The sequence below is a fragment of the Dipodomys merriami genome, unplaced genomic scaffold (assembly GCF_024711535.1).
Source record: "Dipodomys merriami isolate MVZ:Mamm:240054 unplaced genomic scaffold, mDipMer1.0.p SCAF_55, whole genome shotgun sequence".
Taxonomy (NCBI): domain Eukaryota; kingdom Metazoa; phylum Chordata; class Mammalia; order Rodentia; family Heteromyidae; genus Dipodomys; species Dipodomys merriami.
In genome coordinates, this window is record NW_027206124.1 from 5413292 (window position 1) to 5519657 (window position 106366).

Below are 106366 nucleotides of genomic sequence, written 5' to 3' on the forward strand. Positions count from 1 at the left end.
AAGCCCTAGGACTGGTACATAAAATAATAATAATAATAATAATAAATAGTGGTCTCTGGGCATGTGGCCTCAAATCCAGCTTTTCCAAGGTAGAGCAAGCCGCTACCCTCCAGAGGAAGGCATTGCTTTCTCACGGAGCTGCCACCGTGTGACGTGGCTTATATTGAGTGGAAGTAGAGCTCCATATGTACTCCCATACTCCTTTGGGGACCAGTTTTAGCCTTACCCAGAGCACCTTGCAGGTCATGAGGCCTAGTCATGCCCTTCCTGCTGGGAATGGCAGTCCTAAGGCCCCAGTGATTTTGGGGGCCTGAAATCTTAAGTCACATCAGATTAAGGCAGAGAATTATCTGATCTACTCTCTGCCATGGAAATTCCTGAGGGGAATTGAAAAAGTGCCATTGAGTGTGGATAGCATTTACTTGATGGAGGGGAAGCATGGATAATGTTAATTCATCTATCCTTGTCATTTCTCTCAGGTGGTTAAAGAAATTAGCTGGATGAAAAAATTGAGAAAATGGACAAGAAAGGCAGACACCAGGTACGGTGGGACACACCTGTGATCCCAGTTACTTAGGAAACAAAGATCAGGAGGATCGAGGTTTGAGGCCCACCCAAAGTAAAAAGTGACACCCCTATCTCAACCAGTAAACTTGGTGTAGTGGCACACTCTGGTCATGTGATATGGGAGGACAGGGAGGAGGACCCACAGACTGAGCCTATCCCTGGGCAAAAACAGGTGATCCTGACCAAGAAATAACTAAAGTAAAAAGGAGTAAAGCTCAAACTGTAGAGCACCTGTCTACCAAGTTCAAATCCCAATATTAGGGGCTGGGAATATGGCTTAGTGGTAGAGTGCTTGCCTAGCGTGCAGGTGGAGGCTGAGATCTGAGGATCATGGTTCAAAGCCAGCCTGGGCAGGAACATCTGTGAGACTCTTATCTGGAAGTGGCACAGTGGCTCAAGTGGTAGAGCACTAGCCTTGAGCTAAAGAGCTGAGGGGCTGCATTCAGGCCCAGAGTTGAAGCCCCATGACTGACAACAAAACAAAACAAAACACCTTTTTTTTTTTGTTTTTTTGGTTTGGTTATTGGTATTTTTTTTCTCTCTCAGTAATAGGGTTTGAACTCTGGGCCTGGGCACTGTCCCTGAGCATCTTTGTGCTTAAGGTCAGCACTCTACCACTTGAGCCACAGCTCCACTTCCAGTTTTCTGGTGGTTCATTGGAGATAAGGGTCTCACGGACTTTCCTGCCTGGGCTGCTTCAAACTGTGGTCCTCAGATCTCAGCCTTCTGAGAAGCTAGGATTACAGGCATGAGCCACTGGTGTCTAGTTTCCATTATTCTTCAAATAGGGCCTTGCTTTGTGACCAGGCTGGCCTGGAATCCAGTCCTCCTTTTTATTCTTCCAATGTAGCTGGGGTAACAGGGACACAGGACTGCAACCAGCATTTCTATTGGTTGAGACTGGGGTGGGGAGGGGTCTCACAAACTTTTTCCTGGACTAGCCTTGAACTGTGAGCTTCCCAATCTCAGCCCCCTAAATAGCTATGGTCTCCCCTCCCTTTATCAATGTGAAGTGACCGTCTCTTCTAATTTGATTTGTGGTCTGCTTTGGCAGATATGAGTAGTTAATCCTGCTTGTTTTCAAGCCCATTTGCTTGGAATATCTGTGGAGTGTGTGTGTGTGTGTGTGTGTGTGTGTGTGTGTGTGTGTGTGTGTGTGTGTGACTTGAACTCAGGGCCTGGGCACTATCTCTGAGCTTTTTTTTTTTTTTTCTCAAGGCTAGCACTCTAACACTTGAGCCACAGCTCCACTTGCAACTTTTTGCTGGTTAATTAGAGATAAGAGTCTTACAAACTTTCCTGCCTGGGCTAGCTTTGAACTGTGATCCTCAGATCAACCTTCTGAATAGCCAGGATTACAGGTAAGAGCCACCAAAACTTGGCTTCCATAGTTTCATTTTAAGCCTCTTTGTGCCATTGTGTTTTTTCTTTTTTTTGTCAGTAGTGGGGCTTGAACTCTGGGCTTGGGTGCTGTTCCTCAGCTCTTCAGCTCAAGGCTAGTGCTCTACCACTTGAGCCACAGCTCCACTTCCAGCTTTTTCTGCTTATGTGGTGTTGAGGAATTGAACCCAGGGCCTCATGCATGCAAGAGCAAGCATTCTACCACTGAGTCACCTTCCCAGCCCCCATTGTGTTTCTTGTAGATAACAAACTGTTGGGTCTTTTTTTTTTGTTTTAAATCCAGGCTGCCAGTCTATGTCCTCTGATTGTAGAACTGACACTACTCTCATTCAGAATTATTAAATGGTATGCTATTTTGTTGTTTTAATGTTAGATGCTTTCCTGATCTTTATTTACTTACCTACTTGTCTAGTGAGATTTATTATTTTCTGTATTTTCCTGATTGTGTTTATCTTTCCTCTTCTCTGTGTAGGATTTTAGTCTCTTCTACAGGACTGGCTTAGTAGTCCTGCATTTTGTGCAGGACTTTATCTCTTCTTCAGTTACAAAAGATAGCTTTACTATCTGCAGTAATCTAGGTTGGCAGTTACTTTCTTTTAGGGTTTGAAAAACATTATTCCACTCCCTTCTTGCTTTTAAACATGAGAGGATTCAGGTATAGCTCAAGTTGTAGAGTGCCTGCCTTGCAAGCATAAAGCTCTGAGTTCAAGCCCAAATAACACCAAAAGGAAAGAAGTTCCTGTTGAAGTACTTGTTCTGACCGGTTGACCTTTATGTGGCTTTGCACTTCTCTCTGGAAGCTGTCGATATTCTTTGTCTGCATACTTTAATGTTTTATCTATAATATGCCTTGCAGAGATTCTATCTTGTTCTTGCCTGTTGGGTATCCAACAGACCTGGACGACTATCTGGTAAATTTTTGCCAGTTTTTTTTTTTTTTTTTGTCGTGGGGCTTGAACTCTGGGCTTGGGCGCTGTCCCTCAGCTCTTCAGCTCAAGGCGAGCGCTCTACCGCTTGAGCCACAGTACCACTTCTGGTTTTCTAGTGGTTTATTGGAGATAAGAGTCTCACGAACTTTCCTGCCCGGGCTGGCTTTGAACTGCGATCCTCAGATCTCAGCCTCCTGAGTAGCTAGGATTACAGGCGTGAGCCACCGGCGCCTGGCTTTTGCCAGTAATTTTATTGAATATATTTTCTTATTTTTTTCTTTTTTTTGGGGGGGGGGTCCAGTCGTGGGGCCTGAACTCTGGGCCTGGGCGCTGTCCCTCAGCTCTTCAGCTCAAGGCTAGCGCTCTACCACTTGAGTCACAGCGCCACTTCTGGCTTTTTATATTTTTTCTGCTTATGTGGTGCTGAGGACTTGAACCCAGGTCCTCATGCATGCAAGGCAAGCGCTCTACCACTGAGCCACCTTCCTAGCCCCTATTGCATATGTTTTCTATGTCTTTACTTTGCCATCTCTTTTCTCCTCTATGCTTATAATCTATAGGTTTGGTTTTTCAGTGGTGTTTAGAGGTCTTGCGTGTTCCACTAGAACCATTTTAATTTTTTGTCTTCATCAGCAGGATGTTCCAACACATCTACTTTGCCCTCAGCTTTCACCTAAGGATTTTCATTTGACTTGAGATTTTTCCAGTTACAGAATGTCAACTTATTTTTTCAAGATTTCTGCATCTTGGGCTGGGAAGGTGGCTCAGTGGTAGAGCGCTTGCTCTTGCATGCATGAGGCCCTGGGTTCGATTCCTCAGCACCACGAAAGCAGAAAAAGCTGGAAGTGGCACTGTGGCTCAAGTGGTAGAGTGCTAGCCTTGAGCTGAAGAGCTAAGGGACAGTGCCTCGGCCCAGAGTTCAGACCCCACAGCCAAAAAAAAAAAAAAAAAAAGATTTCTGCATCTTCATTGGATTCCTTTCAGACCTTACATAGTCTTTCTTATTTAATTCAGCAGTTAATTTGTAATCTTTTGGAATTTAAGTGTTTTATGTGTAGTTCATGGGGCTTGTCCTACGGTTCTTTTCCACATTTATGCTGTGTTGTGTAGGAAAGTGTGTCTACCAGGAAAGACTTTACAAGGATGTTCCAGGAATCTGGACAGTCTGGGGTTATTTGAACCATTGGATTTTGCCTGTAACTTCTGGATACTGCTTTCTCTGTATCTAACCCCTTGCTTAGACATCATTGGAGAGACCCATTTTACTGTCTTGCTGGCTAGTGTCCCTTATGCTTTGTGTTCTTGTTCATACTGTCCCCTTCAGCTAGGCTGACCAGTCTCTGGACCTCTGGGACTCAGCTCTTGTGCCCTAGAAGTGTCAAGCAGCATTTGGAGGTCACATGCTGGTAATCTGGGCAGCTCTGACTTGATTTGGGGGCCGAGACCACCTGGGGATTAGACATGCAAACTAAGGATCCATCTCTAACCCAGGAATTTAGCAACTGTGGAATGAAGCCCAGTCAGCTGAGCTGTAACAAAGCCATCCCAGTGGTGACTGAAAAACCACTGTTTAGACAGCAGTGGCACCCGAGGGCAAATCCCTGCTCTGAGTTAAGAGAAGTCACTCAACTGCTCAGGCTTGTCTCCTCCTCTATAACACCCTGTGCATGTGCCCTGAGGTTTATATGACTGTTTTCAGGAAAAAGTGCTCAGCACTGGGCCAGGCATGAAAGTGATGAATATTCACTCCAAGACTGGTTGGAAACAGTGATCTGAGAAATTGCTGGTCCACAGAAGGTACCTGGGCGATTCAGTCTGCTCAACCAGTGAACACAACATACCATGGACAAAGCAATTTATCTACAACCAAAATAATTTATTCATTTATTTACAGCTAAAGTTTATTTTGTAGTTCTAGAGGCTGGGAATTTCCAGATAGAGGAGCCAGCAGCCTGGTGTCGTCCGTTGAGAGCTGTTTGTCATAGATGGTGCGTTCTAGCTGTGTTCTCCCACAGAAGGAAGGCCAAACAAGAACTCTTACCTCCCATCCTCGACTCAGGGCCCTTCTACCTATTCCCACAAGAAGGTCATGGGCTCAAAGGTTATAGCCCAAGGAAAACCAAGGTTGAGAAGGGCATGAGAGAGGGGTATGCAGGTGTCTGGGGAATGGATGAGGAGGCACAGACCTACCCTGTCTTGGAGAAGGGTTAAGACAGGTAGGCCTAGGGTTGGCTATTCCCCTGGAGAACCCTGGACCTGTGAGAAGAGGCAGGAGGAGGAAAGATAGTTTATGAAGTACCTACATCACAGGATGCCCCGCAGTCTTTCTAATTCATCATTCATAGAGCTGAGGCCTTCCCTGACCTCCTGCCTATGGAAATGCATCAGGTTGTACTTGGTCCCTCTCAGCCAATGGATTGGGTTGGAAGCCTCTGTTTGTCCTAATGCCCAGTCCTCCAGAATCTAGTATGGACACTGCCAGAGACATCCCTGTCCTCATGTTTTCTGATTCTCTCCCAAGAGCAAACATTTGAACTAGGGCTACAGAGTCTAACACATAGTGGGTACTCAGTACTTGGTGGCTAAGTGACCACCAGGTGGATACATGTCCAGGAGAGGTAACTTTATGGCTATACCCGGCTTACTTCCCTCTACCCAACTACTTGTTCTGTGTCCACAGGCAAGTCTCATCCTCCTTTCACCCTGCCTCAGTTTCCCCAAAAACTTAGGAGGGGTGGTCAGGTGTCCACAGTCTCCATCTCTGTCCTGATGGGTTGTGAGTCCCTGATACACAGCCTAGCCCCACAGGCTGCCCGAGGGAGGCCAGGAGGTGGCTGACCTTCCCGACTGCCCAAGGGCATGGCTGAAGGCGGCAGCTGGGGGTCCCGGCAGTTGCTCAGGAACCTGCTCCTCATCTCTTTCTGCAGCCTAGGGATCACGGAGGTTGAGGCTCATGGTAAGGATTTGTCCTGCTGAGCCAAGTGATGTTACTGGGACAACTGCCTGCCTCATCCGTCGTCGGGGAGGTGTGTGTGTGTGTGCAGGGAGGGCGGGCTTTTGGACAGCCTCACCAGGACAGTGGCCCACTTCATCCCTCTCCCCCCTCTTTAGACAAGTGGGGGCTGCCAAGCCAGGCCTCCCTCCTCCTTGGCTCCTGTCACTGTGTCACTGGGAGGAGGGCCCTGGGTGCACCGGGACCCGGCTGCCCCACGGGGACACTTGGAGGTGAGCTCTCTGCAGACCAGCCAGGCACAGCGTGCGCACAGAAGATGCTCCAGAAATGCGCTCCCAGGACAACTGCTGGGCAGAGTGGCTGCTGGTGTTAGGAGAGGAAAGGGAGGGCCCCAGGGAGATGAAGCACAGCCAGATACCCATTGTGGGAGAGCCCAGTTCACACTATGGCAGGTGTTGCAGAGAAGCACCCCGAGGGGGGTCCTTATCTGATCTGGCAGGGGCACGGGGCCACGGGCATGACATCTTGCCACCTCCAAAGCTGGTAAACGCCTAGGAAGACACGCACCAGCAGGTGCAAGCGCGGGGGCAGATGCAAAGGGACTTTCAGCACAAGATCAAGTGTTTATTGATTTTAGGTACTATACATTTCAAAGAACTCCTACACTGAACAGACTTGATAGCTTTTGGTCGGCGTGTAGCGTAGGATTGAGGCAGACACAGATGCTTCCACTTCCCAAGTGAGACGGGATGCCGGCCGCCAACACAGAGGCGGCACGCCACCATCTCAGCTCACAGAGCCAAGGCTCTCCTGTGCCCGGCCCAGAGGACTTTGGGGCAGTTCTGCTCCCTCGTGACCTAGGGTGCGGGGAGAGCCCAGTATGTGGGCCAGGCCTGGGTTCTGTGTGTTCTCAAGGAACTGTGGGCTGTGAAGCTGTGACTCCTTCAAAGACACAGGTGTTTCCCAGGGCTCTGCCCTACAGCTGGTGCCTACAACAGCCACAAGGAGTACCCTCCCCGCTGGGAGCCTCCACTTGGCTGAGGCCAAGTCCCAGCTGGGAGGAGGCCCTCTTAGCCAGCCAGGCCCATGCCCGAATGTTGCCATCTTTAAGCAGTTTATAAATGCCATCCACTGCAGAAGTCACTAAATCTCATCTCAGCAGCAGCGAACTCTTTAGATTCTCTGAATATCAAATGATATATACAGATATACACGGAGACATACCAATCTAATATAAAGCATCTTAATCTACAGATGCATCTGCTTGAAAAGTTAGTCTTATTTCTAAACCTTCCAAATCACTGATAAACATTGTTAATTTGCAAAAGAATAAAAAGCTTTAAGCATTCATAGTGTGAAAATAATTTTTAGATGTGGCGGCCCTGGGGAGCACTATGTAAGGTCGCCTCTGCAGCCCACATTCATCCGGGAAACCTCACAGAGGCATGCCCGCCTTCCAGTCAGGTTCCTCCCATCACCTGACAGCCAGTCGCCTGGGAGTGGAGCTAGTGCACCCTGGAGCACAGCCAGTCAGCCTGGGCCCTGGTTTATATCTGCGTGAGTGGAAGAGCAGGCATATAGAAAGCATAACTGTACATTGCCATTAAATTAAAAACCTCAACATCTTTACTCAGAAAATGGCATGAGGTTTGTTCACTTAAGTTGCATATGGAGCTCTTCAGAGAAAAGAAACAGTGGAAAAAGAATCAGTGTAACCACCATTGACTCAGAGGCGAGGCAGGTGAAGACACAGCTCCATGATCCACAGAGCTAGCAGGGCCGTGAGGCCCAGCTCTTGCGGCGGGCTGCGTCCTCCTGTCCCTAGACCTCTCTAGATGCACTGGGAAGGGGCGGAGTCCCAAGGGAGATGATCAGCTCGTCTGCCTTCAGGGGACACCAGGAAGCCAAGAACGACAGGCCACCATCCTGCAGGTGGTGCGGACATCCACAGGGCTGCTGGAGGCACCGAGGGGTTGCTGCCTGGGCCGAGGCTAACGGAGCTCCTGGATCGGCCACTTCCATCTCTCCGCCAGCCCGCCCGGGGCTCGTCACTGGATAGCCTCCACATAGTTGGCAGGGTACAGGCCAACCTGCCCGCTGTCCAAGCGTCCCTTGCACCAGCCCTGCTCATCCTCATCTTCTATCTTGGTCAGCTCGTCCCCTGCAAGGCAACGAGGAATGGCCTTTGGTGACGCTGAGCACAGGGCCAGAGCCACCCACCCACCTGAGCCCCTCGGGGAACATGCTCTGGGCTCATCCAGGCTCTCTGTCCAAGGAAGAGGGGCAAGGACGTGGCTCCTTTGCTACCAAACTGCATTTAAAGCTGCTTTGTTCCAGATCTAAAGATGATGGCTCTCACGCATGGCAGGCCCATGGAAGCAAGCCGCTCTCCACGCAACACAGACACTGCGGGGTTGGATTCCGCAGGCCTAGCCTTGTGCTTTTCCAAAGGTCCCTCCCCATCAGGTCCTGTGTCCCAGGCCTGGGCCCCAGCCACCCAGCTCTGCCTTGTTGCCATGGTCTCTGTGCCATTTTAAATCCCCTCCCCATCAGATCCCTGCTAAGTACTGATGGGTCCATGAATTATAGAAAATTAAAAGCAGGAGGCCCAAACTACTACTTTGCTGCCCCTCAGACAGGAATGCCCCCCACTGCTTTTAGTGCCAATCCTGGGCCTTGAACTCAGGCCCTAGGTGCGGCTCTGAGTTTTTGTGCTCAAGGCTGGTGCTCTACCATTTGAGTCACAGCTCCATTTCTAGCTTTTTGGTGGCTGATTGGAGATAAGAGTCTCACAAGACTTTCCTGCCCAAGCTGGCTTTGAACCATGGTCCTCAGATCCCAGCCTCTTGGCTAGCTAGGATTACAGGAGTAAGCCACGGGCTCCCAGCAAATTGCCTCCTCCTTATCATCTAGTGACAGAAGGTGAAACTGCTCTATAAGAAGTGAACAACTAGAGGCTCAGGGCAGACACTTGCCAGATAAGTGGCTTGCTCACTTGTCCGTTCCAGTACTAAGAGTTTGGCCAGCCAGCTGCACCAGCGGCTGGGGCACAGCGCTTTCCCCATCCCCTGTTCTCTACTTAAACATGTCGTTCATGTCTGTGCCCTGAAGATGGTGAAGACAGATGAAGCACTGCCTGTGCCATGTAATGCATTTCCTTTCTCTGTCCTTCACCCCGTCTCTATGTGGCCTGTAAGGGTGACTGGCCAAGGCAGGCACTGATGGCTCACGCCTGTAATCCTAGCTACTCAGGAGGCTGAGATCAGAGGCTCGTGGTTCAAAGCCAGCCTGGGCAGGAAAGTCTGTGAGACACTTATCTCCAATAAACCACCGAAAACCAGAAATGGTGCTGTGGCTCAAGTGGTAGAGCACTATCCTTGAACTGAAGAGCTAAGGGACAGCGCCCAGGCCCAGAGTTCAAGCCCCATGACTGACAAAAAAAAAAAAAGGTGACAGGCCAGACTGCGGTAGATGAGGCAGGTGAGGCAGGTGAGGCGCCCGTGCGCTGCTGGCCGGGGCTCGGTGCAGACATGGCTACGAGAAGCAGCTGCCCCAGAGCTCACAGGAGCAAACAAGAGGAAGGTTCACAGCCCCAGGTGTGGTTTCTGTTAGCTTTGTATTTCTAGCTAGCACTTCGGTAGATCATACAGAACGAGGTACAAGCAGGGCGCCGGTGGCTCACGCCTGTAATCCTAGCTACTCAGGAGGCTGAGATCTGAGGATCGTGGTTCAAAGCCAGCCTGGGCAAAAACTTCCCTGAGATTTCTTTTTTTTTTTTTTTTTTTGTCAGTCATGGGCCTGGGTGCTGTCCCTCAGCTCTTCAGCTCAAGGCTAGTGCTCTACCACTTGAGCCACAGTGCCACTTTGGCTTTTTCTGCTTATGTGGTGCTGAGGAATTGAACCCAGGGCCTCATGCATGCAAGGCAAGCACTCGATCACTGAGCCACCTTCCCAGCCCCATTTTTGAGACTCTTATCTACAATTAACTACCAGAAAAACTAGAAGTGGCACTGTTGCTCAAGTGGTAACACATTCACTTTGAGCTGAAGAGCGCAGGGATAGTGCCCAGGCCCAGAGTTCAAGTCCCACAACCGCCCCCCCCCCAAAAAAAAAGAATGAGATGCAAATATCTTAAAGCAATTACACCATACTTTCTTAATATTTCCCAAGGAGGGGCAAGGCACAGGAAGGAGCTGCTGTCCACCCGGGCCAGTGGGCCCTCCTGAGGCTTTACGCCTCAGCCAGGCGTAAAGCAGTGTTTTCTAAGCCCAGGGCCTGCAGCTCCTTGTGCTAAACTGTACAGAACATTTTTTTGTTTTTTGTTTTTTTTTTGTCAGTTGTGGGGCTTGAACTCTGGGCCTGAGCGCTGTCCCTGAGCTTCAGCTCAAGCACTCTACCTCTTGAGCCACAGCACCACTTCCATTTTCTGGTGATTAATTGGAGATAAATGTCATGGATTTCCTCCCCAGGCTGGCTTTGAACTGCGATCTTCAGATCTCAGCCTCCTGAGTAGCTAGGATGACAGGCATGAGCCACCAGCACCCATCTGCGCACAACGTTTTAAAGAGAGACAGATAGAAAATCTGCACACATACTGAGGATCCAGACCACTCTGCACACCAGGGCTCCAGCCACAGGACGCGGGTGGAGGTGAGGCGTGCAGGACTGGTGAGTGTCTGGCAGGGGCTGCCGTGTGAGACAAGATCACGTGTGTGGAGTGGCGGCTTTCCCGGGGCTCCTGATTAGTGGGGCTGCGGAAAGGCACACAGGCTGCTCTCATGTGTGTTCCTACCCCGCGGTGTGCCTCGCCGCCCGCATGGGCATGGATGGCCAGTGCCCTGCTGAACCCAGCGTGCAGGGCGCAGGGTACCTCATGGCTGCATTTTGGCACTGAGCTCCTGCTACTGGTGAAGCTGGTAAGCGGTGCAGGGAGCGTCTACGTGAGGAACCAGAAGGGGCTCTACCAGCCCTGAGAGAAAGCCAGAAGCCCCAGGACGAGAGCCCACGTTCTTGGGGAGCTGGCCGGGGAGCTACCTACCAGCCTTGAAACTCAGCTCGTCATGCTCCTGGCCCTCGTAGTCATACAGAGCCCGGACCCGCACTTCGGTGCCCGAGGTGGCGTCCTCGTCAAACGGATTCGAGTCCCCATTGGCATCCGTGGAGGAGAAGGGGTTGTTTGACTCATCATCAGACCAGTCGGTGGGGTAGCTCTGGGTCTTCTCATAACTGCTTACACTGCAACGAAGACACGGACACGGGACCTCAGCAAGGGGCTGCAGAGAGGCCACAAGGCCACTACCCAGAGCCCCCGCCCCAGGAGGGGCCGGGGCAGGAGTCCTAAGGCCCCTGAGGAAGCGTAGCTCCCTGGCACAACAGCAGGGTGGAGCCAGGGCCCTGCAGGTGTTTGTGCCAGTCACACGCGTCCTCAGCTCCCAATGAAGGCCAGGAGAACTGGGGACACCTGCAGAGGCAAACTTGTACCCACACTCGCAGGCCACCTGTACAGGCTGCCTGTTGTCTGTCTTCCCATGGTGCGCTGGTGCCTGGGCCTTGAAGGGTTAACGCAAGACAGAGAAAAAGCAACCAAAGCGTGTTAGCTGTGCCCTCCCACAGAGGTGGAGGAGCGAGCGAGGAACTGTCCACAGCGGGCAGCGGACGCCCGCCTCCGGCAGGCCACATGCATTGCTGGCGTGCCGAGGAGGGAGACCCGCAGACAGACCCCTGGGTAGAGAGAGAGGAACAGAGCGAGCAAGGCGAAGCCAGAGGGAAGCGTGTGTTCACCAACTTTTTGGGCTTAATGTCCTCCTTCTCACTGACGGTGCTGCCCGTGTCGTCCTCGTCCTCGAAGGGGTTGTAGCTGGACTGTGACTGCGCGAGCTGGGCAGGGTTGCTCGGGACACTAAGGGTGCTACGGGGGGAGAGAGAGAGCGTTCAGGGACCCCGGCTGCGGGGTCACAGCAGCCTAGGATGTGACGGGAGGAGCTGTGCAAACAGGAAGGCTAGGTCAGCAAAACAGGCGGCAACCGTGTCCACCACGCTCACGCGTGCGGAGCGGGTAGGAGCCCACGTTCCTTCTTTCACTCTGGAGGGTCAGCACGGCCCACAGCTGGCACACAAGAGCTTCTCCGCAGCCCTTCCCAGCCCTCCTTCACACGCGGGTTGGAGCAGACGAGGCAGAGAGGGTGGTGCGGGCGTCCTGCGGAGGTGCGAGGCTGCCCAGCTCCCCAGACCCTTGCTGTAGGTCCCCTCTCCTTCCAGAGCAGCAACCTCCAAAATCAGGCCTGAGCTTGCTGCACAACCATTTCCAGAGAGGAAAAGGGGCACTTAATATTCCAGAGTTTATCATCCTTGCAACTTCACCAGCTGCCTATGTGCCAGGCGGGTGGAGATGGGAGGGGCTGGAGCCAGGGGGACGGCATGGAGGAACTGCTGAGCACAATAGGGAGGCCAACACAAGACAGATTGGAAAGTAACTCTGTGGCTGGCGCATCTGGTCCCTCAGCCAGGGCAACCCCACTGCCATGTCCAGAGGCCTGGACAGCAGGTGCACTAAGCCTGAAGAGATGCTTCTGGGCAGCTTGGCAGCCCACACCGCTCCCCCCCAGGGTCTCCTGTGAGGCTGTGTCCCTTTCCCCAAGCAGCTAGCCTGATCCAAATTCTGGTGCTCACGGCTGAGCATCCTGCCCAGACCATGTGCATAGAGCTAAGCGATGCCCAGCGGCCTGTGCTTGAGTGTGGTGCCCAGGCCACTGGCAGGCCAGGAACCTGCCCAGCCATCGGGAAGCCCCAGGCACAAGGTGACGGTGACCCCTGCGCAGCAGAGGTGCAGCAGAGGCACCTGGCAGGTCCTGTAGGAAGGCTTCCTAGAGCACACACTTACCAGAAGGTTCTGATGACCACAGCTCATGTTTAGACAAAGTCAGAAAGTGGGGAGCGGGGGCGGGGGTGACTTGAAAAGGAACAGTCCTCTTGCCAGTCCTCTCTTGGTCCCTGACTAGCCTGCACACAGCAGGGAGCAAGGCTCCAACCCGGACAGTGCTAACCCACCAAGAGGGCACCATCTCTGGCACACCGCCACCTGCCGTGCCCACGCAGGGCAGCCCTACTGGGGTGGTGAACAGTCAGCGCCAACACCAGTGCATCCTGGGAAGCGTAGAGAGCCTTGCCATTTATTCTCTAAAGGCTGGGTCAGAGACAAGCTCATGGCAAGGCTCTGTCTTAGACCTTTCAGGAACTCTTATCAGGTATAAACATCATCTTGAGTGATGGTCCTTGGGGCACAGCCCAGAACACCAAGGCCCAGGGAGCTTCTGAAAAGATGTCCTGGTGTGTGGGGGTGGGGTGGGGGGTGGTGGACGGGACATGGGTTGTCCTTGTCCCACAGCCAACTAACTCCCAGGAATCAGGCTGCTGCCATCCCAGGACCATGCAAATCCCCCTTCCCCGCCCCACTGGGTGGCCGTCTTTTGGATACGGCTATGCTGGTGCTCACCTGCCGCTCTTGTTCTGCATAGACTGGTCACCAGTCTGGTTGATGCCTGTCAGGGTGACACCATCAGAGGCTTTCTTTTTCTCTCTCCGGCTGAGGGTTCGATTCAGGTCTGCAGACCATTCCTGGGCAACAGGGGCCAAGGGAGAAGCGAGGAGGATAAGTGGAAGCCGTGGTGGTCTAACACTCCCCCCACCTACCCCCCCAGCCAGCAGAACCTGCCTGGTGCAGGGAGTGACATTTAGCCTATGCCCTCTGCCCTCCTCTGCTTCCCAGCAGACCTCAGGCTGCCCAGAGGGCCTGACCCTCTGCCTTGCTTTTAAGAGGCCAGGAGATGGGCTGGGCCCTCAAGGTGACATTCCCGCTTCCTCAGGTAGCGCACTTCTGGCCTGGAAGCTCCCAGCCCTCTCAGCTCTAGCGCACCCTGCTCGCATGGGCTCCAGGGCCCTTCCAGAGAGACAGGAACCCGTCCTCCGGGAGCCTGGCTAGGGCACATGGCTCTGTCTGGAAGTGTAGAGAGCCTGGCCATTTATTCTCCAAATTCTGGGTCTCAGGGTCACTGACCACAGCTGCCTGCAGGGATACGAACAAGCCGTGACACAAGGTACTGCACCCTTGATTGCAAATAAATCTGGGGATACGTGGCCAAGTCAAAGAAGCAGAAAGCAGGCTCGGGCCCCTCAAGTCCTGAAGGGGCCCTGTTCTGATGCATATACCACCCTGGACCTTTCCCCTTTTCATCAGACACACAAGCTGGTGGCTAGCAATGCAAAGGGGGCTCATCTTCCCAAGGCTTCCTATTCCCAGAAAACAACAGGTTTTGTCAACTGTGCTGAAACACACAGGGTGAAAGGGAGCTAGGCCTTGATTTTTCAGAAAAGTCCATGTGCATATACATAGTTAATGGATTCTCCTGCTTTCCCACTAATCAAATAATTACAATTAAAATCCAGCTTGAGGGCGGTGCTTGCTTAGTATGCTCAAGGTCTTGGGTTTGATCTCCAGAGCTGGGGGTAGGGTGGGAGGAGGAGACACACCTGTGTGGCTGAGGCCATAGCTCTGCTCCAACTTAGTTACAGAAAAGCAAGCTGAGAAGCCATCTTAGAGACAGCAAACCTAAGCTTTCAATTTATCACACAAGGAAACTGAGGCCTAGAAAGAAAAGGCCTGGCTTATAACAGAATGGGTGGCAGACCTGGGCCCCTGACTCCTACCTCAAGTTGTCTTGTCTTTTTTAGATTTTTTTGGGGTGGTGGGAGGGGCAATACTAGGCTTTGAAGTCATGGTGTTGTGCTTGCGATGAACCATGCCCTCAGCCCTTTTTTGCGCTGGTCATCTTGATAGGTCTTGCCTTTTGTCCAGATGAGTGCCTGGACCAAGATCCTTCTATTTTATGCTTTCTGGCGTAGCTGGGATGACAGAGGTTTACCACTACTACATCTAACTATTGGTCTCATAAAGCTGTGAGCTGGTGGCTCATGCCTGTAATCCTGGTTACTCAGGAGGCTAAAGTCTTAGGATTGTGGTTTGAAGCCATCTTGGGTATGAAAGTCTAAGAGACTCTTACCTCCACTATACCAAAAAAAAAAAAAAAAAAAAAAAAAAAAAAAAGCCAGAAGTAGAGCTGTAGCTCAAGTAGTAGAGTGCTAGCCTTGAGCAAAAGAAGCTCAGGGACAGTGCCCAGGCCCTGAGTTCAAGCCCCAGGACTGGCACCGAAAGAAGCAGGGGTTGGGAAGGGGTGGCAGTGGCTGGACAAGAGCTGAAATCTTCCTGGACTCCACTTCCAAACAGGATTATAGACATGAGCCACTGCCCCTGGCTTCCTCTTCCTTAGTGGTGACCCTTCTAATAGAAATAAGCAGACTGAGAGAACCATTCCCCACCTATGTCCCCCTAGTGACTTCTGAACATAAATCAACCCTGGCAGGGTAGGTTCCAAGGACCAATGCAGCAGCCCTGGAGGGCAGGCCGGGTGTTTGCAGCCCTGACACAGCTGTGTCAGCTGCTCTGCTGGAGAGGTGGGAGCACTGTACAACATGGCCACGTGGCCTGCTCACGCGTGGGAGGGGCGTGGCGATCTGCGAGTTAAATCATGAAACAGAAACTTACTTCATCCTTGTTGCATGGAAAATAAAAACAAATAATTTCATTAGAGAAAGTTAGGCATGGGCCTGTAACAACCATGAATGTGTGCCCCAGGAACACAAGGGACCCAGAAGGTACTCCTCCCTCGTATTTTCCTGATGGGCAGTAACTGGCACCTCTGAAGGACACGGGGCAATTTCACACGGTGTCCCAGGCCACTGTGGCAGAGAGCACCGCTGAGAGTGGCAGCCACAGCAGCACCAGGAGAGGAGGGGCTGGCTCTCCCCTGGGGCCACTAGCTTGGGAAGGTGCGGGTTCCTCGCATCTCCCAGGACCCCTGATAGGGGCTCGGCCGGCTCTGCAGCCTCCGCGTGTGCATGCGGGGAAGTGTAGAGGGACTTGTGTGAAAGTGCACAACCCAGAAGGTGGGAAGGAGCTGAGGAGCTGTGGTGAGCCTCGGCCAGTGCCAGTGCCCACCACAGACCAGTTCGCTGACCCCGGTGAAGGCCCGGGCTGCCATTCCATCTCACACAGGGGAAGGAGGAGTCACACCGGCCATGTGGTTGCTCACTTCCCACAGGTGCTCACAGCTGAGGCAGGACTCAGATGCAATGGAGGCTGGCCACTACTGCGTCCAGATATGCAGCTTCCCGCTGGCACTGACCCCAGCCCCTTGGGAGTAGGGGATTATCACCACATGCTCAGTCCACTAGGGAATGGGAGAAATCTCTCCTTCAGGGAACAGGAGTGGCAAGACTTCCAGCCACTCCCTTCTATGCTACTGGGAGGGACAGTGACCCAATCCTGGGCTGGACACACCCCAAGATCCCCACACCTCTGAGTTCTGTAAGGTAGACCTCTTACTGACTGAGGTTGGGGAAGCGCCTGCAGAAGTGGGAGCAGAACTGTCCACTGTCGCCACCCCCTCTACTGATCTACCCTGGGGTCTGGGGCACTGAGGGGCTGCTCCCTTCCCAGCCACCCTACAGAGTAGGGCAAGTTCCTGGGACATCAGGGAGGGAGTGCCAGTGGTCACTAAATGACAGACAGTGTTCCTAACTAGAAAGATAACACTCAAGCCTTCTCTGCAGATTCAGAAGGCACTTGGTAACGCCTGGCCTGCAGATGCTACCAGCTCAATTTGTACTGTCACTATGCACTCACTGCTTGGTAAGCAGGGGAAATGCCAACATGCACGTGAAATGAGCAAGTGTCGTCTAGAGCAGCTTGGTGGGTCCACGGGGTCACGGGCACATGGCCTCTTCTTACCTCAAACTGAGGCCAGTTCATGGCCATGCCTGGTCCGTGATTGGCTCGGAACCACCTCAGGTCCTCCACAGCATCGGCCGCTTTGATGCTCTGCTCCAGGTCACGGTAAATGGTTTTGTAGCTGAAGCAGACACAGAAGGCAGCGGCCAGTCACCACATGGCCCAGCCCAGTGCCAGGCACACACCCACACAAGAGCCCAATTCCAGAAACACCTTCTCCTGCTCAGGGGAAGATCTCCTGGCTGTGACAGGGCAGAGGGGGACATTCACCCGCCACAATTTGGCATCTGGAAAAAGGGCTCTGATTTTTTTTTTTTTCCTGACAGTCATGGAGCTTGAACTCAGGGCCTGGGCGCTGTCCCTGAGCTTTTTCACTCAAGGTCAGCATTCTACTACTTTGAGCCATAGCACCGTTTCCAGAGCTTTAAACCTTAAAAGAAAGATGGCAGCACTGAGCTGTGCCCCACATTAGATAATAGGAACTAGCCATGTGAGCTGGCAGGTCGGTCCTACTGAGTCAGATGGAGGGGAGGAGGAGGCCACTGGAGAGTTCCAGAAAGCCCTCTCTCATCTCCAGTTGTCCTGAGGAAAGTTGGAGGTTTAGGACCCAATGTGCAAAGGCATCCTGTGAAGACCGTGAGAGCTGCAGACTTAGTGGCAGAACCCCGGGCCTCCACAGAGCCTTTACTTGGAGCATCCACCCAGCTTCTCCTCCCAGCCCCTGGATTCCTGTGGGACCTGATACTTGCACTCAGGATCTGTATGGCTGGGAGGTCATTTGCCTTCTCTGGGCCACCATTTCCTCCTGCTCAAGGGGCATAACACCTGTTAAGGGCTGAATTGTGTCCTTCAAAAAAGATACGCTGCTGTCCTCACTGTAGAACCTCTGAATGTGACCTTATTTGAAATTGGGGTCTTTTTTTTTTCTGGTGGGAAAGGGGACAGAGCTCTCATATATGCTAGGCAAATACTCTACCACTGAATTACATTCCAGCACTGACAACAGGGTCTTTTTTTTTGGGGGGGGGGGGTCCGGGCATGGGGCCTGAACTCTGGGCCTAGGCGATGTCCCTCAGCTCTTCAGCTCAAGGCTAGTGCTCTACCACTTGAGCCACAGCGCCACTTCTGGCTTTTTTCTTTTTGCTTATGTGGTGCTGAGGAATCAAACCCAGGGTCCCATGCATGCAAGGCAAGAGCTCTACCACTGAGCCACCTTCCCAGCCCTGACAACAGGGTCTTTAGACAGGTGATCAAGTTAAATGAGAATACTAGGTAATCCAATGCCCTCATCAAAAGAAGCAGTCTGGACTACATACACACGCAGAGGGAAGACGGAGTGAAGCAGGAGAGAGATGGCCAGGGGCTTTGACTAAGCTGGCCATAGTGGAGGAAGTGGACGGGGGACAGCAGGTGTCAGCAGCCGTCAGAGGGAGGAGGATCTGCTCTGGAACTTTCAGAGAGAATACAGCCCATCCCTCTCCGTAGTTTTGGACAGCCAGCCCACAGAATGGTGAGATATCAGATTTCTGTTTTGAGCTCTACAGATTGTGGTACTGTTTATGGCATCCCCAGGAAGGAGCTGTGTTCCTGATCCCTTGATAGTGGGTAGGGTGGTAAGATGAAGGGAAACCCTGGGAGACAAACTATGCTCACTTCAGCCTGTGCTCCTGGAGGCCGGTTACTTGTACTGCAGGAGTCATTGCACATTCCGAAGAATGGGACACCGGTTCTGCCCTGCTCCCTGTTCACTGTGCGGCTACCAACAGCTCATTTAACCTCACCCAACCTCAGAACTGATGGGGGACTACCATACTATGCAGCCATACAATAATTGAATGGTGGCAAAGTAATAATGACTGCTTTTATTTCTTTAATAAAGAGAAGACAAAGGGACTGTAATTTCCTATGAGCAACAAGCCTTGATCTGCACTGCTCTCAATGGTTCTGTGAGCTAGATGAAAAAGGAGATGTCTGCCTACACCCTGAGTGGAGCTGCACCTCTGGCCTGATGCAGGCACACTGGGCCCATGGAGGAAGAGACCACACAAGAAATGCCATGGCTCCCATGTCACAAGTCAGAACTGTGCTTCAGAGGATCCCGAGCACCTAGAGCCACTTAGAAGGGCAGCAAGGATGAGAAGGTCCTTGTAAAAGCCTCACCAGAAGGCAGCCCTGGGGCAGGGCACACCAAAAGGTAGATTTCCCATACAGTAGATGCAGGTGGTTCTGGATATGGGGCCAGAATGCACAGCCCTCCCTGCCCTCCAGACCCACATGCAGAGCTGGGAGCAGAGCCCCAGCAGGGACACCGCACCGCGGGCTGTGAGGCCAGGCACAGCACAAGGTCCCCTGGCCCCAGTTCTCTGTGAGAGGCCCTCTGGCTAGCTCCACCACACCATGGCTGCTGTTTAACAACTAGATGTGTTTGTTACCTCAAAGGACACTCACCCAGCCACATTGGACAGGTCCAGGTGTTTCTGAACCTCAAGCAGAACCTCCCGGAAGAAACGTAGGCGCTTTTCTTCGAACTGCTGGCACTGCTCGAACACCTGCTCCATGTTCTCCATGTATTGGGGGGTGCTCTGGTCAAGTTCCTTCAGGGCCTTCTCGTATTTCTCTTTGGTCTAAACGAAAAGCCATGCATGAGACCAGTTCATTTCCATGTTACACTGTTCACTCTGCATACTGGAGTTTCTCAGGCCTCCCTGGGTTATAAACTCAAAGAGCAGGAGCCCTGGAGACGGACAGATTTCAAGTTGAAGTCGCAGTCTCCACTGCTCTGAGGCGAAGCACACTCCTGACACTGCTCTGCTGTGCTGTGCTGTGCTGTGCTGCAGTGGAGGGAGAGAGGGGGGCGGGCAGTCGCCGTGGAGCAGTGTGTGTGGCTGTGAGCATGTCAGCTACCCATATCCCTCTACCTGTGGGAAAGCGCCAACCCAGAGACCTGGCCCCGGCCCCCAGCAGCACAATGAGTCGTCTTGGAAACAAGGTCAGGCTTAAGTGCCAGGTAAAGAGGGGACCACATGTCTTGGTCTCCTCATTTTCTCGGGTCTTCAGTGAACAGAAAGTGGGGGTGCCTCCGGTTTCACCACGTTCTGAGATTTAGAGGACAGGCACAGAGGCTCATGGATAGACGTTCCGAGTCCTTGTGGTTTATTCCCTTGGCCTGCAGCCCACTCTGCCCCTGGCACTGCCATTCCTTTCGTAGGCTCCTCTTAAAGTGTCTAGGGACAGACAGAACATGAGTGAGATTCCTAAGAAGTGCTCATGTGTGCGCCTGGCAGGGAGGTGTTTGGAGTAGGTGGCCAGGTCCACATGGGCCTGTACCTCATAGCCACTGAGCCATGCAGCAATAGTGGCATGTCCTCTGAACAGTCCCATGTTAAAAGCTTGATTGCCAGTGATGGGCTTTGGAGAAGCATCTGGATCACAAGGGTTCCAACTACCTCAGCGCATCAATCCATTGTGCTGGTTCTCTGGATAGTGGGTCCGCAGGGGGAGGGAATCTCCCTGCCACACAGACTATGCAGGAGAGGGGCAGGAGGGAGGGGCACGGGCAGGACAGGAGAGGAGGATACAGACAGGGATGGGAGAGAGGAGCATAGGAGACAGGGTCACAGGTGGGATCTCTGCTCTCCTGTTTCTGGGCAGTATGTAATAAAACCTCTTTGACCTTGGCCTCATTCACAAAGCAGAGTTGCTACCACGTAAATCACAGGGGTGTGGGGAAGCTCATCAGAGGCTGAAAAGGTTGGTGGCAGCTATGAATTTGCTCCTTGACCTGTACATGGAGGACAGGCCACTTGCTGCCAGACCACAGAGGCAGGAAGCAAGGCCTCCTCCATCTATCACTCTAGCAATGGGGGGCAGAAGACAACCCTAGGAAATTATTTTATTTTGGATGGTACTGGGGATTGAATTCAGAGCGTCAGGTTCACTAGGCAGGCACTCTACCACCTGAGCCACGCCTCCTCCAGCCCCTTGTTATTTTTGAGGTCCGCTCTTGCTCTATGCTCCCGCTGGTCTGGGCTGCAATCCTCCTACCTGTGATTCCACATAGCTGGAATTACAAGCACATGCACCCCGCCATACGCTGAGACTTTTATGCGCTGGCTGGCCTTGAAACTCAATCTCTGTCTGCAGCCCTCTCTCCACACTGATAAACTGATGTGAGCCTCCCCTTCCCACATGTGTCCTCTGCTTCTGGAACTCCAGTTCTTCCTCAGCAGCATTCTAAGTTCCACCTGGCTATGAGAGCCAATAGCAATATGGTACTTATACATCGACCCTGCTCAGTTCCACCACACTGCGTCCTACACAAATGACTCCTCTCTGCACGAGTCAGACTCTGGAAGCCACCTGCACCCCTCCGTCCTCCTAAGCATGATGGTTGTCCAATTCTGCTAGCTAGCGCTGGCCTCTGCCCCCCATCTGTGGCAGGCACTAAAGGGCTTATTTGTGTGACCCCAAGGGCAGAGATTTTGTTCATGTTCATTCCATCCAGCCAAAAAGGCACAAAAGGCTGATATGAAATACAACTGACCTGCTGATATATAAAAAGCAAAAAACCACCAACGGGGTATACAGCTTACCTTCAGAACATCTTGCTTGCATTTTTCTATTTTGTCTTGTAATTTCTTGAGCTGTTCTGGGTTCAGGGATGGGTCAGCTTTGCTGTTGGCTTCTCGAGAGATGGCCAGCTTCTCTTCTTTGCATGCCGTGTGGTGGGCTTTCTTTGCTGCTTCAACCTACAGAGAGAATGAGTTCTGAACACCGTGCTACAGAAAGTTCTGGGTCTTCACCAGCCATTACACAGACTGGGCGAGTGTGTGCTGTCGAGAAGAAGGGGAAGGCAGAACACACCGTGTGTACTCTCTTACTGCAGCCAGGCATGCTGAGCGACCTCGCTCTGTTAGGATTCACTGAGGACCTGCTCAGTGCCACACACAACTCTAGGCACCGGAACACAGCAGAGGACCAAAGAACCTGGGCTTTCGTGAGCTCATGTTCAAGTTAGATGAGTCGAATGTAGGAATTAAGTGCTGGAGGAAATTGGGCATTAAGTACTAGTGAGAGTAAAACAGAGAAGAGAGACAGCAAGAGCCAGGGATGGGCAGGCAGGGGTGGGCTGCACAAAGCCAGCTGAGATGTGTGGAGCAAAACCCAGGAGGAGCTTGCCAGGATAGTCAAGGTGGAGCAAGTTCCAAAGGAGAAAGCTCACAGGAGTGGCACAGGCCACGCCAGCTCCCCAGCAAAGTGACAGGCCACACTTCCCATGGATTTTTAAAAATTTCTTTAAAAAAACAAATGCTATATTGGTCATGCTGGTCTCAAATTTATGGGCACAAACAATCCTTCCACGTACTGGGACTACAAGCATATACCACCGTGTCTAGCTACATGATTTTAATGGCTGTTTTATATGCACACATTTTAATGGCTATTTTACACACACAAATGCATACTGGTTTAATAGATGCTTTCTATTTTAAACCAAAGTCATAAACTACATTCTAGAATCAATGTCAGTATCAATGTCCCTGTGAGAGGACACAATGCTGCATTATGAATGGGCTAGGGGGCAAGAAGGAACAGAGAAGAGATGTGGCTGGATCAAGCGGTAGAGGACAGGAGAGCCCGAATAGAAAGCCACACAGGCTCTGAGAAAAGCCACATGGAGGGGGGCGGGTTGGGGGAGGATGTCCAATGAGGAATTAAGGCCAGGCCTCAAGCAGGACAGAACCCATATACTAAGGGCCCGGTTGACCAGATGACAACCTTTAGCTAGGTCATAGCCTCAGAGACTTTGACCATTGAACCAAGAATATCAGACCCCCCCCCCTTTTTTTTTTTTTTTCAAATTTGGGAGGAAAAAAAATCCATGCAGGACAAAGAGCAAAATTATATTACTCCTTTTTACTAGTGCAAAGGCTCTTTAAGTCTCTAGTGCAGAATTCCCCAGGCTGGAGGAAGTATGGTGGTGGGTGGGTGGTTCTGAGTAAATGGCAGCCACCTTGGCTGCAGGTGTGAGGGTGGCTTTTCCTCTAGCAGCGTGACGGCCACAGGGATCCTGCTGGAGGGGCTACAGGGGAGGGGCCAGGCCAAGCAGCAGCCTGTGAGAAGCAAGGCACCTCTTTCAGCTTCTTGGCCCAGGGCTTCTGGGCCTTCCGGAAGCCATCCTCTGCTTCCTTGGTCTCCTTGAAGCCTCCCATCATCTGTTTGTGAAAGGCTTCCTTCTGCCAGTTCTTGATCTTCTCGAAGTCCTCGTTCATCAGCGAGGCCTTCACCTCTAGGTGCAGCTCGCTCACTCTCTCCGCCTCAGACATGACAGCCATCCAGGCCTTCTCCACAGTCCCATACTGGGGCCCTGGAAGGGGAGAAGCAGAGGCTTAATCAGCCCTGGCGGGAGGCAAGGGTTTCCTGTAACCCTGCAGCTGTGCACATGGGAGCTGCCCACGTGCTGCTAGCAGTACCTTTTCTAAAGCTATTGAGCTCTGTAAAAACTGTCTGCAGTTTAGAAGTCTTAAACTGTTTAAAGATACCTGGAGGAGGGGGGACCTTCTGAAAAGAGCTCACCCCTCTCCTTCCCCTACATCTGTAGTGTAGTCACTTTGATTCACCACCGTGGATGGCCTTTGCCCAGAGTAGAAGGACAGAGGCTTGTCTCCAGGGCAGCTCTGTCCCAGGCCTCTGTGTGCCCAGATGGAAAGCTCTGGACAGTGCGGTCATGGCTGTGTCACTTCACTCCATGCTAGTGGCTCTCAGTCCAAAAGGCTAGCCAGGAAGGGCAAGCTGCTTTGGAGGATCCCCTTGTGGTATTTAGTTGTTTGATTGCTAATTAACTGCTCTGCCACTTGAGCCACAGATTCTGTCTACCCCTGCCATGGTAGTGGGGATAGGACTCTTGATCTTGTTAGCAGGAGCTCCACCATTTGACCCATACCCACAACCCTGCATTTTGTATTAGGGACTTTAACTTTATTCTGGTTGGCGTTCAACTCACAATTCCCCTGCCACCTGAGGAGCGTGGATAATAAGGTGTGGACCACTCCCCCCCCCTCGCCCCAACTTAGGAAGGAAACTTAATTGAGGCTGTCACTGAGGATTAGGGGTTCAGGTGGGGAAGGGCAAGGGCTATAACAAGGCTGCAGGGGTGGAGAGAAAGCCAGGTACTGGTGGCTCATGTCTGTAATCCTAGCAACTTAGGAGGCTGAGATATGAGGATCACAGTTTGAAATCAGCCTGTGCTTTTGAAAAGTCCATGAGACTCTTATCTCCAATTAACTTCTCAGAAAAAGCTAGAAGTGGCGCTGTGGCTCAAGTGATACAGCACAAAGAGGCTCAGGGACCCAGGCCCTGAGTTCAAACCCCAGGACCGGCAAGGGGGGGGGGGGAAGAGGAGGACACTAAGGTGAAAATGGCAGGGAGGAATGGGACACAAATGCAGGGCTTGGGGTGGCGGAGATGGAGCCTTCTTGAGGCTCTGATGCCTTGTAACTACAAAATGACACAGCTCCCTGGCCTGCTTTGGAGGCCAGACAGCCAAGGTGAGAGTGGCCAGGTGATAGAAGCACCAAAGAAGGGACTCAGAGGAGAGCCTGGGCCTGACCCTGAACTGGCCATGACCCACGCCAGCATCCTGGGGAAAGGACAGGCCGCTTTTCTAGGCATGGCTGACCCCTCACCTGGACACCTGACTCCTCTAAGTCAGCTGCCATGCTGGCAGAGCCTGCCCCACACAGCCTGAGAAGCTCCAGAAGCTGTTTCTGTGCCTGGAAACCTTACACTCGATCAGGCTCCCCTCTAGCTGGGCACTGGGCTCCGGCCCACAGCACTGTGTCACCACCTCAGTGTCTCGAGTCTGTGGTGAGGAGGGAAGGAGCAGGCCTCCACCACAGAAACCGGAAGCTCCTCCCTTGAAGTCGAGCATCAGGGAGCAGGCCAATGGCCATCCTCCAGTCTGATTTGACAAGCTGCATGGCCAGGCTTAAGGGTAAACTGCTCTGGGTGTTTCAAGACAAGGTGATGAGTAGCAAGGCCTCTTGGTTGGTGGGACCTCTTCAAGTTTCTTCCTGCTCTGAGTTTAGCTGGCAGGCCCAAGTGTGTCCTATGGTCAACAAGGGCTGCAAAAGGAGACTTAGGGGCTGACTGCAAAGAACATTCCAGGTTGTATGCAAGTGGCTCCCACCTGTAATTCTAGGTACTCAACGGGCTGAGATCTGAGGATTGAGGTTTGAAGCCAGCTCAGGCAGGAAAGTCCTGAGACTATGATCTCTAACTAACCACCAAAAAGCCAGAAGTGGTGGAGGTGTGGCTCAAGCGTTAGAGCACCAGTCTTGAGCAGAAAAAGCTAAGGGGTAGCACCAGTCTTGAGCAGAAAAAGCTAAGGGGTAGTGCCTAGGCCCTGAGTTCAAACCATAGTACTGGCACAAAAACAAAATGAAACAACAAACAGCATCCCAGTATCCCCAAGGAGTAAGGAGAGAAGCTTGTACAGCTTGTACCCACTGGGTAACAGGCACCCTACTGCCCTCGTAAAAGTCATACCCCTAATCCTAGCTACTCAGGAGGCTGAGATCTGAGGATCACAATTTGAAGCCAGCTGGGGAGGAAAATCCATGAGACTTCATCTCCAATTAACCATCAGAAAACTGGAAGTAGAACTATGGTTCAAAGTGGTAGACCACTAGTCTTGAGCAAAAGAGCTCAGGGACAGTGCCCAGGCAACAAAAGTCACATCCCTGAGAACTGTAAGATACCCTCTCTTGACCCAATTTATTGGAAGAAAAGTGGCCCAGACAGGGACTTGGCAGATGAGTAGCTGGTGTCCCTGCCTGTGGCCTCGGTACCTTTCTCCACGAGCTGCTTCCAGCGCCGGGCCCACTCCGTGAGCTGCTGTGCATAGGCCTTCTCAATGCGCGCGCGCTCGTGCACGCAGTTCATGAGGTCACTACATAGGCGATGGCCATCGTCAATCCGCTTCACAGTCCGCTTGTAGTTCCCGACCTGGGAGACAGAGCCAAGCTGTGAGGCGGGCGGTCAGGGTGGCTGTCTACCCCGCAGACCCTCCCACAAGTGTGCAGCCTGCTTCTAGCTGTTGTACAAACAGCCTTCACGCCAATCAGCCCCCCCCCATGCTTATTCCAGAGGCTGTCCCGTCTCCCCGGTCTGAAAGGCACACTGTGCTACCCAACAAGCTTCTCTTTGTTCATGAATAGGGATGTACATTCAGCTGGCCTGAGCTTCTCAACAGACTCCTGGCCAGGTACTAGGCAGAAACAACTGGCTGGTCAGGATGAGAGGCAGACAAGCAGAGGGCTGAGGATGCTGAAAGCACCTCCTGTACAGACCTTGTGGGCAGGCGTGGCTTCCCGGGGGAGGGGACATCTAAGGAAAACCTGCTGAATTACCACTACCTCTCAACTACAGTAACAAATGACTTCACACTTAGGGAGTACCCACTAGATGCCAGGCACCATGCTTGATGCCTTATGCCCACAAGTATTGCCAGCCCCTACCCCGCAGGAATACCTGCCCCCCTTTTACAGATGAAGAAAATGGGGCTTGGAGCAGTGACACCTCCGCCAAAACCTCACAGTGGCTAGGCGAGCGCTGCTCACTACACAGCTCCAGGCAAGACAGTCTGGATGGCAAAGCTCAAAGCTTTAGCTGCTTTTTCAAGAGCAAGTTTGAGTTTTGACTTATTTTCATATATGAAAAAGGAAGTTAGGTAAATTAGAAAGCATAAAGAAAATGTTAGTAACTAAGTTGGGGCAAAAATCAAAACATTCACCAGGTGCTGGTGGCTCATGCTTGTAGCCCTAGCTACTCAGGAGGCTGAGATCTGAGCACTGCAGTTCAAAGCTAGCCTGGGCAGAAAAGGCCATGAGACTCTTATCTCCAATTAGCCACCAAAAGAGCCTGGAGTGGAGCTGTGACCCAAGTGGTGGAGTGCTAACCTTGAGCAAAAATAGATCAAGGATAGCACCCAGGCCTGAGTTCAAGCACCCAGAATTGGCACCAAAAAAAAGTCATGGACTGAGCCATGGACTCAGATGAGTTGTCAAATGACACTGAAAAGAGGATTTGTTACATTCTTATTCTTTTTCTACCTCAGTTTAAAAAAAATCTAGGCCATCTTCTTGTCCATTTAACCTTCTCTAACAGTCTCCACTTAGCTCATCATCTAGTAGTTTCGCTTTTCTTTATAGTCTGAGACAGGAACCTGAACGTGGTATGTGGCATTTTTGCTTACTGGCTAGTGTTCTATCAACTGAGCCACACCTCCAACCCCTAGTACTTTTTCTTTGCTTAGGTCTTTCTCCCTAGAGAAAGGATGGCGTTTGCCTGTTTCTGTAGAAAGGAGAACAGTGCTCTCTTGGTGGCATTGTCAGTTGTTGCTCCTGTTCTGAGCTGAGGAGGACAAGGAAAGGGTCTGCAGGTGGAGGGGAGAAGAGATCTGGCAAAAACAAAAAACAAAAAACAAAAAACCCAAAGCAAACACTGAGCCCCCAAGAGTCCTGCACATAAATGGCCAGAGGACAGAGAGAAAGGGGCTCTATCCTGAGGCCAGAGCTCTAGAGAGGCCGGAGATGACTTGCTGCATGAGACTCCAAATCCTGTTGAACCAGAGGCCCCCAGAAGGCAGGTGCCCTGGGCAGCCTTCTGCAGAGCCCTGGCATAATTTCTGTCTGCTTGCTGAATGTAGGCACAACTCTTAGACTGCACAATCCATCATTCTCTCCACAGATGCCCTCCAGCCCAGGCATAGGCTGGCAGGAACTTCTCAGCCGGCAGTTTAATCATCAAAACATCAGGCTGAACCTGAGTTGGGACTTTACATTTTAGCAGCCCTGCCGGAAGGCAAAGACAAGTGTTCTTACAACCCATTATACAGGTGACCACACATACATGGTCCTTTTGAACTTTACAGTAGGAGGCAACATACCCCAAACACAACTGAGTATGGCTGAGCTGGGCAAGAGGAGCAGAGATCATCGCAGCCCTAATGTGGCCTCAGTGCTAGAAAGCTAGGAAGCTGCCATATGCCTCCTGTTTTCATCTCCCTTCAGACTGGTGACCACCATCCAAACAGGGATCCTGGCACTTCTGAAACATGGCCACTTCTCTGATTTTGAAAACTCTTGGAGAAAGATTTCAGAAGGGAATTTGCTAACCAATCATGTGTTGGTGCCATCCATCAGCACACACAGTGGCTGCAGTTTTTTTTTTTTTTTTTTTTTTTTTTGCCAGTCCTGGCACTTGGAACTCAGGGCCTGGGCACTGTCCCTGAGCTTCTTTTTGCCCAAAGCTAGCACTCTACCACTTGAGTCACAGCACTGCTTCTGATTTTTCTGTTGATGTGATTCTAAGGAGTCCATCCCAGGGCTTCATGCAACTGAGGCAAGCACTCTACTGCTAAGCCACATTTCCAGCCCCTGCAGTTCACTGTTGACTTGGAGGAGCAGCCACAAATGAGGGGAGGCCCTCAGCAAGCATCCACCTCAGGCTTCCACAAAGGCTGTCAGTGGTCCCGGAGGTGACAGAGCCGCCTGTGCCAACCCTGTGACAGCTGGGGACAGGCCGTGGGTCCGCCAGGCACAGAGCCGAGAGAAGGGGTACACCAAGATGCCCCCATAATGCTGGCTGTGCTGTCCTCGTTAAATAGCACAGCTGGCTGGAAGCTATGCCTGGCCATTGCTTTATGGAATTAAGTCTAGTGGTAGAATGCTTGCCTAGTTTGAGTTCAAACCTCAGTACTACAAAAAACAAAAAACAAAAAAAAACAAGCCCAAACTAGCTAGCAATAAAGGAACGGCCTATCCATCCTCTGCAAAGTGCACACTGCACTCACAAGCAGGAGCCACCCCAGTCTCTGTGCCCTAGAGGGTGCAGACCTGGGTCTGTGTTCACAGCTCTCTCCCCATGGCCTCCACGGGCCCCGATATAATAAAACATGAGCAGGCCTGTAACTCTAATTACTGCCAAGGTGGAGTTCAGAAGAGTCAAAAATTGAGCCCAGCCCAGGCAAAAGGAAACTTTGCAAGACCCCAACTCAACCAGTGAAAAGCTGGGGATAGTAGTGTATACGCATTATCCCAGATACACTGAAAGCACAAATCAATGGGTCACCATCCAGGGCACCAAAGCAGAAATGAGATACCTTATTTGAAAATAATAATAATGGACAAAAAAGGTTAAGGCTGTAGTGGCAGAGCTCTTGCTTGCCCAAAGTCCAGACTCCAGTACCATCAACACAGGATTTAAACTTAGAATCTGCCAGCAAGTTGTAGACAACCTGAGAAAGACAGGACTCCGAGAAGGTGGGTCTGGAGGACGTGAACTCGGGTAGCTATACCTACAGACTGGCCGATCCAAACCTGGGCCTGGGTGGGCATATGGCCCTTACAGTATGTAAAACAGACCAGCGGGCCTTCTGTCATGAAGCACACATGTGCCCTAGGACAACTCTGAAATCCCTCCTGCTTCCTCTCCCGTTCTACCTTCCTCAAGGCATGGCTAGGCCAATCTTTCCCACGAAGGCTCCCCAGGCATGCCTCCTGGCCAGACCCCCATGGGCAAACACTTGCATCGCCTGCACTGAAGCAGCTGGAACCAGCCCCCCTCCCTGTCTCCAGCTCCTGCTGGCTGCTGCAGCTGGGGGACACGCAGGCCCTGGCAAACACTGCGCCCATGGTCAGTTTCTCCCAGGGCCTGGCCTCCTGTCTTCAGCTGGACTGCGAGCCTCCTGGTGACAGGCACCCCATTTTGTCATCATCCACACGTCATAATGGAGCATGGCTGCACTCTGCTGGGCAGGGAGCTGACAGCGCCACCTGTGTCACCCCACAGAATCGGTGTGGTCCCAGTCATCAGTGAGCCCATTTTGGTGATGAGGAAACAGGTGTGAAGGGGTGCGGTCATCTGTGCCTGTGCAGCCAGCAGCGCCTCCACGGCGTGGCCGCCCTGGACTGAGACCTGAGAAGATGTAACAGAACAGTGTGTGCCAATGAGACTCATCCCAGAACCCCACATCTCTTCACCACTAGGGCCTCTTAAATGACCTGATTTGACCATCAGAATGACCGTGCCCAGTAACATGGAACTGGAAAGGTTTGCGCATGAAACCTGTCCCCTCTAAACTGGCAAGGAAGATTGAGGGCAGGCCAGCTGTGCCAAGTTGGCCAGTAGAAGGCACAGCCCCTGGCAACGTCCCTCGAGCTAGTCTATGCAGGCAGAGGCAAGTGTCTGACCCCAAACTGACAAAGGCCGCCAAAGAGGCTTCAGCACCTTCTCAGTGGGTTTGGATGACAAGATGAAGCATGAGCCTGTTGAAATGCCTGAAATACTGTCCGCAGATGGTGAAGAGATGAGCTCAGGTTTTTGGCAGTGCTGGGACTGAACCCACAAGAATGCCCCTAGGCCCAAATGAGTCCTTCCTTGGGCTCCCTTGACTTTCTCTACCAAGGCCTTCTTCCCTCTACCACATCTCACAAGGGGAGCACTCTGCGGCCCTGCCCCGAAGTACACGACCTTGTATGAATCTCTTCTGTGAACTTCAGTTCCTTGGGCTGTAAGGTGAGGGCCACACACACTGGGGGACCACGGACTTGCAGGCCAGCTGGCTTCCTCCCCACCACCCATGCTCTCAGCTGTCATTCGACAAGACCAGGCCTCTCCCTAGTCATTTCTTCATCTCCATTCAGAGAGAACTGGATGGCCTCTAAAAGCGCTTCACAGTTCAAGGTCTCCAACTGAGCTGGATCTCCACTGACACCAGCCAAGGATTCCAAACAGAGGCGTTCCTAACTCTCAAGTTTTGTTTTTTTGTTTTTGTTTTTTGGTCTGGTCGTGGGGCCTGAACTCTGGGCCTGGGCGCTGTCCCTCAGCTCTTCAGCTCGAGGCTAGTGCTCTACCACTTGAGCCACAGCGCCACCTCCGGCTTTTTTCCTTTTGCTTATGTGGTGCTGAGGAGTCGAACCCAGGGCCTCATGCATGCAAGGCAAACGCTCTACCTCTGAGCCACCTTCCCAGGCCCCCCTAACTCTCAAGTTTGGAGCATCTGGCCTCTTGCCACTCAGATACTAAACACTGCTGGGAGTCAAGGGCTATGTGAGGCATTAGCAATGTCATGGTGAACACACTGTTCCTAGGCTGTGAGACTTAGGGCAAGCTACCCACCAACAGCGATACTGGCCCAGTGAGAGGGAAGCAGCTCAGCCGAGGCTGGAGGAAGGTCATGGCCTGCCTTGCCTGGGCTAGGCCAGTGCCCCCACTCTGTGACTCTCCATAGCAGCTCAACCCATCCTGCTCCCTCGAGGGGCCAAAATGTATTAAAGGAGTGGGGCTGAGCTGTGCTTTTATTTTCCCTCATTCTCCAGGCTGGCCGCAGACAGGGTACTTACTCCACGATGTGTTCCCAGGGCCTGGATGGTGCTGACTAGGATTCCCATTCCACATGGAGTTGTGGAGAGCTCAGAACCATGGACAATGAAGCAAATCAGGGCTGATGCCCAGGTTCTTAGTGCAGCGATCACAGCGGTCCTCCCTGAGCACACTGAGACACCGCCAGATGCTAACGCCTTGGCCTCTCAAGGCATCGGAGGTGAGCAACATTACCAGACGAGCAACAAGAGCACAAAGCAGCAGGAGGGCCTCCCAGATCCTCCTTCAGCAACCTCCAGGGCCTGTGTGATTTCTCCCCAAGACCAGCTCATCCCAGGAGGCTGTGGGGCGGAGGCTGCACTTGGCAAGATAGTCTCTCGTCTTTTCCTCTAAATACTACAGCTATAAGCTCCTGGAGGGCAGAGCCCTGTCCCCCTGCACGGGGCAACCCTCTTCAGTTAGTGCCTAATAACGGGGAAGAAGAAATTTAAGCACAAGAGACTTTTCTGGTGGAGACCGCAAGGCTTTCTGGGAAAGGATGAGACTTCTGTGAGCAGGAGGAGCGGAGCTGACAGCAGGCACCTCAGTTACTCAGAGCCACTTGGGGCGGGCTCCTGATCCTTAGCCAACCAACACCTGTCAAGGTGGAGGACAAGGGCACTGCTGATGTGACCCAAGATGAAGAGCCACTTCCGGGCCAGAGTCACAGAAGAGCACAGCCTGTCTCAGCATTTACTCTTCAGGCAAAAGGAATATACTTGTCTACTGATAGGTCTACAGTTAAGAACTTAATGGGAAGCTGGAAAGCTCAGGTTAATGACTGCGCTCATTACAGCCACTTCATTTAATAGATGATGGAACAGTAGTTTGCTGGCCTAAACCTACAGTTTTTAAACAAGGAGCTGATCACTTCTGTAATAACACTACATTTAGCTGCTAAATTTTTCCAGCTACCAACTCAGTAATTAAATACCATTGCCAAAGCCACTGCAGGAACAGCTGTAGATGTGTGTGAGTCCCTCCCGCTCCCATGTCAGAGGGACGAAGCACTGGGCCAGGCCCACCCTGACCTGTCCACCACTCACCTGAATTCATTCCTTTATGCCACGCCGACCCCAGTAGAGTCTGCTTAGCATGGGAAACCATCTATCAGACCATGATAGGGGCTTCGAGACCTATCTCTGACTTTTGGGACTTCACCGAAGTCTACCTCAGAGAATGGGGTTTTACAGAAACCTATCTCCAAGTTTTGGGACTTCACCGAAGTCTACCTCGGAGAATAGGGCTTCTAAGAGGCCTACTCCTGGGAAAAGGCTGGAAAAACCCCTGGGAAAAGATGTGTTTCTGTCTTTCTTCTCCTCATAAGAGTGCCTATCAATCTTTTACTGTTTCTGCTGTTCATTGTACTTACTCATTGTCAACGTTCCCTTATTCAAAGCTCTTTCTTAAGAGTGTTGACGACTCCAATATCTGATGAGTGTCTTAAAAATATGACTAACTAACCAGAGTTAAGTGCTACCCTGAAACCCCTCTTATGGAGGCTAGTAGACAAGTTATAAGTAAATATAAAAGTATTGGAGGTTTCACAAAGTCACTCCAGCAGAAGGAATTGTAAGAAATTTACAAGAAGCTGTAGGCACGGCTAGAACAGAAGGAATGTATGGCAGTTGCTGAGATAACTACTTAGGAGAAAGAACTTCCTGGTACTCTCATTTACTAAGAGACTTGCTAGATCTAGGCCTCCGTAACCTTAGAATTAAGGCCTCTATAGAAATAAGGTAATGGTGAGATGGTGACAAACGTCGAAACCCATTATATTTCTTAGAGATAAGCCGGAAACAAGTGCCTTTCAGGTGACCAGCTGGTGACCACCTAAGAATGAAGCCCTGCAGCAAGATTGTGTAAACTTTTGCCCTTTCAGGCGACCAGCTGGTGACCATCCAAGAACGAAGCCTTGCAGCAAGATTGTGTAACCTTTTGCCCCTTTTTTCTTATGAAGACTTCTGTTATAAAAGTTTGTTATCCTCTGCATTAAATCGCACTCAGCATCCACTCCTAATGTGTGTGAGTTGTCTGTTTGCCATCTCCCCATCCTATTCCAGGTTCCTCCCCTAGGTATCCTCCGTCGTCCCGACAGAACCCGGTCCGCGGCACCTTTAGACCTCACAGTGCCCTACAGATGTGTACATCATTACTGCCCATTTAGAATAGGAATTAAAGAAAAATCAGGAACTTACCCAAAGCCACACACAAGTAGTGGGTGACATGGCTAGGACCCTGATGACAACACAATCTCCTGCACCCGCCCCCTTTGCCCCTTGGTTTACCTGCTGCACCCACAGTGGGACAGCAGGGAGGTTCTGAATTCCAGCTTTGCTCCTTTTAAGTTTTTGCTGATGCAGCTTCTTATAGCTCTGCCCCGTACTCCCACCACACCCCATACTCACACGCCCACCATGGGGCTGGCCACCTGGCTAACGTCGCTGCCCCTCTCATCCCTGAAATCTTTCCTGTCACTGAGATGTGTGCTCTGGCCTGCTCCCCCTCCCCAAGAAAGCTGCTGCCAGCCAGGAAGGACAGAGCCCCTGCTGGCTCTCTGGTTCCATTGGCTCCTGCAGGTACAGACGCAGCCCTGCCAGCCAACGGCCTGGCCTCCACAGTCCTGTATCCTCCCAGGGCCTAGCAGCACACAGTAGCTGCTCAACAATATGTATTCTCACCCCACTGGGTGGTTCTGGGGTAGGTCTCCCACCCCTGAATGAGCCTCCTACTTAGCTTCCCCAATGCTGGGGCTGCAGGCATGAACCAGTGCATCCAGATGAGCAGCCGCGTCTCACAAACAGAATGTGGTGTTTAGCATGAAGTAAAGCATAACCCCTTCAGTGGAAATACGGGGACGAAAGATGTTAGTGAAGTTGGAGTCCTCTGCCCATCTGAAAAGTTAGGTATTTTGATCACCGTTTCCATTAAACTCAGTAGGAGTTGGCATGTGTTTTCAGATAGCATTACCCAGCTAGGTTTCTCTATGAAGCTAGTCTCCAGCAATCGCCAGGACATGGGGCTTGGCCTCATCATATCTAGCCAGTAATCTTCCCTTAACAGATGAATACACTGAGGCTCAGATCAGTTGAGTAGCTTGCTCAGGGTCACACAGCTGGTGACAGCATGGCTGGGCTCACTCTTGTCTACAACTCCACAAATGCAAGAAAGCTCCAGGGCTTATGCCACAGAGACTGAGAGATCAAAAGTTGTAGGGCGCCAGTGGCTCCTGCCTGTAATCCTAACTACTCACAAGGCTGAGATCTGCCAGCCCAGGCAGGAAAGTCTGGAAGACTCTTATCTCCAATTAACCAGCAAAAAACAGGAGTGGAATTATGGCTCAAGTAGTAGAGCACTAGTCTTGAGTGAAAAATCTCAGGGACAGCACCCAGGCCCTAAGTTTAAGCCTCAGGGACTGGCAAAAAAACAAAAAACAAAAAACCTGACTTTCTGGGCTGGACCTGAAGCTCAGTGTTAGATCACTAGTTTAGCATGTTTCACAGACCCTAGGTTCAATCCCTGGAACTGCAATCAGTAAATGTTTGGGCTGGGCTTTTTTTTTTTTTTTTTTTTTTACTTTTGTCTTTTTCTTTTTTGGTACTGGGGATTGAACCCAGGACATTGCACTTGCTAGGCAAGTGCTTTGCCACTGAGCTACATCCCAGCCAATAATCAATAAACGTAAAACTTTAAACTGACTTTCTTTTAGCCAGTGGTCAGGGAAAGGAAGTGGGAAGAATGATCTCCAAACCAAAACCAACCCTACAACAGTCCATCAGGAATGGAGCTGCAGGACACAGATGGTCAGGCAGGTGCTCCACCAAGTTCAAGAGCAGTTCGTGCAGCTTCACGTACCACCACCATCTGTGTAACACAAAACTCAAAGTAAAGCGGCCTCCTCAGGTGGAGCCTGGGAATGCCTGTATCATGCCGGTAGCACATTGTGGCTGGACATGAGAAAAAGCACTGGAGCCAGATGCTGGTGGTTCACGCCTGTAATCCCTGCTGCTCATGAGGCTGAAGAATGAGAATTTCAGTTCAAAGCTAGCCTAGGCAGACAAATCTAAGACTCAGATTTCTAATTAACCAGCAAAAAGCTGAAAGTGGAGTTATGGCTCAAGTGGTAGAATGCCAGTTATGAGCGAAAAAGCTGAACAAGATTGCAGAGCCAAGTTCAAGTCCCAGTATTTGCACAAAACATTCCTCAGCTCTTTTCATATCAGACTTCCCAGCAAGGTGAGCTTTGCCCTGACAGAGAGCTGGCTAAACCCAGCCAGTCTCTGCTCCATCTGGATTTGACAGCAAATGCCTGCCTTGAATGCGCCTCTCATTCCAATCTCCATCAGACACAAAGGCGGTGGCACCACCGACCAGACTCTGCGTTTGGAGCATGAAGCATTACCTCCCAGAAGCTGTCGCTGGACACTTCCACGCCCACGGAATCATCGTACGTGACAGACATTTCTGCACAGGGCAAGGGGATGGCCGTGAATGCTCGGGTTCAGGGGTCCACTTCAGATGCTCAAAACCAGAGGCACACCTAGGAAAGAAAAAAACACATGGCTGTGGCTTGTACACTCCCGAGGCAAGAAGCAAGTCACCTGCAGCGGCCGAGATCCCACGTCCACGCTGCCTTCTGTGCACAGCAGTGGAAGGGCTTCCTTCTGGGAGAAGGACGTCTTCACACTCTGGAAGCTGCACATGTGTTCCACACACACAAGGGAAGCTCAGAGACACCTTAGAAAGCAGGTTAGCAACCTCACTAAATACCCTTCCTCAGTCCCGAGGGACCTTAGGGAAAAGGACAGGGCCAGAGACGGTCAGCTGAATATGCCAAGCAGTGGCCCACCAGGCCCGGCCCAGCCCACTCTCCCTGTGGGGCAAGACCAGGACTGGGAGGAGGCATAACCCCACCTTCCACGTCTAACCCCACTCCTGAAAGTTCCTGGTACAGTCCCAGGAACTTTGGGTCCTCTCATCTTTTATGTTTTTGTTTTTGGGGGACTATGTAACCCAGGTTGGCCATAAACTCCAGATCCTCCTGCCGCGGACATCCGAGTTTGAGGTAACAGGCTCACATCTCCACAAGCAGCAGCAGCACCCACGGTCTTTGACATCACAGTCACTGATGCTCTGAGTGTCAGCCACGCACCATCTGTGTGCAGCACAAAGAAAAACAAACCTACCACTTCTGAGAAACAGGTTCAGTGAAGGCCCCCACTACCATAGTAAGCAGACACCGGCTCCATCCTCCTCTACCTCACCCTGTATTCCCCAGACTTCCACAGCTTAGCAATGGGAAGACAGGGGATGGAACAGCCAGACTCCGGAGCACCTTACTAGGTATAAGACTTTGAGACTCGCCTGAGCCAAAAGTCCTGATGTTCTCTGTGGTTATAATGGAATCTACACCACAGAACTATTGTGAGTCTAATCCACAGAAAGGCTCAGAACAATGGTTGTTCCTTGGAAAATGCAAAACACGCAGTAAGCAAAAATGCAATCATTACTGCCATTATCATTATGCTATGATTACTATTACTGTTATTTTTGTTGTTGTTGTTGGTCCTGGAGCTTGAACTCAGGGCCTGGGCACTGTCCTTGAGCCTCTCTGTGCTCAAGGCTAGCACTCTACCACTTGAGCCATAGCACTACTTCTGGCTTTTTCTGTGTATGTGGTGCTGAGGAATTGAACCCAGGGCTTCATGCATGCAAGGCAAGCACTCTACCACTAAGCCACATTCCCAGCCGCCCCTTACTGTCACTTTTATCTCTATTTTGCAGCTGAGAAAATGGATGCCTGGGTAATGAGCAGTGGAGGCTGGCATTGGGGCACCAGCTTGGCCTGTTTACTAAGGCAATGTTCTTTCTAGTACACCAAGACCTTTTCCAAAAATGATTTCAAATGTAGATACATCAGCATCCTGGCAGCTAAACGCTCACTGTTGGCTACAGGGTTTAACCTTGTGAACTACAGGACTTCAGCAGGCAGTACCAGTGTGGGGGTCATCATCTACGAAACAGGAACAGACCTGGTACTCAAAGCCCCAAATCACTCAGGCCAAAGGGACAAGAGTGCATAGTTAGGGCCACACCCTAACAGCCTTTCACCGCTAAGAGAACCCTAGAAGAGGACACACATGCCTGGAGCTGAGCACAGGCAGTATGCTGTCACCAGTCAAATCACTAGATGCCACAAAGGCCGCCTGGCATGGGTCACCAGCCATGGCCCTGTGGCTACCTCCCTGTGTCTACGACTGGAAAGTCTCCTGCCCGGAGCAGCTGCCTTTGCTTCAGGCTCCACAAGAATACCTCCCTGGCTGGGTGCCGGAGGCTCACGCCTGTAATCCTAGCTACTCAGGAGGCTGAGATCTGAGAATAGCGGTTCAAAGCCAGCCCGGGCAGGAAAGACCGTGAGACCCCTATCTCCAATAAATCACTAGAAAACCGGAAGTGGCGCTGTAGCTCAAGTGGTAGAGCGCTCGCCTTGAGCTGAAGAGCTGAGGGACAGCGCCCAAGCCCAGAGTTCAAGCCCCATGACCGACAAAAAAAAGAATACCTCCCTGGCCTTTTGGTTCAGGCTACTCTCCAAGCCACCACGGGGCTCCGGGGCCAGTCCCCTGGAGCGGCTGTGGGAGGATGGGCCCTGGCCTGGGCTGAGGAGCAGCTCGATGCTCAGCCAGAGGCCTTTATGCTCCATAGCCATGGTTCAGACATCAGTTGAAGATGGGTTTGCCTATGATTTATTAAACAGCCCAACAAGTGCCAGTTGCCAAGCAGGTTCAGCACAGGGGCCAGTGGAGAGGAAACAAAACCAAGACACACTGGGGCTGCCCAGCAAGGGTCCACAAGATGGCAGAGCTGGGACGAGGACCCAAATTCTCTCCCTTTCCTTCTGTCCAGCTCCAAAGCAAAGCTCCCTTCACCAACTTCCTCCCCACCTGCTCTCCAGAGTCCGTGCCTGAGGTCCCCCTGTGCCTCTCAAGCATTCCCAGGCACTCCTCTGACTTCAACTATCACTGATGTACAGGAACACCTCAGCAGCAATCCCAAGAATTAGCTGCTCCATCGATCAGAATGAGGGCTACATGACTCGTGATGAGTAAGCGTCACTTGGTGCACGCATGTACACGCACACACAAATTGATACCGCCAAAGTGGTAGCCACTGCTCGCTCTTGTTCTCAGCCAGCTACCCAAAGGTAGTGAGAAATATTGAGACAAAAGCTTATCCCTGCTGGGACTCTGCCACTAAACCACCCGAACCCATTGATGCAGGGGCTGGTCACCACCTGCTACCCACGGACAGTATTTCTGCATATGCATGCTGCATTCCAGAACAATGTGAGGTGGAAACTTTCATCATGTGCCTTGTTAGAGCAGGGAACCTGAGGCACAGCAAGGGCAAGGAGGTTGTCCAAGTGGAGGAGATGAGGTGAATGAAGGCTCGTGACAGCCTTCATAACCATAACCACCTGTGCCGAGCTCCACTTGTCTAGGACGTAAGTAAATACTGAAGTCCTCCCTGGCTGGGCTGGGCCCAGGTGAGCTACTGCCGCTGCTGTGCCATGACAGTCTGCTGGCCTTGGCCTTTTGGATGGGCTGGGCAGTCACTCACTGTGCCTGTCTCACAATGATGTCTGGTGTGAACCATTCGTGCTACACTCTGCCTTCCTTCTCCTCTCAGTCAAGGATCATCTGTTGCACAGATATTAATTTTAATATGATCTCGATAACTAATATTCACTATTAGAGTTGATATTTCTACATCCTACTTTCAAAATCTTTCCTTTAGTTTAGGTCACATGCACCATTATTCCCTTAAAAAATTTTTTTTTTCGGGGGAGGGGGGAGGCTGGGAAGGGATGTGAAGGGTAAACAAAGGAGGAGGCTGCAATGCTTCGTAAGAAATGTATGCATTATCCTGCCCATGTAATTGTAACCCCTCTGTACAGTATGTTCACAAATAAAATAAAATTTAACATTTTTTTTTTTTTGTCGGTCGTGGGACTTGAACTCTGGGCCTGGGTGCTGTCCCTCAGCTCTTCGGCTCAAGGCAAGTGCTCTACCACGGAGCTACAGCACCACTTCCAGTTTTCTAGTGGTTTATTGGAAATAGGAGTCTCACGGTCTTTCCTGCCCAGGCTGGCTTTGAACTGTAATCCTCAGATCTCAGCCTCCTGAGTAGCTAGGATTACAGGCGTGAGCCACCAGCGCCCAGCTTTGCTTTAAATTTCTTTAAACAAGCTGGGCCCCGGTGGCTCAGGAGCTACAGGCCCTGAGTACAAGCCCCAGGACAAGTTACAAAAAAAAAAAAAAGGCTCCTACACTATGCTCCTACTACACTCCACTAGGAGTTCTGATGTTTAATTGTTCCTCCTCCTTTAGCCTAGGATGGCTTTGAACTTGTGAGCTCCCTGTTAAGATTCCAGAGTGCTAGGACTACACACCTGGCACCACTTCTGGCTAATTCTTTACAGGTGAAGACTCTTCATATTCTACTTCTTTGAGTGTTGGTTTGGGAAAGTTGTATTTTTCTAGGAATTCGTTTCTTCCTAATGCATTGCGTAAACATTCACATTATCTTCCTCTGGTCTCCCGTAAGCCTGGGCGATGTGTGCTTCTGTCCACGTTACATCTCTTCATCAACATCACTAAATTTTATTCTTTTTCAGAGAATTGGCTTCTAGCATCTCATCATTCCTGCTATCTAATGGCTATATTTTCTATCTTCTTTCTTTCTTTCTTTCTTTTTTTGGTCGGTCGTGAGCCTGAACTCTGGGCCTGGGCGCTGTCCCTCAGCTCTTCAGCTTAAGGCTAGCGCTCTACCACTTGAGCCACAGCATCACTTCCAGCTGTGTTGCTGAGGAATCGAACCCAGGGCCTCATGCATGCAAGGCAAGCGCTTTACCACTGAGCCACCTTCCCAGCCCCTATCTTCTGCTACTATTTCCTTCCTTCTACCTTTCTTTTCTTTTCAACATCTTATACTTTCTCTAACATCTGAAAATGTCCCTCTGTGGGGCAGGATACCATAGGCCAATTGTCTCTTGATGGTATCTGAGGTGGGCTGGTTCTTAGCATGTGCGAGCTATGTTCAACCTCAGTACAAAAAACAGGAGGAGAGGGCTGGGAAGGTGGCTCAGTGGTAGAGCGCTTGCCTTGCATACCTGAGGCCCTGGGTTCGATTCCTCAGCACCACATAAGCAAAAAGAAAAAAGCCAGAAGTGGCGCTGTGGCTCAAGTGGTAGAGTGCTAGCCTTGAGCTGAAGAGCTGAGGGACAGCACCCAGACCCAGAGTTCAGGCCCCATGACCGGACCCAAAAAAAAAGAAGAAGAAGAAAAAAAAAAAAACAGGAGGAGAAGGGACGCTGAACTCACTGAAATGGCACTGAGCTCCAAACACCAACTTTGAAATGCACCTTTGGTGGAAGAGAGAGTGATGCGTTATCTGGATATCAGGAAAAGCCAAGGCAGGAAAAGATATTTCCCATATATTTCCTCTCCTCCTCCCAAATGTCTAGGGAATAGATGAAGGGAACAGTGCAGACACAAGGCAGCAGCAGAGCGCAGACTGCAGGTCACGCTGGACACACGGTTGGCTGGGAGAAAGCACAGTGGCAGAGAAGTTCTGCCCACTAGGGGCACTGAGCTAGGGATGAGAGGTGCAGTGTTGGGGGTCAGCCGTCAGAGTCACTCCAGAGACTACACTTGGAACCATCCAGTACACATGCCCTTCAGGAGCGCTCAGCTGCAGCCATGCTTGGTTCCTGGTCATCGCATACAGCTGGAGGCTGCCGGTGCATACAGAAGGGTCCAGCTCCACTGCCTGAACCATCACCCATGCTCTTCTTCTGTCAGAATCATACACTGATAACCAAGGCCTTTCAATCAGACCTGGACAACAGGAAATCCCACAGGCCAGCTCCCACCATAGGCTTTAACATTCCAGTTACGAGACTGGGAAGGTGGCTCAGTGGTAGAGTGCTTGCCTTGCATGCATGAGGCCCTGGGTTCAATTCCTCAGCACCACATAAGCAAAAAGAAAAAAAACATTAGTGGCGCTGTGGCTCAAGTGGTAGAGCGCTAGCCTTGAGCTGAAGAGCTGAGGGACAGCGCCCAGGCCTGGAGTTCAGGCCCCACGACCGGACCCCCTCCCCCCAAAAAAAATTCCAGTTACACAAGGCTGGAACAGCATGGACATATTTGTCCCCACCCCCTAAAAATGTATATTCAGCAAATCTGCAATTAAGAGCAAGAAAACCCTAAGTGTAAAATGTATAGATGACTGTCCCCTTTACTCTCCATTCTCTTGAGAACACATTCTCCAGGTTGGCACCCAGGGAGCTCTCCAAAGATGCTTGCTGCAAACACACTGTGTTCTGAGAGGCAGAGGACAGGGAGAGCTAGCAGATCCAGGTCTCTGATTCTGGGGACTTCCGCCACAGACAAATGTCAATGCTAAACTCAAAGCAATTCCTGAACCCGCAAAGCCATGGAGGTTTAACTTGACCCTGGTGGAATACTGGCACAACGTCCTCCTTCCCCTTCACGCCTGATAACAGCTATCAAGTAAACAGAAGACACATTACATAAGTACCTGTAGCTCCCACTCCATCCCTCTACTCCATTCCCAAAAGAAAAACCGGAAGCAGCTATTCTCTGGGCCAAAAAGGTATACATAACACAAGGACACAGCCGCACAGTCTCCTCTGCCTCTCTAACCACAAGCTGCCGCCTCACTAGGTGCCCGGGGGCAAGGTCTGCGCTAATGCGGGCACTGCACCATTGGCAAAGTAGATACATTTGTTTTAATAACTCAAGTATCTGGCACAACCTATTTTGTTTCCAATGATTTCATCTGGAAAAGTGAACATTCCTCAAAGGAAGAGATAAGAGATCAGCAAATAAAGTGACTTATCGCTCTGGAACACTGTGTAGTGCACTTAATGCGACAATGGGAAACAGTATGTACACTGGGTTGCAAAGGCTGCCCCTCAAGGGGAGGGGCGCGAGGGGCGTGAGGGGCGCGAGGGGCACCAGGGGCACCAGGGCCCCGGCCCAGCCAGTCCCAGCCCCTCCTAGGCAGTTAGGGTGGAGCCTGTTTCCAGTCTTTCTTCAGACATTGAAGAACAGTAAGTATCTTTTTGGCTTGTGGTTGCCCTGGAAACCATGTCACTTGAAAATCAGCACCTAAAAACCAAGTTGGGTTGGCCAAGGATTACAAACCACCCTGGGGTATAAACTGTCCACAGCAAACGACAGACAAGCTGGGGAGAGGCAGTGGGAGGGGTGCTCAGGAAGTCCACTAGGGCCCGGAACCATTTCCCTGGAAACAAATGAGTTTTAGATTCTAAAGTGCCCAGTTAAGAACAGGGGAGAAAACACCTGTTATTTTATTTTACTCAACATAGTAGAATAGCCTTCCTCTTTCTTCAGAAAAACTGTTATCCAGGAGATGGTTACGGGACAAACATTATTATTATTATTTTTTTTTTTTTGTAGCATACTGAGGTTTGAATTCAGGGCCTCGACACTTTCCCTTCACTTTCTTGAAAGCTCAAGTCAGGCGCCCTACCACCTGAGCTACACCTTCGCTTCTAGCTTTTTTAGGGATGGTAGGGGCATTAACTGGAAATAAGTCTCATGGACTTTTCTGCCTGAGCTGACTTCAAAGGGCAATCATCAGAAATCAGCCTCTTGAGTAGGTGTGACTACAGGTGTGAGCCACTGGCACCCTGGACAAAGAACTTCTTCTGTCACTCAGTGACAGTCCCACACTCTCTCAGTCAGATGTGTCTGTTGTAAAGCCTGACACCAAGCTGGGCCCGGGCAGTTTGAAGTTCAAATGTGTGTTCAGCTCCCACGGAGCTGTCAAAGCCAGTGCGGGCTGTGTGCCACGGACCTCCGTTCTCATTACTCAGCCCTTTCTTCTCCTGCCATCTACGGCCTGACTTCACTCGAATCACAACCAACAAATCATCCTGAGGTCTGCTCTTCTCAGTTGCATAATAAGCATTTCTCCCAGTGTTTACACCAATCCTGTGATTGGCAGTGGCTGCAGAGCATTGCATTGTAGTCCCCTGCTAAAACAGTGCCAGGTCCTCCGTCAGACAGCAGAGGCTTAGATCCCCACTCAGTCCCAGGCCTTGGGAAGGTCACAGCTGCCCAGATTTCCAGGTTTGTCCTTCACTGGGGCTCTGTGGTTCAAGCATGTGGTTCAAGATAGCTGGCATCTCTCTTAGAGACGGTCAAAGGGGCAAGTGCTCAATCTGACATCCCAGATCTGCATTTAAAGGGCAGGTTACACACCCAAAAAAGGACCTGAATATACCTGGAGAAGCAAGCACAGGACAGAAGGCTACCCAGGGTAAACTGAAAAGGAAGGGTTCCTCTCTCTTTGAGAATCTGTAAAGGAAGTCACTACCTATCCACAGAATGGAAGTTGAGGTGCTGGGTGCTTTGCAAGGTGAGTCCGAGAATATTTTAGGAAAAGATGAGTGTAGAACAAGGAAACATGTCCAACCTAGGTCAACTGGGAAGAAAGGTCACAAGACAGCGGTGCAGAAAACTAACTGCAGTTCCAAACAGGCTGCTCTGATGGCCTCCCAAGGCCGGCGCCCTGGTGACCCGGAGCTATCAACTGAACACCGGTATGGCCAGGCCTTCCTCTGGGCAGGTTCCACCTCAAAGACCTCCTTCCTTCCTCTGTCTAACATTTACCAAGAACTTACCATGCTAAGAGTGGCAGGGATTCAAGAATGTCCTCAGAGCTGGAGCAAGAGGCCGCTCTTGCCCTTGCCAGAAAGCAGAAATAGTTACTAAGTCAATAGTTACTAAGCACCTATCAGGAGCTATTTATTTAGCTGCCCCATGTGGCAGCTACGATTATCATTCTCACTTGTGATGAAGAAACAGAGCATAAGAGCGCTGACTTCCATTGCCTAGGTCACACAGCCAAGTAAGTGATAAAGCTGGGATTCAAACCCAGGCCTTGCTGCCTCCTGGGAGAGATACAGGCAGAGACAAGTGATTGGCCTGCCTAGATAGGGGCAAGGTGGGGTGCTAATGGGGGCAGGATGCTAGCTGGACTCCCACACACTGGGCCAACCCCAGAGTTCCCCATGGATGCCACCAGGCCTGCATGCATTCATTCACCCATTCTGCATTCATGGAACACCTACCAAGTGTCCGATTTGGGAAGCCATACCTGCCATGTTCACAGTCGTACTAGGCAGGGCATAGCCCCTGGAATGTGTGGGCTATGAGATGCAAGAGAAAGAAGAAAAAAATGCTGGTCCTGCCACCTAGCAGCCAGATGATAACCAGGAGCTGTGGCCTTGGCCTCTCTGAACCTATTTGCTTCTCTAGAAAACAGAACTAACCCTGCCTCCTTCCCTGAGGATGGCTGAGGATGCTCTTCACCCAGGGAGCAGGACACAGGCTCCCTAAGCGCATCCTGAGGAGCCTGAGCACAGGGAGGGCGTCCCACACAGCACAAGCCTTATGTCACGGGGAGGAGCGGCAGGAAGAGCATGGCGGCCGGTGGAGGGGACTCCCCCGACTCAGGGGCTTACCAGCTGCCTACCCTGAAACAGGGGCAGTGAAGAGGGAAGGAGGAACTATCTTCCCACACAGAAATCCCCGTGTGCGGTAAACTTGATGACTTTCTCATGCTTTGTGGTCTTCCGGCTGCAGGCTTGGCTGAGAAACTTTACAGAGTTCTACATGACCAGGGCCGTGCAGGCAGCATATTGTTATTCTTGTTAACAAGCAGGGTCTACGCACTTACACAACGTTAACGAAGATGTCCCAAAAAACTTCGCACAATCGCAATTCCCAACAGATAGAAGTGGTATTGACAACCACATTTTCAAAACTAGGTGAAAGCACTCATTTAATGTTTCCTCAAAGAATCTTGATGTTAGATAAAATAGAAAATGGTACCCTCACTTCCAATTTCTCTTCTTCTTGGGGCAACCTTTGAAATATTCAAGTCATATCGTCACTTCCCTTCCTTCCTACTCTCCCTTCCCTTCCTTCCTACTCTCCCTTCCTCTCTCCTTCTTTCCCTCCCTCCCTCCCATCCCTCCTCCTTTAATCCCCATCCTCCCCTCTCCTTCCCTTCTTCCTTGCATCTGGGTTAAATCCTAATTACTTCCCTTTGATGCAAGGGCACCCCTGGCCCGGTGGCCCCCCACCTGTTCCCTCCATTTTCCCTTATCTGCTGTGCCAGCTTTGTTCTCCAGCACAATGATCCACTTGCTGTTTCTGGAATGTATTAGGCTCTCTGCCTTGGGGCCTCTGCATGTGCCGTTCCCCTTCATTTCTGACTTTCTTCCCCCTGAGGAAAGTGCATGGCCTCACACCAGCTTGGCCATTCCTCAAAATAGTCCTGCATGTCTTCCACATCACCTCCCACCACTACTGGCTCTGCCTGCTACACACTTCTTAATTCTTTTTATACTTCCAAGTACATAGCACTACCTGAGTATCTGTGTTCAGTCTGCTTTCCTGCCTAGAAAGGGAATAACATGGGTGCTACACAACAGGTCCTGCCTAATTTGTTTAAACTCATACAGATACATGATAAGATCTTTTCAGCTAAAGTAGTGGCAGAGAGAAATGTGAGCTTTAGAAAAGAATACCAATTACAATAATAAACTGTCCTTACTTTCATTCACAAAGGCTATATACTGACATCTCTTTAATTACTCAGGAAAGAAAGACTAGTAATTCAGAGTATTAACCACAAATGTCTCTTAGGCTGAGAGCAAAACTTACTTTCTCATCCTCTTTAAAGAACCAATCAAGAGATTGGAGGTGTGGCTCTGTTGGTAGAATGCTAGCCAATTAGCAAAAACATCAGGTCCCAGTCTTGATCCTCAAAAAAAGAAGGAGGAGGAGATGGAGGAGGAAGAGGAGGAGGAGGAGGAGGAGGAGGAGGAGGAGGAGGAGGAGGAGGAGGAGGAGGAGGAGGAAGAGGAGGAGGAGGAGGAGGAGGAGGAGGAGGAGGAGGAAGAGGAGGAGGAGGAGGAGGAGGAGGAGGAGGAGGTAGAGGAGGTGGAGGAGGAGGAGGAGGAGGAGGAGGAGGAGGAGGAGGAGGAGGAGGAGGAGGAGGAGGTAGCAATCAAGCCAGGTGCTGATAGCTCACACCTGTAATACAAGATACATTGGTGGATCAGGGTTTGAAGCTAGCCTGGGCAGGAAAGTCTGTGATACTCTTATCTCCAATTAATCACACATACAAAAAAAGCTAGCTGGGAAGGTGGCTCAGTGGTAGAGCGCTTGCCTTGCATGCATGAGGACCTGGGTTCGATTCCTCAGCACCATATAAGCAGAAAAAGCTGAAAGTGGCACTGTGGCTCAACTGGTAGAGGCACTTGCCCTGAGCTGAAAAGTTGAGGGACAGCGCCCAGGCCTAGAGTTCAGGCCCCATGACTGGCAAAAAAAAAAAGCTATAAATGGAACTGTAACTCAAGTGGTAGAGCACTAGTTTTAAGCAAAAAAGCTCAGGGATAGTGCCTAGGCTCTGAGTTCAAGACACACACACACACATGCATGCATGCACGCACAAACCAAATTTTTAATGGCAAAACCCAGTTTCTGTATGATGGCCTACTTGTATAGCCATTAAATCAGAAGACTTCCCACCTGGAATCTCCAGGCCACCTCTAAGTGCCCCAAACCACTATAACGACACTTTCATAGTACATTTATTCTTCAAAAAAGGGTTCTTGTCTGCATCAGAGGAACTGAGCACGTTGGAGGCAGGCTGACCCTAAGCACAGTTCAAGTTTGTAAGTATCAAGAATTGCTCTATCACCCAGGCAGCATGTTTATAATGAAATTTAAAACATGCTGGCAAAGACAATTCTCTCTACTAAGCCTCAATTTACCTGTTCTGAACCTAGTTTGAAGCTACTTTCATATGCTTGAGACAATCCTACATATCCCTAAACAGCAGAGGAGATCAAGACCCCACAAACTATGCACAAACTCTCTCTCTAGCTCCATGTGTTTCTAGGATGTTCTTTAAACCCTAGGCAATCTCTTTAGGAAATACACATTTCTCAGAACACTGAAATTCGGTAAACAATCTACCTCTCTGGGAGAGAGGGCAGATATTACTGGGACCAGAATGGTTTGTCTTTAGATTGCAGATTCTCAAAACAAAGGCCCAAAGTGGAAGCCTCAGTCAATTCCAAAAATAAATGGCTGATAAGACCAAGAAAATAAAATGACATGCATGCTTAGGATCCCAAGGATATCAAACATCTACTAGATGTCCGGACAAACTGCTCAATGCCGACACTTCACCTGTGCACCTATACGATCAGCCAGGGATGCTGGGTCGAAGAGGTTCAATGCAGAGGGGAATGGGTCTGCCCACTCAGGCCCCAATGGAAAACCCACTGCACATGCGTTTTCTTTCCAACGTTTGCAGGCAGCTGGAACAGCGGACTCCTCCCACTTTGGAGAAAACTGCTATCACAGCTGGAGAAACATTCTGGGACAGAATGAATAAGAGATTTTACACGTAAGGAATTATATGGGTGATTTTGAAGTGTGTGAAAGTATGAACAAGCAGATTTGAGGAAATATTATGGAGCCATGGTAACAGAAACCACGGAAGGGAAGAAATTCCCCTCTGGTTGCACAGGACTGTTTAAAAATAAACCGGATACGAAAATACCAGCAAAGGCCACAATGGCTCACTGTTCTCTTCCATAGTCAGAGGACAGCCAGTTCTTTAACACACTTGTCTTCCAGGCTTTTTCCCGCTGGAGAAACGTGAGACGGAGGGTAAAAAGAAGCTTTGAATTTTTTTTCCCTAATTATACCAGATGAATAGACCTTATATGTTTTAGAGTTGGAAGTACAGAAATGTACATTCATGCAAAGAGCACTGAGGCTTTAAAGAACACCAGACTGCCACTTCTCAGCCTTCTGGCTAAGATCAAGTGTATAACACCAAACTAAATTCAAAAAGTGTAAGCAAGGCCCCAGTGTGCACAAAACTTGGTGCTCAGATAGCAGTGAATGTGCTAAAGAAGGACAGCATGCTTTATCTCGGGAACAGAAAGCCGTACAGGCATCCTCTGCACTCTCCCTTCTTCAGCTTGTACACAGTGCACATTCCAACATGGGCCTCAGCTCCACTGCATGTCCTCAACTACATGTACACCGTTTAGTGTGCCAGTTAGGCATAAACCCTTAGGCAGCCCTACCTGCCTGCTAGCCTCGGCCTTCCTGAAATTGGTGTGCAGAACACTGCTGAGATCCCTTCCTAGTCAACTCCTACATGTCCGGCTAGGCCTGGTGTGAATGCCTCCTCCTTACATCCCAGTTACCCCCCATCCCGTTATAGTTCCTCCATGGGTATATCATTTGGCCAATCATTATTTTCCTAATTAGGTTGGCAGTCTCTCAGAGAACCCAAGTCACCTGGTTACTCTGTAAGTGCCTGTCATGGTCCTCTGTACCAGTGGCTCTGGGCAGCTGGTGGAAGAGGAATGAAGCTAGAACGGATTCCTCAGGAAAGCTCAGCTCAAGAACCTCTGGCCACAATGCTCCCTCCGGGATCCTGCCTCTTGCCTGTCCCTCTTCGCCCTGCTGTCACTTGTCCTGGTTCTTCTCTCCCTATATACGGACTGGAGATGGACACCTCTGTACTCACGCTATTGCCTGCAGTCAGAGCACCAGGAAAGCATGTTTGCCAATGAGCTTTGCTGCAGCTTGGTGAATGGTTTTGATTAAGTAGCTGTACTTTGGTAACACCTGAAAACTGACCCTGCAAGAAGGACTCATGCTTCTAATCTTCTGGAGCTCAAGTTACTTCCTAAGTCCCATAATTGCTGAGATTTCATTTGGCATTCAACAAAATGCCACAAAAGCGCCCCAAACATGCCCCAGCTCTGAGGAGACAAAGTATCCGTCTTGGTAAGGAGATGTCATTGGGGGTGGGAGGCATGGCTCAGGTGGTAAAGTGCCAATGAGTGAAAGTGTCAGATGCTGAGTTAAAGTCCCACCTCAGGCTAGGCACTGGTGGCTCATGCCTGTAATCCTAGTTATTCAGGAGGCTGAGATCTGAGAATCGTGGTTCAAAGCCAACCCAGGCAGGACTCTTATTTCCAATGAACCACCAGAAAACCGGATGTGGTGCTGTGGCTCAAGTGGTAGAGCACTAGCCTTGAGCTGAAGAGCTGAGGGACAGCGCCCAGGCCCAGAGTTCAAGCCCCATGACTGACCCCCCCCAAAAAAAAGGACCCCACCTCAGACCAAAAAAGCACTTCTGTCACTGGCAAAAGTGCTGTGACTGACCAGACCCAGAAATGACACAGGAGCCAGACAGGAAACAATGTCAAAGCATGCAAACCCTCACAAAAGGGCTGAGAAAGGATCACTGCCTTCTAACAGAGTTTCACAGCATCCCTGAGACCACTGGCTACAAATAATGGCAGCCATGGAGTCTTATTAGCCACATGACCTGATGAAATTCCATCACTTCAGTCTTCTAGCACAGAAGTTCAGTTCCACCCTATAAGCAGACATGCTGTGAGAATGTAGAGCAATACCATCAGGTGATGGCTCCCTTCCCAGATTCTGACACACAGGTAATGAGATGGAGCTCAAGGACCTTGAACTTGATATAGATCTCCTTGGGCTCTGGGTCTCTTCTTCACTAGGCAGTTGACCTTTCAGTCCTACAGACTATAACATTCTTTTTTGTTTTGTTTTGTTTTTGTTTGTTTTTGGATCCAGTCATTGCCTTAAACTCTACCACTTGAGCCACAGTGCCACTTCCGGCTTTTTTTTCTTTTTGCTTATGTGGTGCTGGGGAATCGAACCCAGGGCCTCATGCATGCAAGGCAAGCACTCTACCACTGAGCCACCATCCCAGCCCCAGTCTATAGCATTCTAAGGAGACTAGGGGTATAGGAAAAGGAGGGGCTGCTTTGAGGTTCTAAGTGGAAGTATGTACTGGAAATTTTTGTGTCAAAACAAAAAAATAAGGAAAGGTTTTTAAATTCTTCCATTAAAATAGCATGTACCCATTAGGATGTCTGGCTATCTACCCAGTGTGCTGTTGATTTTCTATTTTTTCTCTGGCATTGCAGCCATGGAATAGTCTGCGTGTTGAGGAATCCCATGGGATACAGAACAAAGAAAAATTCCATCTTAGGCCGGGCGCTGGTGGCTCACGCCTGTAATCCTAGCTACTCAGGAGGCTGAGATCTGAGGATCTCGGTTCAAAGCCAGCCCGGGCAGGAGAGACCGTGAGACTACTATCTCCAATAAACCACCAGAAAACCGGAAGTGGCGCTGTAGCTCAAGTGGTAGAGCACTTGCCTTGAGCTGAAGAGCTGAGGGACAGCGCTCAGGCCCAGAGTTCAAGCCCCATGACCAACCAAAAAAAAAAAAAAATCTATCTTGTGGAGTTTATGCTCTACTACAGGTGACTGACAGGAAAAGCAGATCACAGGCTAGGTGGTAGGTTGAGAAAGAAAGGAAGAGGACAGTGGAGGGACTAATGGACAGCAAGTGGAAAGAAAGCTGCACTTCTGAACAGAATGACAAGCAAGTCGCGAGGAAGAGGCGACAGCATCTGAGACAATGTGGCAAGGTGAGAGCCAGGTGTGCCTCTAGTACAAAATCAGCGATACCAAGGCAAGGGAGGCCTTCCCGACAGGTCTGCCCTGCTGTCCTCAGCAGGGCAAAGAGGACTGACCAGCAAGCACAGGAGAGATGGCGATGTGTGACTGTAGAACAAAATAATCTTATTCTTGCAACTGCTATCTCCCACCAAGGTCCATCCCTGACCTCTCGCCTAGATTCTTCTCGATGATTTCCCCAGCCTGTGCTCCACAGCTTCTGTGTGCTGGGTGTATACACGGCTCCTGTCCACAGAGTGAGGTCACACATCAGAATACAACACTCCCAACAACCGGAGTCCCTGTCACAGGTCCCCACTGCTCCCGGCCCAGCTCTCCCCTCGAAAGCTGTCCCCAGTAGATGAGAAGCAGAGAAAATCCAGCCACTTTAGAGACCAGCCACACTGATATGAAGCCCTGGGGGCCCAGCCACCAGCGTGGTTCAAATAGTCCTGGACTTCTGCTTCAAGAAGACTCCATTCTTCCCCATCCAGACCTTCAAAACAGAAGTCTCACCTGTCACCACCCAGCTCACTTGCCCAACTCACCCACGCACAGAGTATACAAGCTCATTTTGCTGACAATCCCAAGAACCAATGCCATCCGAATGGAGGAGAATTTAGCATTGTTTTTTAGACAAACAAGTAGCTTAGGCAACCTGAAGAAGGTCTTATTTCCTTGTCCCAAGAAGATGTAGAGATTAAGATTAAAGAACATGGCTAGGAGCCAGTGGCTCACGCCTGTAATCCTAGCTTCTCAGAAGGCTGAGATCTGAACATCGCAGTTCGAAGCCAGTTCTGGCAGGAAAGTCTGAGACTCTTATCTCCATTTAACCAGCAAAAAAGACAGAAGCGGAGCTATTGCTCAAGTGGTAGAGTGCTAGCCTTGAGCAAAAAAGCTCAGGGACAGTGCCCAAGCCCTGAGTTCAAGCCCTATGACCAACCATAACAACAAATACTAGACATGGGTTGTAGTAATACTTAAAATAACAGTTTTGCTCCTGTTGATTTTATGTCCTAACATCACAAAGAAAATAAACTGATGGCCAGATGTATTCTAGAATAATGATTGCCTTAGCTGGACACTAGTGGCCCATGCCTATAAGCCTAACCACTCAGGAGGCTGAAATCTGAGGACACAGCTCAAAACCAGCCGAGGCAGACAAATCCAAGAGGCTCTTATTTCCAGTGAACCAATAAAAAGCCAGAAGTGGAAGTATGACTCAAGTGGCAGAGTGCCAGCTAGAGCAGAAAAGCCAAGTGAAAGCTGAGGCTCTGAGTTCAAGCCTTGGTATGAGTGCGCGCACACACACACACAAGCTCAGGGACAGCACCCAGGCCCTGAGTTCAAGCCCCAGGACTGGCGCGCGCGCGCACGCACGAACGCACGCACGCACGCACACACACACACACACACACACACACACACACACACACGCACACACACACTGCCTCAAGTCACAAAGAAGTAGCCCAAAGCCAGAGAGCTACAGCTGTCAGCCCACCGCAGGATGTCACCTGTGAAGGGCAGGAGCGCAGGGTATGTAACCAGCCACATCTCCAAAATGCATTTTTCTTGTGTACTGGAAGCACGTGAGCTAACAGGTCTGTCTCAGACCAGTTTTACAGCAGTGCTTTTAGGACTTGTGGCTCCCAAGCACCATGGGCCTATAAAGATTCAAGCTGAAGACTTCCTCAACCTAAACAATGAGTTAATGTTCCACAGGCTTAAAATTAGAGTTACTTTAAAAAGGACAAAATGACACATTTATGGAGTTGATATTAAGGTGAGAATGCAAACAGCAGTGTGAGAAAACATACAGGGAAAGTGGAAAGATGAAAGAAAAACGATTCAGAGTGGTCCATTTAGAACAGGCCTAGCTGAACAAAACCCAGAGCCTGGGTGCCCACCACAGCCCCGGGGCAGGGACCCTGGAAAGGAAGGGGTATAAGCTCCAGGCAGTACTTTCATGAGAAATACAGAGCTTTTACTTTCCAGCTTGTGTGGGACTAGAACCTACAGAGTGCAAAAGGGACCAGGGAACCTGGATTTCAGGGCTTCCTCTGGTCTTTCAAGCAGCCTAAGAGAGGTGAACAGAATCACATCCTTGCCAGCCTCAAGTCCTCGGCCTCTTACAAAGGGAACGATAAGATTTGCTCTGCTCTGCCCAGCTCAGGGCCAAGGTGAATGGAAAGGCACTGTCCTTGCCACTCGCCATCCGTCATGGGGATGCTAATTAATGTATCCTGGGCACTGACTCTGTTCCAGGTACCAGAGATTGCAGTGCCCCCGGTGCAGGATGCCAGGCCTCTGACCAACTGCAGCGGGTGCGCCTTGGCACGGGAAGTCCGCTAGCTCCGTTCAGCTGGAGCCTCTCCCTGGCCCACTCACCAGCGCAGCCTGTGGCAGGGGAAGGAACTCTGGGAGAGCTTGTGGCATGAGGACAGCGCTTACCATGGGCTTCACACCTTCTACCCAGCACTACTATTACCCAGTCAGCCATAAGAGAATAAAACACAAGCTAAATGGAAAGCAGATGTGCGCTTAGAGAGGCCAACCCCTTCACTACTCAGTAATTAGGACAATCATTTTACTCCAAAAATAGAATCTTCTCTTCTGTACAATCAAAGGAAAGCAAGGCACTACACACTGCGCTGTTAGGCTGTCACGCTGTCAGCCGTGTCAACCTCCTTCGAGTCTCAGAGACGCACAGCAGGAGGGGCTTCGCTGAAGAGCCTGTGGTGAGCCAGACATGTCCCCTCGGGTCCACCCATCTTCTTATCAAAGTGGGAAGCAGGAGGGCAGCAGGCCAGCCTCAAGGGCAGAAGGCCAGGTAGGAAGTGGGAATAGGGCAGGAAGGGGACACAGAGCCCTGAGAAGCATGGCTGGGAGAAGCTGCCGCACTGCCTGGCTCCCCTGTTCCCGGTTCCTGTTGCTTCCCTCTCAGCTGCGCAGCCCTCCCTTCCTCCACCCACGGTTAACCCTGGAAGTTACCCCTTAGGGGTCTCAGGAAGAATGGAGGTCTGTGTATAGACATGAAGAAGTCTGAGCTCAGAGCCTTGCGCTCTACCCACAATGAGATTCTCGGTATATTCCAAACGTGAGTCCTTCATGAGATGAATGGCTTGGAAATGTTTTCTTCTACCCTTCATAGTATCTGGGGAAGCAGAACAGCTTTTCATTTTTATGACGTCCAATTAACCTATGCTTTTCTTTTTGTGTTTTGATGTCATAAACTAAGAAACCATTGCTTACTCCAAGGCGACAAAGATTTGTGTCCATATTTCCTTCTAAAACTTCTAGAGATTTAGCTCTTACATTTAGGTCTCTCAACCATTTGGCGTTGAGTTCTGTGGGTGCTGTGAGCAGACATGCACAGTCATTCCTTTGCAGGTAGAGAGCAGTGTCCAGCACTCACTGATGTAAGCACTGAACTGGCTCACCACCCGTGTCAAAATTGTACTTGTGTGCCCTTGGCTCGACCCACACCAGTGCTCTGCAGCCTTCAACAGTGCAGATTTATGAAGACCTGAGACTGCCAACTTTGTTTTGGCTTCTCAAAACTGCTTTGGCTATTCCGGGTCTTCTGCTTTCCCTGGGAACTTAGAATTGCTTTGCTGATTTCTTTTCCTGGTTTTTTGTTTGTTTTTTTGTTTGCTTGTTTTTTGGTCAGATTTGGAGCTTGTATTAAGTACTTACGTTCCCACTCAGATTGCTTGCTTGGCGGGCACGCTACCAACTTGAGCCATACTCTAGGCTCAGCTTGTGGCTTGTTATTTTGGAAAAGAAATCTAATTGACTTTTTTTTTAACATACCCCAGCTGGCTTTGAACTGCAGTCCTCTGGATCTCAGCCTCCTGACTAGCTAGGATGACAGGCATGAACCACCAGTGCCTGGCATCATCCTAACCTTGATCTTCACTCTCAGCCCTGCGAGTTGTTTTTTTTTTTGTTTTTGTTTTTTGTTTTTGTTGGTCGTAGGGGCTTGAACTCTGGGCCTGGGCACTGTCCCTCAGCTCTTCAGCTCAAGGTGAGCACTCTACCACTTGAGCTACAGCGCCACTACCGGTTTTCTGGTGGTTTATTGGAGATAGGAGTCTCACGGTCTCTCCTGCCTGGGCTGGCTTTGAACCGCGCGATCCTCAGATCTCAGCCTCCTGAGTAGCTAGGATTACAGGCGTGAGCCACCAGCACCCGGCTTTGCAAGTTTTAATTAAGGAAGTTCCTTTCCAGTTCTACTACTGTTTTTTTTTGTTGTTGTTTTTTAATCAAGAATAGCATTGCACTGACAAATCGCATTGTCCTACAGAACAAACAGAACTGTCAAGGACCAAGCACCTTGGTTTAAAGTGACTTGACATTACATATTTCTATGAATTTCAAGTGTCCCACACACCAAATAAAATCCACTTTAAGCAACTCAAAGAAAACAGTTTATTTTCTGGTTCTGTAAAAAGGATAACTTTTTGGTATAAAGGAAATAAAAGATGCCGGACAAATATATGCAGATATACCAAACATGTAATTCTCTAAACCTTTGCACAACACAATGTAATCTAGAAAGAAAAAACACACACGATTTTTAAAATCTACTACCTAAAATAATGAAGGACTGAGAATCCCATTCCATGCTGTAAAGAAGCTATGACAGTAGAGCATGGAGGAGGAAGCCAGCTGTGGTGGGGCAGACATGTCACCAAGCCCCATCACTGAGCCAAGCTGAGTAAAGCTGTGCTGGCGCACCCGGGGGGGGGGGGGGGGACAGCCCTGACAAGGCCTACCTCTCCTCTGAGGAGGCCTCCCATGGCAGCTGGGGCAGAGCAGGGGCTTCTGTCGCAGCTGGCCTGAGCCACTGTGGATACTGCACCCCAGCTGCTGTACGAGCAGACTGAGTAGGACATATAGAGTGAGGAAGACAGGTTATTTGTTACTTGTTATTTGCGATCTGAAGTTTGCTTGTTGTTGAAGTCTAATACACCGTGGTTTATCCTGGTGGCTGGGGAGCATGGCTTTATGTCCTGCTTCCTTACACAAATCTGACAAACAAATATGATGGTGTCAGTTGGGCGTGGAGCTACAGGAAAATAGGAATGTGCTCTAATGTTGCTAAAAGGCTTCATGGAAAAATCTGGAAATAGGGAACAAGGCAGATAACTGTCACTGAACTCTGACTCTGTAGTCCCACTCTGGGGAATATGCACCATGCAAATAAACTCCAAGCAAAAAATAGACTGAACAAAATGTCCATCGCAGCAGTATTTATAACAGCAAAATCCGGAGACAGGTCAAATGCTCAAAAGCTAAGAAAACAATGACAGAACTGACAGAAAAGACAACACAGACATCATCAAGGACCAATGGGCTGTTTCAGATCTGAAATGGTGTAGAAGCAAACCAGCACATGGATATCCACTACCCTAGACTTAAGGGTGAGCTGTGTGTCTTCTTTCTTGCATTCCCAACGTCTAGCATGAGGTAGATGCTCAAATATTTGCAAAATGACTCAATGTCTGAACCAATAAATCACCAAGTCGACTAGCCAAACTGGAAGGTGGCAAGGGCTACAAGAGACGCGAGGGTGGGGGGAAGGGTTTCTCCAAATGGGTTACAGCTTTACCCAGAAAAGAGCTTAAAGCAGCTCAGTAAGAGGAGTCCCTGAAGGTTCAGAGAGAGGTCGGCAGGTGTTGGGGGGAGAGGGCAAGTCAGGGCGGGGCCTGAGGAGATCCTTTAATGACTTGTTTTGTAGGGTCAAAGTGCCTTGTGGGATGGTGGACACACACATACAATAAACAATTCTGCATTGAGACCTGGAGGGCCTCCACAAACACTCAGTGTTTGCACCAGGAAACTCCAGCTGGTAGTCAGAGAACCGCCCTCTGTGACTGCGAAAGGAGGTTTTCTTCCTTTGAACTAATATTCGTCTACTTGGAGGGAATTTTCCAGAGGTTTGAGAAGCTGTAGTGCTCAGTTTTTCTTCATCAGACAGACCCTTCTCGCATCTCCATACTGATGTCTTGAGCCACACTACACCTTCCCTCTCTGTGGTGAGGAACCAGTCCGTCACACTCACACTCACTCGTGCGCGCACACGTGCACGAACACACACACACACACACACGCACAGCAGCCTCAGGGTCCCCAGAAAAAGCACTGTCAACTCCCCAATATCCAATTTCCTTCTCACCTGCCTTGTAAAAATCCACTCCTCGGGCTGGGAAGGTGGCCCAGCGGTAGAGCACTTGCCTTGCATGCCTGAGGCCCTAGGTTCGATTCCTCAGCACCACATAAGCAAAAAGCAAAAAAGCCAGAAGTGGCGCTGTGGCTCAAGTGGTAGAGCGCTAGCCTTGAGCTGAAGAGCTGAGGGACAGTGCCCAGGCCCAGAGTTCAGGTCCCATGACCGGACCCAAAAAAAAAAAGAAATCCACTCCTACTGAGCCCACTGCCCAGTTCTACGGGGCTGCTGGCCCCGGCAGCCTGCCACTCCACTAGGGCCCTGCAGACCTTTTCTGTTCACCTCTGACCTCCCTCTCCAGCTCCTTTCTTCTCACCCTCAGCAGAGCCAGGCAGCAGTCAGAAGCCCCTGGGGTCGTCCAACCTCCTGCTGCCCACTTCCGGGATGCTGCTGGCCCTCTTCTCTCAACACACCCTGTCTACTCACCTCCTTAGTTCCTGCACCTATAAACCTCCTTGAACACTATGGTTCCATCTCTGGCCCAAAGTCACATCTCCCATTGCCCTCTGGATGCCCTTCTCCCCCCACCCCCACCCCCACCCCAGCCATCACTTCCCTGCAGACCATCCCACCTTCCCCATGTCTGCTTCTGATCGTCAGTTTCCTATGTCAGGAAACAGTCCCACCACTGCTCCCCACCTCCCTCCCCTGCAATATCACCACATTCAGCCAGTTCCCAAAGCTGGCTGCGGCAGCTCTTCCTACCTCCTGCGTCCCCTCAGGGAGAGCTGCCCTGGTCAAGGCCACTTCCATCCTTGGCCCCCGTCATGGACAGTCTCCTAGCTGGCCCTTGGCCACCAGTCTGGTCCTCATTTCCTTTCATTCTCCATGATGCTTCCCACTGTGGTCAGTGTATCTTGTGGGAAGATTAGGTTATGCCTCTACTCCAAATTCTTCTAGGCTTCTTCCCAAGGCCAGCAGCATCTCTGACCCCTGCGCCCTGGCCCCAGCCTCACCACGGCAGTACTCAGCACCGAGCAAGGACCACTCCCCTCTGGGCTCTGTGCCTTCTGAATGCAACGCAGGCACCAATAAGATTACAGGAGAAGGAGGAATAATGATGGTGGTGGTGAAGACCATGAATCTTCCCCAGGTTCCCCTCCTAGATGGGGAAAGAGACTGTGTACCCTGATGACACTTCTCCACGATGGGGAGTGGGCTAGATGATAAGGGTTTCTTTGTCATGATCACCAAAATCTCAATAAACTATCTCTTAGCCCCAATTCAACACATTTGACAGATGTGGCTTCTTCCCCCACTACAATGCACACGTTCTACACTGCCTATGCCGGCAGTCACGTTCAACAAAGACTCACTTTAGGGCCTGAACAAGTGTTCATTGACTTACCCGCATGTCCACGCAGTAGGGGCCCCAGTTATGCCAGCCACAATATGCAAAGCTGCCTGCCAAGCACTGAAGCAATGGCATTTCAACCCAGTCCTAGAACCCTTCACCATGCATGTGTGTACAAACATGTACAAACACACACACACACACACACACACACACACAGAGTCTGCTCCTCTCATACCTACAGCTGGGGTTAGGACTGAAGAGCACACAAGTTTGCATCAGACCAGCTCTGCCACCTGTGCCACCTTGCTTCATGGGGTGTTTACATCCTAACCACACACTGCACACACGTCAGAGGACCACAGGTACAAGAGGGACTGCACAGGTTTAGGGGCTGGGCTTCTCTTTATTCTTTGCACTTCATGTGCCAGTCTTTAAGGGGACCTGCCAGAACCAGATATTAGGCCACATCAAGTACTGGCTAAGCTCCTTCCCGTCGCGCCCTTGCCTGGTTAGGTCTCTCTTTCTCAAGCTTCCTCACCTTTTTCCATTTAAGAGACACATTTGAACCCCCAACAGAAAAACCACATGGATCCAGACGAGTCAGAAAGGTTCTTCGGATAAAAGTAGACGGAGAATTACATAAATGGGTCAGGAGATTGTCTTTTGTTCAGGCCATAAAATGGGGACATTCACCCAGGGCAGGCATGAAGGGAAAGTAGGGGAATAGAAGCTCTGACATGGGGAGCGGGCGGCAGAAGCGGGTTCCCAGGACTAGACAAAGGCATTATTAACAACACACATGAGTCACAGAGTGGCCCAGGTCAACCCTCCAGCCTCTTTCAGGACTTCCTGTCACACAAAGAGCCTCTGTGGTCCTCTGTCCAGCAAGGAGGAGCGGATGCTTTTCCTATGCAGACAGGCAGTGGTCTAGCAGCTTCTTCCCTCCCCCAAAGTCTGAGGGAGCTGCAGCTCTGCCTGAGGGGCAAAGGGCAGGTCTAAAAAATCAAAAGCAGCAGGAGAGCAATATTCCATACAGCCTAGGATGCACCAATCTAGAAGGATTCTGCAATCTGCAACTTGGATTCTTAATAACATCTTTGATGGTTGCATCGCATTAGGCAAATACTAAGACTGACACTGATCTGTAAAATGGAATCAATCTACCTCAAAGGCTCTGTGGAGGGGCTGGAAAGGTGTGGAAAGGTGGCTCAGTGGTAGAGTGCTTGCCTTGCCTGCATGAGGCCCTGGGTTCGATTCCTCAGCACCACATAAGCAAAAAAGAAAAAAGCTGGAAGTGGCGCTGTGGCTCAAGTGGTAGAGTGCTAGCCTTGAGCTGAAGAGCTGAGGGATAGCGCCCAGGCCCAGAGTTCAGGCCCCACGACCGGACCCCCCCCACACCCAAAAAAAGGCTCTGTGGACTACATGGCTTCCATGCAGAGCCCGGCAGAGCCTGGAGGATGGGGTGTCCTGTGAGCAGCCCTGAGGCACTCCTTCACATGAGGCTGACTGGCACAATGACCACATGCTAGGAAACAGTTGTGCAAAAATGCCATGTGTGCCCAAGTTGACAGAGCTGGGGAACCATTAGCTGGAGAAGCTCGGAAAGGCGTTGTAGGGTGTTGTGACAAATTTTAAGGATTGGGACAGAGACTTTATCAACAGCAAGATGCAGGGTCAGATGCCAGCCTGTGTCACTCAAGCCATGACTAGTGTGGCGTCTGCATCATTCATCCACCACCAATAAAAACAGCGCATCCACTCAGGTTCCACTACTGCTGCCCGCCAGGAGAACGCTAGAGTCTGCTAAGATACAGTGTTTATCACTGCCCATCACAAGCTCTGCCTGGAAATGAACTGCTAGAATTCTTCCTCAGCTATACTATGAATGTGCACCTTTGAAGTTAAAAAAAGCTAGGCAAAGCACAAGAGAATTTAAGAAACAACAACAACAACTTTGTAGACTTCTCTGCATTCAACCATGATGCCCCTCTCTCAAGAAACCATTCCATTTGGACCAGCTCCAGGTAGACCTGCTGGAGCCAAAGCATTGTACTCTGGGGAACAGGGTCAGCGTGGACCTAGTGACACACACTGAAAACTAATGTGACAGTGATGTTAAGTTAAAAAAAAAAAACTTTCACATACCATGAAGCATCCAGTAATTTGGAAAAATGAACAGAGAATCCACTTGTCGGGGCTGGGAAGGTGGCTCAGTGGTAGAGTGCTTGCCTCACATGCATGAGGCCCTGGGTTCGATTCCACAGCACCACATAAGCAGAAAAAAGCTGGAAGTGGCGCTGTGGCTCAAGTGGTAGAGCGCTAGCCTTGAGCTGAAGAGCTGAGGGACAGCGCCCAGGCCCAGATTCAGGACCCAATCCCAAGCAAAAAAAAAAAAAAAAAAAAAAAAGAATCCACTTGTCAATCAGTAAGTCTGGAGCAAATGAGCTAAATCAAGGCATAAAATAGCAAATTTTTTTCTTTAAAGAGCAGGGACTGTACTTGCAATAGCTGTCGTCACAGGCGCAATCTATGAAAGAGGGAAGAATCCAGCAGACCAGCTCCATGGGGTATTATGAGGAATCTAATGGCTCATTAAGGAAGATGCCTGCACACCAATGCCAATTTCCCACATTCCTGACTCCCTTGTCCTCTCCAGCCATGCCTCCCATCGGGACAAAGGGTGTCCCTTCAACAAGCAGGACATGTCCACGGTGAACCAATGGTCTCTGAAGAGCTGCAGCTAGAGAGCTTGCAGACAGCTTGATCTTGATCACAGCATTGTGACTGCCAGGGGACAGAAAGTGAAGGTCCAAAGCCAGGATTGTCTGGACTGGCTTAGGCCCTTTACTGTCATTTTGGTAACTGACCTAACACTACGGTACAGAACTAAGTGTCTGCACTGCCACTCAGCCCAGCCGACCTGCAGCCTCCACAGCCCTAAAGCTAACAAGGCTGGGGCATCTGGAGAAGATTCTGTAGTTCTGCTGGAGCCCGTCTATGTGATGTTACCCCAGGTCACTGGAAAATGGACAGGTGACCTCCTTTATTCATTCCAATTTGGACAAAAGAAACTGTTTCCTTACTTTAAGTCTCAGTTGTTGTTTTTTTTGGGGGGGGGTCAGTTGTGGGGCCTGAACTCTGGGCCTAGGCACTGTCCCTCAGCTCTTCAGCTCAAGGCTAGCGCTCTACCACTTGAGCCACAGCGCCACTTCTGGCTTTTTTCTTTTTGCTTATGTGGTGCTGAGGAATCAAATCCAGGGCCTCAGGCATGCAAGGCAAGCTCTCTACCACTGAACCCCTTCTCAGCCCAGAACAATCACATTTCTATGATAATGAAATGCCTAATTATCACACTTGCCCCACCAAGTACCATCTGAGAAGCACTGAAGAAGGTATGATAGTTGGCTGCAATTACAATACCCCTCTCCCTCCTCTTCCTTTCTCTTTCTCTTTCTCTCTTTCTCCTTCTCTTTCTCCCTCCCCCCTCTCTCTGACACAGATCCTTAATAAAACATTTGCTAGTTCAGCTGGATCGAGAAATGGCCTCTATCCCCAATGTGTGAGTATTTTCATTTAAAAAAATGATTCTAAAAACCAAAATAGTAAGCAAAAAAGTTACCATATATAATATGCACACATATATACACATACATATAAGAGATATATACCCCAATTGTTTACACATTCTAAAAACACGTACCATCTAAGAGACAGAAAGCTTGAGTCCCATGCAGAGGAGAGCCGTAGATAAGAGGGGGCACACAGATGAGGCTGGCCGAATGAGGGGTGATGCTGGGGCAGCCTAGGAACTGCAGGATGAGGTAGGCCTGGACCGAGGCAGGCTGAAAACTGCACCCAAAGCTTAGCACCACTGCTGGCAGACCAACGGCCAACCAACAGCAAAGATGCTTTATTTAGCGTTCAACACCGTAAGTAGCATTCTTACGTCTAAAAGGCTGACATGTTGAGCTTATTTTAAAATATGTGTTTGTGAGTGGAAAACAAATTGCTCTATATCAAAATGTGAATTCTTTCTTTCAGTGACATAATGAAAGCATCCTGTATGCCAGGCACACGTGAGGCATTTGGGTCCAGGGTGCTCCAGAGTGACCGAATCCCTGCCAGCAATACAGTGGGTGTCAGGTGACTTGAAGCTAAGCCAGTAAGTGGCACACAGTGTTAAGGGCTAGACAGAACTGTGCGTGAAGCCAGATGGGGACTGACAGTAACTGGGTCTACGTGAACAGGTGCTCAGGGAAAGCTGGCCTGAGGAGGCAACATCTTAGCAAATCTGGAATGAAGGGATGGTCGAATTTGTGAGTTGGGTTTTTTTGTTTGTTTTTCCCTGTACTGAGGATTTAACCCAGGACCTCTGGCAAGTGCTGTACCACTTGGGCCACACCCCCAGCTCTGTTGTGGGTGGTTTTTTTTTTTTTTTTTTTTTTTTTTGTGCTGGTCCTGAGGCTTGAACTGAGGGCCTAGGAACTGTCCCTAAGCTTACTTTGCTCGAGGATAGGACTCTACCACTTGAGTCACAGCTCCATTCCAGATTTTTTTTTAATAGTTTATTAGAGATTACAGTCTCATAGACTTTCCTCCCTGGGCTGGCTCTGAACTGCAATCCTCAGATCTCAGCCTCTGGAGAAGCTAGGATTATAGGCATGAGCCAGGATTGCAGGCATGAGCCATAGGCGCCCAAGCTGGTTTTGTTTTTGAGAGAGGATCTTTCTACCTTCGCCAGTCTTGAACTCACTATCATCTAGCTTGACACTCCTGAGTAACTTTGGATTTTTTTTTGTTCATTTGCACAACTGTATTTTTTATGTCTCTGCTGTAAGAACATATTGGCCAGTGGCATTTGAGAACTCCAAAGAGGTAGCACACAGGCACCTTCTCGATGCCCAAGCTTTCCAGTAATGGATTCCATACGTGCCTTACTAGCCAGTCACTGACAACCAGTCGCTGAAGCATCATCTCCCTTCTTCCTGGCCACACGCACCATCTCTCCAAGTGGAATCAGCACCTTGCTCATCTATACAGCTGAGGCATGTTCCCGCTTCCTCTCCCTCTCACACCTGCATCCCATCCACTGATCCTTAAAACTCAGCCTCCCTGTGTCAGTCTCTTACCACATGAAATGCTCACTCATGCGCTCTCTTCCTAAGCAAGCCTCCCTGCCCTTCCCATGCCTCTGCCACTCCAGCCACAACCCTGCTGCTTCCTTAAAGGCACTCAGTCCCTCCTGCCAAATTATATCTTGCTATACCATCTCTGCACACAAGAACACAAGATCCTCAAGAACCAGGATTTTCAGGGGGATCAGGAGGGGAAAACCAGGAGAAAATGAGAGAGGAGATGACATTGTTCAAAAAGATATGTACTCAGTACCTAAGATAGGTAACTGTAACCCCTCTATATATCACCTTTATAATAGTAATAATAAAATAGAAAAGTAAAAGAACCAGGATTTTGTCTTGCTCACTACTAAATCCCCAGCATGATGCAACAGGCACACAACACTCGTGTTGGGAATGAAAGAGCCCAGTCTTCACATGCATGGCACACACGGCGCTGTAATGTGCTTGAAGTCTGGGCCTGGTGCTGTCCCCCAGCTTGTCAGCTTTTCAGGTGAGTACTCTACCACTTGAGCCACAGTACCACTTTCCAGTTTTCTGGTGGGTTTACTGGAGATAAGAGTGTCATGGACTTGGAAGTGGCGCTGTGGCTCAAGAGGTAAAGTGCTTGCCTTGAGCTGAAGAGCTGAAGGATAGCGCCCAGAGTTCAAGCCCCACGACCCACAAAAAACAAAACAAAGAGTCTCATGGACTTTTCCTGCCCGGGTTGGCTTTGAACCATGATCCTCAGATCCTAGCCTCCTGAGTAACTAGAATTACAGGCAGGAGCCACCAGTGCCTGACCTTTTTTTTTTTTAAAAATACTAATCCTGGGGCTTGAACTCAGGGCCTGAATGCTGTCCCTGAGCTTTAGCACTCAAGTCTAGCACTCTACCACTTGAGCCACAGCTCCACTTCCAATTTTGGGGGCTTTGTGGTTGTTGTTTTTTTGTGGGGGGGTTAAGAGGAAGGGGTTGGTGGTTAATTGGGGAGTCTCACAGACTTTCTTGCCCAGTCTGGCTTTGAACAGCAATCCTCAGATCTCAGCCTCCTGATAGCTAAGATTATAGGTGTGAGCCACAGGTGTACAGCTGAATTCAATTTTAACAGAAAAGGGGTTTCTTGGTGCTAAGGGTCAAACTCAGGGCTTCATTCATACTAAGATCACCAAGATTACATACCTGCCTAACAAAGTACTTTCAAAGATCTATCTAGAAAACTGTGGTTAAATTTTATGAATTAAATAGTTTCCTTCTTAATTTACATTATATTATGTTGAAGACTCTCAGATTGCAAAGTCTGTTCAGTCACCTCAAGTCTTAAGACTTGCTAGTACTCCCTGGCAGAGACTGAGAAATAGGAGCCAAAACTACTTCTTGTCATCTTTTTTTTTTTCTTTTTGCCAGTCCTGGGCTTGAGCTCAGGGCCTGGGCACTGTCCCTCAGCTTCTTTGTGCTCAAGGCTAGCACTTTACCACTTGAGCCACAGCACCACTTTCAGTTTTTTCTGTTGATGTGGTACTGAGGAACTGAACCCAGGGCTTCGTGCATGCTAGGCAAGCACTCTAACACTAAGCTACATTCCCAGCCTCTTCCTTTCATATTCTTAAGAATCCTCTTTCAGCTAGGCCCTGGTGGCTCATGCCTGTAATCCTAGCTACTCAGGAGGCTGCAATCTGAGGCTCTTGGTTCAAAATCAACAGGGACAGGAAAGACTGTGAGACTCTTATCTGCAATTAAGCACCAGAAAACTGGAAGTGTGTTGTGGCTCAAGTGGTAGAGTGCTAGCCTTAAGCACAAAGAAGGTCAGGGACAGTGCCCAGGCCCTGAGTTCAAGCCCCAGGACTGACAAATAAAAAGAAAGAAAAGTAAACAGCATCTCTCAGAGGCAGGAATGCTTTATTATACATTATATGTTACTTATTATACATCTATGCCACTATTCTCAGAGAAACTGAAAACAAAACAAATTAAAATGAACTCATCAGAAGTAAAAGCTACTTAGCCGAGTACTATTAACCTTGAGGTAATAATGCAGAGAAGCAGATTCTATCGTGGAAAGAGCAATGACCTAGAAAAAAGAGACCTATGTTCTGGACTCACTCAGCTAACAAGTCATGTGACCTTGGACAAGTCACTTCACTTCCATCTCAATTCCTTTGTTAAAATGAAAGGGCCTGGATATATCCATTCCAAGAGTGACTGCAACTCTAAATTTCATGTTCCAATCTTTTAAACTATGCCAACTCGCTCAAGAGCAAAAGTCAAAGGGCTTGCCACGGTGTAATAAAAAAGGAAAAACAAAGAAAGGGAGGTTTACTTTCACTTACTGGCATAAATCTTATACCTGCAAGACAAGCTCTGGATTGAATTTATGAATCCTCTGTTGTTTTCATAGAAGTAGCATTTAAAGTCCATCTAGGATTCAGTAAGATGTTTTTGGTCAGGAAGAATGGGGTTTGAGAAAGAGCCATTCAGAGCTACCAGAACAAAGACAAAACTAGTGTGTCTGAGGTGGTCTCAAGATTTGCACTGTACTTCGCAGGTTTCCAGAAATGTTCCCTGTGTGGCCTTAAGTGTTAGACATACACAAATCACAGTAGGTACTGCCTTCACAAGAAAGCCTGCTGCTGTGTGACACAAACTGCAAGGCCAAGGCATTTTTGGCAAACAAGGAGACACTGCCTGGTTAATGTTCATGGCAATAGGTAATCTAGTAACCATCATTCACTTAGTAATGGTAGTAAGTATTAAGCATCAGACTTTTTCCCCCTACCCTCATCCCCTTTGGACTTATTTTTTCAGTCTTCTAATTAGAATTACAGTACTGCAAAACTAAAGGAAGGAAGGAATCATAATTTTTCAATTCTAGAATATGAATTTAAGAAATAATTTCAAATGTATATAGGACTGTTCAGTAATTAAAACAAATTTTTACATTTCAATGTAAACAAGCTTTCTGGTGACAGCCATCTGATAAGAGGACAAGGGCTCACGGTCTGGGAAGAGAAGTAAAAATGAGCTGACTCAGGAGGAGGATAGACAAGGAGGGAGGGGGTCTGGTGAGGAGGCCAGGAGCCCGTGGGCTATTTGGGAGGCGGGGGGAGGCATCAAGAAACAGCAATTATAGTCAACTGGAAAGGCTCATTGGTTCATTTTTTTCTCCAAATTCCATTTATGTCTATAGATCAGATCTGGCTTTTAAGAAAGGAAATGACAGCATGTAATAAACACAATGTCTTGGGGGTGGGGTGGGGGTTAGAAAACAGCCTCTATTAACAGTTAGCTCAAGTAACTCATTAGCTATCCAGTGAGAAGAAAATTCAGCTAGAGGTCCTCAGGCTGGTCTAAGACTTAGCAAAGTTCCAAAGTTATTTTATGCACGTATGTTCTAAAACCAGAGTTAAGAGTTATAAAATCACAAACTTTCATTTGTTTAGGGAAAAATCTATTCACCAAGAAAAATATCAACACTCTGCTGCTATTTTCCCAACGCTGCTGGACAAAACATCTCACACCAGTTATATCAAACTGGCGACACTTCCATCAAGGGGCTCTAAAGCTAGCTGAACTTGCTGACAAGGTGACACTGCTGTCAAATCAATCACTCAGGAAAAGCAAAAACAAAAACCTATGAAATTCTACTTTCAAGAAGGGCTACCATAAAGAGCACACTCACGATTGTGTCAAACGCTGCTTTAGCTGCCTAACTCTGTGGTTCTGCGGATCTGCTTCTGTACCTGCCTCTTTCCAGCCCTGCTGTAAGTCTGACCTCCGTGTCCCGGCCGAATTCTCCCAGCACATTTCATCATTTCCTGTTGGCTGCTGCGATAAGGTCATCCCCTTACACTGCTGCATTCACTGGACAGGCACCAGGTTCGGATAGCTCAGCCGGCTCGGCCGGCTCCTGCCCACAGGAGGCCATCACAGAGGAGCTCTTTTTTTCAGGAGCTAGCCCCAGAAACCACAGTTTTCCACAGAAAATCAGGGAGAAGAAGTCTGACAACAAAATTCAGAGTATATAGCAGATGGCAGTGTCAGATGCCCTCCTTCCACTCAAGAGAGAAAAAAAGACACGCTTGGTATCTTCCCAGCCAGGAGCTGTGGCCCCCGATGTGACTGGGAATTGCTCACAGGGGGCTAATCTGACATTGTCCGTGCATACCGAACTCAACTTCTTTCTGTGCTGCATAAACCAAGGCAAGGTAACTTCAAAGTAATTTATTAGTACAAGAAGAATGGGATACCTGATTGCCTGACATAGGAAAGAGTGCTGCAGACACCAGAGCCTCTGGAGATCGTTTGTGTCTGCCTGTCTTTCTCAGCAGCACAACTGTCTCCAAAGAAGTAAGGCATGCGGCTATACAAATATGATTACTTAAGAGGAACCACTGAGCTGAAGTGAACTGATAGTAAAAGGAAAACAACAAGAATAAGTTTAGGTGAGGAGGAAGAAATCCTCTTTCCTAATTCTAGCACAAGAATTCATGGTGTTGGGGCTGGGAAGGTGGCTCAGTGGTAGAGTGCTTGCCTTGCATGCATGAGGCCCTGGGTTCGATTCCTCAGCACCACATTAGCAAAAAGAAAAAAAGCCGGAAGTGGCGCTGTGGCTCAAGTGGTAGAGCACTAGCCTTGAGCTGAAGAGCTGAGGGACAGTGCCCAGGTCCAGAGTTCAGGCCCACAACCGGACCCCCCCCCCAAAAAAAAAGAATACATGGTGTTATGTAACTGTAACCCCTCTACACATCACATTATTTTTTTTTTAATTCACAGTGCATGAGTCCTACAGTGCTTCTAAGTATGTTCTGATTGTTCAATTGATTGTGCATGTGCTATGCACATGGAAATTCACTGATATGAACACTTACGATCTGTGCACTTTAAGATATGTATATTACTTGTCATCGTAAAGGTTTTTAAAAATCATACTCAACATAAATAATTACAAATGTCATGAGAAAGAACAGTTTTTTTGGTTTGTTTTTTTTTGGGTCCGGTCATGGGGCCTGAACTCTGGGCTTGGGCGCTGTCCCTCAGCTCTTCAGCTCAAGGCTAGCGCTCTACCACTTGAGCCACAGCGCCACTTCCGGCTTTTTTCTTTTTGCTTATGTGGTGCTGAGGAATTGAACCCAGGGCCTCAGGCATGCAAGGCAAGTGCTCTACCACTGAGCCACCTTCCCAGCCCAGAAAGAGCAGTTATTAAGACTAATCTGCAAGCCGGGCACCAGTGGCTCACGCCTGTAATCCAAGCTACTCTGGGCCTCACACTCTCACTTGGCTTTTTTGCTCATAGTTGACTATCATTTGAGCCACAACTCCACTTCTGCCTTTTTGCTGGTTATTCTGGAGTTAAGAGTCTCACAGATTTATTTGCTTCAAACTGCAATCCTCAGATTATAGGCATGAACCACTTGTGGCTGCCTGAAAATGCTTCTGATCCAGAACCCTGCGTAGAGCTCCTGGTTACAGGAGGATGACGAAGACAGCAAAGCACATTCTTTCTCCCTCTCCTTCCCACTCTTTATTTTTCTTGGTGGTGCTGGAGTTCTAACCCATGCAAGAACTCTACTACTAGGTGACATAGCTCCTGTGTTTTTTTTAATCCAATGAACACTGGCTTCCAGATAAACATTTATCTAGTACTTACTTTATTTCTGGTTAATCATGAAAACAGTCCTGTAGAGACAGGTACTGTCAGCTCCAGTTTCCCAGCAAGGCAATGGAGGTAGAGTAACTTGCCCAGTGTCTCAGTTCATGAAGAAAGAGGCAGGACTTGAACCCTGCCTACCTTCAGAGCTCTAGCCATACCCCCCCCCCGCCCCCACACACACCTTCTCTTGGCTTCCCTGAAGGATCCAAACTGGGTCTTAGACTTGTTGCTTAATAAAAATAAAAATGCATGGGTTGAAAGTGTGGCTCAGATGGTAGAGTGCCAGCAATGAGCAAAAGCAAGCATCAGATAGCAAGTTCAAGTCCAATCTCTGACCCAAAAAAAAAAAAAAAAAAAGGCCGCAGGCAGTCACAGGACTCTGAAATAATGAGAGCGAACATCTCACAGGGAGGGGGACACCTCTCTCCCTGGTTCACAGTGCCAGCCACACTGTACCAATGGACTGCAGGCAAGAGAAGTGGCTTCTGGCACAGGCCGAGATTTGCTCAGGTGAAGGGATGTGGCTCAGGGGTGGAGCACCGACCCCGAGCACATGAGACCCCGGTGCCCATTACCAACATCACAGAAAAACAGTGGCCGCGGCAGCTCTGGGCAGGGAGTGCTTCCCTGACTCCGGGCAGCACAGGGACAGAACACCATTCTAGAAACCTACCTGCTTCCCTCTGGCACGCAATACCTCAGGGACAGACACAGATCTGGTTCCTGTCGCCGAAGACTCGAAACTCCTGGGCACTCATTCAACAAACCTCAGTGCCAGGCACAGTGCTTAGGGACTTAGCACCTCACAGCTGAAAGAGCCAACGGCCCTGCTTTAGACTGGCACACAGGGCATGGGCTGGGCAGAAGTGTAAATAAAGAAAAATGGTGTATCCATGCATGGAGAAACAAAGCAAAGAGGGCAGCAATGGTATGCGTGAGGGCAGGGTCAGGTTGGGGACGGAGCTGGCCCTCTAAGAGCTTGCCACCTACTCACTCAAACCATGTGGAGTAAGTTATTAAAAAAAAAAAAGCTACAGACTACTGGCGCTGTCTTCCTCGCCCTCCTCCAGCGGCTGAAGGGCACACAAGACACCACACAGGAATTCTTCCAAATTCTTCTGGTGGCAACTGGAGCCAACAGAACCATTAACTGCGACTGACTCTGAGATGTAGGACCAGGATCCGATGTCTTTTGTTATGACAAGTGCATTCAGAAAATAGATGAGTCTCACCAAGATGTTTTTAAAGGCTCCGTAAGATCAGAGCTACTAGCTGGGTTTTACAGGAAGGACAACCACAGAAAGGTTCAGCAACCCGCTCAAGGTCATCCAGCTCATAAAGGCAAAGTATGATTCGCTCACGTCCACCGGCACTTTCAAAGCCTATCCTCTTCCTGCCTTGCTCATGCCTTCCACTGAAGGCTTGTGAGGAAATCTTAGAAGTTTGCCATAGCTTGTGCTATATGGAAAAAGAACAAAATACCACGTGACTCCCACAGTTTCTCTACTACTCTATCCTTGCTCCTAACTCCAACCCAACTTCATCTAAAAGACAATTTTATTGAGATATACTTCATGTACCACAAAACACCCCCATTAAAAGTACAATTCGATGGTATTTAGTACAACCACAAATGTATACAACTATCACCACCATCCATTTTAGTACATTTTCATCAACTCAGATGAGGAGGTGTGTGTGCATGCATGTGTGCGTGTACATGTGCACGTGTGTGTATGCTGGTACTAGGGTTTAAATTCAGAGCCTGAGGTTGGCAGTCTACCACTTTAGCTACATACAGCTTCAGCTCTGGCATTTTGCTGTTAACTGAAGAGTCTCACACAGACTTTTCTGCCCAGACTGGCTTTGATCCTCACATGCTCACGATCTCAGACCTCAGGCTGCTGAGTAGCTTGGATTAACAGGCCTGAGCCACAGGTACCTGGCAAAATCTTTTCCACTTTTTTTGTGTATATGTGCTGGTCTTAGGGCTTGAACTCAGAGCTTGGGCACTATCCCTCAGCTTCTTTGGCTCAAGGCTAGAGATCTACCATTTGATCCAGAGCTCCACTTCTGACTTTTTCTGTGATTAATTGGCGATAGAGTCTCACAGACTTTCCTGTCCCAGTTGGTGTCAAACTGCAACCCTCAGACCTCAGCCTCCTCAGCAACTAGGATTACAAGCGTGGGCCAAAGACACTGGGCTAACCCTTTACTCTTTAACAAACACCTCCATCCTCCTAGCCCCAAGAAGTTGGTCTGTTACAAAGGGATTCACAAAGTGGTTGTGGTCACAGAGCACTGAGCTGTTAATAAAATGCTGGGGGGTGGGGGGGGAAGGGGCGCTGGGAAGGTGGCTCAGTGGTAGAGTGCTTGCCTTGCATGCATGAGGCCCTGGGTTCGATTCCTCAGCATCACATAAGCAGAAAAAGCCGGAAGTGGCACTATGGCTCAAGTGGTTAGAGTGCTCGCCTTGAGCTGAAGAGCTGAGGGACAGCGCCCAGGCCCAGAGTTCAAGCCCCATGACCAACAAAAAATAAATAAAAATAAAATGCTGGGGTGTGCAGGCCCATGCTGGGTCCTCTCCCCCAGGGCTGAATCTCAAGATGAGGTGGGGCAGAGGTAGGGAAGGCAGGGCACACAGCAGCGGTTGCTGCAGGAAAAGAAAGGGAACCAGTATAAAGTTGTTCTGAGAAGGCAAGTTATCCAAACATTTGCAAGAATGGAGTCTTTGAGGAAAGAAGGTCCTCTCTAATCCAGGTTCTTTATGTGCTCTCCTCAAATGCTGCAGTACCTTCTTCATCTCAGATCTCCATTCAGAAATCAAAGCCCAACTGTGTATGGCAGACACAGTGCCATCAATGAAGCTCAATAAAAACGAATCATCTATGAATAGATACAGCATAATTTTTTTAATTTACTAAGTCAAAGGAGCCAGATACAAAAAAAAAGCACACACTAAGGCTACATATATGAAATGCAAAACCTGCCAAACTACTCTATAGAGAGATGGATGTGAGGTTGGAGGCGTGGCTCAGTTGGTAGAGCGCTTGCCAATGAACTAAAGTAGGAGGTAAGGAGGCCAATGAACTAAAGTAGGAGGTACTGAGTTTGAGTCCCTGGTGACACAGGTAATCAACTGCAAATGGCACAAGGATTTGGGGGCCATGGAAATGCTGCATCTTGGTTGAAACAAGCTGTACAGGTCTGTCTATGTGGCAGTATCCCTAAGTGGATGCGCTCAATTGTACGTAAATTAATAGCTCAAACAGAGAAGAGGAAAGGGGGAGAGGGGAAAAGAAGACACAGGTTCATCCTCTGAGCAGAGTGCTGGTGGCTCACACCTGTAGTCTTAGCTACTCAGGATACTGAGATCTGAGGATCGTGGTTAAAGCCAGCCCAGGCAGAAAGTCCTCATGAGACTCATCTCCAATGAACCATTCAAAATCCAGAAGTGACACTATGACTCAAAGTGGTAGAGCACTAGCCTTGAGCCAAAGAGCTGAGGGACAGAGCCCAGACCCTGAGTTCAAGCTCCATGGCCAGGAACATATCCTCCAACCCTAGACAGTGGTGCCATTGTCCTACCAGCTTTGGTGGTGGTGGTGGTTGTGGTGGTTGTGTGGTGGGGCTTGAACTCTGGGCCTGGGTGCTGTCCCTCAGCTCTTCAGCTCAAGGCAAGTGCTCTACCACTTGAGCCACAACACCACTTCCAGTTTTCTGAGTGGTTTTATTGGAGTAAGAGTCTCATGGACTTTCCTGTCCAGGCTGGCTTTGAACTGTGATCCTCAGATTCTCAGATCTCAGCCTCCTGAGGAACTAGGATTACAGGCATGAGCCAACAGCACCCAGCCCCTACCAGCTTTATAGATGAAGAGACTATGGCTCAAGTGACTAAATTATTTGACTAAAGACAAAGAGAATGAATGGTTAGCAGGATAGAGACAGATGGAGTCTCAGGCCTGTGCCAGAACTTCTCATTGTCTGACACAATTCCTCATGATAAGCAATCCTTGCACTTCTGGGATGAACTCTATTTGATCAAGAATTAATGTTTTAATACATTACTATATTATTTAAGTTTAGAAATGTAAAAGTATACAAACGTATATGTGCATATATGTACAAACACACACACACACACACACACACACACACACACATATGCAAAACATACAAACTGGTCTTTTTCTTTGGAACATGGACAGAGCATGAAGCTCGGGCAGAAAGTGCTGCAGGAGAGAATCACAAAGTGAACCACAGAGAGATCTATACCACCAGAGGGGATTCAAAACAGTTCCCTTGTCCAGAAGACAGTGGGAGCTCAGTGGCACAGGGCTGCCAGTGGGCCCTGGGTTTGATTCCTCAGGACCATGTAAGCAGAAAAAGCCAGAAGTAGCACTGTGCCTTAAGTGGTAGAGCGCTAGCCTTGAGCTGAAGAGCTGAGGGACAGTGCCCAGAGTTCAGGCCCCATGACCGGCAAAAAGAGAGAGGGGAGAGGGAGAGAGAGAGAGAGAAAGAGGGAGAGAGGGAAGGAGGGAGAGAAGAGACTATGAAAGATTGATACATAATAATAAAGTACATCATTTTCCCCTTTTTTATTTTAAGGGAATTCTTTCTCTTTTTATTCTGTCTCTGTCTCTCCCTCCCTTCCTCCCCCTCCCCCTTTTCTCTTTCTATGTGTGTGTTTTCTTATTGTTTGGGTTTGGCTTTTAAGACAAGATCTCACTATGTAGCCCAGGCTAGCCTCCAACATGTAATATCCCCACCTCTGCTCCAAGTGCTAGTATTACAATCATGTACAACCATGCCCAGAGAGAGCACATCAATTTTATCAGTTAAAAATAAAATGCTGAGCTGGGCACCAGTGGCTCACACTTGGAATCCTAGCTACTCAGGAGGCTGGGTTCTAAGGATTGTGATTTAAACTCAGCATGGGCAGGAATGTCTGGGAAACTTTTATCTCCAATTAACTACAAAAAGCTGGAGGTAGAGCTGTGGCTCCACTGTGGTAGAACACTAGCCTGAGAACAAAGGCTCAGGGACAGTGCCCAGGTCCTGAGTCCAAGCCCCAGTGCTGGCAAAAAGCAAATAAAGTGAAATGTCTACCTTGGGAGGCCTGACTCAAGGGGTAGAACATCGACCTGCCCAGCAATCTTCAGTACCACGAAAAAAGAAAAAAGAAAAATCAGGAAGTGTACCTGAAGCGTGTCCTCTTTGGGCTGTACACCTCGTAGGACTGGATCTCAGCCCTGGAGGCTGGCAGGCTCCTAGGCCTTTCCTGATAGACTCTGCGCCCCCATCCCCTGCACCAGAACAGGAACTTGGCATCCCCCTGGGCTTTGCTGTGCTCCAAGCCCCCAGTCCTACTCGCTTCCTTCTTCCTGGCCCGTCCACTGTCACCCAGACCTCGGCAACCTCCCACAAAGGACCACCTCCCTCCAGCACGGATGCACACATAGCATCAGCTGGTTTCAGCCTCTTCTGCTTCTGTACTACATCACATTCTAGAGGGAGGGGGAAGGTTTGAAAAGGTCCAGGAAGTCCCAGCCTAACCCCACCAGCAACCACTGAGCAAACCCAAGTTCTCATGCCAGACTCCACATTCTTGCCTCCACCTGACACCATTCCACGCCACTGTGCCTTGCCTCCAGATCACAGAACTGATGTCTACTCTAGTGCTTCACCCAACTCCACCAGTGCAAAGGACGTATCAAGGTCATTTTGACCAAGCACTGATCCCCAAGCCCATATGTCCTGAGTCAGAAGACTAATTTCAAGGTCAAGAACTCCCCCCTCCCCCCCCCCGCTGTAGTTTCAAACAAACCCAAGCTGATTTCCCTTTTCTTGGAATTAATATAGAAAGGGTAAGCACCAGACAAGAGGAAACATGAAAGGAAGCCCAGGAGCTACGTTAGAGATTCTGAAAGAGGAAAACATTGGCTAGCAAAAGAGAACTTGCCCAACACAAAAGGAAAAGCTGCTGGTGTAAGCCACAGCGTTCAACTGCAGAAGTGGCCAGTGGCTCTGGCAGACAGCCCAGCTGGTTGGGAAAGAGCAGTGACCACCTGGCTCCAAAAGCCACAAATAGGAGTCGAGGGCAGCATTAAAAATGATCATGGCTGTCCTCTCTGGGTACGGTGCTCTTCCTGCACTGCTCCCACCACTGGACCTCCCACCTTGACTGACCATTCGGACCATACGCCACCCTGACCTCAGAGGACGCAGAAACAGACCCCTAAAAAAAAAAAAAAAAAAAAAAAAAAAAAAAAAAAAAAAAAAAAAAGCCAGGCACCAGTGGCTCACACCTGTCATCGTAGCTACTCAGGAGGCTGAGATCTGAGAATCACAGTTCAAAGCCAGCACGGGCAGGAAAGGCCATGAGACTCTGATCTCCAATGAAGCACCAGAAAACCAGAAGTGGCGCTGTGGCTCAAGTGGTAGAGCGCTAGCCTTGAGCTGAGGGACAGTGCCCAGGTCCAGAGTTGAAGCCCCACGACCAATAAAAAAAAGAAAGAAACAGACCCCAGCTTGCATGCGTGACAGATGAACAAGGAATGAGGAAACACTGGGTCCATCTGCCAGCAGGATGGTTGCAGGCATCCAGCAGAGCGCAACAGCAGGAGAAGTTAGTAGCCCCTGAGGAAGGGCTTGCAGCTACGACTGGAAAGAAAAAAGGGATCAACCAAAGAACATTCTAGAATGAGAGAGCCACCTATGCCAAGTTCCTGAGGAGCAGAAGATATGGAATCAACATCTGTCTCTCTACCTTTCCTATCCATCTTGGGACTGGGGCCCAGGTCTGGTCCTTCCCTACTCTGCCTGCACATGAAGTACCAGAAAGCCAGGCCTCCTGTGTCCACTTCCTCCATGAAACCGCCCCTCCCTCCACTAGTGACCACCCCACCCCCAGCACCTGCCAGACTGCAAAAGCCACCCCTTCCCTGATACTAAGTCAGCAAGACAAGATATTTTCCCTGACTGGAGCGAGCCTCTGATCTGCACACAACACACCAACATTAACGGTTCACAATCCTGACTGGCACTTAACTCCCTATGTAACTGTGAACAAATACTTTAACTATGGCCCTGAGCCTCCACTTTCTTTACAGGTGTGATAGTGATATTGACCTTCCAGACCTCAAGTGAGAACTGGATGAACTGTCATGTTGCAGGTGCTCAAATACTGACCAATGTTGTTATGTGGACCATTGAGTTTACACAGGGAGAACTCCATCTCCAGCCCCCAGACATAGCTGCCTCTTCCCCTGAGGGACCTCACCGGCCATCCACCATGGGGGCTCACACAGGCCACTTGAAGAACCACCACGACCCTCACACAGCCAGGCCACCGTGTTCAGAACATGGTAGTACGCTCATGTTTAGACCTCCAGGAATCACATTTCTAAATAAAAAAATTTGTGAGACTCTTTCTCAACCAATGACTGAGTATAGCAGCACTTGCCTGTCATCCTAGCAATTTGGGTCTAGGCCAGCAAAGACATAGAGAGAGACTATCTCAAAACATACCCAACACACAGAAAAATTAAAACAACACAAGAAAGGCTGGTGAGAGCTGGGAAGGTGGCTCAGTGGTAGAGCGCTTACCTTGCATGCATGAGGCCCTGGGTTCGATTCCTCAGCACCACATAAGCAAAAAGAAAAAAGCCGGAAGTGGCGTTGTGGTTCAAGTGGTAGAGCGCTAGCCTTGAGCTGAAGAGCTGAGGGACAGCGCCCAGGCCCAGAGTTCAGGCTCCAGGACCGGACCCCCCCCCCAAAAAAAGAAAGGCTGGGGACTTGGTTCAAGTGCTTGAGCACTGCTTAGCAAGTACAAGGCCCTGAGTTCGAATCCCAGTACTGCCCCCCCAAAGAGAAAGGAAATTCTCTATATATCACCTTTATAATAACAATTTTTAAAAAATTAAGGAGACTTAGGAGAAAGAGTCCCTGAGAGCTTTTCATTCATTCTAGGTCACCACTGCCAAGACCCCACACAGTCAGACAGCTACAAGGATGGGGGCCCCTCTGGGGAGCACTCAGTCTAAAGATACAGGCCAGACCAGCAGCAGGAGAGAGCCACAACCAAAAACAACCAGAACTTGTTTTCATCATGACATAACTTAACCTTCTGTCTCCCAGATAAGGGAGATGACCGACCTTGCCTTACTATTTGAAAGGAGAGATACCTTTCCATGATCTAAAAAATGTGGTTCAAAGGATGGGATCTCAGGAGCCCATCAGAGAGGGTGCCTGAGGGTCCGCGGCCAGCCTGGCTGCTCAGGCTGCAGCGGCTCGGGAATTCAACTACACAGCTGCAGGTATGCAGGCCCAGTGACCCTCACACACACTGCTAGGTAGCTCTGCACCACACTTCCTTCCCTGTCAAAGACATCAACTTGGATCCATCCTAATCCACCATGGCCCCAGCCCCCACATTCCAGGAACATTTAAAGGAAACATTTCATAAACTCAAATAGTCCTCGAGCTTGCCATAAAAATTATAATGGCAGACACATTTAGGGGGAAAAAGATGTAGAAACAGCTTGGCACCAGTGGCTCATGCCTGTAATCCTAGTTACTCAGGAGAATGAGAGATCTAAGGGTCATGGTTTGAAGCTAGCCCAGCAGGAAAAGTCTATGAGTCTCTTATCTCCAATTTACTACAAAATGCTAGAAGTGGAGCTGTGGCTCAAGTGGTAGAGCACTAGCCTTGAGAAAAACAGCTCAGGGACAGCACACCCAGGCCCCAAGTTCAAGACCCAGGTTGGCATGTACCAACACACACATGTATAGGCACACACACGTGTACGTACACACACACACACACACCATAGAAACTTGAAAATTCAAAGAAATTCTAAGCTGGGCACCAGTGGCTCACACCTGTAATTCTAGCTACTCAGGAGGCTGAGATCTCAGGATTATGGTTTGAAGCCAGAAAGTCCATGAGACTCTTCTCTCCAATTCATCTCAGAAAAAGCCAGAAGTAGAACTGTGGCTCAAGTGGTAGAGTGCTAGCCTTGAGTGAAAAGCAGCTCAGGGACAGTGTCCAGGCCTAGAGGTAAAGCCCTAAGCTGAGGGGAGTGGCGGGAGGAGGGGGGGAAGGGGTGCCAGGGGAGGAGGTCCAAGAAATTCTAGATCTTTGTCAGGCCCTTCTTCAAAGAAAAGAGAAAAACAAAAAACTCAGTCAGTTCAAGATGGAAACAAGTCATTGCCAGGGAGTGGAATCTTGACAGTCGCCATGCGTGTATTTGCTCATCCCACAAATGTCCAGGCAGAGCTCCACAGTCACCTGTGGGAATGAGACACTGCCCAGGGTTAATGCTGAGCTCCAATAAAGGGTGGACAGCGCCTGCCCTGCCCTCTGCCTCCCTGTCTCCTGCCTCTGGAGAAAAGACACAAGCAGTCAGTCATACCTTAGTGAGAACCCGAGCAGGCACGAAGCGTGCGTTTCACAGGCCGCAGGACTGACAGGCAGTGGCAGCAGAGGCAGTGGGACTTGTGACAAGCCCGTGAGGAGGGAGAAAGGCTGGAAGGTCAGAAGTGTGGTGGGAAATGAGGGTGAAGGACAAGTGAGGGCCACACTACAGATTTGGGATCTTATTGTGATGGCAACACGGCGCTAGAGAAGGATCTTAATTCAAACATCCCAACCCTCTCCATTGCCGATAAGGAAATGAAGATGCAGAAGAGAGCCTCCTAGTACACTACTCTTCCCATCTGGTGTGAGAGTTAATAAAAGCATGACACCCAAGCAATACTTCAGCCGTCAGTCAGGGAAAGCACAGTGCAAAGATTGCTTGGGTGCGCTCACCTGCTGTGCGCCTCCTGTGCTCCTCTGCGAGGTAGACTGTCACCTCCTCATGGCGCTGCTGCAAGAACTGGGGGCCACACGCTCAGTGTCAGAGCAGACGCCGCACAGCTGCTAGTTGGCAGCAGCTCCACCGGGTATGGATCGGATCGGGACCGCTGCCCGCAAAAGCAGACACACTTTCCTACCTTCTGGGAAGCTGTTTCTGACGCAAACTCAAGGACACTCAGCGACACTCTGTGGCCGGGGCCAAAAGAAGAATGAATGTAGGGCCACCCACACAGTCCTCCAACCGGTCAGGGAGGGCCAGAGCACAGGGCAAGCAGGCTCCCTCAGCCTAAAGACGGTTGACAAGGCTGCCAGACGTTGGGGAGGGCGAACGAAGGACCCACCCACACTCCACAGGCGCAGCCACGTCGCCAGCCCGGCTGCCACCCCACCCACCAGGCACAGAAGGCTGATTGTCCCTTCACCTCTGTGTCCTGGCAGGCCTCCACAGTCACCTGTGGGAATGAGACACTGCCCAGAGCGACCAAGCAGGAAGTCCACCATGCCCGGGCCAGGAGTGGAGACAGGCTGCGGTGTGGAAGCAGGCACTGCCAAGCCCTGGCTCACCACCAGTCACCAGTCAGTGACACGGGCCCTGTCACCAGGGGCTGAGGACATCACGTGAAGAGAAGCCAGGCTGCATGAAGCAAGCACCAGAGAACAAGCCATGAAAGGCAAGAGGCCAGCTTGCCCAGAACCACAACTCAGATCTCTGGATATCACCAATTAGAAAATTGTCTCCAAAATCAGGGCTTTTCAACAAATGCGAGGATGGCTCTGAATTAACTGGATATCCACAAACACAAAAATAAATTAACAGCCGGGTGCCATTGGTTCACGCCTGTCATCCTAGCTATTCAGGAGGCTGAGATCTGAGGATCATGGTATGAAGCCAGCCTGGGCTTTCAGGAAAGCCAGGAGACTCTTACTTCCAATTAACCACCAGAAAACTGGAAGTGGCACTGTAGCTCAAGTGGTAGAGCGCTAGCCTTGAGCTGAAGAGCTGAGGGACAGCACCCAGACCCAGAGTTCAGGCCCCATGACCAACCAAAAATAAATATAAATAAATAAATAAATAAACCAAAAACCTGGCTTCATCACGTTTTAAAAACATGAGGAATGACATTGTACCTATAATTTAACATGTTGAATTGAAACCCCTTTCTATAACTACTTAAAAGTAAACTAAACAAATAAGCTGGTTAATTTTTTTTTTTAATCTGCTCTTAGCCAGGCGCCAGTGGCTCAACCCTTCTTTCTCAGGAGGCTGAGATCTGAAGACTGCGATCAGAAGCCAGCCAGGGCAGGAAAGTCTGTGAGAACCTTATCTCCAATTAACCACCAAAAAGCTGGAAGTAGAACTATGGCTCAAGTGGTAGAGTTCCAGCCACAAGATGAAAAAGCTCAGTTATAGCATCTAGACCCAAGTTCAAGCCCCAGGATGCCCCCACCCCGCACATACACACTTACACACACACACTCTCACACACACATACACACTGCTTTATATAATATACTTAAGAGAATGAAAAGACAGCAGAAAGGAAGAAAATTTATGCAAATCAAATGTTTGATAAAAACATATTCAAATTACAAAAAGTAATCTCAAAACTAAAAAAATAATTTAATTAGCAAATGATTAGATGTTCCACCAATGAAGATATACACAGAGAGCGAGTAAGAGAGTGCAAATTAAACCCACCCCGAAATGTTACTGGAAACCCACCAGGAGGACAGGCGTAAAAAGGCCACCCAAACAAGTGCGGGTGAGGATGTGGGGGACTGCTGACAGGAAAGGAGGGCTGCAGTTGGGCAGGCTTGGGGGACGGTGGGGGGGGGGGTTCCCATGGCAGATTGCTTGCCTTGTATGTGTGAGGTCATTAGTTTGATCCCTGTACTTTGGGGAGGAAAAAAAAAAAGTTTGGCCACAACATCTGAAAACACGAAAAGAAAAGGCCTTTTAAAACCAAAAGACACATCAGTTGCGTTTTCTGCAGAAAGGAGCCCTTCCCCAGAAACAGGCGAAAGGTTCACTGTCATTTTCTCACGGGGGTGACAGTCTGGTTCCCAGCTGCTTTCTGTGTTCTTCCAGCAAGAGGACAGCTGAACGCTTTCGCGGCCCAAGGCAACGCTTTCCTGGGTAAGTCTCTAACCTGGCAGTCCCTCTCGCGGGACAGTACCAGGGACAGCCACCTGCGCTGTGGGACCTAGACACCGTTTCCCCAGAGAGCGGCTCTGCTGCGAAGAGGTGCACTGGCACGCCCCAGGTGTTTGGGTTTAAGCTGGGAAATGCTCTATAGCATCCGCACTGGGATGCTTCCAAAGGCGACCACAATGGAGACTGGAATTCTTCTGATGTTCTGCCAGAAGCCCTACAAAAAATCCAAAGGCACCATCAGGCAAGCCCTAGAGGGAACTATGGAAGAAGGATGGGCAGTGGGCAGTGATGCCCCTCAAGTGGTGCTGCTGTAGTGATAAGAACAGCGAGGATGGGCTGGGAAGGTGGCTCAGTGGTAGAGCGCTTGCCTTGCATGCATGAGGCCCTGGGTTCCATTCCTCAGCACCACATAAGCAAAAAGAAAAAAGCCAGGAGTGGCGCTATGGCTCAAGTGGTAGAGTGCTAGCCTTGAGCTGAAGAGCTGAGGGACAGCGCCCAGGCCCAGAGTTCAGGCCCTACAACCGGACCAAAAAAAAAAAAAAAAAGAACAGCCAGGAGGCTGGATACAGACCTGCTCTTAGACCGCCTTCCCAGGCACTGGGCTCCAAGCAAAGCCCCAAACCCCATCCGTCAAGCAAGGAGGAATACCAGCAAGCACATGCCAAAATAAACATGGACTTTATTATTCCAAGAAACCGGGCTGGGCACTGGTGGTTCATGCCTGTAATCCTGGTTCAAAGCCAGCACAGGAAGAAAGTCTGTGAGACTCTCATCTCCAATAAACTACTCAGAAAAAAAACAGAAATGGCACTATGGCTAAACTGGTAGAGCGCGCTTAACCTTGCAGGGTAGTACCCAGGCCCTGAGTTCAAGCTCCAGGACTAGACAAAAAAAAAAAAGAGGACACACACAAATCTGGAATGGTGTTGATCTCATGTGCACATCTGGGAACACCCATGGGGACGCGCGCGCGCACACACACACACGGGGCACACACACACACACGGGGCACACACACACGGGGCACACACACACACGGGGCACACACACACGGGGCACACACACACACGGGGCACACACACACACGGGGCACACACACACACACACCCTCTGACACAGCCACCTTGGCCTGTCTTCAGCCCATGCAACAACGTGGCACAGTCACACAGTCACACAGTCACACAGTCACACAGTCACACAGTCACACAGTCACACAGTCACACACACACACACACACACACACACACACACACACACACACACACACACACACACACACACACACACACACACACACACACACACACACACACACACACACACACACACACACACACACCCTCTGACACAGCCACCTTGGCCTGTCTTCAGCCCATGCAACAACGTGGCACAGTCTACTCTCACCAGGGCACACACAGGGAGGAGGCTCACCTGGGCCTTGCAGAGCTGCTCACACAGGCAATCCCAGGATCTCTGTCTACCTGTGTGGTCTAGAGAAAGAGAAGGCAGCCCAGGGCTGGGAAGGTGGCTCAGTGGTAGAGCGCTTGCCTTGCATACATGAGGCCCTGGGTTCGGTTCGTCAGCACCACATAAGCAGAAAAAGCCGGAAGTGGCACTGACTCAAGTGGTAGAGCGCTAGCCTTGAGCTGAAGAGCTGAGGGACAGTGCCCAGAGTTCAAGCCCCATGACCAAAAAAAAAAAAAGGAGAGAAGGCAGCTCAGATTTCAGGTAGGTACCACTCCATAGGCCTCAGCTTCCTTACTCCATAGGGAGAATCACACTGGGGGATGCTCAGGCTACGGGTCCCATGTGGCCAGCACAAAACAAGCTTGGCATACAAAAGGTCAGACTTGGGGGTTCCCCATAGGTCCCCTGAATGTCTATGTTCATCACACCTGTAGTCACAGCAGCTGCTGCCTCCTGGCCTCAGACCCTCTGTGCACAGAAACCCCCATTCCAATGCGCCCCCCAGTCTCCATCTTTCTGGACTTCAGACCAGACCTTCCCTCCCTGTGCCTCACCCCTCACACTGGCAACTCCATTTAGTCTGGCCCCCAGTTCTTTTTCAGGATGCTGCTTCCAGCAACTGCCTCCAGGTCAAATATGAAAAGGGGTCATGGTTCCTATGTCAGCCTCAGGACTCTCCACACCCCTCTTCAGGAAGAATGGCTAGACACGGCAACAACACTGAGCTGGGTGCAACCCAGGTCTCCCTCTGTGACACAGGCTGACTGTGCAGAGACCTAACCTGGCCGGTCCAAAATCAGCACAGCAAAGGAGCAGCGGTGTCTGACAGGAGGCGTAGCCAGCCTTCTCAGGAGCAGCGTTTCGCAACTGTTACCTGAAAATACTTAACGAACTCACCGATGCCAGGAGGCTGGCAGCTTGCAAACTGCTAGTCAGAATGACTGTTACATCAAGGCTGAGTTAAGATGGAGAATCTGTTTCATTCCAGCCTCCACAAAGGGTCAGAGGCTTTTTAAAGCGACTTTCCAGGAAGTTCTTCTGCCCAGTGGGCAATGCCTTCAAAGTGGCAAGCAATGACTGACTGTGTGGAAGAGCCAGTGTGCATTTATCTCCTCAGTCAAAACCTAAAACTGCATTTCAAACACCATTCCCAGGAGAGTATCTGGGACTGTGTCCAGGACAATACAATTAGGGGACAGTAACACAGTACTAGGTAAAGGCTGCTGTCCACAGGTGCCTGGTATAGTGGCCTTAATGTATATCCTGTTCGTGTTTCTCTCCTTGATGTGATAGTCACAGTAACAGAAATTTCTGGCTGAGATCTCAGGATCACCTAGTTCAAAGTTAGTCTATAAGACTCTTATCTCCAGTTAAACAATTTAAAAAGCCAGACATGGAGTTTTGGCTCAAGTGGTAGAGCTCCTGCTTGAGGGGAAAAAAAAAAAGCTAAGAGATTGTGTCCAGGCCTGGAGGTCAAGCCCCAGTAGTATCAGGCTGCAGAGAACAGAGATGGTGCAGGACAGATGGATCTAGTTCATATCTGATCATCCAGCCAGGATTCTGAGTTCAGACACTGCACATCAATCACAAACACATCCCTATTTTATAGCTGAGTCCTGGCACTTCATCTTTCTGAGCCCAACTTTCTCACCTGAAAACAAGGAAGTCCTGAGACTGAGAGTAACCAGACAGGTCAAAGTAGGATGCCTCACACAGAAGAGGCCTCAATAAAACATGCATTTCTTTTCTATCTTTTGTTTTTGCTTGTTGTTTTGGTGGTAGGAGGATTGGACTCAGGGTATCCACTTGCTCAGTTTGCTTTCTCAGCTTGTGCTCTATCTGTTGAACCATGACTCCAGCCCTGTTTTTTGTTGATTAGTTTAGAGATGGAGTCTCATGGACTGTTCTATCTGGGCCAATCTTAAAGTGGCATCTTCCATATCTCAGCCTCCTGATAAACTAGGATTACACGCTTAAGACCCAGATGCCCTTAAAAAGCATTTCAGTGAAATCCACACTAGTTTTTCTTGGAGAGGACTAGATGGCTAGCAACAAGCCAAGTCCCAAGAACGGGGGTAAGGCCTGGCCCTTCTAGTCCATCAAGGCTCCACACCAGGCTGGGGGTGTTCATGTCTTTTTTTTTTTTTGGTCAGTCATGGGGCTTGAACTCTGGGCTTGGGCGCTGTCCCTCGCTCTTCAGCTCAAGGCGAGCACTCTACCACTTGAGCCACAGTGCTACTTCTGGTTTTCTAGTGGCTTTTATTGGAGATAAGAGTCTCTCAGACTTTCCTGCCCGGGCTGGCTTTGAACCGCGATCCTCAGATCTCAGCCTCCTGAGTAGCTAGGATTACAGGCGTGAGCCACCAGTGCCCAGCTCTTTTTCTTTTTTGGGGGGTGGGGGTGAGGAGAATGAAGGCCAGACAATCTGGCTACCAAGCTCCTCATCCAACACTGATGCACTGCAAACACCTGTAGTGCATAGCTGTACACTCAGTACTGGCCCTGTCCCACGCTCCAGAAGTGCATCCTTTGAATGACAGGAATTGGAGGCGAGTCTGGTTCGTAGCCTTGGCGGTTCCCGGCAGACATGGCCATCTGCCTCAGGCCAGCGCTCTCCACAGTCCCAACAATCACATGGCCAACAGGAAGCTTCCAGAACAGAGACATGAGGAGACCCCTTTCACTTATGAGGAAGAGCACATGCTATTTTAAAGTATTTCTAAATGTAGTGAATCCACAAGTTCCCAGCAGAAGTAGCAGACAGGTTCAAAATAGCAATTCTGGAAATAAGCATATGTGTGTGCACATGTGCGCGCACAGGCACACGCTCACACACGCACACAAACCTTCAAGGAAAATGGCCTGGCTGAGCTTTAAAGGGAGGTGAGGAGACGGTTCTCACCATTCTCTCCCATCAAACAACTTCAGATTCATACTTACAAGAACAAGAAGGAAATAAAGGAAACCCGAAAGGAAGCAAGAGCAGCAGTAAGATAAAATAACAAAGGATAAGTCTGGAATTTATTATAATAACTATTTGATTCAGTCTTCAAAAAGGAGACATTAATTTTTTTCCCATGACTTGGGATATGGTCAGGACGAACACCCCCACCCAAGGCCGTTTCTGCGAACCCTGGGGCAAAGCCCAGAGAGCAGCCCCGACCTGAGAGGCAGAGGAAACCTAAGCGACAGCACGAGGAGCCACTGCACCAGCCAGAACGAAGCTTGGGTTAAAGCTGCTGCAGGGGCTGGGAAGGTGGCTCAGTGGTAGAGCACTTGCCTTGCATGCATGAGGCCCTGGGTTCGATTCCTCAGCACCATATAAGCAGAAAAAAAAGCAGGAAGTAGTACTGTGGCTCAAGTGGTAGAGCGCTAGCCTTGAGCTGAAGAGCTGAGGGACAGCGCCCAGGCCCAGAGTTCAGGCCCATGACCAACAGAAAAAAAAAAAAAAAAAGCTGCTGCAGGATGCTCCTTGGGGATCAGTCCCACCCTGGGACATGCCACCCAGCCAAGTAGGGCAGCTGGAACTGCATTTCTCAGGAAAATAAAACGGGAAGCTTGGGAAGCTAAAAAGCAATGCCTCTGGGGCTTGGTCCTGACCAGCCCGTTTGGTTGAGAAACCCTAAGGATGATTCGGGCTCCTATCCAGCCACTGCTACATACAAAAAAAGCTCGGCCAGTTGCCAAGGCAACAGCAACTTTGACATGTTTAGGCATCTGTAGAAACCAGGGCAAAGTCCGGTTTCCATACTTGTGATAAAAGAAACACAGACTGCCAAGCACTAATCTAAGTATCACTCTAAAATGTGGTCTTATTGGCAGAATAAACAGGGGTGGAGAGGGAGAGGAGAAAGCTCTCCTGGCCTTGTAGAGCCAAGGGTTAGGAAAGCGAGCACTGGAATGCTGGCCTCTAAGAACTGCTCCAGGGACAAAATGCTTTTCCTGCTTCTGGTGTGTGACTGTTCCTCGTCTACCTCCATGCAGAGTAAAGTCCTTAGGTTTGGCTTTCTTGTGAATGTCAGCTTTTCTTAGCTGTGATAAGAGGAACTAAGAAAGGGGGTTTTACAAGTGGTGAGGCCAGCTAACTAAAGGGGAAACAGCCCCTGGGCGAGGGGGTGGGCTTGGGAGGCATGCAGGAATCCGGAGAAGGAACCTTAAGGGTAAGAGCAGAGGTGGGCTGGCCAGGCCATGACACCTAACCCAGAACCTGTGTCCCTGGCTAAGCGCCATGCCCTCTGCAGACCTTGGAAAATGAGCCACAGGGGGGCTGGGAAGGTGGCTCAGTGGTAGAGTGCTTGCCTTGCATGCATGAGGCCCTGGGTTCAATTCCTCAGCACCACATAAGCAGAAAAAGCTGGAAGTGGGGCTGACGCTCAAGTGGTAGAGCACTAGCCTTGAGCTGAAGAGCTGAGGGACAGCACCCAGGCCCAGAGTTCAGGCCCCACGGCCGACAAAAAAATAAAAAGGAAAGAAAGAAAGAAAGAAAATGAGCCACAGGGAAAGCAAGTGTCTACTCAGTCTAAGAGCGAGTACCTAAGGGGCAGTGGAAAATGGAAAAGTGCACCACGAGGAAAGCCATGGCAAACTGGAGAACAGATAAAACAAGTCAACAAACAAACCCAGTGAGCAGCAACACTGCACCTCCCAGTCAGATGTTTGAAGATGATTGTCCCTATTCTTTTTTTTCTTTTTTAGGTCCCCTGGCATTCTCACTCCTTGGCTGACAATCTACCAACTGAGCCAAGCCTTCACCTCCAAGATGATTGCCCCTGACAAAGAGAGGCGGGTACTTCTGGATACTTGGAGAGCTGAGTGCACAAAGGCAAAATCCAAAGGTTCCACACTATCCGGATTCCTGAAGTGGCAACCACCTAACATGCACACCTTTGGACAACCTCACGCTGTAAATGTGGAAAATAACAGTACAACAAACCGGTGAACTACAGCGGGTCAGAGTACCCCGAGGAAAGGAATGCAACCACAAACATCTACATCCTCAAAAACGCAGAACATTGGCTCAGGTGATTATTAGTTAAGCAATAAGGACTTTCTCTTTCTTTTCTTTTGTGCTCTGCATTAAACTCAAGACCCTATGCATGTTAAGCACAAGGTCTACCACGCAGCTTCACCCCAGTCCCTAGTAAGACGTTTTTTAAAAAACATATCTTGCTCAGGAAAATAAAACAGCCAGTGCAAGAAAAATGATATCTAGATCCAGAAACTTGGGAAGGAAATGTGACTCATTTAAGAAACCCTCACAAAAGTATTATCTCACAATACTCAGAAATGCTAAAGGCTCAAGTAACTTAAAGAGAAAGCAGCTCCTTTTTTCCAACCCAAAATACCAGAAAACTAGAATTGCAGGCTTTCAAAAAATACTCTAAGGGGGGCTGGGAAGGTAGCTCAGTGGTAGAGCGCTTGCCTTGTAGGCATAAGGCCCTGGGTTCGATTCCCCAGCACCACATAAGCAAAAAGAAAAAAGCCGGAAGTGGCACGGTGGCTCAAGTGGTAGAGCGCTAGCCTTGAACTGAAGAGCTGAGGGACAGCGCCCAGGCCGAGTTCAAGCCCCAGGACCAACAAAAATTTTTTCAAAAGTGAAAACAACCTAAAACGACCATCACGGGTGAATGTTTCAATCTCATGTACTTAGAAGAAAGTACAAATGCTAAAATGTTATTTTGAAAGATGATGGTGAAAATGAGGCCTCCGGTGCTTATGGCAAGCAGTGTTCTGAGACTTACTGCAAAGAACAAGGAGATGAGTAAACCTAACCCCAGCAACCTCCGCCCAGGGCCTGTGCCTGGCCAGAAACATGAATAGGGGACAAGAAGAAGGGGTCGGGGAAGGAATATATTTGATTAATTAGTTAAGAGAGGTTGGGAAGGTGGCTCAGTGGTGAAGTGCTTGCCTTGCATGCATGAGGCCCTGGGTTCAACTCGTCAGCACCACATAAATAGAAAAAGCTGGAAATGGTACTGTGGCTCAAGTGGTAGAGTGCTAGCCTTGAGCTGAAGAGCTGAGGCACAGTGCCCAGGCCCAGAGTTCAGGCCCCAAGACCAAAAATTAGTTAAGAGAATCTGAAATGCACAATGTAATGATGTCAATTCCTGAAAAGAAGACAGACACTTGAGGTCCATGTGAATTTTTTTTTCTTTAAGCCACAGCACCACTTCTGGTTTTCTGGTGGTTTATTGGAGATAAGTCTCACAGACTTTCCTGCCTGGGCTGGCTTTGAACCCCGATCCTCAGATCTCAGCCTTCTGAGTAGCTAGGATTACAGACATAAGCCACTGGCACCTGGCCTTGTGTGAACTTTAAATGTGTTCTCTTCTACATCCTTGGACCAAGCACAGGCTCTCCCTGTGGACAGCTTCCTAGTATTCAATTGATGACCTCAAAGGGCAACTAAAATGAAAGAGGTGAAAGTCAGCCACTGGTGACCCACACCTGTAATCCTAGCTACTTGGAGAGGCTGAGATCTGAGAATCACAGTTTGGAGCCAGCTGGGGCAGAAAGTACATGAGACTATCTCCAATTAACCACCAGAAAACAGGAAGTGGAGCTGTGGCTCAAAGTGGCAAAGTGTTGGCCTTGAGCAGAAAAGCTCAGGAACAAGCCCCATGACCGACCAAAAAAAAAACGATGAATGGAAGAGAGGATAGACAGGTCCCTCTTAACTGTTTCCTTCTGAGCATGGAAGTCAATGGGGGCCACTGAGACACAATAAAAATCCCTTTGCATGTGAGAAAGGTAAAATAGAGTTCTATATTCAGAAAAGATCATTTCCTATATTGTTCCTTAAAAAAAAAAAAAAAAAAGTGGGGGGGAGGGGGGAGGCTGGGAAGGGAGGTGAAGGGTAAACAAAGGAGGAGGCTGCAATGCTTGGTAAGAAATGTATGCATTATCCTGCCAATGTAATTGTAACCCCTCTGTACAGTATGTTCTCAAATAAAATAAAATAAAATTTAAAAAAAAACAACAACTGTTTTTTACAGTCCTGGGGCCTTAACTCAGCCTGAGCACTGTCCCTGAGCTTCTTTCGCTCAAGACTAGCACTGTACCACTGGAACCACAGCTCTACTTCCTGATTTTTCTGGGAATAATTGGAGATAAGAGTCTCACACTTGGGCTGGGAAGGTGGCTCAGTGGTAGAGCGCTTGCCTTGCATGCCTAAGGCCCTGAGTTTGATTCCTCAGCACCACATAAGCAAAAAGAAAAAAAAGCAGGAAGTGGCGCTGTGGCTCAAGTGGTAGGGCTCTAGCCTTGAAATGGAGAGCTCACACTTTCCTGCCCAGGCATTTATCGAATCACAAACCACAGATCTTGACCTCCTGAGTAACTAGAATTACAGGCATGAGCCACTAGCACCTGGCTGTCCCTTCAGTTTTTTAAAGAGTAGAAAGCAAATAATAATAATAATAATAATAAAATAAAAATTAAATTTTTAGCCGGGTGTCAGTCCTAGCTACTCTGGAGGCTGAGATCTGAGGATCGCAGTTCAAAGCCAGCCCCAGAAGGAAAGTCTGTGAGACTCTGGCCTCCAATTAACCACCAGAAACCCGGAAGTGGCGTTGTGGCTCAATTGGTAGAGCGCTAGCCTTCAGCTGAAGGGCTGAGGGACAGTACCCAGGCCCAGAGTTCAAGCCCCAGTACCGACCCAAAAAAAATTAAGTTTTTAATTGGCACAATTAATTGGCAATTTTCACAAGCACAAAAACAAACCTGCACGTCAGGCATGGTGGTGTGCACCTGTATTCCAGCATTTGGGAGGCTGGGGATGGAGAGTTTGAAGCCAGTCCAGCTACATAGCAAGATCTATCTCAAAAAACAACACACAGTGGGCTGGAAGGTTGGCTCAGTGGTAGAGTGCTTGTCTCGTATGCATGAGGCCCTGGGTTCGATTCCTCAGCACCACATAAGCAGAAAAAAAAGCCAGAAGTGGTGCTGTGGCTCAAGTGGTAGGGCTCTAGCCTTGAAGTGGAGAGCTGAAGGACAGTGCCCAGGCCCAGAGTTCAACCACCACAACAAAAAAAAAGAAAGAAAGAAAAGAAAAAGAACATTAAACACACACAACACACAGAACAACACAAGACAGGGCTGGGAAGGTGGCTCAGTGGTAGAGCGCTTGCCTTGCATGCCTGAGGCCCTGGGCTCAATTCCTCAGCACCACATAAGCAAAAAGAAAAAAGCCGGAAGTGGCGCTGTGGCTCAAGTGGTAGAGTGCTAGCCTTGAGCTAAAGAGTTGAGGGACAGCGCCCAGGCCCAGACTTCAGGCCCCACGACCGGACCAAAAAAAACAAAACAAAAAAAAGAACAACACAAGACAGAACAACAAACAAACAAACAAAAAAAATCGCCCGATCTAATAGCCGGCACAAATGATCTAAATGATTGATTGCTATCACAATGTGAACCAAAGGTGAAAACCTGCACTTTTATGGTGTTGTCCCTCTCTAAAGGATATTCAATTTCTTCTTCCTCAGCCACCAGCTTCTTCTATTGCATAGCTTTTAGACTGCACCTGTGTGAGGCCTCTGGAGTCCTGGGCCATGGCTCCACCCTCTGACCCCACCCTGGAGGGAGCAGTGGACAAGCAGAGTCACCCTGACCACACCACAAGAGTGGGGCAAGTCCTACTCTGTCCTTATCTCCCATTTTCGTATCTTACTAAAACATGTTAGATTATTTTAGCCAGGTAAGTTACAAGCAGAGATCCTGCATTAAGCCAAAGAAAAGACTACATAATTTGCCCCATGTCTGTTTCTCAGAGGTGGGGTGGGAAGATTAACTTGTAAATATTATTTTCACATTTGAGGGTGAGTGACTCACAATCTCCTTATTCCAGGCGCCGGATAAAGGGATCTGGGTGTGGACTTCTCTCAGGACCCTCGGAGGTCACTTCATCTCTGAGCCCTTTCACTGTGGGTAAAATGGAGCAGCTATCCCTATCTGGTGAATGGAATGGAAGACCTCCTTAGGGTCTCTCGGAGAATGCGAGAGCCTGGAGCTCTCGTCCATGTCTGTGGCACATGCCCAGCCTTATCTGCTGGTACATTTACTGGAGTAGAGGTCAGCACTGCTTAATTAAAGCATCATCATGTCCAAGCTAAACAGCACCCAAGCAGGCCAGCACCAGCAAATCAGTCAGCTACAAAACCCACTAATAGTGGCCTTGGAAGGCTGTGCAGGATGAGAGCCTGCTTCGTGGTTCCTTCGAAGACCACAACGCACACTCTTGGCATACCCAGTTGGTGACAACTTGATTTGATATTATAGAACCCAAACACACCTTAAAGTAATGAAAATGATCATAAACTACAGTTAGGGCCTCTCTTTATAATAATAAAAATTCCATTTGATTCAATGAGAAACTTCAAAACTAGCCACAGTTGGTTCTATGCACCCTGCAGATCCACACAGGCCCTGTGACTACCTCCCAGGAACTGTAGCTGGGGCTCATGTGGGATCCTGTTTGGGGGCTTGGGAAGACACTGACCCCTCCGTTCTACCTCTTTCTCTCCTCTGAACCATGAAGAAGAAAGAGGAACAACCAACAAGATCATTCTGCAAACAAAATGAGAGCTGTAAGAAAGCTCAAAGCAGCCGGAAACATTGTAATCCTCACGCCTGTAATCCTACCTACTCAGGAGGCTTGAGGTCTGAGGGTCATGGTTTCAGGGCAGGAAAGTCCGTGAAACTCTCATCTCCAATGAACTGCTCAGAAAAAGCTGGAAGTGGAGCTGTGGCTCAAGTGTTAGAGCACTAGCCCTGAGCAAAAAGAGACGAGAATAGTGCCCAGACCCTGAGTTCAAGCTCCAGGACTGGAGAAAAGAAAAAGAAAAAGAAAAAGAAAAAGAAAGCTCAAAGTAAACTGCAAATGCCTTATACAGCCAGCAGCTTTTATGTTTATTTTAACTATAAAGTCAATTTATGACTTAAATAGTAATTCTAAAAGTAAAAGGGCAATGGTACAGTGAGGAAATGAGAAATCTTCCATTATCTCACAGCCTTAAGAATCATTACAGGGCTGGGAAGGTGGCTCCGTGGTAGAGCGCTTGCCTTGCATGCCTGAGGCCCTGGGTTGGATTCCTCAGCACCACATAAGCATAAAAAAAAAAAGCCGGAAGTGGCGCTGTGGCTCAAGTGGTAGAGTGCTAGCCTTGAGCTGAAGAGCTGAGGGACAGCGCCCAGGCCCAGAGTTCAGGCCCCACGACTGGACCCAAAAAAAAAAAAAGAAGAAAGAAAGAAAAGAAACAACCAGAAGCTGGCAATATGCAATGCAGCCAGGCTGCTATAATGAGGAGTTTACAAGCCATCTGCCTAGGGTACTTTGTTATAGTAACCCAAAGTCAGATACTGTCTCAGAAATGTTGCTATATTTGACTAAGGAAGGGCACAAAGTCAGCTGGTAGGAGACTGGAACCCAGGACCCTGTGACTCCAAAAAACGAGTCTCCAGCCTCTGGTTCTTTACTGCAATATTACTTTTTTCTTTTTTTCTTTTTTTTTCTTTTTTGGTCGATTGTGGGGCTTGAATACTGGGCCTCAGCACTGTCCCTCAGCTCTTTTTTTTTTCCTCAAGGCTAGTGCTCTACCACTTGAGCTACAGCGCCACTTCCAGTTTTGTTTTTTTTTTTTTTGTCGGTCGTGGGGCTTGAACTCTGGGCCTGAGCGCTGTCCCTCAGCTCTTCAGCTCAAGGCAAGCGCTCTACCACTTGAGCTACAGCGCCACTTCCGGTTTTCTGGTGGTTTATTGGAGATAGGAGTCTCACGGTCTCTCCTGCCCGGGCTGGCTTTGAACCACGATCCTCAGATCTCAGCCTCCTGAGTAGCTAGGATTACAGGCGTGAGCCACCAGCGCCCGGCTGCCACTTCCAGTTTTCTGGTGGATTATTGGAGATAAGAGTTTCATGGACTTTCCTGCTCAGGCTGGCTTTGAACCGTGATCCTCAGATCTCAGCCTCCTGAGTAGCTAGGATTATAGGTGTAAGCCACCGGCGCCTGGCTACGTTTTTTCTTTCTGACAGTGAAAGTTCCATCTTAACTTGTGAGCATAAACCACACTGAAAGAGAAGCCCAACCCAGGCAGCCGCTCTATGACCCAATGAAATCATAAACGCAGGCAAATGAGTCAAAAAAAAAAAACCAACCCCACGCCACCCTGGAATTGCACTGCTTCCTAGTCCTCCAAGCAGCAGGGGACAGGGATGGCCTCTGTGAAAAGGAGCCACCGGAATTCCCTTCCAGTGCCCGTGCTGATGTCTCAATTGACCTCTTGCTTCTGCAAAGCTCACCCTACTCTGTTTAGACCCTGAAACTCTGCCCACTGAATCCCACCCTCCAGAAGAAGGTCCTGACCCCAAGCCTATAGCAGGTCATAACCCAACTTACACACCCAGCCTTACCTCCCTCTCATGCACACCACTTGCACGCACACTCTTGATGACTGCAGCCCTCGCTGGGACAGTGCATCGGCACCAATGGCTGCAGCAAAGGCCATTTCCCTGAAGGTCATCCCTCTTCGCAGCCTCAGGACACCCAGACCCCCGACAGCTGGACCCGTTCCTATTTGGTACTATCACAGTGAAACACAATTGTGTCTAGACCTGATCTAACACCTGAATTATCCCTATGGAAGAACGAGTCCTTAACCCCCAGATTCCAGACACTTGAGCATGACTACTGGACATTAATTGGCCACTGGCACATATCCAACTTTCAAACCACCCAGCAGCTCTGGGCCCAGGGAGGGAATTCAGGCTTCAGGAAGCATCTCACCAGAAGGAGCAAAGCTGGGTACCAGGAGCCTACAGAATGGCCAGGATAGCCCACTTTAACCCATCTTGCCCATTTCCTTTCAGCCAAAATGTCCCTTCTGTTCCAGCAGTATATAATAGCACAATAATATAGACTATAACTGGACGCTGGTGGCTCATACCTATAATCCTACCTACTCAAGAGGCTGAGATCTGAGGATGGCAGCTCAAAGCCAGCCCAGGCTGGAAAGTCTGTGAGACTCTCATCTCCAATTAGCTGTTGGAAAACTGGAAGTGGAGCTGTGGCTCAAAGTGGTATAGCACTTGCCTTGAGTAAAAGAGGTCAAGGACAATGCCCAGACCTGAGTTCAAGCCCCCTGACAAAAAATATATATATTTATGTAATATAATGATATAGTATGTTCTATATATACCTATATTATATTATATCCTCCAAACACTCTCTATCCAGAGGGTGATGAAGAAGCTGAGAGCCAGACCTCATGGTGCACTCTTGTAACCTAAACGCTTAGCGAACAGAGGTAGGATGATGAGTTAAAGGTTAGCCAGGGCTACCTAGGGAGATGCTGTCTCAAAAACATAAAACTCGGGCTGGGAAGGTGGCTCAGTGGTAGAGCGCTTGCCTTGCAGGCATGAGGCCCTGGGTTCAATTCCTCAGCACCACATATGCAAAAAGAAAAAAGCCAGAAGTGGCGCTGTGGCTCAAGTGGTAGAGCGCTAGCCTTGAGCTGAAGAGCTGAGGGACAGCGCCCAGGCCCAGAGTTTAGGCCCCATGACCGGACCCAAAAAAAAAACAAAAAAAAAAAACGAACAAAAAAAAAACTATAAAACTCCAGTACTTCTATCCGAGTCTTCCAGTTCTCTGTTGACAGCCCTGCCACTATCCATATCTCAAGCACAGAAAGGAAGCCAACGGAAGGGAAGGGCCCACAGATGGATGCAAGTTTCCTGAGCAAAGCAAACACTCGCAGAACAGTGACTTGGGCACATGGCAGGCCCACATCCACACGGGCATGACAGCACGGCCCCGCACATTGGCAGCAGCCTGGTACTCACACCACCCCGAGCTTCGCCCTCTGATGGCCTCACATCCTCCCCAGACATCTACTCCGGGCGCTTTTCCCACGCTGTGTTCAGAACTCACTGCTTGCTGCTAGCCTCCACCACTTGTCTCGGGAGGGGTTTTATCCTTCACCTGGGAGGCTGACACTGGGCACCTGACTTTTTGTTCAGAGTGTCTGCCCCTCCTCTCAGGTATTGAAGAAGGCACCTAACACAGACAGACCCGTTTTCCACACAACACTGAACAGCGGTGGTCATCTCCTGACAGACACTACACAGGCCACAGGTGAGTGACCTTCTGCATGCAGTGCTGTCAACTCCCAGGCCTAGTAGCCAAAATACCTCATTAGGATGATTACTTTCACCAGAAATAAACAAACCACCTAACATCTGCACACTTTGAACTTTTGTGTTCTTCCACCTACTTGAGCTCTTTATCCAACTCAGATTTCTCCACAAAATGTTAGGACTCTGGCCAGAAGGCCAGAGAAGCTCCTGCTGGACACGCATGGCCACCAGCACAATCTCCGTCCAGCTCTCCAGCACAGAGGCTCTGTGCAGGCACACCTCAGAAGTGACAGGATGTTTGGACGGGACAAATCAAACACTTAGAGTTTTAACTAACAGTTATTTCACACAGTTTTATCCAATACTAAGCAACTGAGAACTAATTCTTTGCATGTACTCTTTAATTAATAAACATTAAGTAAGCCTGCTCAACATACCCAACACCAACAAATTTGCTCCAATGAAAATAAACCAACAGCAACAACAACAACAAAATAACCTTTTCAAGGGCAGACAAAAAGGTGTTTAGTGAACCAAACTCTAACAGAAAAACAGTCCTTCATCAGATGAACAAATAGTTTCCCCTGCAAGTGACATATTCTGGGATATTTATACTGCCAAACATAACTCATAATGACAACCACCAAGGAAGCAAACCCTAATGGAAAAACCCCTTGCTGTCATCCAGGAACAGCAGCCCTGGTCACAGGATGGGCCTCTGACTGCAGGGTCTAATCAAAGCAATGACCAAATCCTGGCACTCCTTCCTTCATCACAAAAAGAAGTATCTGTCACAATCCTTAACCATTCAGAAACGTTTTGAGTGAAAAAGAGAGGTGAAAACCCTTTGGAATGTGTGTCAAGTCATCGTTATTATTAGCGCAAAGAGGACAGGGAAAATAGGATTATGGCTGAGGGGAGAGGCAGCTTAGGAATGCTATGCTCACTCACCATCACACCACAGTACGGAGAGGCAGCTCCGGCCTGAATGATCCAGTTCTTAACCTGGGCCTACGTCCCTGAAGTTGTCCATGTGAATCTCTGGGTAAGGGGGTTACAGATATCATCAGGGCCTCAAAAGCTTAAGAACCTCTGAGCCTATGTTTTAAAGTGAGTTTATATTTATAAATATGAAAGCGGAGCCCTAGGATCTGTGTTGACTGTCCTCGCCTCAGATTTAGTCAAGGAAAAGCCAGACCAGAGCTCATGGTTCCTTGGTTTCCATCCATCTACTCCACCATCCCAAATATTGAAGAGGAAAAAAAAAATCACAAACTTCACACAGTTACACAGTATTACATAAGCCAGCATTCACATGGTTTCTAGTAGCAATGTTCCTTTCCACGTTTGTCCTTTCTGGCAGTACTAGGGCTTGAAGTCAGTGCTTACACTTGCTAGGTTCTACCACTTGAGCCATACCTCCAATCCTGTTTTTTGCTGGTTATTCTGAGATAGGGTCTCAATTCTCACCCAGATGACTGGGCTTGAATCTACCTACTCTAGAATTTCTGCCATTGCTGAGATCACAGGCACGTACGATTGGTTTCCAACTTCCCTCCACGCAGATGTCTCCTGGACTTTCCTGCCCCTGATTCTCCCAACCTCAGTTTCCCTCACACCGGTGACGACAGGCCCACAGCACTATACCCAGGTGAGAAGGAGTCTTGTTAGTTCTTCTGCTTGGGCTGGCCTGGAATCTCAAACCTACTGTTCTCAATTCCCAAGTAGCTGGGATTATAGGTGTGAGCTGCCAGACAGAAGGCTTCTTGCTGAAGTCATTCATTGTTGAATGAGCACTGTGTCCACTACTATATCTTCATTTCTATCTAGTTCAATGCCTAGAACCATGAAGCATGATTTTCTAACTGATTTTTTAAGCTGATTTTTTTTGGTGGGGCAGTCCTGGGACTTGAACTCTGGGCCTGAGCACTGTCCCTGAGTTCCTTTTGCTCAAGGCTAGTGCTCTACCACTTGAGCCACAGTGCCACTTTCTGCTTTTTCTGTGATTAGTTGGAGACAAGTCTCATTGACTTTCCTGCCTGGGCTGGCTTTGAACTGTGATCCTCAGATCTCAGTCTCCTGAATAGATAGGATTACAGGTGTGAGCCACTGGCACTGGAGGTATAACTCAGTGGGAGGGCACTTGCCTAGCATGAGTGAGACCCTAGAGTCACTTGCCTAATTAATTAATTAAAATTTTAAAAGGCCAGCCACCAGTGGCTGTAATCCTAACTACTCAGAAGGCTGAGATCTAATAATCATGGTTCAAGGCCAGCCCAGGGAAGAAAGTGTAAGAATCTTTTATTATTGTTATTATTATTATTATTATTATTATTATTATTATTTTGCCAGTCTTGGGCATGAACTCAGGGCTTGAGCACTGTCCTTGAGCTTCTTTTTCTCAAGGTTAGCACTCTACCACTTGAGCCACAGTGCCACTTCCAGCCTTTTCTGTGTATGTGGTACTGAGGAATTGAACCCAGGGAGGGCTTCATGCATTCTAGGCAAGCACTCTACCACTAAGCCACATTCCCAGCTCAAGTGTAAGAATCTTATCTCCACTAGCCTATCAAAAACTCCAGAAATAAGCCAGGTACCAGTGGCTCACGACTGTAATCCTAGCTACTCAGGAGGCTGATATCTGAGGATTGTGGTTCAAAGCCAGCCAGGGCAGGAAAGTCCATGAGACTCTTATCTCCAATAAACCACTCAGAAAACCGGAAGTGGCGCTGTGGCTCAAGTGGTAGAGCACTAGCCTTAAGCTGAAGACCTGAAGGACAGCGTTCAGGCCCAGAATTCAAGTCCCATGACTGACAAAAAACAAAAAACAGGATTGGGAAGATGGCTCAGTGGTACAGTGCTTGCCTCGCATGCATGAGGCCCTGGGTTCGGTTCCTCAGCACCACATAAACAGAAAAAGTGGAAAGTGGCACTGTGGCTCAAGTGGTACAGTGCTAGCCTTGAGCCGAAGAGCTAAGGGACAGTGCCCAGGCCCAGAGTTCAAGGCCCACAACCAACAAAAAAATAAAAAAGTAAAAAAAAGAGAGAAAAAAATCCACAAATAGAGTTGTGGCTCAAGTGGTAGAATACTAGACTTGAGCAAAAGCAGCTCAGGGACAGTGCCTAGGCACTGAGTTCAAGGCACAGGTCCAGCACAATCAATAAGGAAATAATAGAAATTTTAGAAGGGTTTTATACTAGGAAACAAGTAAATGAGGCTACTCTGTTTTATCAACCAAAAAGATGAACACATAACCACTAGAAAAAATAAAAGTCAATGTATAACTTTGAAGAGAAGTTGGGGGCTGGGCAGAGCCAGCACCTGCAATCCTAACACGCAGAGGCACAGGCAGGCAGATCTGGAATTCAAGGCCAGCCTGGACTACAAAATGAGACCCTCTCAAAATACATACATATGTACATTAAAAAAATTAATACAAGGTGAGATCATTTTTAGTTTTAGGTATAGTTTTAATCAAAATACCAAAACATGTTCTCTGATGACCACTGTCCCTTGTCATTTATTTTTGAAAATACACTGATGCCAAAAATGTCACAGTATACAGAAGACTTGAAAAACTCTCCATCCTCTTGGCTTAGCCTCCCAAGTGCTGGAATTACAGGCCTTTACCAGTGAAGTGCTAGGATTATAGACATGCATAAAACATGCTCTGCAGAGGAAATACTCTTTTATGATGGTCTACTATGAGCAGATAGAGCAAATAAGCTGAATATTAACATCTACAGGGATTCCTAGATAGATAGCCATCCCAAGGACCACCACTGACATCCATCAGAAGCCATGTTGCAGGCAGGAAAAGGTTTTCAGGTATGTGAAGATGGAGATAGAGCTGCAACCTTGGAATGTGAATGGCATAACAGCCCATGCCTCTGTTGCCTTCAGGTATGCAGCTGCAGCTCCAAATGACTGGAAAAAAACTGATCTGGCCAGCTCACGTGAAAGTAGTCATTACCTGCATAATCCAAAGGGTGGCCTCCAGGAAGCCAAATACAATTGGATGGTAGATAAGGCAGGCCGGAGTCAGCTGCGAGGTTCAGGTGAGAATGGTAAGACAGCACTTGGTAAATGCTACTCTCCAGGTACCATTACCATTGTTAATATTACAAGTGTTTTCTTTAAATATTCTATAACACTCTGGAATGATGACCCCATGACCATCTCAGAAGCAGGAAGCTTTAACCACATGCCTTAACCCAGTCAGCACAGACTTCCATGTGAGAGAAAAGACATGAAACAGCCAAGGACAGAAGCCCCTCTGGTCCCACCCCAGGAGCACCTACCATCAGACTTGAGAACTGGGCACTGAGCCAGGGGAATGCCAAACTTACCTTCTTGTAGCAGGCTACATTGAAAATCTAGACGCTAGTTTTTACAGTTTAGATTATCTAAATATTTTGACCTCTTAACATTTGAGACTAAAAGTAACGAGGTTCCAGTTTCCAAAACAGCATGAACTTAAATACCATTTACATTCAAATGAGTTGTTATCCTTCTCCAAAAGAAAACTGAGTAAGAGTGCAGACCTAATCACTCATCTACTCTGTGTTATGTTACTTTCCCAAGGAATAAATACCATCAGCCTAATGGCCAGTTTCTTTAAAGCTTCGAGACTATTGTCAAAGGAAAACAAACCACAAAAAAGTTTTTGATGTAGTGGCTTCATATCTCAAGTAGCATAACCTCACCAAGGAGACTGCTGAACTACAGAATTAAGTTTAAATACACATACACCAAAGCTTTCCAGGTGAATCAAAAGAAATCCAAGCTAAACGGGGCACCAGTGGCTCATACCTATAATCCTAGCTACTAGGGAGGCTGAGATATGAGGATCGTGGTTCGAAGCCAGCTGGGGCAGAAAAGTGTCCATGAGACTCTTATCTCCAATTAACCACTCAAAAAACAGAAGTGGTGCTTTGGCCCAAGTGGTAAAGTGTTAGTCTTGAGCACAAAGAGGCTCAGGGAAAGCGCCCAGGCCCTGAGTTCAACCAAAAAAAATCCAAGCTGAATTGGCATCCATTCAAGGCTTCTACAGAGAGGTTACAGACAGGCTTGTGAATCAAGCAGAGTAAGAATTCAGGAGTACCCAATAGGAGGGTTGGCATTCAGCACTGGCCCACCTGGCTAGTCCCTGGCCCTGAGCTCCAAACTGGCAATCCCAGGAGAGTTAAAACAGAACTTCCAATATACTGGATTAAGTAGAAGGAGAAGACAAACTGAAAGGAAGGAAGGCAGTGAGCTAGCATCCACAACTCAGGTTTAAATTCTTTGAGCCTGTCTCTAGATTTTCATCAGGACAGCTGGGGGAGTGTTTGGTAAACAGCCTAATAAGTAGCCCTGGAGACTTTGGGCAGCCTACTCCTCTTAACCACAAAATCCCAGGACTGGCCAGGGTAAGGAAAAGTAGACAAGAGCCAGGCATGGTGTGCACCCCCCCCCCCACACACACACACACTTCCTCCACACACATGTCAGGCCATCTTCCCTCTGGCACCCCTGGGGCGTGTCCCCCTCCAAGTCTGCCGCTATGAGGGTCCCCGGCAGACAGCCAGGTCTGCTCCCTTGACCAACTTCTTGCAAAAAGAAAACCCACCTTGTTCGGGGGAAAAGGGGGGGGGGTCCCCAACCCAGTGAATCACAGAGAATCAGCGCTGTCTGATGACCTGATGACCTGATGAGCGTGGCTGGCCAGCCCCAGGGGAGCGAGAGGGAGCGCGCACGGGATTCAAGCAGTCTGGAAAAGTCTGCAAGTCAAAAGGACGAACACCCCGACCTTTCCTGCCTTCCCCGTCCCCGACCCTAGATTCTGCTCACAAGGGAGGGAGGGTTCGGCTCCCCCCCGCACACATACACACGGAGGCCAGGGAGGGCGAGAAGGAAGGAAATGGAGGACGGCCATCAAGCGCCCCAAATAAGTGCATCCGCACGAACCCCGGCTGCTCGGCCGGCCCCCCGCCACCCCCACGCCGGCCACTCTCGGCACAGGCCCTGGCCGTCACCCGCGCTTCCCCCAGACCCCGCTGCCCGCCCGGCACCCTCGCCTGCCCTGGTGCCCCTCGAATCCCCGATCCCCCTGAAACCGCGCCCCGGCTCCCCGCCATCCTCCGGACACACCGCGCCGCCTCCACCTCTGCCCACGGCCCCCCAGGAGCCGCCCTCGAACCCCGCCACGGCCCCGCTCGGGTTCCCGTCTCCTCAGCGCGCCCCCCGCCTCGGAACCCCCTCCCACCCCTTCCCCGAGCGCACCCCGCTCCCCCCACGTCCCCCCGGGCGCCGCTCCCCCCTCCGCGGGGACCCCCAAGTTTCCTGCGGCGCGGCCCGCCGGGCTCGGCCCAGGACGCGGCGGCCTGACAGGGCGCGGGCCCGGCTGCCGACCCGCGCCCCCGCGTCCTTCCCGGGCGCCCCAACCGTCGCGACCTGCCCCTCACCTCAGCAGTCGCTCGGCTTCCGACCCGCCGTGGCCCCCGCTCTGGCCGGGACGGCGTCTCCAGTCCCGGGTCCAACTCTGACCCCGACTCCCGGTCTCGCTCCGGCCGCGCTGCCCAACCCTACCCAGACTCGCCGCGGCCGCTTCTGCCGCCAGCCGCGACCGCACCGCCCCCGCCGCACCCGCTGTGCTCGTCCCATTGGCTGCCTGGCAGCAAGCCCCGCCCTCCGGTCCCTTCCGCACTCCGGATTGGGCTAGGGGAGCTCGGTGGCGACACGCCCCCTAGCGCGCGCAAAAGGACGACCCGGAGCGCGCATTAGCAGCTTCCCCTGTCAATCAAAGGGGGAGTGCCCATTTAATGCCCGGGAGGCCGGCGGGGGTCACCCTCTCCTAACTCCCCGCGGGGGCTCCGGTCCGCCCGGCTGGCGCTGCGGGGCGCCAGAGTTTTGCAGCCTTTGCCGACAGCCCGCAGTGGAAGGTGCGGCCCGGCGGCGTGGTGCCTGCGCAGGAGTTGCTGACAAGGTAGACTTTCCAAGTTTTCTCCTCCCGAGGGCTCCGAATGCGGCGGGGACGGGGTGTCCATCCGAGGGTGCGGTTGGAGAGCGGGGCGCCGAGCCACGCACCCGCCCTGTCGGAGTCTCCGGGTGACCTTGATTGATGGGGCATTCGCCCAGTGAGCAGAAGTGGCTGATATCCGCGAGCAATATTCTAAGGCTTTTCCGAGCGTTGCTGCCCACAGCCCCGGTGAGGAGGACGGAGAGGGACGGCCCGGAGCACCGACACCGGGAAACCTACCGGGGAGCATGCGGGGTGAGGAGAGAACGGCAGAGCCAGGTCGCCCGGACGTCCAGACTCGCATCGCCACTGCATGACAGTGAGAACCACTCAGCAATATCAGAAGACGCTCAGGAAGCCGGGCGCCGGCGGCTCACGCCTGGCATCCTAGCTACTCAGGAGACGGAGATATGAGGATCGCAGTTCAAAGCCAGGCCGGGCAGGAAAGATCGTGAGACTCTGATCTCCAACTAAACACCAAAAAAGCTGGAAATGGGGCTGTGGCTCAAGTGATAGAGCACTAGCCTTGAGCAAAGAAAGCTCAGGGACAGCACCCAGACCCTGAGTTCAAGCCCCAGAACAGGCACCAAAAAATAAATAAAAATAAAAAACAATAACAGCCGCGCACCGGTGGCTCACGCCTGTAATACTACTAGCTACTCAAGAGGCTGAGATCACGGTTCAAACCCAGCCCGGGGAAGGAAAGTCCATGACACTCATCTCCCATAAACCACAGAAAATCAGAAGTGGTGCTGTGGTTCAAGTGGTAGAACGCTCACCTTGAGCTGAAGAGCTCGGGGACAGCACCCAGGTCCAGAGTTCAAGCTCCATGACTGACAAAAAAAAAAAATTGAGAAATAGGGCTGGGAATGTGGCTCAGTGGTAGAGTGCTTGCCTAACATGCATGAAGCCCTGGGTTCCATTCCTCAGTACCACATAAACAGAAAAAGCTGGAAGTGGCACTGTAGCTCAAATGGTAGAGTGCTAGCCTTGAGCAAAAGGAGCTCAGGGACAGTGCCCAGGCCCTGAGTTCAAGCCCCAGGACTAGCAAAATAATAATAATAATAATAATAATAATAATGAATAACTATAAAAATTGGCCAGTATTGAGGTTCAGCCATACTTCCAGCATTTTTCTGGTTCTTTTGGAGATGGAATCTTACCGATTTTTTTTTCCAGCACAGGCCTTATACTGTTATACTCCAGAACACAGCCAACTGAGTAACTAGGATTACATATGTGAGCCATTAGCTCTATTTCTCTCTCTCTCTTTTTGACTGGTCCTGGGCCTTGAACTCAGGGCCTGGTCACTATCCCTGAGCTTCTTTTGCTCAAGGCTAGCACTCTACCACTTGAGCCACAGCGCCACTTCTGGCTTTTTCTGTGTATGTGGTACTGAGGAATCAACCCCAGGGCTGCATGCACGTTAGGCAAGCATTCTACCACTAAGCCACATTCCCAGCCCCCAAAAAAAATTTTTGAGAAAAATGTGGAACACATAAAAGCCTTGACTTGGACCCCCAGCATCAAGAGGAGAAGCAAAAAGGGAACTGAAAAAAGAGAAAAACAAATATGTGATATCAGGAAAGCCATGGCCAGAAAGGGTCTGCCCACTCTCCAGCCCCGGCCCCCAGTGACTTCTCTGAACCACATGTGGAAGCCATGCTTCCACTGGACTTGGGCTGCAGGACCCTGTTCCCAGAAATCCACAGTCTCCCCCCAGGTCTTTTCTCTGGCCTTCCGCTCTTGATTGCTCTGCTCACTGCCTCACCATCACTCCATTTCCCACTAAACTCATGCCACTCCTGCTAGACCCGCACCAAGCCCCTGTGCACCTGACACTGCCCACCAGAAGTTGCATCTGGGACCCTAGCATGGTTTCCTGGCTCCAGGGAAGATACTGGTCTTGAGATCCAAGCAGTAATCAACCACTGTTTAGCTTGTTTATTTTTGTTGTTGCTGAAGTTTGCTTGTCTGTTTGTGCTCGTACTAGCGCTTGAACTCAGGGTCTGAGCACTGTCCCTTAGCTTTTTTTTTTTTTTTTTTTTTTGGTTTTGGGGCTTGACTCTGGGCCTGGGTACTGTCCCTGCACTCTTCAAGTGCTCTACCACTTGAGGCACAACACAACTTCTGGCTTTCTAGTGGTTAATTGGAGATAAGAATCTCAGACTTTTCTGCCTGGGCTGGCTTTGTACTGTGATCCTCAGATCTCAGATCTCAGCCTCCTCTGTAGCTAGGATTACAGGTGTGAGCCACCAGTGCCCAGCTGTTCCTTAGCTTTTTAACTCAAGGCTGGCGCTCTACCACTTGAGCCACAGCTCCACTTCCAGTATTTTGGGGGGTTAATTAGAGAGAAGAGTCTTCTGGAGCCGGGTGCCAGTGGCTCACACTTGTAATCCTAGCTACTCAGGAAGCTGAGATCTGAAGATCACTGATCAAAGCTAGCCCAGGCAAGAAAGTCCATGAGACTTATCTCCAATTAACCACCAGAAAAAAGGAAATGGTGCTGTGGCTCAAGTGGGTAGAGCACTAGTGTTGAGCTGAAATGCTCAGAGACAGCACCCAGGCCCCAAGATCAAGCCCCACGACTGACAAAAAAAAAAAAAAAAGTCTCATGCCCAGGCTGACTTCAAACCATGATCCTCAGATTTCATGCTTCTGTGTAGCTAGGACTACAGGTGTGAGCCACCAGGGCCCACCCTTCCAGGTACTGTGGACTCCCTTCCATCTCCCCTCTTCTTATCTCCTTAAGATAAACACAACATTCCTTTCATTTTCTGGTGCCTAGTAGTTTACTCTGGATCTCAGCACCTTGATCCCAGTAGCTTAACCAGATATTTTTCCAGAGTTCCTTCTGCGGCTATCAATGTTCTCCACGAGTTATTTCCCATATTGCACCAGCCTCCTCCTTCTACCATATCCACACCAGTCTGCAGCCCCTACTACCTCTGCCATACCCACCCTGGGCCTTTGCCCCAGTACTGCAAAACAAACCTGCAGTGCTCTGAGCATGGTACCTGGCCAGATCTCCGTCTGCCGCACATGTTCCCAGACCTCGTGCCTTTTGTAAAAGTGCTTTAACTTTTTCTGAAACTTGGAACTGGGGACTGGGATAAAAATATGGCTCAGTGATAAAGCAGTGGTCTAGCATGAGCAAGGCCCATCCTAGAGTTTCATCCCTGGTATAATGAGAATAAATGGGAGGGAGGGAGAGAGAAAGAGAGAGAGAGGAAGGAGGTAGGGAGAGAGGAGAGATGGAGGAAAGGAGGAAAAAAGGAAGGAAGGAAGGAAGGAAAGAAGAAGGAAGCAAGGAAGGAAGGAAGAAAGGAAGGGGGGAAGGAGAAAGGAACAGAGCCAGGCACATGTGTTTTGTAGTAACTGTTAATATCTTGGCAACACCAGTGTTGCAGCCAGAGGAATATACTCTGGACCTACCTAAGAATGAAGCCCTCCCCCGCCAGCTTTGTGTACAGACTGAATTCCTTCCAAGTGTGTCATTGATTAGGGCAATCACCAAGGCTTTGTTGAGTTCTCGGCCTGCCCACGCATGTCTGCCCACATAAATTGTACCAGTAAGCACAACGCTCCACCAGCGCACCTGCTGCTGTGCCTCACTCCAAGGGCAGCGGGCTATGGCCCCTTGTGGGGCAGGCCTCCCCCCACCCCCACTTCCACCGTGGGGGTGACCAGGA

General features: G+C 49.6%; 1 protein-coding gene across 5 annotated transcripts; it reads right to left on the minus strand.

The window, feature by feature from the left end:
• Window positions 1-6453: 6453 nt before the first annotated feature.
• Window positions 6454-102271, minus strand: Pacsin2 (protein kinase C and casein kinase substrate in neurons 2). Of its 5 annotated transcripts, none has more exons than XM_069999708.1 (11): window positions 102121-102271; window positions 35520-35657; window positions 25543-25699; window positions 22825-23060; window positions 21286-21441; window positions 19142-19317; window positions 16694-16814; window positions 13343-13464; window positions 11636-11758; window positions 10889-11085; window positions 6454-8011 (listed from the first exon to the last, which is right to left on the minus strand). In XM_069999708.1, the coding sequence occupies exons 2-11, from the start codon at window positions 35577-35579 to the stop codon at window positions 7899-7901; spliced, it is 1461 nt and encodes a 486-aa protein (XP_069855809.1). In that variant the 5' UTR covers window positions 35580-35657; window positions 102121-102271; the 3' UTR covers window positions 6454-7898. The 5 variants fall into 5 exon arrangements, with proteins under 5 accessions (XP_069855809.1, XP_069855810.1, XP_069855811.1 ...); XM_069999709.1 differs by lacking the exon at window positions 102121-102271 and adding an exon at window positions 67093-67186; XM_069999710.1 differs by lacking the exon at window positions 11636-11758.
• Between the last annotated feature and the right edge of the window lie 4095 nt (window positions 102272-106366).

Coding starts and splice junctions, on each gene's coding strand:
- Pacsin2 (XM_069999708.1), bottom strand. CDS start 35,579: ATGTCTGTCACGTACGATGATTCCGTGGGCGTGGAAGTGTCCAGCGAC. Junction 16,815..19,141: donor GACCTGTCCAATGTGGCTGG/GTGAGTGTCCTT, acceptor TGTCTGCTTCAG/CTACAAAACCATTTACCGTG. Junction 11,086..11,635: donor GAGGACATTAAGCCCAAAAA/GTTGGTGAACAC, acceptor TCTTCGTTGCAG/TGTAAGCAGTTATGAGAAGA.